The sequence below is a fragment of the Pituophis catenifer genome, unplaced genomic scaffold (assembly GCF_029215685.1).
Source record: "Pituophis catenifer annectens isolate HBS135680 unplaced genomic scaffold, rPitCat1.0.hap2 SCAF_10, whole genome shotgun sequence".
Classification (NCBI taxonomy): domain Eukaryota; kingdom Metazoa; phylum Chordata; class Lepidosauria; order Squamata; family Colubridae; genus Pituophis; species Pituophis catenifer.
Window position 1 is genome coordinate 30,980,663 of NW_027256890.1, and position 131,986 is coordinate 31,112,648.

Consider the following 131,986-nt stretch of genomic DNA (forward strand, 5'->3'; position numbering starts at 1 on the left):
CTGGGGAGCTTCAGGCAAAAGGGAATTAATTCAATGCCTGGATTGGAAATGGGGGTGGTGGGGGAAGGGTTAATGGGAGAAACAACGCCAAGGTCATTGCAGCTCCACAGGGCTTTGCTCCCATCCTGCAGCCAACCCCCAGCAGAATCCAAAGAAGCCTCCGGGGCTCAAATACTCTGGCCACAAATGAAGGCAAATCAAGAGGAACCAAAAGCAATGATGTACAAACCAAGATCTACAAACCAAGATTGGATGCTTCCCTTGTCCTTTGGGGGTGGCGATTCCCCCTCAGGAGCTTCCCAACAGCCCTTCCACGACGAATGCAAGATTCCTGAGCGAACAAACGGAACTCCCCTTTCCTCCTTAAATCCCCGCAGGGGGACACAGGGTTTTGCAAACATAAGGGGGGGGGGCAGAAGTTAATCCCCGTCCCACCTCCTCCCACTTAATTGGGCCAGGCCCTTTGCCCCGAGCGAGCGAAAGTGGGGAAGAGTTGGCAGCACAATCCCAGCCAGGTCTACTCAGAAGTAGCCCAGGAGCCAGCGGGGGAAGTGAGCAGGGAGAGGCTCAGCCATGGGCCCCGGGAGCAGGGAAGGTCCCAGAACCCCTTCACATATTGTATGGTTTCCACTTAAGCCTGGACTTTTAAGCCGAGAAAATCAGATTATGAGCCGAGAATCTTTGTCCCCCTCAGTGTAAGGCAGCATATATTTTTTTTTTAGAAAAGTGTTTTTTCCATAGAAACACTGATGCAAAAGGACTCCCTGCTTCCCCTTCCTCTGGGAGCAGCAGGTCCTTGGTCCCTGCTGGCTGAGTCCAGGCCGGCCGGCCAGGAAGGCTCAGCTGCTCTCCGCCCTCTTTCCTCTCCCCCACGGCTGCTGCTCCTTTTCATGCTGGGTTGATGTGGACGGAGCCGATCAATTAGCTAACTCAAGTGAAACAAGTGACGCTTTCATTGGACCAAGAGGAGACTGAAAAGCACAGGAAAAGCTCTGACAGCTGCAGCATCTCTAGTGTGAGCCATGCAGTGTGTGAAAAGGTGCCCCTTCCCCAAGCAAATCCTGCAGCTTTCATCCCTCCAGTAAATGGGGGGGGGGGACGACCCACCCCACAATGGCATCACCAACCGATTGCCCCTGCCAACTCTCCTCCGCCAAATGGCAGCTGCCCGGCTGTCTCCAGGCACCACAGGCTGGCCCAGCCCTGCCCCTCCCCTCCCACAGGAGGGAGCCTCCCCTGAGCACAGCTGACAAGGGCAGGACAAGCGTGGCCCTGGGAAAGGTCTCCGTGGGTTTTGGATGGTGTGAGCGAGGGGTGTCTCCGTTTTTTATCCAAGGGGAAAAAACCCTGTGCCCCAGATTATCAAAAGTTTGGAAAGAATGGACGAGAGAGCTCCCCCATCCTCAAAAGCTATTGCATTTCTCCAGCCTTCATTGACCTGGATAACCTCCCAAGGGGGCAGGAGAGCAGGCTTAACCCTTTCTCTCCTGGCTTAAAGCGGCTGCTCGGGAGGAAATCGTGCTGGGCTACGGCCCATCTCCTCTCTCAGCCCCCTGGACACCCAAAGGCAATCTCCTCTTTCAAGCAGAACGAGAAATGGCCAAAGGGAGACCTCTACCCCATCCCCACCCTGACCCTCTTGCAGAGCCAGTGATCGCCGGAGTCCCTAGACCAAGATGGGGCTGCTGCTGAGGGAGGTCGGTTCTTGGAAGATCCTCGGGGGCCTTTTCGTACTGCATAAGGTTCTAGAACAGTTGCCTACAAAATCCTAAAGCTATTTTTCAGGCAGTTGATAATAAGCCCCTCCCCCTCCCCATGCCTCCCCTCCCCCCTCCCTTCTCCTTTTCCACTGCCCTCCCTCCGACACAACCGTGCGCGGGGAAGGGAGCCGAGAGCCCCCTGCAGGAAAGAGGGGGCCACGTGGGGGGGCAGTTACGTGGCCCAGGCATCCAAGCGCATGCGTTTGATGGAGGGGTTCTCCCCCTCGGCCTCGGCGCTGGGTCTCAGGAGCCCGAGGGAGGAGCCAAAGTCGGCCCGGGAGGGGTCCTCCCGCTCAGAGGGGCCCTCGTAGGAGCTGGCGTTGCTGCTGAGACTGTCCACGGGCGAGCGTCCGCTGGGCTCGTGGCGGGCCTGGTGGGGGAAGGAGGCCAAGGAGAGCGGGGTGCCGCTGTTGCGCTCCCGGCTGGGCGAGACGGGCTCTGACTTGATGCTGATGCTGGGGCTGGTGTTGACGGTCAAGGTGGCGGCAGAGATGGAGGCGGTGGCGGCAGTATGCGGCAGGTGGCTTCCTTGTCTGGCAGAGAGAGGAGAGGGGTGTGAGGGGCAGAAACCTTGCCAAGCTGGGCCGCTCTCAGAGACGGCTTCTTTCCCATCCACCGAAAACCTGGCTTCTGGCCAAAATGTCGTAAACTCGGGTCATGCAGGAAACAGCAAGAGCCATAAATTCAGGCTGAGTGTCTAAAATGCAGTTATGTGGGGAGGATGAAAGGCGGTCATTGGAAGTTGAGAACGGTTAACCAGTGGCTAACCCTGCAAAACTAGAAGCGCTTGCAGGGAAATGACCCGGAAGGGAAGCCTTCGTGTCCATACAGTTTATACAATGGCTGCCTTCAGGCAAACAAGAATTTTAGAGAGCTTAGAAACCCCTTCAAAGCATTCATTTTAAAACTTCTAGGAGCACAAGAGCCTATTTAAGGTTATTCTCGTAAGGTGTGATTTTAATCTAAGTTTTCTTATGGCAGCCTGCATTTCAGGCCACGCTGGGTGGCAGCCCCAGGCCAAGTCGGAGGCTTTGGGAAAGTAAGCAGGGTGAAATGGGGAGCATCCTGGGGTGAAAGACCACCAGGAGAAGCCAGGCTGGGGGTCTGTCTGGAAAGTCCATCAAAATCACAGTTCTGCTGCCCAGGAAACAGGACAGATGAGCGTATTGTCCAGGGTGGGGGAGGTCCAGGATCAAACCTGCTGGGTGGCTCTGGGACTGGCTGCCCCCCTCCACTTCCTGGATCAATTTGGCCATCTTCCTGTGGCTTGATACAAAGATGGATGTGCAGGACACAAAGGGGGGGGGGCTGCCAGGCGGAGCAAGGCAGCCCCCGGCAGCGGAGAATTTCTGCCTGAAGTGGCGGTGGAGGCTCAATGCCCAGTGTTGGTCACTTGGCCTGTTATGAGCCATCCTACCCTGCCATGGCTGCACGTCTGCCCTTCCCTTCCTAGAGAGGAACCACCTGGAAAATCCCCATCCTGGTGCCAGGAGGCAAATGACTTAAACCAATTTCAGAGAAAAGACAAACTGGGAAGTTCGGTCTGTCTGAGGTGCCTCAAGAAACACCTATTTTCATGGGCTTTTGCAATCACAGGGACTATCTAGCAACATTCTTCTTTTCTCTTTCTTCGTCTTTCCCTTCTTCTCTGCCTCCTACTTTTCTTCTACCTAATTCCTCCTTCCCTCCTTCATCCAACTCCACAGCTCAAAATGTCTACAATATTCCAAAATCCCATTCAAGGCAGTGGTGGGTTTCAAAATTTTTTGCTACCGGTTCTGTGGGCGTGGCTTGGTGGGCGTGGCTTGGTGGGCGTGGCAGGGGAAGGTTACTGCAAAATCCCCATTCCCTCCCAATCAGCTGGGACTCGGGAGGCAGAGAATAGATGGGGGCGGGGCCAGTCAGAACTTTTACTACCAGTTCTCCAAACTACTCAAAATTTCCGCTACCGGTTCTCCAGAACTGCTCAGAACCTGCTGAAACCCACCTCTGATTCAAGGCATTACCTCAGTCAAGGCCAAATTCTCCCGGGAGCCACTTACATTAAATTGCTGAGGGAGACCGGGATCTGCTGCGGCTGTTGCAGCTGTTGTGGCTGCGGCTGCCAGGCAGAGAGACTGCCCAGAGACAGGCTGGTGGGCGAGCTGAACGCCGGGAGGGAGGAGAGCTCCGCACTGCTCAGCTGGTAGTCTGGAAGGAAGCAGAAAGGTCAGGCCAAGCATTCCCACTCCGCCGCCTCATGCTCAGTTTGCACAGCTTGACTACTGCAAGATGCTCCTTTAAGGAGCTACCCTCGAAGCCTACCCAGAAATTCCAACTGGCCCAGGATGGATTGCGCTGCTTGGCAGTTTGATTCAGGTGCAAGTCAAGGTACCCGTGAAGCCTTCCTGACACAGGGCCTGCTTACTTGGGGGACCCCTGCCTCCCATAATATCTGCCCGCTGGTTCAATCTGGCCAGGTTTAGATTAGATTCGTTTAACAGAGTTGGAAGGGACCTTGTAGGTCATCTAGTCCAACCCCCCACCCAAACAGGAGACCCTGACACCATTTCTGATAAACGGCAGTCCAATCTCTTCTTGAAAGCCTCCAGGGATGAAGCTCCCACAAAGTCCCTCCAATGAAATGGTGCCATCCGTGGGGACCCTGGAAGCAAATTTCTGTGCCACAGGCCTTGCCCTCTCCAATGAGGCTTCCCTGAGATGTGGGCAGTGCCCACCCTGCCATTGTTTCAAAGGGGCTTGAAGGGCTGGTTTTTATCCCAGGCCTTTGGTGAGGGAGGATGAAGGCCCTCTGCTTCACTCCTATCCAATCTGTTTCATTTTTAAAATGGGTGCTCCTGAATTGCCCTTGTTTTAAGTAGTGTAAGCTGCCCAGGACCCAACAGATTGGATGAATGAAATAAAGGAAGAAATAAGAGGAAGAGTCCCCATCCAAGGAATGTGTCCAGCCGTGGATGCAGCCCCTTCATCAGCAGGCACCCAACAGCTTGTCCCCAGCTCGGCTGGCTGGAGAATTCTGGGAGTTGAAGTCTAAGCAGAAGCTTAATGTTGCCAAGGTTGCGAAACACGGCTCTAGGTAGTTTTCAAAATGACAGGCCGCTAGATGGCACCCTCGGCACCCTCTTGGCCTCCCTTGAAGCCAGAAGAAGCAGCAGCAGCAGCCGGAGATGCAGGAACTGGTCATGCCAGAACTGCTCGCAACAGCCAATTCCTTCCAGTCGGGCAGCTGTGCTCCTCCACCAAACGCATTTTGGAATTCTCAGCTGCAAATTGGTCAGCCCAGGGGAGTCAGGTGAAGGTCTCCCTGTCCAGTCGTGTCAACTCCAGGGCGCGGTGCCTCTCTCCGTTTCTTAGCCGAGGAAGCCAGCCTGGTCAGAAGATGTTCTCTGTGGACATCGGCCAGCATGGAACGCTGCGACCTTCCCACCCAAGCAGAGCCTATTTATCTATTTACCTTATGGGGCAAGGAACAGGAGCTTGGCCCATTGCGTGGGGCTTGTCAGCATCTTTAACCACTGAGCCATCGCACCCTGCCCTGGATCTCATTCATTTTTTAATTGCTTTTAATTTTTTTAACTGTTGGTTTTTCCACCTATCCAAATCTACCTTAATTTGATCCACTAATTTATTGTAATCCTCCTTTATTTGAATGAATGAATGAATAAATGGATAAATAAATGATAAAAAAATAAATAAAATTGCTTAACGCATTGTAAGCCGCCCTGAGTCTCCGGAGAAGGACGGCATATAAATCAAATTAAAAAAAAAAAAAATTCTTAGAATCCATATACTGTAACTAAGGTCTCCTTAGAGCACCATGGAGGCTGGCAGTCGTTCTGAGAGACCGTCGTCCGTGGACATAAAAGGACAAGCCAGCTGCTTATTAAGGACAAACTAAGTTTGGACCAATAACATTTTTTGAAATCAAGAAATAGAAAAGGCTGGAAGCTTTACTCAGAGGGGAGCCAACTCGAAAGAGGGATTGTCTCTTCTCCCCTGCCTGAGAAAGAGTGGATTAGCTTTCCTCCCAAAGCTGTGCGGGATCCATTCCTGGAGGTTGTCAAGAAAAAACTGGCAGCCTTTTGTCCAGGAGGGCATGAAGATATGTGCATTGGACTTGGGGTTGGACTAGATGACTTCCAAGGTCCCTTCCAAGCCAGCCTGGAAGATTCTACTACGTATCGCAGATGCCACTGTAGCTCATCCCCCAAGCAGAAATGAGGAGCTGTTTTGCTGGGGAGTGTGAGGAAGCGGGACTCCGGATGGAGCCAAATCAACCAAGAGAATCCCAGGGAGACACGGCCGGTTCGTTTGGCTCTCTCTCTTCAAAGCGAAAGGAAAGGAAGCCTGGAGCTTTCTCGAAAGAGAACTAGGAGAGCTACAAAAAGCGAAGAGATTGAGTCAGTGCGCCTCTTTTCTGCATGAAGAATATATTCCCCCAAGCCACCACCAATGGAGGAAGAGAGCCTCTGATGAGGAGAGAAGGGAGTTTGGGCTGTTTTTCTACATAACTAATTTTTCACAATCTATTACACACCCCGCCTGTGTGTATGGGGTGCAGACCTGTCATCGCTTTACATGGATTTCAACACCCAAAGTTTCTCTCCACCACCTTGAAACTCCTGGGTGGCGGCACAGCCTCTTGCCTTTGGTGGAGAGGGGAAGGGTCCCAGCCAAGGGGTGAAGGACCTGAGGAAACTCCCTCTTCTCCAGGGAAGCCACATCGCTGAAGAAGTCTCCGTCGAGGCAAGTTGGTGATGGCTTCTCTGGGTTGAATGCTAATCCAAGGCCATCAGAATACATCTTAGTTGGAATGTCCCACCCATCCCTCCTCTTTGGGGGAGTCCGCAGTTTCGGACACCCCCTCCCCCCCTGTCTAATCCTCCCAAAAGTCAAGACTGAGCCAAGAATTCCCTGCGATGTCTCCTCCCCAACTCACAGCACTGCAGCAAAAGGCAGCAGAGGGCGGGACATAGCTTGGGGGCTTTTCTGTTCCAGCTGCTGCCATCCCTTAAGAGGCAAAGACCCCCCTCTCCCAAACAAGAGAGGGGCCGAGTCACTGGCCTACTTGGCAGGGGCTCCTTCCCAACACCTGGGAGGGGGGGAGCTGGAAGAGTGAGCGGATTGCACTGAGAAACCCGCCAAATGACACATTCACAGGTGACGGCCTCCCCAAGCAGGCAGGCCCGGAGGGAGCAAGACCTTCACACTCAGAACATGAATGATTCACACCTGGGACAGGCGCCTCTCATGCCAGGTGGCGAGGGAAGCCACGGATCCCTTGGGCTGGTGCCAGGGCTTCCTGGCCAGCTGCAAAGCTTTCCTTCACCCGCAACCCCTCAGACAGGCCCTCCTGAGCCAGGCGGGCACCTTCTTTCATCCAGGCCCTTGCGAGCTACCATCCCTGGCCTCTATGGGAAGGCCCGGCCCCTCAAATCCCTCCCAGAATGGAGCCCCCCCTCAAAATGTAGCTTGTTAAAGGGCAAAGGGGCCTTGCTTGAGGCACCGTTTCACCCTCCCTTCTGAAAAACGCCTTCCCCTGCTTGCCTCCTGACGCAGCCCCTGGATGGCCAGAAGCTGCAAGGCCGGCCATCGCGCCAGAGAGTCCCTTAGCAACTGGACTTCCTTTGTTCCTTTCTTGGAGACCTTTCGCTTCTCATCCAAGAAGCTTCTTCAGAATTGACGAGAAGCAAAACATCTTCAAGGAAAAAACCAAGAAAATCCAGTTGCCTTTTGAAAAGGACCTTTGGGGGAGCCCTGACCTGGGTCACAGACGTCCCTTAAGAACTTTATGGCCGATGCAGGCTGAGGTCCTTCCGCTGCAATTTTCCACTCACAGAGCAGTCATGCCTGCTTGCCAAACGGAGGCCCGGCTCCCCCAGCTCCAACCACTGCTTGGAGGGTCCATTCCAAGAGAACAGGGGCTGCTGGAGCCGGGAGAGAGAACAGCAGCCTCCTCCCTTGTCTCTGGCAGGGCTCTCACCTGTGTTGTATGCCGTGGGCATTGCCGAGAAGGGCAGCCCCTGGGTCAGCAGGCTGGGCGTGGCCACCGAAACAACCGGCGTGGTCAAAGAATGTGTGGCTTGAGACACCATGAGCCTTTGGGCGTTCTGCTGCGGGAGAGAAAGAGAGAGAGAAGGAATGGGACAGGGAGTCTGAAAGAGGAGGGCAGTGGGTTTTCAGGGATGGGGCTCTCGGACATTTGGCCCCGTGGGGAAGTGCATCAGAGCCTCACGCCACGGAGAGCAAGGACAGCTAGCGGTCCTCGTGGCTGCTGGATGCCATTCCTCCCAAAGGATGGAGGTCCCTCTCCCCTCTCCCTCAGGCAGCCTGGGGGCCATGACTGAGCAAGCAGGGCCAGGGGCGGCCCAGGGACGGAGCAGTAAATCTGGGCTCTCCGGAAGCTATTCAGCATGGGAGCAGCCCCTTCACTGCAGGCAAAATGGAGCTGGGAACACCGTCAATTGTCCTCTGCAATGCAAAGACCCCAGAGCCCTTGGGGGTCGTCTTGAACGGCTCAACCCTTTCCTGCCAATGGAGGCTCCGTGGTTCACCGTGGCCACACGTGGCTCAGGCGTGGCTCAGGCGTGTGGCAAACTGCACCTTTCACAGCTTAAAACCCTCCTCCCCATGTTGCCTTGCCCGTTCAGCCCCACAAGGCACCAACTCTGCCTGGGTAAGCAGGGAGAGGTCCAAGGCAACCGAGGAGGCAGTCTTGCTTCAGGGTTTATACTGGAGAAAATCCTGATTCTCATTTATCCCAATGGACACGCAATGCATATCGTTTATGCAGCCAGAAAATGTTACTGCTTTTCACCTCAATTTCTCCTCCTAACACTCCCAAGTGCAGACCTTCTTCCCTCCCTTTAGAAACCTCTGCAGGACGTTTCCATAGGAAACAATCCTGTGTGTGTGTGTGTGTGTGTGTGTGTGTGTGTGTGTAGGGGGGGAGCCCCAGGGTTAAGTGTGGACACTTCTCCCACTGTGAGCAATAGCCAATCCCATTCCAGGACCAATAGCACAGGGGGAACAGGGAGACGCCCCCCCGCCCCCAATGCCTTGAGCCTTCCTCCTTCCATCTCAAGAGATGCCAGAGACCCCAAGGCCAGTGCCCCAGTGCTCGGGATGGGAGCCCTTCAGCAGTGTCCTTCATCTGGCACTCCAGCAGTCCCCAAAGCTAGAGGAGTCTGGAGCCCAGAGCCGGGCTCGTGCCTTGGCTTCTTCTGCACTGGGTGCCAGGCACTATTTGGAGGGGGGAACTGGGTGTCGGGGTTCATGCCCAGATCCTGAAGGGACGGAACAGAGGCTCAGTGGGCTAACTGAGCTGTGCTAGTGAGGATACTCAGCCTGATGATCAGTGCTGGGGGAGCAGTGAAGAGAGGCAGCACCCAAAGGAAGGAGCCATGCCACAAGGGGGTGGGTGGGAGGTGAGGATTCAGACAAACACCTCTTTCTCCTCCTCACTAAGGAAGGGCAAGAGAGAGGGTGGCCTGTCAGTCTCAGGCCGAGAGATGCCAATCCTGGGGGTGGGGGTGGGGGGGCAGAGAGAGACAGGCAATTTATGCAGTTGGCAAGCATGCACCCGCAGGAGGAAAACCACCGAGACCCCTCAGAAGGGGCCAGAAGCCAGTGTAGAAGCCCGTGTTTCCTCTGGGAGACCCCCAACATCCAACTCACCATTTTAGGACAGCGGTTGACAAAAGGCCCCTGTGTCTTTTGCATACACACACACGTACACAACACACACAAACACACACAGGCACACCCATGCATAGCTCACCAGATCCAACTGATCGTCCGTCTGGATGCAGAATAAAAATGAAAGCAAAGGAAACTTATTACATTTAATTCCTAATTCTGATATTGCTTCCCACATTCACTGAGAATTCTGTTTCATTTGTGGACCACAAAAGTCACTCCTGGGCTAATTCGTCTAATTTAAGTGGGGAACTCCAGGTGGAAAACACCAATGTAGGAAATAGTCGCCTTAATTTTGGAATTGCCCGGCTGCACCAAAACGGCCCCCTTGTGGATACTGTATTAGCCCTTTGACAAAGCCCGCAGGACAGAGGACCTTGGCAACTTTGAGACCTCCTCCTGTGGACTTAAACTCCCAGAATTCCCTAGCCAGCATTGCAAACGGATGCAATGTTGCAGATCAATGGCATTAACAGATTAAAACTATTTTGCTAGACTGAAGCGGAACAGACCAAAGCCTAAAGATTTCTGCAATCTTTAAAACCAATAAGTAGAAAGCAGAATTTTGCCCGCCAAGAGGCTGTTCCCACAAAACGCGGAGGGAGGCGTCTTCTTTAGCCAGAGCCAGACGGCCTATTTGAGGGCAGCTGATCAAGAAGTGGGGTCAGACTGGACTGGAGCAAGCCCCTCCCCACTTCCCTTTCCCAAAGAGCCTCCTCCATTCACCAACAGCATCCTCCAACGAGGCTCTGGGCTAGAAGACGATGCTTTGGGCCTTCACAAAGACGAGCTGAAGACTGGAAGGAATTTCAGGGTTCGGACCCCTCAAAGGCCGGACTTTCCAAGCTGGACTCACCAGGTGCTGCAGGAGGCCTTTCCCGCCCTGGGAGGTGATGACCCGGAGGTCCGGCTTGCGGATGTTGGTGGCCAGAGGGTTGCTGTGCTGGGGTGGTGGTGGGGGTGACTTCGCCGGGACGGCCTTTCCTAGACTGTTTCCATTGGAGACGGGGAGGAGATTCGGGGAGGCCCTGGCGCTGACGTAGCCGTTGCCTGCAAGAGAGGACAAAGCCATTCCAAGAGTTTGCAATGTTGGGAAACGTGTAGCTGTCCCTTCTCCACTGTGGCCAATGCAAATTATACGTTTCTGAAATAAGCCCAGCTTTTCCTGCTGGTTTCTGGAGGTCCACCCTGGAGCAGAGAGCAGCCACGGCTTTCGCTGAAACACGAGCTGTCCGGAAACAATTTGGACAGACCGACTGGGCAAGGACCACCAGCCCTAAACTGGGAAGTCAGTCTGAGCCGCCCCAGAACCAGAGCTCACCAGCCCCTTCCTCACTACGAGGCCAGGGTGCCAATGTGCCAGAGGCGGGCATTAGCCCACAAACTTCATCGGGCCCTCCTAGCATGGCAGTTGGCAAGGGGCAAAGGGCACCTGCCATCTTCCCAGGGGCATCTGTGGGGCTCATTCTGCACCCTCTTGCCCTGGCATTCTTCCAGCCCCCAGGAAAGCCCCTCACAGCGCTTAGTACAGATGCCGGCTCTGCAGGCCTCCACCTCCCACAGCCGCTGCCTGGCTGCTGATAGCCTCGGCAGCTGTGCAGGTTCATCTGAGCCGCAGACCAGAAGCCCAACTGCACCGTCACCCAGTTGGCTTTCAGGTGGCTGAGGAATCAGGGGAACTGCGGGCTCAGCAGTCCCTGGCACAAGCTGAAAGGAGAGTTTCTCAGCCATGGCAGCTTTAAAATGGGCAGACGTCAACTCCATGCCGGCTGTGGAATCCTGGGAGTTTTAGTCCATCCATCACGGCCAGAGGGGAGAAACCTGCTTTAGAGTAATACAAACAGCAGAACTTTCCCAGGTGAAGTGGGAGAGAGATTGAGCCTTGCCTCGCACTGTGCCGAAGCACCACGACCAGAGAGAAGAGCCCAGAAAAAGAGGTCCCGAGTGGTCCTCCGGGTCTCGCGCAGGCCTGCCCAGGGCTCTCCCTGCTCCCGTTTCCTGGAACGAGGGGAATGTTTTCGTGACGTCAATGCTGACATTCAGGGGCCTTGCCAAGCTGCAAGCTGGAACAGCCGCTCACAACAGCTGACGTGGGGGCTGCTCTGGGAAATGGAGAGGAGCTGGGAGGGGGCCTGGGCTAAGACAGCAGCCTCTGCCCAGCTGACTACCTTCCCCGAAATCAGCAGGGCCTCCTTTCCTGGGACCCTGCAGCTCAGCTCACCCTCTGAGACCCCTCCTCTCCTCGGGAGAGCTTTGTGGCCAGGAAGATGCCGGCCAGAGCTCAGTGCCCCCCAGCTGCCTCTCTTAGAGCTTCCAAAGGCTGCCGCTCTCTGCCGCCTCCAGACCTTCTTTTGCCAGGGCAGCTTCAACTGCTTGGGCCTTTGCTGTGTTTCATTCTAAAGTTGAACTTTTTAGCATGTGAAGCATCTTAGAAAACAGCAAAGGCCGCTTGTGGGCTGCTCTCAAGGAAGGTGTTGAATCTGGTTACAGAATTTTTCTGTGTTCCTCCAGGCATCAGCCGCCAAACAGCTAAGAGAGGGGTTTTTTGGGGGGAGGGGGGGCCAGGGCAGCCCCTCCTGCCGGAAGGATGGGAAATAGCGAAGAAAGGAGCTCATGAAGCCAGATGAGGCCAGCATTCTGCCCGTTGGCTCTAACTGGTCAGGGCATCACCAGGCTGAACAGCTTCTCTCTGCTCCCCCCCCCCCCCCGGCACAGTCCCCCATGCCCCAGAGAGGCTGGCTGAGTGCGTACTCGGAAAAGCAGAGCTGGCCAGGATGCTGCCTCTCCACCCACTGACACGCTGTAATTAAGGGCAGAGTCCTCCAAAAAGGGATCCGGCCTTATTTCGGAAGCCACCCAGAACGGCCGTCCTTTGAAGGAGGATTCCAGGCAATGGCTGGTTTTGAAACTGACAGGGAGAAATAAAGGAAATGCAGCCTCTGACTGAAACCCAGGCAGAAAAACTGGCTGGCCTGGACCCCTCCAGTTTTGGGCTCCACCCGAGGCCGGCTCCCCTCTCGGGCAGCTTCTGGGAAGGAGCCTGCAAGGGAGGCTTTTTTGCCGCTCAGCTACAGGAGAGAAAAGCCAAAGGCGGCTTTTCTCTCCTGTACGGCGTTTGGCCTCAACCATTTTTATCTGCTGGCTGGCAGAAGGGGAAGCACCCTCAGGGGGCACAGAACAGCCCCCTCCCTTAGGATTTATGGGATTAGTTTCTCTAGAAGTGGGGGGGGGAAGGCCCTCAGACACAAGGTGATGCACCTTCAAAGGTGGCCTCTTCTCTCGCTTGTTTTTGGAGGGGGTTATACGACAGCCCCCCCTTCATATCATATGTATGTATAAAATTCTCAATGCACATTCAGACACAATATAAAGAATTGCTGCTCAACATTCCGGCTAGTGGCAGAGGGAACCCAATCTGGGATCGTCTGGGTCTCCCCCATGTGAAATTCCCTCCCCCCCTCGACTTGTTCCATTGGAGTCTCAACCGCCCCCTTCCTTCTTGGTCACCCCAAAAAGGCTTGAGGCCAGCTGCTCCTCCTGCATCTGTTCTGCCCTCAGCCGACTCTCTGGCTCAGCTGTCTAGCAGAAGGTTCCAAAACTGCAAAGGGAGTTTGGGGGGGGGGGCGTGGAGGGGGGCGGGCGACTCGGAGCCTATTCCAAGTGCTTGGGCTTTCCCGGGCTGACCTCCCCAGAAGGCTCCCCTGAGCCCCCTCAGGCCGGCTCCTCTGCTGCAGCTACTCACCCACGGGGCTAGGACAGGCTCCGTTCGTGTTGCCAAGCTCCCCTCCGAGCATCGCCCCTAGGAAGAAGCCAGCAGCCAAGGTCAGTTGCATCTGGAGCCACCTTCGAACAGGACGGTCCCACCAGAGACACTTTGTTCCTCTGAGCACCCCCCTTTCCAATGGGGGGGGGGAATCATGACAGAATGACCACCACCTCCCTTAAGCTAGGCCTGTCCACATTCCCAAAATTGTGTCCGGAGCTGGGCATCCCATGGAGCATATCTACATGCGAAAATCGTATCTGGACACATCTGGATCACCTTTTAGATCAATCACCATGCATGAAAAAAATGGCCAGAATTGTAAAATCAGCCATTTACAGCCGTGGGCCACAGGACTAAATTTATGACACTTTTTGCCAAAAACCAGCATTTACTTCCAGCTTTTGGCCAAAAGCCCCCATAGTGAACAATGAATTCACTTAATGACACCAGCATTTGCTTAGTGAATTCCCTTAATGACCTTAGTGGATTTGCTTAATGACCACCACAAAAAAGACAATAAAACTGCATTGGTCATGGGATGACCTGCTTGATGATCTTCACAGCTGACGATTGTACTGGGCAGGCTTCACTGCAGTCATAAGTCGAGGACTCCCTGTGCTTCTGTTATCTATCCACCAAGACTACCTTGCCCCCGTTTGTCTGCTCTTGTTTCCCCAGCCCCGAGTTTGGGCCTGGCCCACTGACCTTCGCCAAACCTTTGCCTGAATGCATCAAGGCTCCTTCTATGGCTTTTTGCTCTCTCTCTTCTTTTCTTTTGGGTTTGCACAATTCCCTTTACGCTGCCTAAGAAGCCCCTGAGGAGAAGGAGGGAGAAGGCCGTACCTGCACTGGCCGGCCTCTGCGGGAGTGCCGGGGAGACGGTGTTGCGCTGGAGGGCCGGCTGCTGCGGGGACAGCAATCGGGGGTCAGTCAAGGAGGAAGTCACTAACGATGGGGTCACTAGGGATCCACCGGGGTTGCTGAAGGGCAGGGCGTTCTGGTTGGTCACTGGCACCGTCACAGGCATGGCAAAGTTGGGAGCAGGAACGGAGGACTGGAGAGAAAAGGGGCAGGAAAGCAGGCTGAGCCCTGGGAGCCGAGGGGAAAGGCTCCTCTGCCACCAGCACCTGGCAGGATCAGCCACTCAGCAACAAGAGGCTGTCGGAGACTTTGGATTCCAAGGAATCGGGGCAGCCAAAGGCTGGCCTCCCAGGCCCACAGAGATGGCCTGAACCAGGAATGTTGGGATGCAAACAAAATCTCTGACAAATTCAGTTCTCAGACAACCTTCATCCAGCACAATTCTCCCGCTTGGCAGATCCAAAGCTGGTGGAGCAACTCTGGATGTTCATCCCTTAGACCAAGCAGGACGGAGGGCATGAAACTCATCAGTGAGCAAAAATAATCCCGAAAGTCAAAGACAGAAATGGAGGAAGAGAGAGGTTGGCTTCACAGCAGGCACGTAAGGAGGAGTTAGCAACCTGAGCCTGACACAAACTGGGCAAGAACAAAGGGAACAACCACTCAACTCCACACCCCACAGGGTCAGGAGCCTCTGCGTTCTGCAGCTGCTCTCCAGAGAGAGAGATTTTGGGCCCTGGCAAAGGGAGAAGCAAGCAGGACAGTTGGGATGAGGATGGGGGGGGGGTTTCACTCTTCCATTCCAGAGGAGTGAAAGAGTTGGGCATTTTAATCAGAGAGGACACACAAGAGTTGCAGGGCAAGAAATGAAACCACGTTCTTCTTTGCTAGCAGTTGGAGAACATCTAGGAGGGGCTGCCTTAGGGGTGGGGAGGACTTTTTGCAGGAATGCTGTTAAGTGCCGGATTCATCCAGCAGGAAGGTGGCCTAGCCGCCCTCTGAGGTCCCTGCATGGGTGCTTGGTGGGAAAAACTTTGCTGAAGAGATGGTCGTGAAACTCTGGCCAAGACGCCAAGGCCCTGGGGCCCTGGGGCTTCTGGGGTGCCCATCCACTCCAAGGAAGGGTAACTAGCAGGTGCCTTGTCTTTTTGATGCCAACTGAGAATATTCAGTCCTTCGCCATGGTTTAAATCACTACAAGAATCTGGTGGCTTTAATTCCTCTATTTACTGGACGGCCACAGCACTTTCCCTGTGCTGCGTCTGAAGTTTTCAGAGGTTGCTGCTGTTGTGGCAAAGTGGGGAAATCCTTGACGTTGGTGCGCATATGAGTGTGCAAAGCCCTGGAGGATGCTCAGAGCAGCCTGCCACACAGCAGCTGCCTTTCCAGAGGCTGCAGCCTCCTCTGCTCGGTGTGTGTGTCCTTTCCCACAGGTAAGGACGGATCTTGGCTGGAAGCTGCTCAGTCAGAAGGGCCCCCGACTGAGTCCGGCCCTGGCACTGCCTGACCGCTCTGTAATGGCGAAGTCTGCGGGAAGTGACCTCTCTGGAATCGAATCAGAGCGGAGTTGCTTTCTCCCCATACCGGTCTCAGCAGAAAGCCTGGGCCCCATTGCCTTGCCCACCCCGTTGCCTTGGGACCGTGGACATGCCACTTGCTTTGGGGAAGAGTCTGGGGTCTGCTGCCACCTCTGCTTTCCCCCTTCTCTGTTTCTTCTGCCTTCAGCCGCCCCAGCCTCCTCTTGGTCTCATGAACAGACTGGACCTTGTGGGGCAGGAAGAGAAGAAGATCTGCCAGGAGCTGCAGCTCTGGGGGATGACACCAAAGCTCTGGCCGGGCACAGCTCGGGTTACTAGCTAGTTAGGCAGAGGGTTAGGTGGGGGTTAATTCTCTCAGGAAGCTCATGCACTCCCCCTCTCCTCCCAAACCGCCTCCACCCCCTTCAGACCTGTGACTCTGACTCAGTATTATCATCCCTGGAGCCAGTTCAGGGGCCACATTCTCCTGTCAGCCCCTCAGGAGTGGAGCCCAGACAAGGCACCCCACTGCATGTCCCCGTCAAGGGTGACCCCAGCTGCGTCCTCTCAAGTCATTTTCAGGCCACACCACCCTCAGAGGCTCTGGGGGCAAAACAGGCCCCAGCCGCCTTTGGGTCTCCTGCCCACCAGAAGCAAAGTCGGCCTGTTTTACAGCTGATCTCCTGCTGCTGTTTTTGCACCGAGACCCTCAAACCAAAGAGAGTTGAAAGGAGAGAGAAAGGCTGGTGGAGAGCGTTGTTCTTATAGGATGGATTTTTTTTTTTACATTTTGTAAAAAATGTGCCGTCACCTATGTGAGAGTTGGGCAGTTATATACATTTGTTTAATAAATAAATGCTAAATAAATAAAGCCAGTCTGGCCTGATGCCCAGAGGGAGGGGGGCAGACTCTCTCCTCTTTCTCTCTTGGGGGGAACCTGTGTCAGAAAGCATGGAGGGCAGGACGGTCTCCTCTGAACCTGCATCTCCCTGGCAGAGTCCCTTCCTTCTTGATCTCCTCAGGGGACCAAGCCCCTGCCCGCTCCCCTTTGCTCCCCCCAGGCATATGGGAGGGTCTTGACCAGGCAAGCAGATGTCAGGGAAGGGCGTCCACACGCGTGTTAATGTCTGGAGGACGTGCAGGGCTGCACAATGTGCAGGGCACACGGTTCGGCAGCTGCCCTTGCCATGCGGAGGGGAGCGAGTGGGCTGCCCCCCGTTACTCACTGTGAGCCTGTAAGTCTGCATCATTTTATCAAACTCCTCATCAATCTTTTTATACTTTTCTTCAGTCTGGGGTGTCAGGGTAAAGATGTCCTCCCCGTCGGGGCTCTCACCCTCTCTATGCTTCTTGTTCAGCGCCTGTCCGGCCAGTGTGGAAGGGAGGTCGGGGGGGGAGGGGAAGGTTGAATCCAACAAACAGACGAGAACGAGAGAGAAGAGAGAGAGAGAGAGAGAGAGATGGTGAGGGGTTTCTGGCCGGCTGGGGGCAGCTACTTACGCCGTAGCGCTTGAAGAAGTTGTCCAGGTCCTCGCTGGCTTTGCGGTACTTGTCCTCCGTCAGAGGGCTCTGGTCAATGGAGTCTTCCCCGTCGGGTTCGGGACTCTCGCAACCATTAAAGCCTTTCTTTCTTAAGGTCTGAAAGCACAACCGGGAGACGTTCAGGTGGGGCCTCGGCAGAGCGGCTGGCACCTGGGAAGGGACGGGAGTCCAGGTGCTCAAGCGGAGGAGACCCCCTCCTCTGGCCCCCCTGCCATTCCTGGTCCCACTTGTGCACCTGCTGGGTCAGTGTGGACCTCAGGCCAGGCCAGGGCTGATCTGTGGTCACTGGAGCCAGCAGGAGGTGGCTCTGCTTCCTGGAGACAATGGCACGTTGAATTATAACAGAACCCAGAACTCGATTCCAGGGAATAAAACAAACTGGACAGAGATCCCCTGGATCTGAAGGAATCTTGAGAACCTGCTTGGCGGCTCGTCCGCGTCCCCCTCGCTCGAGGCCCATCTCTTCCCAGGCAGAAGAGAAGCGGCTGCACACTTCCCATGCCTGTCACGAGAACATCAAACGCCATGTTTACCAAGTATTTATTCCAGGCATGGCAGCTGATTTGAAGGCTGCCTTCCGCTGCCACACTTAATCATTGTGTTTTCAAAATACCAGAAGCAATTAGACCCCATTACGGAGCCCCCACTTGCCAATGCTTTTTGCAAGTCAAGTTGCAGCAGGCTAGTGGAGAAGTCTTGATCTCTTGTTGGGCTAATGAGAAATTGAAAGGGGTCTCGGTGTGTGCTTGGGCGTGTGTGAGAGAGAGGGAGGGGGAGGGGAAAGGAGGGAGGGAGGGAGAGAGAGAGAGAGAGAGAGAGAGAGGGAGGGGGAGGGGAAAGGAGGGAGGGAGGGAGGGAGGGAGGAGAGAGAGAGAGAGAGAGAGAGAAAGAGAGAGAGAGAGAGAGAGAGAGAGAGAGAGAGAGAGAGAGAGAGAGAGAGATGCCCTGAACAGTAGAGGGAAAAGACCCAGGCACAGAAATAAGGCTAACGGACATGGATTCCCAGAGGAAACGGGGTCATGAACACGCCGGACTTTTTTTCCAATGTACACCTATGTACTGTGAGTGACCATTATTAATTCATGGAATTATAATTTTAGAAAGAAGAGGAAGATGACTTTGGGTGAGAAAGAGCCGGAATCCCATAGCGCCAAACTTTACCCTGAGCCATCGAGGCGAGAGGAGGCGGCCGGCACGTATCCCGGCTATGATTCAGGCAGCAGGCAAGGCTTAGAGCAGCTGTCCTCTTCCCTCCCCCCTCCTGGAAGGGCAGCTCACCCCTTCCCCCACATGCCCTTTCCAGCAGCCCAGGAAGTGGGGTGCCCTCTCCTGGGGCTGCCCCAAAGGCCAGCTGCTGCCCTTGGAAGAGGAAGAGGAAGAGGAAGAGGAAGTGGTTCTGGAGCCCAGAAGGACCAGGGAGAGGCGGGGGGGCACCTTCCCACAGCCACCATAAAGGGGATGGAGTGGAGCACCTCTCCATGGCATTTAAATTTAATGAATACAAGAACAAACAAACAAACAAAATAAAAATAAGACTCCTGCTCATAACCAGCCTGGCAACTGCGCTGAAAAACCAGCACGAAACACAGAAGGCAGCAACTCGACCGCCAGCCACATCTGGCTTCCCAGCCTTCCATCTGGGCTCCGCCACTGTAGCCATCATGGGATGTGGCTCTTCTCAAAGTGGCCCAGATGTGGCCCACGGAGGGTGCAACTGTGCAGCCCCTGCTGACCTCAGCTGCAACTTGCAAGGACGATCCTGCAATCCTGTCCTTTACAAATGTGGGGGGGGGGGCATATGAACAAAGACACTCTCGTGGGGGTGGGTGGGGTTGTAAGCAGCAAAGAAGCATCCCCTCCCCAAATTCAGGAAAGACCCCAAAGGCTTGAATTCAGATGGGGGGGGAGCAAGAGCCAGCCAAAGAGCTCAGGAAGGAGGGGAAGGCAAGCAAAAGGGGAAAAAACACAGCAGCAGCAGCAGCAAAGCCTCACCAGCATTATAAATGGCCACCAACCGCAAGGGTTTTGCTGAGACCTACTTCTCTGAGCCCCCGCCCCCACACTGGGCCACCCATCTCAGTCAGAAAGTTTGTACCAAGGAAGATGGGGGGAGGGGAATGCAGTAGTGCAGTAAACACGATTCCTCCTCCATCCCCCTTCTGCTTCTTGTTGCCATTGGATTCCGCCCCCCCAAAGAAAATTGGGCCAAGCACTGTTTTTCTGTAGCCCTTCGCTGCCCCGCAAACCCCCCCCCCTGGCACACAAGCAGGGCCCTTTGTGCCAGGAGCTGAGGGCGGACGAGAGCCACGGCTGGCGTGCATGCCCAAGACCTGGGCTCAGGTGGTCTTGAGGAGGGGGACCGCAGACCCGTGCCATGTGAAGCTGGGGTGTGTGCGCTAAGACTTGGGAGAGCAGGGGGGAAGCTCAAATAGACTGGGGCTAGAAGTGTGGGTGGAAACACACAGAATGGAATTTAACAGGGAGAAAATGAAAGCTGTGCAGCCGGGCAAGAAAAAGGAAAGAAACATCTACAGGATGGGGAAAGTCTGGCTCAAGGGCAGCACATGGGAGAAGGGCTGGGGGGCACCAGTCTCACATATCCAACTGAATGCACCCATTTCAGGCAGGAAGCCCAGAGTTCACCACTCAGCTCTGGATCCACAGTACCCACCGATTTGGGGACTGTTGTGCCAGCCAAAATGACCCAGCTCTCCTTTACGTCCCCAACTTAACTGTCATGTTAAGCAAGAAAATGTTCAAGGTTGTTCAAAATGTTCAAGGTTGTTAAAGAAATTTGGAAGAAAAAATGCTCCCAAGGATAGGGTGGCATTTCCATTTGGATTCGGAAAGGGATGAAGTTCTCACTAAAGTGACACCTTCTGTATGGAGACGGCCCTTCTGGAAGGCAGGGATGATGAAGTCAGTAAGTAAGGGGACAGGGACAGACAGACAGACACGCACGCACGCATGCAGACGGAGCAGCGAGGACCCCAGGGAAGGCAGCCCTATCTAGGACAGCCCTAATCCTTCATTCAGATTAGTTGATTTCCTGGCCACAGGGCGTCCGCCTTACCTGGATTAACCCATTTTGCTTCTCCTCTGCCCCAAGTGACTTCCCTGGCACCTTTGCGCCAACTGCCAAACAAGATCTGGAGAGAAGCCGGGGGCTGTGGAGGGGAGGGCCAAGGTGGGGGCTTTTCAGTGAGAGGAGCTTATCTTAGCAGTTCCACGACCCTTTTCATGTTTCCTCAATGGCAGACAACCATACCATCTGGAAACACTGCTTCGCCCAATATGGTGCTTGATAGGAAAGGAGGGGAGGCAATCCTCGTTTGCTTGCCACAGCCTTTGGGCTACCTGGGACTGGTGGGTCAGGCAGGTGGCTGGATGCAGCCGAGGATTCTCCTGGGTGGGCTGGAGGAAGCTCATGCCAGAAGGCCCTTTGCTCAGCCACTACGGCCATCCCCGGGCACAGAGTCCCTGCACCTTCCTCACTTCCCCAAAGACTTACAGTGAAGGGCCAATTGGGGAGCCACCAATGGAGCCGGGCGCAAGGGGAGAAGCTCAGGCCCATCCCACATGTAACCTCACTCGCCTAGACCCCAGCAAAAATCACCCCCCCCCCAAAAGCCTCACGCTCCCTGGCTGGCAGGGGCTTCAGCAGCCCTGCAGGAGACCCATTTTGGTGGGGAGGCCTGGAAAGTGATGGGTGGCCTGGGGCAGAAAAGCGAGAAGCCAAGTCAGACTCCCCCCCAACCCCTCCACCCCCGCCCCCCCCACCGGCCCTGCTAGCCTCACAGACTTTGAAACACAGTCAACAAAGGCTGGATGTTCCTAAACAGCTCAAGTGTTGTTCCCCAAATGGAATATGATTCTCAAATTCTAGACCTCTTTATATTTTATTCAACTTACAGTGACTGTGTGTGTGTGCGTGCGTGCATGCACGTACATGTGAGTGAGAGAGTGCAAGTGTGCACCTGGCACAAAATCCCCACCCCCCCCCTGCAGAATGATTCCTCCCCCTCCCCCTTCCTATTCTCTCCCATCTTGAGCAGATAAATTGAATGACTAAAGGTTTTGTGTGCCTTAATTTCTGCTCACTTGTAATGTCAATAATTACCCAGCCAAACCATTCATTTGTCTAGATCCTGCCAAGCACAGAGAGAGCCACCCACGGGCACATTTTCATTGAAAGGTGACAAAGAAATGGCAGCAGCGGCGTCTCCCTCTTTGGGAAACAGAGGGGGTCGGACGGAGGGGTTGGTCTTCAGAACGCCCCAGAGGCCAGCTTGTCACGCTCCGTCCTAGGGCTCTCTCGCTGACCTCCGGTCTCGAGCCAGTTCTCCTGAGCGTGCAGGAGTCACACTCTGCGTAGCCACAGTGGTGGCCCTAAGCTGTCCGTGATCCCAGGCCCCGGAAAGACTCCCACCACATTGGAGCAGCTGCTTAAAGTTGTCCCCTTTGGGGCAGCCACGTCACAGGCTGAATGGAGCCACTTCAAGGTAGTGCAGATTTATTTATTTGTTTGTTTGTTTGTTCAACTTGTATGCCGCCTTTCTCCGAAGACTCAAGGTGGCTTACAATGCATTTAAAAACCATATATAAAAACATTAGAAATTAAAACATTAAAAACAATTAAAACCCATTCACACCATTCATGGCCGGATCTTGCCAGATCGCAAGAGCGAGATCAACGGCCCCAGGCCTGCCGGAAAAGCCAGGTCTTCACCGCTTTTCAGAAGACCAGTAGGGAGGGGATGGTCCGGATCTCAGGAGGTAACTGGTTGCAGAGAGCTGGGGCAACCACAGAGAAGGCCCTCCCCTGCGGGCCTGCCAGCCAGCATTGTTTAGCTGACGGGACCCGGAGGAGACCAACTCTGTGGGATCTTACCGGTCGTTGGGAGCTATGCGGTCTCGAAGATACCCTGGCCCTGAGCCATGTAGGGCTTTAAAGGTAATAACCAACACCTTGAATTGTGACCGGAGACCAATAGGGAGCCAGTGCAGCTCGCGGAGAATTGGTGTAATGTGGGTGTACCTAGGTGCACCCACGACAGCTCGCGCGGCTGCGTTCTGGACCAACTGTAGTCTCCGAACACTTTTCAAGGGTAGCCCCATGTAGAGTGCATTGCAATAATCTAACCGTGAGGTGACAAGGGCATGAGTGACTGTGAGGAGAGCCTCCCGATCCAAGTAGGGTTGCAACTGGTGCACCAGGCAAACCTGTGCAAAGGTCCCCCTAGCCACAGTTGACAGATGTTGCTCTAATCTTAGCTGGGAGTCTAGGAGAACACCCAAATTGCGAGCCCGTTCTGAGGGGGACAATTTCTCCCCCCCCAGAACCAAGGATGGACAGTCAACATAGTCTTTAGGAGGCAATACCCACAGCCACTCGGTCTTGTCTGGGTTAAGTCTGAGCCTGCTGACTCCCATCCAGACCCTCATGGCCTCCAGGCACAGGCACATCACATCCACCGCCTCACTGAATTGACACAGGGTAGAGATATACAGCTGGGTATCATCAGCTTATTGCTGATACCTCACACAGTATCGTTTGATGATCTCACCCAGCAGCTTCATGTAGATGTTAAATAGGAGGGGAGAGAAGACCAAGCCCTGAGGCACCCCGCAAACGAGGGGCCTAGGGGTCGACCTCTGTCCTCCTACCAACACCGACTGTGACCGACCAGAGAGATAGAACCACCGTAACACGGTGCCTCCCACTCCCAACTCCCTTAGATGATGAGGGTTTGCTCATTTTCTGTGGCTTAGGATACGGGGCATCCCCTATACCATTTAGTTAGGATACGGGGCACCCCCGGCCCATTGGCCCCCAGCTCAATGGCCATGAAGCCAGGCTAAAATTCTCCCCAAATTCTCCCCAGAGGCCCACTGAGCTAAGCCAGGCTCTCCAGCCAGCCTCTGGCATGGTAAGCCCAGGAGTGGAGCCCTTCCCAGGCAAGGATGGGGCACCGTACCTCGATGATGTCTGCGTTGGTCCGGCTCTCGTGGGGCTCGTTGTACTCGGTGTATTTCAGCAGCACCTTGTCCATGTCTGTGCTGGCGTATTGGAAGAGCTTGTTGGAGTGGTTGAAGATGATGAGGGCGATCTCGCAGTCGCACAGGACGCTCAGCTCGTAGGCCTTCTTCATCAGCCCAAACTTCCGCTTGGTGAACGTCACCTGCAGCAGAGAGCAGCCGGCCTCAGCGGGAGAGGGGAGCCCAGAGGACGCACCCCACATCGGAAACGGTCCGGATTCCCCTCTCCGGGTTCGGGAGCCAGGATTGGGAGCAAACCTAGGAAGTGGAGCTCAGTTCTCTGTCTTGGCCCCGACCCCCCTTTCTTTCTCCTCTGTCCTCTCAAGATGGAGGCTGCCTCGGAGTGAGTGCGGAGGCCAGTTCCCTAGGGCCTGTGTTATGCATGACTTATACTCCCTCAACTGAGGGACCTTAGTGCAACAGCCACACAAGCTCCCTTCTTGTACAACACTGAGGTTTGTTGGTGAAGGAACAAACCTCATACGAAAGGAACTTGACTGCGTCTTATATCAAAATCAGAGAGATTCTCTCTCCAGAAATGAAGCAAGCAGGAAAAGCTGAAACTCTGATGACGGCAGAAGCTTCATGGCTCCCTCAGCCTTCCCCCCCCACCCCCGCTGCTGGACGATGCCCCCCATACAGATTTCAGCCCCCCCAAAAGGCCTGGATGGCATAGCTCTGGGCTAGCCCTTAGGGAAACCCTCACTGAGGCAGGCCTTAGTTGGCAAGAGGGAAGCTGTTTGATAATAAAGAAATAAAATACGGAGCATCTCTGACCCCGTCAGCCCAACTTCTTATCTGCAAATGGAAGAGCAAGCAAGGAGCAGGTTCTGGAGGACTGCACTAGAAAACTTCAGCTGAGGTTCCCAAACTCTATCTTTCCCTGCTTTTTTAAAAAGTGCTTTTGTTCCTTTGTGCTGTGGATAAACTGACTAATTTCCCTCCTCTGGGCAAGTGGGCAATGGGGAAAGAAGCTCTAACATTTAAAGACTCCTGCTTTAAGGTGGGGTATACAATCCCCCCCTCCTCTCCAGAAGGAAACTGCTGTGGTTCCTGACCCTTGAGGGAAGACATCAAAGTGTCCAGAAAAGGCTTTAGAATCCAAACCAAAGAATTACAAGACTCTTTGGGGGGGGGGGCAGAGCTGCTGGCTCATCACCACTATCTGCCCCATCGAAGCGCCACATATCTGGGTCTCAAACCTGCTCTCCCAGGGAATATCTGGGCTGACCCACATTAGCTCTGCCTCCAGTTTAGAGTCAGTGGTTGCTTCTCTTCCAGGGGACACAAATCTGGGATGCTAACAGTAACCCTAATATGGGACAATGATTCCACAATCTGGGGTGCTTTCTTGGCAAAATGGGGGGGGGGGAACGAAATAAATTCTATAACCATCCCCTTGTACTGTAGAATCAACCCTTCCTTCGGGAGACAGGACACTCTCATAAGAGGTGAATAAAATCTTTTTTTTTTTAGCTTTAAGTGACATCCCAAACATTTAGTGGTACAGGAGATAAAAATGAAAATGTGTTCAAATATAATCACTTAAAAGGATCTGGCAGGAAAAAAGGTATTTAATTATGAGGAAACAAGGCAGATTATAAAATGATGCTGGCCTCTGTCATCAAGAGATCCAAGTTGCATAAAATATACAATTACTGAACTTGTACAAAGAGAATACAGAAGTCCTAAAAAAAGTTCCCTCTGTCTCAACTAATCCTGGGCTTTTCCTCCAGATCTCTGGAGATTTCTGGCAATTAATTCTGAGGCTTCTGGAGACACGGAATAAACCCCATTTCTCTTCCCAGTCTTGTTCCAAGCTTCTGCCCTCGTTTTTAAAAAAGCAAAAGCATTTTCTCCTTAGCATAAATGGGGGGCTTTGGGATCAGCCCAGCCCACATGATCTCAGCCAATTTGATCTCTCCTGCCAGTGATCCAACCCTGATGGCTGCAGTTCCCTTGTGCCTTCCTCCTTCCTCCCAGCAGCCTTCCTTGGTTCTTGATCTGGCTCTATGGAGGCCTCCTAAACCATCCGAGGAGGCACCCACTTTCTGAAAGGCCATGAGGCGAGAGTTGGCTCCCCAGCTGCAAGGGAGGGAAGGGCCAGGCAGCCTTGGAGCAGAGTGGCGGGAGGGAGAACAGGCCTGGTCCCCCTTCTGTGTCTTTGCAGAGGCTGCAAAGTGGTTAATAAGATTGAGTCCTAATCGCCTTTCATCCACCGGAATGCTGAAGGACACACCACCCTGCCTCCCCGCCCCCCCCCCCCGTCCCCCGAGGAAGAGGGATCAGCTTGGGTCTTCCTCTGCTGGGCAGTCACGTGGCCAGGCTCTGTGGTGGCAGCAGCGGTAGGCAAGAGCCCTGGGAGTTCAGCGGCAGGCAGCCGCTTCCCTTCTCCGACCTGCCATCCCAGGGTAAGGCTGCTGAGCAAGGGCAGGATTACGCTGACTTCCCAGAAGCTGGGCAGGGAATTGGGGGACGGGGGAGAGGAAGCCGGAAGGGCCAGATCCTTGGCAAAGCCAAGCAACCCAATGCCCACCCCAGCTGGAGCCCAGCTTTCCTAGCAGTGGTTACAATAGGAGCAGCCTCTGCTGAATCTGACCCTCAAATACCGTCTCCTCAAGCCAGGAAGCCTTGCCCTGCTTTGCGTCCTGGGCAGCCGCTTTGTGTGCCCTGAAGCTACAAGGATTTTGTGGAAAAGGAGGTGCCCCCCCCTCCAGGAAATGCCAGATGCCCAATTGCCAGGAAGCAGCCTTCTCATCTGGATGAAGCCTTCCGACTCCCAATACCTTCGTTCCCAGATCCGGGGGGGGGGCGGGGGGAAGCATAAGTGCCAGGAGGGCCCAGGCCTCTCCAGGATGCCCCACACGGCCCTTCCCTCAGCTGCCCATGGCACACTCCTCTGGCTTCAGTCTCTGGAAGGGGAGAACAGGCCCTTGCTCAGCCCCACCAGCCCAGCTGGGGCTCCTCTAGGTGCTGGGAGTAGCACAGGAGAGAAGCCAGCCCGTCACCCCTTCCCTCCCAAGCATGGCTGGCCCTCAGGGGCCCAGTTGCAGAGGGGTGGGCACAGGACAAGGAGACCCCTACCCAGAAAATCCAGAGGGGGTTGCTCTCCATATGAGAGGACCCCTCTTTCATCGCAAGACCTGGGCTTGCAAAGGAACCAAGCCTTTGGGACAGAATGTTTCTGTTCACTCCCCATGGATTTAAAAATGTCACATTAAAGTTACATTTCAAAATTTGAGAGTGACCCATCTGGTTGTCGTCTCCCCCGGGGGGGGGGGGGGGTGGAGGTGTCTGCAGCTGAGGAGAGGAATTGGCCTTCCCTTCAGGTGAGACTCCCCTCCCCTCGCCCGTCCTGGGTCTCTTTCAGGCCCATTCGCTCTCTCTTGCAGGAGGCCCCATAAACCTGTCACCCCCAAGGGCAGTCCTCTGGCCCCGTCTTCCGAGGGAGGCAGCCATGCCTGCCGCCAGCTTCCCTTGGCTGCTCACTGGGACAAGATTTGTACCTGCCATGGGTCGGTGGGTCTCGTACGACCAGCACAAGGCCATGCCTGGACAGAGGGACGTGGTGATGCCCTTGGGGACTCTTTCAGCCCAGAGCCTCTCTTGGTTGAAGGAGGGAGATGCTGCCATGGCTCCACAGCCTTGAAGCTGCCGCATGACTGGCTCTTTATTTTAAAAGGAGGATCATTCCTCTCTTCGGCTCCTTCTCTGCCCCCAAGTAGACTTTGGCCAAATGGCGGGAGGAGGAAGAGCTTTGGAGAGGGTCGGACTCAGGGAGAACTGGAGGCTTCATCCGGCACAGGGAGTTCTGGCTCCCCCCAAATCAGCTCCTGTACTTTTCAGAGCCTTCCTTTAAGCTCAGGTTGTGAGACCCTTTGAGACTCCTTGAATGGTTCTCACCAAGAGAAGGGCTCCTGCAGGCCCTTCTCAATGGGGGCCTCCTCCATGGCTCTGCCTATCGTGGTTCCATTTTAACATTTTCCTGGCTTGGTTAAAGCTACTCAGAGCCATTTGCAACTGAACTACTAACAAACCACCGTAAACAAATAAATAATAAACAAATGTGTGTACAGATGCCATGAAAGAAAAAACCACAAACATAATGTGGAGGCACAGATGTTTGTAGCAAGATTTTTTTCATCCGGTTCTCTCCCCTCCCCCATTGCCTGGGAACCCAGCAGCGGGAGAGCCAAAAAGGCCGGGCAAAGGAGGCGAAGGGGCAGAGTGGGCCAGGCACCCTGGGAGGCCCAAAGGGGTAGTGCCTGTCCCTGCAGGACTGAACCCACGAGATAAAACCTCCTCTAAAGCAGCTGCTGACGGAAGGCATAAAAACCACACGGCATCCCTCTTTGAATCAGCCTGTGTCTGCCTATGTGCAGAGTTTGCAGCACTCAAAGCACTTCGTGTGCAGGCATGGCCGAAAACCTGAAAGGCTGGCAGGCACCAGGCACCAACCACCCCACGCTGCAGATGTGGTGGCAATGGGGCAGGGAGAGAAGGGATCGGGTTCAAGTGAGGCCTCCCTGGGACGTCTTGCGAGGGGAAATCTGAAGAAGGGGGCAGAGGTGATGCATCAGGAAGAAAATTCCGCTTCCACCCGTTTCTTCCTCCCTCCAGTCCCTGCACCATCTCTTGTACACTTTCCCCATATTTGAACGAATTTTCCCCGCTGTGAAAAGCCCTGGCACCCACTTCAGGGCCTCGCCATGCCAGCAGGAAGGAAGGCAGCGCCTCTAGTCAGCTGCACCAGCCAGAAGCCCATCTTCCCCTATGGACAGCCGCACAAACCAAGACCCCAGGCCTGTGGGGAGGCTCCCAAACTCCTCCAAACATTGGCAACAATAAACTCCTTTAGAGCATGACAGAAGAAAGCAATCGCCCATCCTCGGGGGCTCATCAGACCCCGAATGCTGCTGGGCCCCAGGAAAGTTGCATCTGTGTAGCATCAGCAAACTACCAGCAGCCTGGGTGGTCAAAAATTCACAGCAAAAACTGGGCGGGGGGGGGGGGGGAATGGTTTCTGTAACTGTGAGAAGGACAATCACTTAAATATGAGCCAGCAGTGTGCTGCTGCAGCCAAAAAAGCTAACATAATCCTTGGTTGTATATACAGAGGCATAGAATCAAGATCACGGGAAGTATTAGTACTGCTTTATAAAACCTTAGTAAGACCACACCTGGAACACTGCATCCAGTTTTGGCCACCATACTACACAAAAAATGTTGAGACTTTGGAAAAAGTGTAAAGAAGAGCAACTGGGAAGATTAGAGACCTGGAGACTAAAACACGTTGCAGGAACTAGGTATGGCCAGTCCAGAGAAAAGAAGGACTAGGAATGCCATGATAGCAGGATTCCAGTATTTGAGGGGCTGCCACAAAGAAGAAGGGGGTCAACTTATTTTCCAAAGTACCAGAAAGCAAGACAAGAAACAAGGGATGGAAACTAATCAAGGAGAGAAGCAAGCTGGAATATTCAGGAGAAATTTCCTGACAGTTAGAACAATTAACCAGTGGAACAGCTGGCCTTCAGATGTTGCAGCTGCTCCAGAGGTGGTATTCAGCAGGTTCTGACCAATTCTGGAGAACCCGTAGCAGAAATTTTTAGTAGTTCAGAGAACCGGTAAATACCACCTCTGACTGGCCCCACTCCCATCTATTCTCTGCCTCCCGAGTCCCAGCTGATTGGGAGGAAATGGGGATTTTGCAGTATCCTTCCCCTGCCACGCCCACTAAGCCACGCCCACAGAACCGGTAGTAAAAAAAAAATTGAATCCCACCACTGAGCTGCTCCATCACTAGAAGTTTTTAAGAAGAGACGACAGCCACTTGTCTCAGATTGTGTAGGTTCTCCTGCTTGAGCAGAGGGTCGGACTAGAAAACCTCCAAGGTCTCTTCCACCTCTATTCAAATTGATTCTGGTGGAAGATGGTGGAAAGGGGGAGTTAGATGGCCCAGAGTAAGCCCTTTCCTACACACACACACACACACACAATGGTGGGCAACCATTGTGATTCCTGGCGAGGGGTGCAGTGTAAATGCACCAGCCAGTACAAGGCAAACCTTCAGCACCCACCGGAGATATCTCCAGATATCACAGAAAAGCAACTGAAGCATCACCAAGCCAGGCCTGCCCACGGGTGGGCACCACGGAAGAGATGTGAATTCTGCCCCCCCCCCCTTGCAAAACTGAACAGCCCCAAACAGTTCCTCTCTTCCTCCTTCCTTCCCTTGTCAGAGTCACATAGGCAGCAATTCCACCTGGTTGAATCTCCTGGGTCCAGCGGAAAAGCTCTTGACTTCACCCCAAAAGAATTGGGGGAGCACAACTGAATGAGCATGAGTGCTCTTAATACCTGGGTGCTCCATTGCTGGAAGTTTTCAAGGAAAGCTTGGATATCCATTTGTCTGGGCTGGTATAAGGACTCCTGGCTTGGGCTAGGGGTTGCACTAGATGATCTCTGAGGCCCTTTCCAGCCCTAAGATTCTATGACTCTAAACAACCCCAAATTGTCCCCTGGGAAAAGCATCCATCAGTCTCGCCACACTAAAACAGCAGGGCTGGGGAGGTGGGGAGCATCTTTGGGTTCAGAGGCAGCCCGTGGAAGGTGGGCCGAGAGAAGAGACCCACTAGATTCAGCCAGGGCAGGAATGACAAAACAAACCAGACAGAGAGGAATGGCCGCCTGCAGGCAGCGTGAATGTACTGAACAGCCAAAAATGTTGCATCCAGACATTATTTTGCTATAGAACATTCAAGGCTTCAGAATGCATTACTTTGAAATTGATTTCTGCTTTGCACAATTGTTTGGGAGACAATAGCACAACCAGGCAGAGGAATGTGACATTAAGGCACAAGGGGTTGCAAGTCCACCATCAACCAATCAAAAGGAGGACAAATAAGGCAGCTTAAAAACTATGGAATTCCAGCAACAAGCTTCTGGTGTACTCCTGTCCCTATTTACGTATTTGCAGCCACTCTTTGTTTCCTAATTCCATGACACAATAAAGGAATGGGCGAGTCAGGGAGGCACCCCCCTCCCACTCCCCCTTGCCATCACTGGGGTGTGGGCCCTGAAAGTTTGGGGAGCGGAGCAGGGCCTCCCGGTGGGGCAACATTCATGCGGTCTGGTTCATTCAGTCATAGATTCCAGGAAGAGCCAACCAATCTTGCAGCTCAGCCAGGAGGGAATTTGAACCCAGCTCCTAGGGAGCTTCCTGCTCTTCTGCCTTTCACTTCCTAGGGAATCGTTCCTTCAGGTCAGCTGGGCTAATTTTGGTGGCCAGTGGAGTCTTTGCAAAACGAGACCCCTGGACCCTGCTAGGAACCGAGCGGGCATCGCACCAGGCAGGCGGCGACCTCTCTCCCTCTGCCTGCCCTTTCAGCCAGGACAGGCTTCAGATCCTCATCTGGAGGCATTAACCTTTTAAGTCTAAGAGGGCCGTCAAATCCTCTTCCTCTGGGACATAAGCTCTGTGCTGGGAGGCACGGTCACAACGCCCCGCTGCCTTTCAGAAGTGCCAAGGCCGACCACGGGCGAATCTGCTGCCACAACATCCGCTCTGTGACTCCTGCAAATGTCATTGGGGTGGCAGGCGCCAACGCTGTGGGCCTCTGCCCCAGTGAGATGGAAACTCCTGTCCCTCCCACCCCCAGGGCCCCTGCCCTCCAGGAAAGGCCCATCGCTCATTCCTCTAAGGCCTCCTTTCTGGGGGAATGCCAGCGGTGAGGACCTACTGCAGTTCAGCCCCCTCTGGCTGAGAGAGGATTAGACGCTAATCTTGCCAAGATGCCCACTGAAGCCAGGTGGTCCATGCAATCATCTCCAGGATCTGCCCTCCCAGGACATCCCACTTCCAAGGCGCCACCCTCCAAGCTGGGCCCAGAATTACCCAGACTGGTACGGAGGAGGCCGGTGGGTGCACTCCCCCCTTCTGCTGTGCAGTGAGCAGGGAGGTCAACTAGGGCAGCCACCTGCAGGACGGATGTCTCCCCTGGACCTGGGAGGCAGGTGACCAGCTGCAAGGAGCAGCTGCACCACTGGAACCCAACGCTCGTAGCTGGGGAGCCCTTCCCTTCCCCCCAGCTCTGCCCTGACAGGAAGAGAGAGAAAGGGGCTGGCTGCAGGGGCCTCCCATGGCAGCGGCAGGGCCCTATTTCACAGGGGAACCTCAATTCATTCAGGACTCCTAAGAACGTCCCAGCCTGCCAAGTATTTTCTATGCTTTTCACAGCTCCCAGGAACTCTGCAAAGATTGATTGATTGATTGATTGATTAGTCCAATTTATATGCCGCCCTTCTCCGTAGACTCAGGGCGGCTTACAATGCATTATAGCAATAGCCTGCATACTTTTTTGAATATACCTGCTTATTAGGGCTTTCGCCCCCCCCCCCCCCCCCCAAGTGGTGTTGTTCTATACAAAGTTGGCTTATTGCCCCCACAATCCGGGTCCTCAATTTACCTACCTCGAAAGGATGGAAGGCTGAAACTCAATTGCAAATACATTATTCTGGGAGCTGAATATCAGTAAAAGTAACCAGCAAAAGACAACCCAAACTGAGCAGTTCTCCAACTGTGATCCAACCTACCCATCCTGCATAAACTGAGGGGCTGGGAATATCAAACCCTCCCACTCACCACAAGGTGGGCTCAGTTGTCGGCCCGATCTGGTGCAGGGAAAACACGTGGGGGCTTCCCAGGCCCCATAAGGAGCTAAGAGGGCCAGAGCTGTCCCGGCCTCTGGGTGACTTGCTCCAAAGGGCCAAGGGCAGAGACACGGCCGAGTGCAGTCGCTTGACAGAGCCCAGAAAGGGACCTGAGCAACTCAGGGGGAGAACGGCAGAGAGGGGCAGGCCTGTGGCCTCCAGGGCTTGGGAGGAGCTATCCAGCAGCTTGAACTTCCACCCAGAAGATTCCCAGGAGCAAGTGAGCGAGGCCCATGGGGCGGAAGTGTCCCATGTGTAGAGCCCAGGGGCTCCTCTCACCACCTGCCTGGCTGTCTTTGGGAAGGACGGGCCCTAAACTCAGCAGCTTCATGGGGGCTTAAGCAAAGAGGGAAAAAGAGGGAAGCTCTGGGGCTTCTCCCCCAAAGGCGCCTGAAGAAAGGAGGGACCGTCCGTGGGGCACTGGCCTCCCATTCCCCACCTGAGCCCCTGAACCTCTCCAGGATCCCACGGTGTGTAGCTCTGAAGACCTCCATTCTGCCAGGGGGGCAGGACAGAAATCCCCTGCCTGCCACCGATCACCAGAAAGGGTCCAGATAATCCAGCTCAGAGCGGATCCCAGGGACTTTATCCGCAGCAACCTTGCAGGGGCTTCCCAGCCCCTCCCTACCCAAGAATAACCAGGTCACCTTAGTCAAAGCTGCTGGCCGGCAGCCCAAAGATACCACAAGGCAGAGGAATCTATTTTGCTGCTCTGACTGCCATCAAGTCACCTTCAATGAAGGCTCTCAGAGCCGCTTGGTCAGATTTGCTCTCCAGACGTCTCTTCCCATATTTCAAGCCCGGCACCTCCTCCCAAAATGAGGGGCTCTCTAGGATCAGTAAGCAGCAAGAATCCACCTAAGCACCTTATGATCCACCCACTGATTCCAAGCCACACAGGGGACCAGTCAGGGGACCTTGAGGACAGGCTCCTTCTACAGGGTCCATCAAACATTTGGGGTGGTTCTATCAAGCAGCACCTTCCTCCTTCCTGCAAGAGGGCAGCCAGAGAGAACTGGAAGGCAAGCGGAAACCTCTGCCTAGGGCAAGGGATTGATAGCAACCTCCTCTCATTCCAGAGGTTGCCTCTGCCAGAAGAGAAAAACTAGATTTGATGTGTGACAACACCCCCACCACCCATGTTTCATCAAGTCCACAGTTGCAGTTCTTATTCAGACCCACCTCCAGGAAGGCAGATTGAAGCCCCCAGAGACCATAAGATGAACCATCCCTGCACTGCCGAGCCAGCCACGGATGGAGCCAGCAGCTCAGGGAGGGGAGGAGGCAGGTGCAGTCTCAGCAAAGCCATTCGGTCCCCTCACGCCCATTTCTCCACAGAGCAGTTGGATCTCTGAAGGCCACCAGCATCTCTTGGGTATCAAAGCCCCTGCCCTGCCCTGCTCTAGGACTATGCTGCCCCTGAAACCTGGCTGGGCACATTTCCAAGGACACACACACACACACACACACACTTCTCAGTGCCTAGCCAGCAGGGACACATCTGGGTCGCCCTTCTCATCAGTCATGAAGGGGGCCGGGTCCATCCAATCTCTTCCCCTTGGCTGATGGCCCATCTAGGAAGGATAGCAATAGCACTTAGACTTATATACAGGTAATCCTTGACTTACAACAGTTCATTCAGTTACCGTTCAAAGTTGTAACGGCACTGAAAAAAATGACTTATGACCATTTTTCACACTTATGACCGTTGCAGCATCCCCATGGTCATGTGATTTTCATTTGGATGTTTGACAATTGGTTCACATTTATGACAGTCGCAGTGCCCCGGGGTCATGTAATCACCTTTGGGGACCTTCTGACAAGCAGAGTCAATAGGAAAGCCACATTCACTTAACAACAGGGTTACTAATTTAACAACTCCAGACATTTACTTAACAAATGTGCAGGAAAGGTTGTAAAATGGGGCAAAACCCAGTTAAAAATTTCTCACTTAGCAATATAAATTTTGGGCTCAATTAGGACTACATGTACCGCTTCATAGTACTCATTTTAGCGACCTCAGAAGGACGGAAGGCTGAGTCAACCTTGAGCCGGTTAGGATCAAATTCTTGGCAGTGGGCAGAATCTGTATTCTAATCACTGCCCATAAGGAAGCTTCTGCCTCTTGTTCACACTCCCAACCCTGGGCCTTAGCCTTAAGCCCTCCTTCACCCACAACCACAAATCTACACTGCTCCTTCATCATGGTGAGAAATCACAAATGCTCCTGTGTCCCATTCCCCCAACACCTCCACACCCCAACCACAGAATTCACTGAGCAGCCATGCACAGGAATGCATGCGCACCCCCAGGGAGCCCTGAATCTTGTTTCTCCTACCCAATATTCTTTTCCAACAGAGCAAGTTATCATTTGACCCCAGCAAAAGTTTTCTCTGCTTTAAAAAAAAAGATTTAGTATTTGAATAACTGGGATATTTTCTCTCCCCCCATCCTTCACTGTGGCCCAGGAACCACAGAAACCCCTGGCCCCATTGAAAAGCTCTCACTGTGGGTGAGAGCCCAAGGCCTGAGCTGTGGGTCGGAGGGTCTCCCTCTTAAAAGCATACACCCTGCCAACCCTCCTTTGTTTCCAAGGACACCCTCAACCAATGGCATTCTTTGTCTCGTGTGAAATGGGCCCCACCCTAGACAAGCCAGAGGGGGCGGCCGTGGGATTTAGCCAACATCCTCCTAAGAATGAAGTGGATTGTAGTGATTTGTCTTCTGCTTGAAAAAGGAACATTGTGACTTGCCATTTATTCTGGATTACTTTGAAAATGACTATGGATTTGATCTTGGAGATTCCGATTCTGTCTATAGGAAGCTTTATAGGTGGAAAGAAAGAAAGGAAATATAACAGGACTAGTAAAACTGAAACTAACTGGCGCAGGAACAAAAGAAGAGAAGCTGATGGATTTTATATGGAGTAGATGTTACAAAGAATTAAAATGACATATAGAGTTTTAAATATGGCAATACTGAATCTGAAGTGGAATATTATGGACAGATAGGGAAATGAAGAAATAAAATATATAAAATGAAAACGGAATGCTTAAATGTTTAAATGAATTTTAAATACAAACAGGAGGTGCTTATAGAGTAATAAAGATGGAAAATAAAACAAGGTAATTAAACTAGAAAATTGATGTAAAGGTGGACAAAAACGATATTGTTGTGAAAAAATAAGAGTATATATTAATATTAGATAAACTTAAGAAAATTTATTAGATTATGGGAGAATATGTGGAGAATATGTTTGATGTAATATGTTTCAATTTCAAATTGTAAACAAAATTGAGAATGGTAAATATGATTAAATATGAATGATTAATGTATTAATTGGATGATAAATTAAGATACAAAGATTTAAGTAGCAAAATAAGACTGAGTTTAATTTGTTTTGGAAATTATTAATATTAAGAAACATGTTGGAAATCACCCAGGAAGAGTATGTTGGGAAAAAGTTAAATAATGGATAAATATACTGAAAATTAGCCAAACAAGTGGAGATATGGAGGAGAATATGCTGAAAAGCAGCCAATAACACAAGCTGTGAATCAGCCAAAATAATAGAAATGGTGGAGGAGAATATGCTGGAAAACAGCCAAAACAAGAAATGCTAGGTACCAGCCAAACAAGAGTTGGAGATGTGGAGGAGAATATGCTGGAAATCAGCCAAATTAAAATATGCTGGAAACCAGCCAAACAATAGTTGGAGGTATTGAGGAGAATATGTTGGAAAACAGCCAAAATAAAAGATGCTGCGAATCAGCCAAACAATAGATGTAGGTGTGGAGGAGAATATGCTGGAAAACAGCTAAAATAAGATGCTGGGAATTAGCCAAATAATAGTGAGGTATGGAGGAGGATCTGTCGGAAATAATTTGAATGTAAAAATGTTGGAAATTAATTAAAACAATAGATACAGCGTGAAAAAGAATATATTGGAAGACAATTAAAATGAAGTGGAATGAGTATGAAATGAATCTGTGTAAAATGAAAAGTGTAATAAGTTCAAGAAAATTAAGTGTAAATAAATTTTAAGGGTCTAGAGATTAAAGAATGCAGATAGAAATTTGATTTATAAATCAATCAATAGAAATTATAAATTAATTAGAAATGTATAGTATAAATGACACCAGATAATTTTTCATGTATATATGTATAAACACTGCGAATCCGATGTCAAACAGAATTGTTATTATATTTTATTTGTGTAAAAAAAAATTTAATGAAGTATTATAAAAAAAAAAAGAAATTTGATTTATAAATTGAAATAAAAATAGAATTGTATACATTTGGAAATTAAGATTTGTGGTGACAAAATAGTAAGGCAAATACTTAGATTAAGAGGTTAGAATATTTCTTAAAAATGTGTGTTTTGATTTTAATGTTGAAAGATGTAATTTATTTTATTTTATTTTTTATTTTTCATATTTGTATACCGCCCTACTCCCGAAGGACTCAGGGCGATGAACAGTCATAAATAATACAAAGACATATAAAAGTTAAAGACTATTAAAAAACAGATTAAATAATTTAGGCTCAAAAAAATTAAAACCAAAACATCTAAATTTATCTAAAAGAGATCTAAAACCCGATTTAAAAACCCGATTTAAAAGCCAATTTAAAAGGGAGAGTTAGGCCAGACCAGCCTGTTGGAATAGAAACGTTTTCAGGGCACGGCGGAAGATGCGTAAGTCTTGGATCTTTCGTAACTCCGGGGGGAGCCCGTTCCAGATGGCAGGTGCCCCCACAGAAAAGGCTCTCCCCCTGGGGGCTGCCAGTCGACATTGTTTGGCCGACGGCACCCCGAGGAGCCCCTCTCTATGGGAGCGAACTGGTCGGTGAGAGGCTATTGGTGGCAGGAGGCGGTCTCGTAACTACCCTGGCCCTGAGCCATGGAGCGCTCTAAAGATAGTAACCAAAACCTTGAAGCGCACCCGGAAGACCACCGGGAGCCAGTGTAGCTCGCGCAGGAGGGGGGTCACATGAGAGCGCCACATTGCTCCCATCACCACCCGCGCGGCCGCATTCTGGACCAGTTGGAGCTTCCGGGTGCTTCTCAAGGGGAGCCCCATGTAGAGAGCATTACAATAATCCAGGCGTGAGGTGACAAGGGCGTGAGTGAGATAATGAGTGAGATAATGAGCTAGATAGAATTTTGATTTAAAAAGAATGAGCCTTAGTGGCGCAGCAGACTAAAGTGCTGTTAAATAGCACCAGCTGCCTGCAATTACTGCAAGTTCAAATCTCACCAGGCTCAAGATTGACTCAGCCTTCCATCCTTTCGAGGTAGGTAAAATGAGGACCCGGATTGTAGGAGCAATAAGATGACTTTGTATAAAAAAGAACACCACTTAGGGGGGCCCGAAAGCCCTCCTAAGCAGGTGTCTACAAAAGTATGAAGGCTATTGCTTAACGCATTGTAAGCCGCCTTGAGTCTCTGGAGAAGGGCGGCATATAAATCGAACAAACAAATAAATAAATAAATAAATAAATAAATAAATAAATAAATAAATAAATAAATAAATAAATAAATAAATAAATAATTGGATATAAAAAGTTGTGTCTATTTGGAAATTAAGATTTGTGGTAAAACAATAGAATGGTTTAGATTTAGACATTAGAATTTGTGTTAAAAATTTATGTTTTGACTTTTAATTTTAAAAGATGTATTAGAAAAAAATTGGAATAGAGCTTGGAAAAGAAGTGCCTTGGTAGTACAGGGGTTTAAGGCACCCTGTTATTAAGCTGGTTATTAAGACCAGCTGCCTGCAATTACTGCAGGGTTCGAATCTCGCCAAGGCTCAAGGTTGACTCAGCCTTCCATCCTTTCTAAGGTAGGTGAAATGAGGACCCAGTTGTGGGGGCAATAAGCTGACTTTGTATAAATATACAAAAGGATGAAGGCTATTGCTGAGCACATTATAAGCCACCCTGAGTCTTCGGAGAAGGGCGGCATATAAATCAAATTAAAAAAAAAAAAGTGATTGTACCTATTTATGACTGGATCAAGACTTCGTTCTTAAAAGATGTATTTTATGTGTTTGTTTTTTTAAAAAATAAATAAATATTTTTCAAAAAAAAAATTCTGCACACTCCTACTCCAAATCACTGCAGAATGCTGAGAAACATGATCAAGAATATTCAGTCAGTCAGTCAGTCAGTCAGTCGTGGGACTTTTGATTGATTGATTCAAATCCACATACATTTGCACATGAATGTAGCATTTCTCCTCAAAATAACAATCTTTTTTTTTTTCAATACTTCATACTTATATTACAAGGTTGCTGTTGCCTCCTTCCTCTGCTCCACCCACCCCACCCAATGCAGCTTTTCCTGGGAGTTCAGCTGCCCACTGAAATGGGGCCTCCAGATGTTCAGGAAGCCAGGAGTTGGGGGCCCAATGGGTGAAGGAAGGTTGGAGATTTTGTTCAGATTCAAGACTGACCACCTCAGGAGTCCAAGTGGATTGAAAGAGATTTCAGAGCACTGGGGGAGGGGTGTAAATGGGGGCACATCACACAGAGACATTTGGGACCCTCTAAGAGCACCTGCTGGGCACACAGGGGACCTTCCAGGAAACAGACTGAAGGGGGTGTCCAATTGCATAAGCATTCCTTTCTGATGGTCTTCCATCCCAAGCCCCTCCTGCTCCCAGTGCCAACCAGCCCACCCGGGCCTCTCCCCATGTTTGCCTGCTGGGCGGGCTCGGCTGAAGGAGACTCTTCATGTCTCCTAATAGGATTTGCAGGTCGCCCTGAGCAGAGGGGACCAAAGGAGCAGACCTGCTAGGCAGCTGGAAATCCGAACAGGCCATCGGCCACCAGGGGGTCACTCTCAGACCTTGATCCCCAAAGGGCAGGGAAGGATGTGGCCATAGCACATGATGCAAACACAAGCAGCAGTTTGATTAACTCGAATTTGGGACTGTACAAACCCAGCCACTGCTAAGATGTCACGGAGGCAGAGAAAACTCCTTTGCTAACTTCAGCGCCTGAAGTGGCCTCCCAAGAGGCCATACTTCTCCACTGGCACTCCAGTCATCCTCTGCGTTGCTTCAAGGGAATCGAAGGAAAGCCAGTGCTTGCTTGGAAGTGATGGTTTGAGTTTCCCAGGTCAATTTGGGAATCTGTTTCCCCTTTAATACCAGGATAGGATTGATCCCCACCCCCACCCCATGGAAATCCACAAATCCTTAGAAATCCAACAACTGCAAGCCCAGAGTTTCCTCATTTACTTCAAAGCAGAAATATGGGAAGCTAAGTTTAGAACCATCCTATCGTCTTCCCCACCCAGAGATTCCAAAAGACGTCAGAAATGCTGATTTAACTCTTGGTTTCAGTAGGTCTGAATTGGGGGGTTCCTCGCAAAGAACAGCCTGTATCAGTCATGACATCAAGCAGCCTCAGTGGAAACGGCTTCCTTGATCCTAATCCTAAATTTGGATGGATGGATCCCCAGGAACTTTGAGGAAGAAGCTGAAAACCCTGAAGGTCTCTATTTACAAGCCAGACGAGCGAGAGCAGGAATGGCTCTACCAGGCCATATCCTTGAGCATCACCATACCCAGAGGTCCAACAAAACGGGGACCAGAAGACAGCCAGGGATGTAGTCCCCAGCCAGGAGGAGAAGGGCTGGAAAGCAGCTGCCAGACCCAGCCATAGCAGGAAAGGACGCCAACCCCTGGAAATGAGTCTGGGTGGGGTCTTCAAGGGGTCTGGCCCTAGACATCCCAGAGCCTTGTGATCCTAAAATGCAGAGACACACCTACCCCCCCCCCACCCCCAAAGATGGTCCTCTGGGTGCCTCAGATCACCAGAAGCCCACCAGGCACAGCCAGGCACGCCAAGCCTCTGATCCCCTTCGCTTTACCAGCAAGAAGGCAGAGGCCGCTGGGAATCAATTGGGATCAGTTAAGGACACAGACAAATAAAGCCACTTCATGCGACTGACCTGCCGGTTCCTTTCATCCGTAATCCTCTGGATCTGGATCTTTTTCCTCCCCATCTTCTCACAAGATGAGGTGACTCAATTTTTATTTCAAAAAAGATTAAAAGGGGAAAAAAATTCAAAGTGTTATCATCCAAAAAAAAAAAAAGCTTTCTTAATAAAAAGAAAAAAAAGTAGAAAAAAATTAAGAAAGCAAAAACAGAAAGGTAAATTTCTTCAGTTCATGATATTCCATTCGGTATAAATCCAGACGGGGAGTCATAAAAAAGAGATCAGGAGCCCTGCAAGGAAACAGAAGGGAGAAGAAGAGGTTAAAAATCATGGCTTGGCTGGGTGTGAGGTGATCTCTAGAGCCAAACTCTCTGGGGCTGCATGACCTGCATCTCTCTCCCCCCTTTGAATTCCTCTAAAATTAGCTGGGGATCCTAGTACACACTTACACACAAGGAAAAACACCATGTGCACAGTTCACCCCCTTTCCCGCCCCTGACAATCTTACAGCAGGTTCCTGATAAAATCCTCCCCCCTAAAACACCCCAGGAAGTGGAAAGCTGGGCATTGGGGGGGGCACACACCCCAACAACTTCCAATTGCTACTTTTTAACAGAAGGCTGCTTTTCCTTCTGATTCTCCCTAGAAATACCAGAATTTCGCCCTGAACTCCTCTTCTTGCGTATCTTCTCAGGAGCTCAGCTGCTCTGGGTAATTGGCAGCACAGCGGAAGTGCCTTCTGAGTCCAAGAAAGGCAGCCCCTCCACCATGGCCTGACTTGTGTGCACAGCCGGCTGCAAGACAACCTCCCAACGTCCCACCTGTCTTTTTCAGGAAGCAATTGGGTCTCTCTCCTCCTCCAAGCAATGGAGGGGGAGCAGGAGAGGAGAGGGTCCCCTGCCTGGCCAAGTCTCCATCAAGTCAGGCGTGCCTGGTTTCCTTCCCGAGCTTCGTTCTCAGTCTGAGATTTTCTGTCATGCAGTCCTGAACCCCATTCAATTCTTCTGAGGTCAGCCAAGGTCAGTCCAGTGCAACCAACACATTTAGGAATGCAAAAAGATGCCCGCATGCAAACATTAAAAATAGGATAACTAAAAGTTGATCAGTTTTCAAAGAGAGGCTATTGGACATGGTCTAGTGAAGGGCTTTAGACTTGATGACTTCTTGAGTCCTTCAATCAATCAACCAATCAATAATATTTGCTTGGTCAATGAACAGCAACATGTAATTAATACAACACAATGGTAGCAAAAGATATAACAGAATATGTGAGCAGCAGTTGGGCTTGATTAGGTCTGAAGTCCCTTCGGACTCTATGGTTCCCGAGAGGACAGAGGGGCCTCTGATGCAGGGGAAGGTCAGAGGCGCCACCATCCCTTTTCTCCTCCCCAGGAAGGAAGGGAGGGAAGTGGAAGGAAAGTTTCCACTCACAACACTTCAGCCCTAGAACAGCACAACAGGAAGTGCAAACTGTACACACCTGGCCTGTGCAGGCACAAACGAGCCACAACCAACAATCACTTCGTGGTTTGTGATTCTTTCAAAACATGCACATGGGCGCTTGCCATTCTGAAAGAACCAGAGGCCCCGAGAGGCAGCCACCTTTGAGCCTGGGAGGTCAGAGGTCAAATCCCTCACTGTCCCCAAGCCCACCGGGGTGGGCCTGCCCAGTAGACCTTTGCCTGCTGGGCTGGCCTCCACTTGAACCCCCAAACTCCAGAGGGTTCCAGAAGGACCCCCACCCCAAATGTACCTGGCCACTTGATCATCTTCCCCCCTTCCCTAAAAAGCCAATGCAACCGGCCCTCCATTCTTTCCCTCCAGGCGCTTTTCCTCCAGCTGAGACTGGATCTCTGGCGGCATCCAAGCCGTTGGTTATGAGCCAAAGAGACCCCCCAGAGTCCCCCCCCATCATCTCCTCCATGTCCTGAATCCAGAAGAACCCTCTGCTCACCACAAGCCAGTGTAGACTATCCTGCTGCGTCTTGCCCAGCCCATCTGAAGCCCACTGAAGGCAAAGCATCCTGGGAGGCCAGTGCCACCCACAGAAGTGCCCCGTCTCCCCCAAACAGGGGCTGAAATAAACCCAGCTGGGAAGGCTACTTTGTGGTCCCTGGCTGGGAGCTGCGGTGCATGTGAAGATACAATCAAGTCCCAGATCACATACGCCTGGGCTTTTGTGCTGGCAGTTTAGTTTAGTTTTTTTTAGTTTTTATTATATTTGTATACCACCCTTCTCCCGAAGGACTCAGGGCGGTGAACAGCCATGATAAAACAACAAGAGCCTGTAGTACAGTGGACTAAGCCCTGTTATTAACATCAGCTGCCTGCAATTACTGCAAGTTCAAATCTCACCAGGCTCAAGGTTGACTCAGCCTTCCATCCATTCTAAGGTAGATAAATTGAGGACCCAGATTGTGGGGGCAATAAGCTGACTTTGTATAAAAATATACAAAAGTATGAAGGCTATTGCTTAACACATTGTAAGCTGCCCTGAGTCTCCGGAGAAGGGCGGCATATAAATTAAAGCAAAAAAAAAAAAAAACATACAAGACAAAATTTTAAAAAACATATTAAAACAATTCAATCTTTGACCAAAATTAAAACTTCCAATTAAAACCATTTTAAACCACTTTTAAAACCCAATTTAAAATCATTTATCCCGTCAGACCGGCTTGCTGAAATAATAGGGTCTTCAGAGCTTGACGGAAGGCGCAGAGGTCGGGGATCCTTCGTATGTCCGGGGGCAATTCATTCCATAGGGCAGGAGCCCCCACAGAGAAGGCTCTCCCCCTGGGGTTCGCCAGTCGACATTGTTTGACCGATGGCACCCTGAGGAGGCCCTCTCTGTGGGAGTGTGTCGGTCGGTGGGAGGAAGACGATGGCAGAATGCGGTCCTGGAGGTAACCAGGTCCTAAGCCATGGAGCACTTTACAGGTGATAACCAACACCTTGAAGCGCACCCGGAAGACCACCGGGAGCCAGTACAGCTTGCGCAAGAGGGGTGTTACATGGGAGCGACGAGTCGCCCCCATTATCATTTGCGCGGCTGCATTCTGGACCAGTTGGAGCCTCCGGGTGCTCCTCAAGGGGAGCCCCATGTAGAGAGCATTACAATAGTCCAGACAGGAAATGACGACGGCCTGAGTGACTGTGCGCAAGGCATCCCGATCCAGAAAGGGACGCAACTGGGAAATCAGGCGAACCTGATAAAAAGCCCCCCTGGCCATGGCCATCATATGATCGTCTAAAGACAGCCGTGAATCCAGGAGGACGCCCAAGTTGCGAGCCCTCTCTGAGGGGGGTAAGATCTCATCCCCAATAGCCAACCATGGCGTCAACTGACTATATCGGGACGTCGGAAACCACAGCCACTCAGTCTTGGAGGGGTTGAGTCTGAGTCTGAGCCTGTTCCTCCCCATCCAGATCTGCACAGCCTCCAGGCAACGGGATATCACGTCAAGGGCATCATTGGGGTGGCCTGGGGTTGAAATGTACAACTGCATGTCATCGGCATACAGTTGACACTTCACCCCAAAGCCACAGATGAACTCACCCAGCGGCTTCACATAAATGTTAAACAGGAGGGGCGAGAGGACTGACCCTTGTGGCACCCCACACGTGAGGAACCTCTGCCCCCCGTCAACACAGACTGCGTACGTTCAGAGAGGAAGGAGGAGAACCACCGTAACACGGTGCCCACCAACCAGGAGGGATACGGGCCCAATAAACATGTGGTAGCGTTAAGCCTCCCCAGAATCCTGTCCACATCCTCAGGAGTCACAGGGTCAAACTCCTCCCAGATAACATGCTCAAGACTCACCTCCATCATCCCGTCCGAGTCTACCCAGTTGGTGTCCAAGCCGCCCCAAATCTGAGCAATTTTATCATGCAGATATTGCACAAAATCCTCAGCTCTATCCTGCAAGGGATCCTCCCTCGCTCCTACCTGCAGTAGGGAGCGGGTCACCCTAAACAAGGCGGCTGGGTGGTTCTCTGCAGATGCAATAAGAGTGGAAAAATAATTAAATTTTGCCACTCTTATTGCCACTAGGTAGGTCTTGATATAAGACCTCACCAGTGTTCGGTCAGGTTCGGTGCGGCTGGCCCTCCAATCGCTCTCTAGGCGTCTTTTCCGGCGCTTCATCTCTCTCAGCTCCTTGGAGCCAGTTGAGAACGGCACCGAGTCAGAGGCCGCAAAGGCACGACACGGTCCAAGGCTCTGGCGGCCGCCCTATCCCAGGCGGCCACCAGTTCCTCAACCGAGCCGTGAGTCAGAGCCTCTGGGAATGGCCCAAGCTCCGTCAGGAACCTCTCAGGTCCATCAGGCGCCTGGGACGGAACCACCTGGTCGGTTCCGTCTCCCTGCGGTAAGGGGAAGCGGTCCGAAAGTCTAGCTGAAGGAGCGAATGATCTGTCCATGACAAGGGCTTAATGACTAGGTCCCCTATTGTGAGATCATTCAACCACTGACCAAAGACAAAAATCAAGTCCAGCGTGTGTCCCCCGATGTGGGTGGGGTCATGAACTAACTGGATCAGGTCCATGGCCATCATGGAGGCCATGAACTCCTGGGCTGCTTCCGACATTTCACCGACGGATGGCAGGTTGAAATCCCCCATGACCATAAGCCTGGGGGTGTCCACTGCCACTCTGGCTATTACGTCGAGCAGCTCAGGCAGGGCTGCTGCTGCGTGGCAGGAAGCCAGGTACGCAGTCAGCAAACCCATCTGCACCCCACGACCCCACTTCACAAAGAGGGACTCACAACCAGCTATCTGAGGAACAGTGGCCTCCCTCGGACTAAGACTTTCTTTAATAATCACCGCTACCCCTTCGCCCCTCCCCTGGCCCTCGGCTGATGAAATGCGTGGAAGCCTGGTGGGCACATCTCCACGAGGGGAACCCCCGCCTTGTGGCCCAACCAGGTCTCCATGATCCCTGCCAGGTCCGCAGCCCACTCCTGCACTAAGTCATGAATGAGGGGGGCTTTATTAACCGCAGACCTGGCATTGAACAACAACAGTCAGAGGCCCAGGCCCAGAGACTCTGCACAACCTGGGATACAGGAAGCACCTGGGAGGCCGGAGCACGCCACTGCTCGCAAACAGCGAGTGCGTACTCCCCAAACAAGATACGGCCCCCTGTGCCCACCATATCTGCCCCTCCCACCCACTATTTTGATGGAAGGGCCCTTCACCTCGTCCCCCGGCTCCCTATCTAGCCCCCCTCCCTCCCTCCTCCCGCCATGACCCTCAGACCCACTCTGCCGCTCTGAGGTTCTATGGACCCCCCCCCAGGTCCTACCCACCCATTCCTAAAACCCCTTAAAAACTTTGCACAAGTCCTAATCAAAAAAACCCTCACTCTCCTTTTTGCTACATGCCACCTCTCGGGGTTCCAAAACCCGTCATCGAGGTAGGCCCTCGATAAAGTGGAGGGCCAGGCTTGCGAGAGGGGGGAGCCTCGCAATGCTAACAGGTCGGCTTTCTTGTACATCTTGTACATCCGAGTCCAAGGTGGAAGGGAGGGCCAGTCCAGAGTTCATAGTCCAGAGAGACACTTCGGCAGTCTGTGGGGCAAGCAAAGCAAGGTAGCTGGAAAGACTTCTGCCAAGCTAGGCCCTTCCCCTGCCTTAAAGATGCCCTCCTGGCAGCTGTGGGAGGTGTGAGTTTCCAACAGAGCCCCCATCTTAAAAGCCAGCCTGCCAGAAGAGGAGCAGAGGACCCAGCAGCAGGAAAGTGGACTCTCCATCCCAAATGGAAGAAGGCCTCTTGGCAGCACGGTGTGTGTGTGTGTCACTGCAATTGTGGGCCTTTTCTGCATTGGCTCCATGAGAGAGCAGAGTCTCACCCGGCAACCAAAATCTTTAATGGGGTGTGTGTGTGTTTGCTGCTCTCAAGACACAGATTCCTGTTTGCAGCCCAGGACTCTGAGAACAGCTGCCGGCTGCACCCACAGGAGCTGCCCCGGCTTTCACAGCCCCCAAGCAACACAGAAAGGCACACTTGGGGAGCCAGCAAGAGCCCCCCACCCTTCAACAGCACCCTTTGCCAACTCCAAGAAGCAGCTGAGCCCAGGCAAGATTCACACATTCATCAGGGGCTGCGTCTCCTGTTTTGGGGGAAGATGTTGGACATCTCCCACAACTCACCAGGTAAGAACCCTCCCGAGCTGACCATCTGGGCAAAGGCGAGTCCTGCTTCTGGACCCGGAGCCCATCAATCTGGACCCAACGGAGGATGGCATCAGCATCAGCATCTCTGCCCACATGTTGCTCTGGGGTGTGCTAACATTGCCTTTGGGATCCAGTACAATGTGGCAGCCAGTGCAGACCTCAAGAACCTTAGCAGCCCCCACGCAGCAGCAGGGCAGCGTCACAGTGATCAAAATCTGTCCCCTATCACAAAACCAGAGCTCCCCCACCCACCCAGGGCTGCCCCTGCAGCTTCCCAACAGATGACCCCCCACCCTGCCTCTGCTGGTTTAAGGGATTTTTTCTTGATGTCCAGCCAGAATCTGCTTCATTACACTTCAACCCACCGCCCTTGTCTTCTCTTCTGGAACAACTCTGGACAAATCTGCCCTGTCGCCTACATGGTAGCCCTGGAGATGTCTAAAGACAGCCGAGCTGTCCTGGCAGACTCTTCCCTTCTTCAGCCTAAACCCCCTCAGGGTCACCATCCATTCCTTTTTTTTTTTTTTAAATTTGATTTATATGCCGCCCTTCTCCGGAGACTCAGGGCGGCTTACAATGTGCTAAGCAATAGCCTTCATCCTTTTGTATATTTATACAAAGTCAGCTTATTGCCCCCACAAACTGGGTCCTCATTTCACCTACCTTAGAAAGGATGGAAGGCTGAGTCAACCTTGAGCCTGGCAAGATTCGAACCAGCAGAAATTGCAGGCAGCTGTGTTAATAACAGCTGCCTGCAATTTCTGCTGGTTCAAATCTTTCCTTGTCCTCCAGAGTCTTGGTTGCCCTCCTCCAGACCTGCAGCAGGGCGTCAACATATTTCCTCAAATACGCTGCTCTAAACCGGACACTCTGTTCAAGTGCTGGGCTGACCAATGCAGAACCAAAAGGAACAATGGCTTTTCTTGAGCCTGCCTTTCGTGGCTGAGGCAGCCGAGGATTGCTGTGGCACATTTTTCAACTCACAAGTTCCATACATTAGGGGTGCTCAAAAATTATGGCATGCCTTAGAGATATTTTGGTTACTTTAATATAATTTATATGTGCTTGGTAAGTAAATACATAAATATCATAACTTTTTAACACTTTGCTTCATTTGTGTCTTCCTCTCTTCTGACCTCCTCGTCTGACCCCTGTAACCAGCACTCCTAGGTTCTCTCTGGCTGCGGCCGAGATACTTTCCACCATAAGCAGAATCTGCTGGTTCTGATGCAAAAGGGGGGGGCCTTCCTCCACTTGCTTGCACAGCCATAGTCAGGGAAGGGGTCCTGCACTGATTGCAAGAACCTGAGAAACAAAGACAACCAAGACAAGATGCCCCCCTCCCCCTCCTCCTAAGCATTTGGTGAGTGAGCCTCAAATGTTCAGGTTCTCAAAACCTTTTGCAAAAAAACAGGCTGGTGATCTGCTTTTCGTATTCAAGAGATGGTAGACAAACACAATTGTCCCACATTTGTACAAAATGCCTCGCTACGCTGGAATGTGGTTGGCCTGCCATTTCACACGTGCTAGGAAAACCAGTGATGTCCATTTGCTAAGCACAGGCCAGGCCCCAGACCACCCCACAAGGCCTTGTAAGGTCAGCTCCAGGGCCTGCTGAAGTGGAGGGGGAAGCTCAGGGCGAGGGAAGGGCTGAGGCCGAGGCCTTGCTCAGCTGCAGCAGCAGAGAAGGAGGGAGGATGAAGGGGTGCCCAGCGGAACATTTCCTGGGAAAAGGAAGACAAATGTGCCAGGGCAGGGAAGGCAGGCAGTGGGGTGCAGGGACCTTTTTCGGAAAAGAGGGCGGGCATCCGCAGGCACTTGCACATTGGGTGCTGCTCGGGAAAACGAGCAGAAAGCATGACCTAGTTTGCCAAGAAAGATCTGGCTCACAAGGAGCTGCGGGGGTGGGGGGAGTGGGTGGCAAGTGGGAAGGACCTTTTCCTTGCACTCCCACCGGCCCCTGAGGCTACCCTGAGGGACATCAGGTGCCGTTTTCTGCTGGTGCCCTTGAGAGAGGGCTGAGAGCAAGGCACCTTTCCCACCTATCCTCCCACGATAGGCAGGTGTCCCTCCCATCTTAGCCTCTCTCTCTCAAACCTATGGAGAGACAGGGCCAAAGGAGGAACATCAGGCAGCCAGGATGCAAGGATGCAGAGGGAATGGTCTCCATGGCAACTATTACTATGCAACAGAGTTAGAGGTTTCCCCACTTCCCAGACCCCTTCCCCCTGCTTGCAAGATAACTAGGTAAACAGAGGACAGGGATGGCAGCCATTTGCAGCAAACAGACATGAAAGTGAGCAGCAGGGTCCGGAAAGTGGGGCTTTGCCAGCCCCCAAGCTCACAGCTGTTGGGGCCCCTTTTCTGGGACTGAGAAGATGTGGTTACCTGAGCAGGCACAGCACCAGATCTTTGGGGGCACCAGGCCCAATAGCCTTGACTCACCCTCTCTCTCTCTCTCTCTCTCTTTGAAAAAAAAAAAGTCCTGCTTCTAAGCCTTGAGGATGCAAAGAGAGAGTAGGGGGCCAGAGCAGAAGGCCCAAAGGGGAAGGACATCAGTCCAAAGAATGCAAACGCAGGCAAATCTGAATTTATACAAGCACATGAACCAGGATTTGGTTGCAAAAATCCAGACACCTCCAAGAGGGCAACAAAGATACACATGAACACATCCGGAGCCACAGAAGAGGGCATATGTTTCTTTCATTGCACAATTGTAAGTTGCCTTTTATGCACACATCGTCTGGGAAATAACATCACCGCCATGTGTATTATTTGGCCGTAAGCAAATGAGGGTCCCAGCAGGGCCATTCAATTCTTTTTGTTGGATTAAAATAAGAAAGAAATTTAGAAGATCCATTAAGCTCCCCAAAGCTTCTGAAGTGTATTTTTTAAACCCTACAGTCCAGGTTATATATTATTGTATTATATTGTATTTATATTGTGTTATGTTAAATTATGTTATATTATATTAACAAGTCCTTTAAAGCTTTGTTTGGCTGAAACATGCTGTCTGCTGTTTCTTAGGGTTAAGATAAAGAGTTTAACAATTTTGCTCTTCAAGAGTGCACAAGGGCTGAACCATAAACTCACATTTGTTTTTTTAAGTACTTTAATACAGGCTTTCTTTTTCCCTATGTGCAATAGCTTTTTATAGATATAATGTATCAGGTTTTCTTGAGTTGCTCAACTCCAGTCTGTATGTTTAGTTTATGATTGGGTGAATCCAGAAATACAGTCAGGTCCAGAAATATTGGGACATCGACACAATTCTAACATCTTTGGCTCTATACACCACCACAATGGAGTAGGAATGAAACAAACACAATGTGCATTAACTGCAGACTGTCAGCTTTAATTTGAGGGTATGTACATCCAACTCAGGTGAACGGTGTAGGACTTACAGCAGTTTGTATATGTGCCTCCCACTTGTTAAGGGACCAAAAGTAATGGGACAATTGGCTTCTCAGCTGTTCCATGGCCAGGTGTGTGATATTCCCTCATTACCCCAATTACAATGTGCAGATAAAAGGCCCAGAGTTCATTTCAAGTGTGCTATTTGCATTTGGAATCTGTTGCTGTCAACTCTCAAGATGAGATCCAAAGAGCTGTCACTATCAGTGAAGCAAGCCATCATTAGGCTGAAGAAACAAAACAAACCCATCAGAGAGATAGCAAGAACATTAGGCATGGCCAAAACAACTGTTTGAAACATTCTCAAAAAGAAGGAATGCACCGGTGAGCTCAGCAACACCAAAAGACCTGGGAGACCACGGAAAACAAGTGTGGTGGATGACCAAAGAATTCTTTCCCTGGTGAAGAAAACACCCTTCACAACAGTTGGCCAGATCAAGAACACTCTCCAGGAGGTAGGTGTATGTGTGTCGAAGTCAACAATCAAGAGAAGACTTCACCAGAGTGAATACAGAGGGTTCACCACAAGATGTAAACCATTGGTGAGCCTCAAAAACAGCAAGGCCAGATTAGAGTTTGCCAAACAACATCTAACAAAGCCTTCACAGTTCTGGAACAAGATCCTATGGACAGATGAGACCAAGATCAACTTGTACCAGAGTGATGGGAAGAGAAGAGTATGGAGAAGGAAAGGAATTGCTCATGATCCTAAGCATACCACCTCATCAGTGAAGCATGGTGGTGGTAGTGTCATGGCGTGATCATGTATGGCTGCCAATGGAACTGGTTCTCTTGTATTTATTGATGTGACTGCTGAGAAAAGCAGCAGGATGAATTCTGAAGTGTTTCGGGCAATATTATCTGCTCACATTCAGCCAAATGCTGCAGAACTCATTGGACGGCGCTTCACAGTGCAGATGGACAATGACCCAAAGCATACTGCAAAAGCAACCAAAGAGTTTTTGAAGGGACAGAAGTGGGATGTTATGCAATGGCCAAGTCAATCACCTGACCTGAATCCCATTGAGCATGCATTTCACTTGCTGAAGGGAAAACTGAAGGGAAAATGCCCCAAGAACAAGCAGGAACTGAAGACAGTTGCAGTAGAGGCCTGGCAGAGCATCACCAGGGATGAAACCCAGCGTCTGGTGATGTCTATGTGTTCCAGACTTCAGGCTGTGATTGACTGCAAAGGATTTGCAACCAAGTATTAAGAAGGGAAAGTTTGATTTATGATTATTATTCTGTCCCATTACTTTTGTTCCCTTAACAAGTGGGAGGCACATATACAAACTGCTATAAGTCCTACACCGTTCACCTGAGTTGGATGTACATACCCTCAAATTAAAGCTGACAGTCTGCAGTTAACGCACATTGTGTTTGTTTGTTTCATTCCAACTCCATTGTGGTGGTGTATAGAGCCAAAGATGTTAGAATTGTGTCGATGTCCCAATATTTCTGGACCTGACTGTAGGTTAGAATTTGGCTCGTGGTGCAAAGCCAGTCAAAAGGGTGGGAAGGAAAGGGAATTAAAAGCTAGTATCTTGCAATAAAGAATCCTGCAAGGTCACCCAGTCACTCTAAATTCAGACAGTGGCGACCAATGTTTCTTCCAAGCACCAGTAGAGCTAGTCCTCAACTTAGGACTGTAATGAAGCCTTAAGAATAAGTTGTGATGGCCATAAAATTCAGCCTTATTGTTGAGTGCCCAAAGTTCAGTCATGTGACCATGGGGGGGGGGAACCATTGGAACTTCATATCTGAGTCCTCAGGTAGGCCTGTTGTAACTTCAAATGGTGACTAAGTGACTGAGGCTCTTCAGACCTCAAATTGGAAACATGTTCTGTATCTCTCTAAATGAGAGAAATAGCCCTGATCCCAACTTAAGCATGCTCTAGGAAAAGCTGGTGCCACCTAGAGCTCTCAGTGCCAGCCTCCCTGTCTTTATGTTCCCCCAAACTTCATAACTGAGAATTGATTTCCGACATTGCAAATTTTGGCTCTAAATTAGATGTGAAATGGCTCTGAAGGAATAAACATCCATTTTACTAAAAACACAGGGGAAACCCTCCTGCCCTTGAACCTTGTTATCAAAAACCACACTGACCACAGGGGAAGAGAGAAAAACCCTTCTCACCTGATTCGCTGCACGATCACACCTTAGACACAAGGTGGCTTTTGACATGCTACTAGGAGACCCCCGCATGCCTCCATTTGATAGCTCTCGTGAAGAGACAGTGACCCTCGATCATTTGCCTGAATCTTTCCCAGCTTTTTAAAAAAGCTCTATTTTAAGAGAGTCGTGGAGTCAGAGCTGTTCAATGCCTACTTGGGTCTGCCTCCAAGGAAAAGCAGCAGCAGGACTGAAGCCAGAGAGGACCTAGTCAATGCTACCTTCATCTGAGCTTCCATCTCCAGGGACAGCTGAATCCCCTGCTGGGGCACAGAAGGAACCTGTTGACCCTCTGACCAAATCTTTACATCTTAAATCTTTGCAGAAGATTGGCTGGGATGCAGGAGGATCCAGCAAATAAGAGCAATTGGGACCAGAAGAATTCTAGAGCACCTGGAAAACAATTATGTGTTTGGCAAGACCTGGCTAATCTTATCTCATGTTTTGATTGGCTGACTTCCTTAATAGACATGGGAACCCTGTAGCCGTAAGAGATCATTTGGACGAGCAAGCAGGCTCAAACACTGTTCTATAAACACTCATCAAAGGTCCCTCCCCAAACTGGGGTGAGGCATCAAGTGGCTGCCAGTTGGTCCAAGCATGGTTTTACACCTTTAGTATGAGCTGCATGAAGAGAGAGAAGGGATACTGTTCAGACTGCACCTGATAGGAAACTGGAGGACAACAGAGATGAAGCAGAAAGTAAGACGTGTCAAGAGACACTGGAGAAAGTGTGGCATATGCAGCCTTGCCAAAAGATGGGTGAGAACTCTTCAAGGACACCAGGCAGAGAATGTCTGCCATCATTCCAGGACAAGCAATGATAGATTTATGTTGCCGGAGGAGGACTCTGGCTCCGTACTCCGAGGCCTCCGAAGTCTAAGAGCAGCTTAATGGTGAGGCCACAGAGCCAAGAGCTCTTGCCCTTCAGCTGAGCTTCTATCTTCAGAGAAAGAGGAACAGAGTAGGACTCATAGGCCAACCTGACGGTCTGGGACTCTAGGATCCGAGCATTTCTTTAACTCTGCAAAAAGAGTTCCAGCCCAGCCCAGGCAGGGTTTACAAGGAAGGAGGTGAGGACAGGGCAAAGCTCTCATTTCACCTGCCAGGAACCCTCTGCCCTGGGTCCAAAGGTAGCCTAACAGCAGCAACAGAGGTGATTTATGTCAGCTCAAAACAGCCGGTGCTGCATGCAGCTTCCTCTCTAAATGAAGGGAAGCTGCTAATACCTGCAGCCCCCCCCCCTCTGCTCGCAGCACCCTGCAGGGCATGAAATAACCAGCCACCACTTCCCTGCACTAAGGTGGGGCTGCCAGATACCTAGCTGTCACTCCAGTCCTCGCAAAAGTTGAGATCCTTGATAACGAGGCACTTGAGGGTGGCAGACGAGAGGCCCGCTTGCTCCTTTAAGAAATTACAGCAGGGCAAAACAAAACCAATTTGAATTCGCAAATAAAACAGGACGTTGGTTGGCTTATAAACTAAAGAAAGAAAAGGAAAAAAAAATAATACACCAACTACAAGACGAACAAGGGCAATTACAGCACATGGACGAAGAAAAAAAGCGAATCGTAAGAAATTTTTATCAGGAACTATATGCACAGGAAGAAATTCAATTGGAAAAAGTGAAAGAATATATAAATAAATCCAACATTCAAGAAATAAAGGAAACTCAAAGAGAACTCTTGAACAAACCAATATCGATGTCAGAATTAATGGAAGCAAAGAAGAAGCTGAACAACAATAAAACACCAGGTCCAGACGGCATCCCAACGGAATTTTACAAAATTGAATACCAGCCAATAGATGATATTTTATTACAAGTCCTAAATGAAGCAATCTTAGAAGCCAAAATTCCCAAATCATGGATTGAAACAATCATCACTCTGATACCCAAAGAAGACTCAGATCTCACCCAAACCAAAAACTACAGACCTATATCACTTCTAAACGTAGACTATAAACTATTTACATCAATCATGGCCCAGAGAATGAAGAAAATTATTGTGAATTACATCCATCCTGATCAAAATGGATTCATTCCAAACAGGCAAATTAACAAGAACACAAGAACAATAATAAATATACTGGAATATTATGAGCAAAAATCGAATGAAAAGATGGCTCTACTCTTCCTTGACGCACAAAAGGCGTTCGACAATCTTAACTGGGGATTCTTAATACTACAATTAGAAAAAATGGGAACCGGTGACAAATTTTTAAATATGATTAAAACAATATACTCAGACCAAATTGCAAAAATATGGATAAACGGAGAGACAACAGACCAATTTAAAATATCTAAGGGAGTGAGACAAGGATGTCCCCTCTCTCCTATATTATATATATTAGCATTGGAACCACTGTTGAATGAAATCAGGAACGACAATGAAATAAAAGGATTAAGAACAAAAAACCAGGAGTATAAATTACAGGCATTCGCAGACGATGTAGTATTCATTTTAGAACGACCAAAACAATCAGGACTGAATTTACTAAGGAAGATAGATCAATATGGCGAAGTGGCAGGATTGAGAATTAATAGGCAAAAAACTAAACTACTAACCAAAAATTTGACAAAAACCCAGGAGAAAGAATTGGAAGAGACATTAGGAATACAAACAACAACCAAAATAAAATATCTAGGAATCTGGCTCACCAATAAGATATCATCCCTCAAAGAAGACAATTACATCAAATTGGCCAAACAAATCCAGAAGGACTTAGAGGTATGGAGTAAGTTGAAATTATCACTACTAGGCAAAATTGCTTCAATTAAAATGACAATTCTACCAAAAATACTATATCTATTTAGAACAATACCGATAAACCCAGGAAAATCATACTTCAAAGACCTTGACAAAATGATATTAAAGTATTTATGGCATGGAAAAAGAGCCAGGATTAAACTGAAACACTTGCAGGACACTAAAGAAAGGGGTGGTCTGGGACTACCAGATTGGCAAACCTATTACACTGCAACAGCTTTAACTTGGATTAAGGATTGGATGACACTTAAAGATAAAAGAACACTAGCACTAGAAGGATTTGACCTGTCAAAAGGTTGGCACGCATTTCTATGGGAAGAAAAGCCCAGACAACATGAACACTTCAGGAGACATTATATCAGAGGAGCACTGGCAAAAATTTGGACTGAAATAAGGAGAAAACACTACGACAAAATCCCAAGATGGCTATCAACCATGGAGGCCCAAATCTACCCGAACACAATGGACACAGACAGGATGAAAACCTATGACGAATTGTTGAACACAGAGGGAGATATGAAAACAAGAGAGGAACTGAGACAACAAGGCACGGATATTGATTGGTGGCCGTATTTACAGATAAAATCAAGATATAAAAGTGATATGGAAAAATTTGGAATCCAAAAAGAAAGAAATGAATTAGATAAAATTATAATGCAATCAGATGACAAATTAATAGCTAAAATATATAACTATCTATTAAAATACAAATTGGAAGAAGAAGTGGTGAAGGAAAATATGATTATTTGGGCCAAAAATTTTGGATATAATATTAACCTAGAGAATTGGGAAAAAATATGGAAAGTAAATACTAAGCTGACAATGTCCGTGCCCTACAAAGAAAATACGTACAAGATGTTTTATAGGTGGCATCTCCCCCCTGCACGGTTGGCAAGGATGTTTCCCAATACTAATCAGAACTGTTGGAAGTGTAAAATACAGAAGGGGACCTACTACCACATGTGGTGGTCATGCCCCAAAGTCAAAAAATTTTGGAAAACAATTCAAAGTCAGCTGGAAGAAATTACCGCCCAAAAAGTACCCCTCAGACCAGAAACTTATCTATTAGGTATACTGACAAAGGACTATAAAAAAGAGACACAACATTTGATAATACATATCCTAACTGCAGCTAGAATTGTCTTCGCACAAATGTGGAAATTGGAAAACACGCCACCAGAAGAAAAAATAATACAAAAAATTATGGAATGTGCAGAAATGGACAAATTGACCAAAGAAATACAAGGAAAAGAAGATACAGACTTTTACTTAATTTGGCAAGAATGGTACAAATGGTTAGATAAAAAAGACACGAAATAAGAGATTACCACCCAATACTACAAAAATAAGTAAATAACAGGAAATATCGTTATATAAACATTGATACAAGATGAAAGATAATATATATAGATATATTGATATATAATTACCGAAGTAGCTCTACTTTCAAAGTTCAAGTCATGCGACTTGATTTCATTGTATAGTTAGTTTATGTCTAGTTTGTTTTAATGTTTATGTCTATATGTGTATGTTTGTTTACAATAAAAAATTTAAAAAAAAAAAAAAAAAAAAAAAGAAATTACAGCAGGGAAAGTGAAGAGCCGGGCTGCTCCAGCTTGGGGCCTCCTTGGGACAGGAAGTGCTCTCCAACTCGGAGGATGCTGGGATGGGGCTTGCTGGTTCTCCTGGGAAGCCTCTTGGGAGCATCTCTCCAGAGAGGGAGCTTCCCACGAGGATCCCAATTGCTTTGATCCCCTCACCCATTTTTCCCAAGCAGCGACTGGCACACACACATACAGGTAGTCCTTGACTAATGACCATAATTGAGCGCAAAGTTTCTGCCGTTAAGCAAAGCAATTGTTGTGAGTTGTGCCCCATTTTACAAGCTGTTTGCCATGGTTGTTAAACAAATCATTACAGTTCTTAAGTGAATCATGCAGTCATTAAGCAAACCAGGCTTCCCCACTTACTTTGCTTATTAGAGGCTCCCGAGGAAGGTTGCAAATGATGATCCCAGGATCTCCCCCCCACAACCCAGGATGCTGCAACCATGGTAAATACAGGCCGGTTGCCCAGCAACTGAAGTCTGATCATGTGACTGTGGGAATGCAGCGATGGTCACAAGTGTGAGTCCTGGTCATAAGTCACTTGTACAAGTGCCCTTGTAACTCTGGTCTTTGTAAGCCAAGGCATGCCTCCTCCTTGCCCCGTGCCACCCCTCCCAGTGGGAAGCCCATCAGCTACACCTCAAGGCTCAGAAGGCTTTGAACCCTCGTTGGGCAGTTATAAAGCACCTCTACTCTACCAAAGGAGGTCACAGCCCTCTGTGATGGGGGGGAAAGAACAGAAAAATCGACCTGCCCTGGAGGCGAGCTGGAGAAGCAGCACGTGCAATGGCTGAATTCACATCACACAACAAACCTGGGTCAAGCAAAGGGAACCAAGCCAATGACCCAACAGGTGGCTCACGGGCCATCTGAAGGCAACCACCTCAGCCCATGAACCTCAGCCTGCTTCTTTAGCTGCTGCCGTTTTCCCAGATGGGCAAGAAGAGGGCTCAAACCTTCACCCTCCAAGCTGTGGCTGGGGAGAAAAGGCAGCAGAGGAGGGAAGGGCCTGCTGAACTGCAGCCCTGAAGTGGACCACCTTGGGCACCAGGGCTCTTTGCCACCGGAACTGCTGCAAAGGCCACGGCCAGCGGCTTGCCCACCAAACCCATCATCCCTCTGTGTGTAGAGATCAACAGCAGGGGGCCAAATGCAACCACATCCGCAGCCTGACCCTGAGCGAGGGAGGGCGGGTGGACTGCAAGGACTAGGAACCCCATCCTGCAGCTCCACCAGCCTCCAAGCAAAAAAACAAAACAAAGCCAAGATTCCTGGTTTAGTCAACAGCAGGAGAGGGGAAGAATTAAGGAGGGATGGGAGGAAACAGGCAGCCCTCCCACTGGCAGGACCCCTCCCCCACCCTCCTTGGGCCTACAGGGTGCAGAGAAGGGTGGGTGGGTGTCTTTGCTGGCTCTAAAGAGCAGTCGGACAGGGACAGACAATAAAGCCAGGCAGATCGTGTGCCAACCAAGGGCCTCTCAGAGAAACTCAGGGTAGCCAGCTTCACAACACTTCCGTGGCTGACACTCCAGACACCTTCTGGACCACCCCAACAGGGAAGAGAAAGCTGACTGGCTTGGCCACCTTCTGTCTGACTCACAAGATCAGCCCCAATGAGAGAAACACCTTTCTGGTACAGGAGAAACTGGATGGGGGAAAAGGGATTGCAATCAAGATGCTGGAGCGAAGGAAAGGGTTAAGCTTCCTTCTTGAGGGCCACTCTCCTAATCCAATTATGGCTCTTTGCTCTGAATGCATCAACTTGTTAAGCTTGTTAAGCCCTTGAACAGGCTGAACCAGAGTTCCAGGGTTCAGGGTTCCTCAACCCTGAATTTCAGCTGTTTTCTGGAGAGACCAGCCGAGAAGGCCCTTCCCCTGGCCTCCTGAAAGTCCCAGGGATGGAAGTTGGTGTCCTTGGCACACAAGGCCCAGGGACTGTCTCCCTCAACCTTAGCCAATGTCATTATGGTGGAACCACTGCACGTTCTCAGAGGTTTCTGATCACGGAAGGTCACTTAGTGGCAATGAACACCCCAGTTCTGGACTACATTCTATACACCCCACAGCAAGAGGCTGATGCCCTGGGATGGATTTGGGGGGGGGGAACGCAAGGTGACCAAGAAGCTGAAGAAACTTATCAAGAATGCCAAACTCCCCAATTAAAGTCTAACAGCTGAAAGAAAGGCTTCCAGTAGTTAACTCCATTGATCTCGTGACCAGTTGCTGCCATTTATGTAGGTAGGCCCAGACCACCCCCTGGCCTCACGAGAGAGTCAGGAACCCCTTCCCTCAGCCAGGCCTGGAGAAGCCCCCCCCAGCATCTCCACCGGGGCTTTGGAGCAGAGGTCGTGGCTCCCCTTTCCTTCTGAAGATCCAGCAGCCATTCAGGCGATGCTCGCAGGAAAAGAAGCCCTCTCCCCAAGCACACGCCTCCACCATCTATTTTGGGGATTTCCAGAAAAAGAGGCAAAGGCAACCGGAAAATGGAGCCAAGCCCCTTGCCCGTACTTGGCCCAGACTTCCCATCTGTGACCTCGCTTGAGCCGGTCCCATTTCCCAAAACACAAGGCCAGGAGGAGCTTTAAAAAGCAGCAGAGCCTCTGTGGTGGCTGGGCTCTCTTCAAACAATGCCCGTCCTTTGGGGAAAAGGGGAGGGGGGAGTTGCTAATTTTAACTCTCCAGTGGAAAGAGTGAGGCAGCCCTCGGAGGCGCCAGGGAGACGGCATCCTTACCCACTTCTCCCCAGCCCTGCCTGGATGCTGCGGGGAAGCCAGCCAGGCCCAGTGGGCACCTCAGCGGCCGGGCATGAAGAAAGAGTTTTTTCTCCCCTGCCTTGCCTTGCAGGGCTCTGTGGGGCCTGATGACCAGCACATGGGACCATTCCGCTCACCTGAACTCTGGGGAATCGCCCGGGGCTGGTTCCCTGCTTGGATGGCAGGGAGAAACTGCCTGACCGACAGAGGGAGCCAAGACTGAGGCCTGAGGATGGGGGGCTGCAAGGGGAGAGGCATTGGGTGGGTGGGGGCTGCCCAAAGTCAGGCCAGAAATGAAAGAAACTGGGGGGCTGTGGAGAAAGGCTCCATTGAAAAATGCTGCCTTCTGCCCCTTACTTCTCCTCCCCTCCCTCTTCCCTAACTTCTCCTGGCCATCAAGCGTCAAAGGAACATTGTCTTTTTGTACTGTATTTGCCTCCAAAATACAAAATGCCGATCCGGACACTGCAGGCACCCAAAAAGTAACCAGGCCACAATTCAACAGCTGTTCAGCCAGGACAATTTCCCTGAACTGGGAAGAACCACGAATAAACATGGACCTGGAGGCAAGTCTCGCAATCTGCAAATGAGCCCAGCAATAAACAGTCATTTTCGTCTTCTAAAATTTCATCGCTAAGCTTTCCTTACCCTCACAGGCCCAAATCGCCACGTCCCGTGTCAGCCAAAGAGGAGAGAAAAGCTTGCAAAGGAAAGGGGGAAATCGTACACTTGGCAGGCTATGAGCAAATTAAAAACCTGTGCTAAGGGTGAAACCATTTTCACAAAATCCTGCTTCCTGGGTTCACACATCCAGGCTAGAGGGAGTAGACCCAAGCTTCCTCTGCACCCGGAGTGACCAAGGCCGCCCCATTAAACTCCCTTATGCTTTACGGGAGGGAGCCTTAGGTAAGACACACACAGACCTGCGTACTGTTCAATAGCTCAAATTTAGGGATTACCGAACCAGGCAAACCCAGAGCTCTGTCTCCAGACCTAGTTCAAAACCCGTGTTCTTTTTCCTGAAAAACATGCAGGTATATACAATTTTGTGGCTTCTTTTTTCATCGCACCATCCACTGAATCCTGCTCTAGCAAGCTCTCCAAGCCCAACTCAGCTCAATCTTCATCCTTCAATAAAAAGTGATTAAAGAAAAAGACACCTCAATCTTTATCCCAGCCGCAGCCCAGCATGGTCCTATTCCAGCCTTTGCGCCTCCCGGCAAGGCCCCACCAGCAAAAGGTATCGGACTCCCCAGATCTGGCAGGACTGCTCACCAGATGGAGCTCCTCCAATGTGGCTTCGTTTTCTTGGGATTTGGGGGGGTTCTTTGGCTGCCATTTAGGAGACTGGCACCTGCAAGGAAATCTGCACCTCCTTTCCTTCTAAGCCATCCTACAGGTGCCGGTTTTGCGCTCCCCAAGGTTGTGGCCGAGAGGCCAAGGCTGCTTTGTGCTCCACCCAGCAAATGCTCCCCCCCCCAGTCTCCCTGCCTGGGATATAAACCCCTCTAACCTTGGCAGGAACAGCTCTCACTCTCTCAGGCTGTAGAGAAATTAAAGCACAAATGCTTCTATTTCTGAGAGAAACACTCACAAAAATGATTTGGTGACCCATTTCCGTGGCCAACCTTCATACCTTCAACGCCTTCTCATCCTGTGTCCTATGAAAAGTGTCACAATATCCTTTTATTTCCCAAGAAGACTCACAGTGTCCAGTGCTGCATTTGTTTTCATTTTAAACTCTGATTCAAGTTTTTACCCAATAAAATATACATCACACCAAATGAAAACTCTTTATTAAATTAATAAGAAAAAAAAAGTTTCCCAAACTACTCTGCATGCCACGATTTCCTTACAGCCAGAGAAGAAGCAACAAAAAAAGAACCCTAACTTCTTATATATAAGCACCCACGGAGCCACACTGCTCAAGTGACAGAGATGGGAGACGCTCCCAGCCCTGAGCTCTTGCTGAGCTCAGCTGCCCCTCAAGTGCCAGCGGGCCCCAGCTGGGCCTAAACCCTCCATCCAGAGGTTCTGCTCCAGCATCTCCCAGGCAAGAGGCTCCACCAAGCTGGTCAATTCTTCTTGGCCAGGTGGATGAAGCCGAAAGAGCCTCCTGAGGTCCGAGGGGAGGGGGCTCAGGGCAGAGAGTGGGAGGGGGCCATCAGGGATGGCAAGGCAGGTGGGTCAAGGAGGTGCTCTCGGAGCAGGAGCCGATAGGAGCCAACCAGGTTCCAAGTCAAGCACAAGACTAAACTTCCTCCCTCTTGACTCTGCCCCTGCCAAGACTTCACTCTTGGGAAAGGCACCCCTGTGGGTGAGACTCACTCAATCACCGGATTGCCCAGATTCCCAGACCCTGACGGTGCACCAGCCTGGCTTCACCGCAGCTCTCCCTCCATGTGACCCCAGGAAACAGCCTTGGTTGAGTCACTCCTTCCAGGCATGACATCCCTCAGGAGGTTTTCTCCCAGGGGAAAAGAAAAACCAGCCAGCCGCCTCTGTCCAGGGGAGAAGGGGAGACCCTCCACCAGTAGAACCGAGATGGCCAACTTTTGACTTGCCTCTGCTCTTGTGTGGGTAACACTCCCTCACACACAATATGCTGTTGAATTGTTTTCATGGTGACACGGTGAGAACATCTCCTTAATGCCAGGGTCAAGCTCTTCCTAAAGAACCATCGGATCTATAGAGTGGCTAACCCAGAAGCTGATAGATCAGCTTGCCAGGAAGGAAGAGATGCAACTATTTTCAGCACGAATCCTAAACTGTTTTCTTCCTCCACCGTTTCTCTTGAAAAAGACACAGAAGGGTAGATTCCCCATCAGGGAGAAAGATTTCCCTCTTCTTGGGGCCCTCAGGGAAGAGGAAGCCAGCCCGCCACTAAGCCCCATGACTCTTGGCAGGCACCCCCTCAGCCTCAGCCGTCTTTGGAAGGTGATTGGGAGGCAGAGCTGTCCATCACACAACATGGGGCAGGGAAAGGGAGAGGCGGGATGCCCTGCTGAAGCTCAAGGCCAGTCTGGCAGTTGGGTCACTGCAAGACAGCCAACCCATCCAAGGCTGCCTGGCCCTCCAGGGCTGACCCTCAGCCTCCTCCCACCTATTCCTTTTTCCCACCAAATGAGGAAGAGCTAAGGTCTTCAAAGCTTTTGAGCAATGGCACACAACCCCCCCACCCCCACCCCCAGTCACACAGCTCCCAGCCTTGCTAGACTGTCTTCCTTTCTGGCCTGTTAGCCCCCTGCCCATCAGCTCCCCCTCCAAAAGAATAAGGCAGGCTCTGTCTATGGAGATTCTCAGTCATCCAGGTCAGGGTTGTCCCAAAGGTGCTTTTTTCAAGAGGCAACTGGACCTCCTTGTTTTTCTTGGAAGACGTTTCACTTCTCATCCAAGAAGCTTCTTCGGTGCTGAACAAACTGGTTGGATGAGAAGCGAAACCTTTTCAAAGAAAAACAAAGTCTAGTTGCCTCTTGAAAAAAGCACTTTTGGGCAAAGCCAGGCTCTGTGCATGCTGCCCATAAGGGGAGGTCTCCATCCGGCTGCTGGCCTGAATCCATGGGCATCCAAGGCTGGCGATGGCTCTAGAAGACAGAGGCCCCTGGGCAGAGCCAGCCAGCCATCCTGGATCAGGAGACAAGGTGTGGTTATGACCTGCAACCTCTTCTGAGCAGAGGTTGGCCTCAATTAATTTATTTAAAACATTTATACGGCCACCCATCTTCAACCAACTCTATATGGCTCAATCAAAAATTAAGAGACATATAAGATCCGATTAAAACTATAAAACTCAACTGGCTGAAGATTAAAAACTATAAAAACCTGGCACCAAAATCAGTTCTAATATGGCTTTCCGTCTCTAGGCTTCTCTGAGAGTTTGAAGATCTCTGCTGCCATCACCACCTAGGATCCCAGGCTGCCCCCCCACACCGGCCAGGCTTTGAGTTGCCTCTCTCTCCCACCCAACTCAGCTCTCTATAAAGCCCCCATGGGGGAGCCTGTGTTTGAGGGGCCGGCCGGGACCCCGTCCTCCTACTCATATCCATGCCCCCCCCTTTAAAAGCACTTCATGATGGTGGGGGGGGGAAATCAGCTGAAGGAAACTATTTTGTGATGAACACTGCTGGTAAAATAAGAGTCGGTACACAGAGTCACGAAACTGACTCTTTGCTTTTTGGACCAGGCCCACTGGGCCTCTTCCAACCCTTTGTGCAAGAGCCAATCCCCCCTCATCTACCAGCCCTAAAGAGGAACATCCTCCAGCTGAGCTAAGCTGAAGTCCCTTGTCCAACATGCTCCGGAAATCCCAGGAAGTGACCCTTGGGAGATCTTCTCCAAGAACTCGTTATTCATTTTCATCTTTGCCTTTTTAATCCTTTTTAGTTTCGACTGGCTGGCCTAGCAAGAGGGCCTTCTCTGACGACGCCCCTGCATTGTGGGACATCCTGTCCTCAGAAGTGAGGAAAGCCCCCCGTCTCTTGGCCTTCTGCAAGGGGGTCAAAACTCAGCTGTGTAGCCTTTCGTGGGGAGCCCACATAATCATGAGGCTGGCTGACCCCAGGAGATCTCCTCTACCTGTACTAACAACTGTTAATTCTTCACCTTTTGAAATTTTTATAAAGTTGTTTTGTAATTTTAAAAGGTTTAATCCTAAATTATTCTGATTTTATTGTTTAATTTTATTGATTCTATGGTACACCGCCCAGAGCCCCTCTCCGAGGAAGATGGTTAAGAAGTATGAAGTATAAATAAATAAAATATAAATAAATAAATCCTGCATTTTTAATTCAGCAGATCACAAGCCATCTCCTCTGGGGGGAAGGGGACAGGTTTATTTTCTGTCACTTTCATCCCTGATTAAGAGTGTTTCATTTTTCTAATCACCTCATTGATTTGATTTTTATCCCAACTTTATTTCTTTATAAGTAACTCAATAATACAGCTAACAAACCTAATACTCCTTCCTCCTCCTGGTTTCCCCACAACCACAACTCTGTGAGGTGGTTTGGGCTGGGAGAGAATGACCGGTTCAGTCAGCTAGCCAGCTTTCATGCCTAAGGCAGGACTGGTACTCCGGCTCTCCCGGTTTCCAGCTACGTCTATTCTCACCCAGAGACCTCTAAAGCAGGGACCCTCTCTGGATTACCCCAGCCACCCGCCTTCCCTGTGTCCCCACGGGCCAAGGAACCTGGGCTTCTCGGCCCTTTGGGAAGACCCACCTGGCCTCACACTCAAGGGATCTGCAGAACCAGCTGGCCTCGAGAGTCTCCTGCACACAAATCTTTGGCAATGTACCATTGGACAATTATTCTGTGGTTTCCCCAAATAGATTCTCTCAAAGAATATAAAGCACATCCTTTGGGCTGCACTACAATTTAATAGGACAAGCAGATGCCAGGTGTCAGCAGCGAGAGAGGGCTGGGCTTTCACTGATTTGGGCCGTCTTGAGTGCGTCTTGACCTTCTTCCTTCTGAGAAGCACCACACCGGGGAGAACAGGTCAGTTCAGGAGGGACAGAGGGGGAAACGGGGCAGGCAGAACAACAGGATGCACGGGCAGTCTGTGTGTGTGTGTGTGTGTGTGTGTGTGTGTGTGTGTTTGCTTGCACCCTACAAAAGACTCCTAACCCATGTGGTGAACCAGAGAGCAATGTGGGGCTGTGACTGTTAGAACCACGAGTTTCAGTCTAGCTGATCAACTTCCTTCTTGCCCAGGGAGAGAGAGAAGTGAAACCAACAGATGGAGAGAGGCTGGAGCAAGGAAAAACAAAATTGACCCCTCAATTTTGTGGGTGGGGCTATTCCGTGCCACCGAAGGGTGGGGTCCAGCCTGGGGGGAAGGGGTGCCTCCTGAGAGTTTTAACAGCCACCCTGTGGTGCAAAGAGCCCCTGCCCCCAATCCCTCTGGGGTGTCTTGCCTGAGAGTCCCAGGATCGTGTCCCTTGAGCAAGCGGTCACTCAGCTGGGCTGACTTCAGCAAACGGAAGGTGTGGGAGGGCCGGGCCTTTGCAGGAAATCCTGGCAGCACAAAGAACCAGGACTGAAGACTCTTTGAGTATGTCTTCTGCTCTCTGAAGAAAGGAGGCCCACTTGCGGGGGAGGGGAGTTAAAGAGCCCTTCCTCTTCCTCCTCCTCCTGCACCAGTAACATGCCACAAACCACCTCAGCACGCAACGGTGACCATCCTGGGCAGTGAATTGCAACAGGTTTGCTATAGAATCTGGCAGGGGAAATCTGCCAGATCCACAGATCTCTAAAAAATAATTGCACAGAAGTCAGCAACTTTTTAAAGCCCCAGACCTCCTGGGCAATATGTTATCAGGAGATCACCAAAAGGTCAGCAGGTACTCTGGAGGGATGTTTCAGGGAAGAAAGCCCAGACCTAAACAGGGCTTGAGGCCAATCGCACTTAGAAGCAGATTGTCTGCAAAACTGTCCCAGTTCTCCCCCAGCTGTCCGTACCAAGAGACAGAGAAGGAATGAGTTAACAAAATAAGAGATGGAAGGGACTTTGGAGGTCTTCTAGTACAACTCAAGCAGGAAACCCTGTAGAAATGACTGTCTTCTTAAAAAGCACCAACAACTTCTGGAAGCAAGGTATTCCACGGATTAATTGTTCTCACTGTCAGGAAATTCCTTAATTCTAAATTGCTTCTCTCCTTGATTAGGTTCCATCCAATGCTGCTTCTCCTGCCTTCTGGTGCTTTGAAGGTGGACCCCCTCTTCTCTGTGGCAGCCCCTCAACTCTTGGAAGACTGTGATCATGTCATGTTTGTTTTAGGGCACTCTCCAACCACAAGACTTTAAAAAAACCTTCTGGGTGATGCTTTTTCCTCTGAGAGGAAGGTTCAAGACTTTTGGGAGACAGACATGGAGACCTGAAGATGGCTCTGCAAAAGCGGAGCCGACGAATGACTATGGAAACTGTGAGCAGACCATTCCGTGGAACCTCTCTGGATAAGGACAGGTTAGGAGATCGCCTACATGTGCTCTGGATAGCAGCTCCTCACAGGAGATTACAGGACAGTGGTTTTTCATAAATTTGAGCACTGGAAGATAATGGAATCAGCCATCTTGTTTGTAATCACAGCAGACTCTTAATGGACACTAAGTTCACAAACCTCAGATTCTAATCACTTTCCAAAATTTCCCTATTAACTATTCTAAAAGCTATTAGAGACATTGAGAACAGCAGGCTTGAAAAAAGTTCATAGGATGATTTTATCTTCAAATCTGAACAAAAGAAAAATTAATTACAAACTGAAGAATTTGAAATAAACAAAAAACTAAATAAGATTTTAATATAATAAAATTATAAATAGATGAGTCCAGGTAAATTTGGAACATTAATTTTTACTATGAGATTTTGGAATTACAGACTTGATTTGGTTATCCTGGCAATTACAAGTTATAACAAAAGATAAGTGATGATTTTAGAAAATGGATACGAGAGGGACAAAAGATTTTAAGCAGAAGAAAAAGCCTGATGTCAGTTAATTCTGGGATTTATAGAATGATACAAAATGCCATAACATTGGAAATACTAGACAAGACCTTTGTAGAATGGAGCCAGCAACTACAACTTCAACCCTGCCAGTAATCACACCTGCTTCTATGCCTAAAAAGTGTTGATGACGGAATGACAGAATAAATATCTGTCAGATAAATGACAGATAAAATCTGCAGAACAGATTTTATCTGATAAGGTAAAGTATAGAATGTGGAACTACAAATGACAGGCTAAGAGAATGATTTGGAAAAGGATGCTTTACTAGTTATCAGAAAAAAGGGGGGCTAGCTGGCTGAAGTTTTAAAAATTAAAAGGAAAATACAAACAATAAAGGGAATGTCTTACTAAATGTTTTCTTATTGAATTTACAAGAGGCATGTTAAAGCCTTGAAGAAATCTAAGCAATGGTATAAATGAATGAAGAGAAATAAAATCCTATAACAATATGACATTTGATTAATGATTTTAGACTGTAAAAGGAATATAAAGTTGGTTTATTTGATCAAGGTTAAAATAAGACATATTGTTGTAATCTTCTAGCAACCTTTTACAGACCTTTTGCTGACATCAAAATTGAAAAGTTGATATTTTATGGATTTGCTTATAGATAAGAGACAGGATGTGGCTTGAAGTGATATCTGCTTAACCTTTTAGGGGGTGAAGTATTATTAAATTTGTTTATACTTGCAGTGAAAGTTGGAAGTCACTTCTTTATTTATTATTTTTTTCTTTATTATTTTTTCCTTTTTCCTTTTTCCTTGCACTTTTTATTCTTTCCACATTCTCTTCCCTTTCTCTAAATTAAATCTGTATTAGTTTTTACTACTGTGCTTAAAATTCTTAATAAAAGTATATTTGAGAAGGAATATTCAAGATAGTCAGTGAAGACTAGGCTTTTGCTCTCAGATGCAAATAACATTTATACTGATTTTAGTTTTAGTTAGGAAAATATTTGCAGCTCAGGGTTGAAATGAGGGGTTCTTGGTACTCTCTGAGCTTGGCTGTTCTCTTGCAAAAGTTTTATGACTCGAACTAGGTAACATCATCAGTGCTAGAGCATATTATTATTCATTAAACTCCTCAATCCCACATGTTTTAAAATTTTGCATATTGATTCTACATCGTATCCCCTGCAATTATTTTATTTATGGCATCCATATCACCATTTGATAAAGATCAAGGTTGCATACAGCGAAATTAAAAAGAAAATAAATCCCCAAACCACATAAACATGTACGTAAAACCAAAACAGCAATGAAATATCGCCATCTTTAAAAGCTGTGTGTGTGTGTGTGTGTGTGTGTGTGTGTGTGTGTGTGCGCGCACTCAGGGGCTCCTGTCCTTTTCCTGTGCTTTGCACATCCTGAAGAACAGAACATCTACAACAAGCTAAGAAATATGGAAGCCCAGTTCAAGGAAGCCCCCACGTTCACAGGAAGAGGAATTCAAGGGGTCTGTGAGCTCCATCTATGAGATCCAAGGTTCTTGGCTCGTGGTCCCATCCTCAGAAGCAGTTCTAACACTCCACAACCGCTCACAAGACCCACTTCAAAGACAAACCAGGCGCAGGCATGCAATGGGTGCTGGCAAACTGGAAACTTCGGGAGGGATTTCTGTTCCTGTGCTTTATCTCCACAAATAGAGTTTTTCTCCTTCTTCTGAAAAATAAGGATGCCACTACTCAACTTATGACCACAACTGAGACCAAAATCTCTGTTGTTAAGCAAGGCAGTTATTGAGTTGTACCCGATTTTTATGACCTTTTTTTGCCATAGTTGTTAAGTGAATTGCTGCAACTGTTAAGAGAATTGGACAGTGCTTAAGCAAATCCAGCTTCCCCACCTGACTCTGCTTGTCAGAAGACACCGAGAAGCTCTCAAATGGCTCTCAGGTGACCCTAAGATGGCGCAACCATCCGAAATACATGCCGGCTGCCAAGCAGCCAAATTTTGATTGTGTAACAGTGGGGATGTTGCGACAGTTGTAAGTGCGAGGATCGGTTGTAAGTCACTTTTTTCAGTGACGTTGTAACTTCAAATGATCATTAAATAAATGGTTGTAAGTTGAGGACTACCTGTAATCCAATGAAAGGCCATTGGCTGGTTCACTTAAAACATAGATCTTGAAAAACTGAACTCAGAAGGACACTAAAAACTCAACACACTTTTCCCTGAAAGGCCCGTCCCTCCCGCCTGCAGATCTCAGCCCAACTGTCCCTGGGCAGCTGAGTTTCGGGGGCCCCACTGAGGTTGGGGTTCAGCCATGAGTCCACCTTTCAATTGTGGGTGTCTTCAGGAAAGATAAATGAGTCGAAGCGGCAGACGCTCTCATGTGATGGAAGCCCCGCCCCTTTGCGTGACAATGAAGCTGTGTGAAAAGGGGCAGAGCTTCCGCTGCATGGCTGTGGCCACCATCCTGGCCATTTTGACCCATCCCTGCTTCAAATCACACCTGCCCAACAAGGCAAATTCTGCAAACAGAGGGGGGGAAGGGAGCTAAGAGGTCATCCAGTCTAACCCCCTGTACACAGTCCAGGATTCACCACAACAGAAAATTTTATAGCCTTTGCTTGAAAACTCCAGGGAAGGGGAGGATTCTGCCTGGGACTACACTAACCCTAATCCTAACCCCTTCAGAGTTCGCCTCCATTGCCTTTGTCACAAAAGTCAAAGCCATCTCTGGGGGTCAAATGCTCCTGGACAGCATTGGCAGAGGGGTTGGGAGAGGGAGGATCACGAGGGGGGGGGAGTTGGAAGCCTTTGAGAGAGAGATCCAAGAGTGACACAGAACTGCAATATTCAATTTGCCTTGAGAACTCTCAGCTCCAAAGGATGAAAAAAAGGGAAGTCTGGCAGGGAATTTTCCCACCTGGAACAGGAAGCCAGGCTCTAGGGGGCAGGCTTTCAGCAAAGGCCCCGCTTCTCTCAAGGTGGGAGAGACTGAGCCCCTCCCCACTCCATCTCATTCACGACCTACTTAGTGGCGAGTCAGCCAAAGCATTAATGATTGAAGAGCCTCTGGCTAATTGCTGGCCGGGAGAGGCTGCTGGGTTACATAATCCGGCTCTTTTCTGCCAGCCGCTGGCACCTCCGTGGGGCTGGCAGCCTCTGGCCGCTGCTCCAGGGCTGGCTTTACAGATGGCTGCCGAGTGCGGTGGGGGAGGCGGAGGTGTCATTTCTCACATTGCACTCAGGAAACCTTCCCCTCCCCTCCCCTCCCCACCCCATGCATGTGCATAGCACAGAGCTAAGGGGGAGGGGACTCCCCCCCCCCGTGAAGGTCCAAGGGCCTGGGGAGAGGGGGCAGACCAAAAGCACCCCTTGCTCAGAGCAAGATGGATTGAGGAAGGTCCGAGGTCGACCCCCTATGTACCTTCAGACCTTCTACCCTTTTCTTTTTAATCATCGGGGCAGATTTAGAGATCTTCTCAGAAAGTGCCCGTTTGCCTTGAAAAGTGTTCCCTAAGGCATGAAGCAAGCTGGGAAGAGGAGCCCTGGCAGAACGTGCAGCTTGGATTGCTTGGAAGATGGCCAGGAAATTGGAGTCCCAGAGCGGCAGTGATGGCGGCAGCACCAGCAGCCCGTATTTGGGCAAGATGACCTTAGTTTGCAATGGCTTCATTTCCCCCCCCTCCCCCACAGTCTGGTCGGCTACTGCTGTTCAAAAGGGACCTGCGGTGGGGAGCTGCCTGCTGCAGCAGCAGCCAAGGGGGGACCAGCAGAAGCACCTTCCCGCGCTCGGCCAGATGTGCAGCCGCTTCCCTGTGAATCAGCAACCTGTGAGAAACACACCACCAACGCGCCACATGCAAGGTGGAATGACAGCCTGCCAACCTTCCCATGGCAACCAAGCGCATGTGCACACACAAACACACACACACACTTTCCTGGCCCACAAAGGTTGCAGCAAGAGCGCTGACAAGCAAACCACAACTGGCAGCACGTTGCAAGGTGTGCAAGGCCCCCTCCCAGAGGCAAAGGAGCTCACACAAGTGCAAGCTCTCTCGGCAGTCTGGAAGAATGGGGACTATTGCAGGGAGGGGGCAGGCAAAGACATGGGGGGGCAGAGACACCCACCACCTCTAGGAAGAAGCGGTGGTGGGTGTCTTTCTGCCTATTTGCCCCCACCCCCACCCCCAGAGACTCTGCAAGAGATCTTCGAAGATTCCAGGCAAGATTTCACCCTACCCATGTAGGATCATGGAAACCGTGGGGGTGAGATCACTGCAAATCTCACAAGATGCCATCCCATGGTTATAAATACTGTGAGATTTCTTTTTAACATACGGAGCTTGACAAAACCTTCCTCCTCCTGATATGAAGCCTGTACCTGAGCATTTCAAGTAAGGGCTTCTTTTTCCAGAATGGGTCTGAATCTGTAGTCCCTGCCTCTTTTCCTTCTTCCCAGTTAGGGCTGCCTATTGGGATAAGACAGGACTGAATGCTGCTTAAGTGGCATCCTTTTTCATGCACTTCGAATGATCAAATTTTACCAGATTCAAGGTTGACTCAGCCTTCCCTCCTTCTGAGGTCGGTAAAATGAGAACCCAGATTGTTGGGGGAAAATATGCTGTAGAGAGGGCTGTAAAAGCACTGTGTATATACAGTATTGCTATTGCTACGCACTTAAATGGCTGCATTTTCCAAAAAACAATAAAAACTGGCATTATAGAATAAATAGCCCATCCAATGCAATACAGAATTAGGGTCGAAATCTAAATGTGACTGGGAGTTATTGGCTTGCAGGTCAGCATCCTTCCATTGGCCTCCCAGGGAATCGGTTCGTGATTTCACTGTCTTCAGCTTCTTATTTTGCCTATTAGGAAGCTCTTCTGAAGCCCTTGGCAAAATCAGTGCTGCTCCATCTCAATCTGCCTAGTTCTGCTCTTTAGTTCTAGCCCAGATATATTTAGTTAGGAGTCTTAGACTTTGTACAAATATTGAGCTCAGCAGCTCTAACATGTCATGCAACTTGACCTGGCCATACTTAAAAACCTGACCTACCGTGGAGGAAAAGGCATCCATTGAGTACAAAGGGGCTGGAAATAAAGGCAATTCTAGCTGCATAAAAGCCTGACTCTCTTATGCCTTGGCCAAATCTCACCGGAGACCCTTGCCGTTCCCCACCACCACGCACAGAAGAGAGTATTAATGAACTAGGTTATGTTCACAAGAGGTTGATGAGAAAAAGTGGAAAGAGAAACTTAATCAATTTGGCAGATAGAGACAGGAATTATTTATTTTGCATTTGCTCCAAATCAGCATTTTTCAGCCACTTTAAGATGCATGGACTTCAACTCCCAGAATTCCCCAGCCAGCATAGCTGGGAGTTGAAGTCCATAATTCTTAAAGTTGCCACAATTGAGAAGCGCTACTCTACATGGTAGAAACTGACCCAACAGAGCTGAATGACGGAAAAAGAATCTGAATTAAAAGAACTTCCTTATAGGCAAACTAATCAGCGGTGGAGCAAACTGCCTCTGAATGTGTCAGAAGCTTCCATGAAGATTTCATGGTGATGCACAATCATCGTCACCCATCCAGAAGCTGTGGAGCAGATTTCGTGCCTCAGCAGGCCAGGGGCTGGCTGACCTTTGGATCCCCGCTCGCTTGGCAAGACAGCCAAGGCAGCGTCCTTCTGGATCTCGGTTGAAAGCTTTGATCCTGTCGGTTCAATACTCACCAAATTGAAAGTCTGATCAAAGTGGTTGTTTATGCTACCAGATGATGAAATCGCAAAAGAGGCATAGGACGGGGGGGGGGGAGGGAGAGAAGAGTCTGCTGGGGCGGAGCTGATGAGTCACCCCAAAAGAGGTGAGAAGGTCTGAGAACAAAAGGCAACCCATGGAAGAGGCATCAGCATGGAGGAAGCAAGGATGCCAGGGGGAAAGTGGTCCCTGTGTCACCCAAGTCCAGCTCATGAATATCACGCTAACCTGGGAAGACACATTCCCCAAGTGAGCTCTGGCTAAGCAAAAGAGAGTAATTACAATCTACACTATTTTGCTGTTCTGTAGAGAGGCCTGTAAAGCCCTGTGAAGCGATATACAAGTCTAAATGCTATTGCTACGCTTTGCTATTCTGCCTGTAATTACACATCTTTACTCCCTCAATGTCCAGACGGCCATGGGAGAAAACATTTATTGGTGTTGGTAGCCTCTTTCTTCCATACATGGGAATAATAGCAGCTATGCGCACTGAAGGTGCCACTTCCTGTCCCCTCCCATGAAGAAGCCAGGAGAGGCTGAGGAGGGACCACCAGGGGGGCTCAGACTGGCACATGCTTCTGAGTGGGGGACACCTCTATGTGCTTCCGGGTCAAAGGTCTGATTTCAGAAAACAAAGAAAATGGACTTTTGGAAGCTAGCAGAAACTTATTTCTGCTTTGACAAACAGGGGAGGAGGAAGGGGCTCTCCTCTCAACAACCCTCACACCAGGTCCCCAAAGCCTTTGCAGCAGCAGACATAGAAATGGACAGGAGATTAGCAACCTTCTTTCTTCGGAGGGTAAAGTGTACAAGGAACAGTTGCAGGAACTGGGAATGTCTAGTCTAATGAAGGAAAGAACTGGGCTCCCATGAACAATTAATCAGTGGAATGACCTGCCTCCAGAAGTTGTGTGTGCTCCATCCCTTGTGGTTTTAAAGAAGAGTTTGGACAGCTGTTTGTCCAAAATGGTGTAGGGTTCCCTGCCTTGAGCAGGGGGTTGGACTAGAAGACCTCCAGGGTCCCTTCCAACTCTGATATGCTGTTATTCTACTTGGATGCGGACTACGTAGACATGGGAAGGGAAGGAGTTGCGTTCACTGCTCACTCCGTCCCATGACTCTCCTCTTCCAAGTGTTCAAGTGATGAGGAGCTCCAACCAGGGGAAGCCAAACAGCCAAACAGACGCAAATGTGAGAGGCAGAACCGTATTGCTGGCCATCTTGTCAGCACTTTGGTTTCTTGCAGGGGTGAAATTCAAAATTTTTCCCTACCAGTTCTGTGGGCGTGGCTTGGTGGGCGTGGCAGGGGAAGGATACTGCAAAATCTCCATTCTCACCGACTCTGGGGCCAGCCAGAAGTGGCATTTACCGGTTCTCCGAACTACGCAAAATTTCCGCTATTGGTTCTCCAGAACCTGTTAGAACCAGGCAACCCCAACGATGCCCTTGAAGTGATGTCCCAGTGCCTGGAGGCTGTGCGGATCTGGATGGGGAGGAACAGGCTCAGGCTCAACCCTTCCAAGACTGAGTGGCTGTGGCTCCCGGCATCCCGATATAGTCAGTTGACTCCATCACTGACTATTGGGGGCGAGTCCTTGGCCCCCACAGAAAGGGCTCGCAATCTGGGAGTCCTCCTGGATATGCAGCTGTCCTTCGAGGAACATCTGACGGCTGTAACCAGGGGGACCTTCTGTCAGGTTCGCCTGATTCGCCAGTTGCGGCCCTTTCTTGATCGGGATTCCCTGTGCACAGTCACTCACGCCCTCGTCACCTCTCACCTTGACTACTGTAATGCTCTCTACATGGGGCTCCCCTTGAAGGGCACCTGGAGGCTCTAACTGGTCCAGAACGCAGCAGCGCGGGTAGTGACGGGAGCAGCATGGCGCTCCCATGTAACACCACTCCTGCGCGAGCTGCACTGGCTCCCGGTGGTCTTCCGGGTGCGCTTCAAGGTGTTGGTCATCACCTTTAAAGCGCTCCATGGCATCGGGCCTAGCTGCATCGAGACCGCCTGCTGCTACCGACAACCTCCCAGTGACCCGTGCGCTCCCACAGAGAGGGCCTCCTCAGGGTGCCATCAGCCAAACAATGTAGGCTGGTGACCCCCAGGGGGAGGGCCTTCTCTGTGGGGGCACCTACCCTCTGGAATCAGCTGCCCCCAGAGATAAGGAGAATCCAAGACCTCAGTGCCTTCTGCCGTGCCCTTAAAACCCACTTTTTCCAGCAAGCCGGGATGGCTTAAGAAGAAATTTTTTAAATTTTTTAAATGTTTAATTGGTTTGTGGTTTTTTTAAATTTTTGGGCCAAATTTATATATATTTTAATTGTTTTTAATATTTGTATTTCATGTTTTTAATTCTGGCTGTGCACCGCCCTGAGTCCTCAGGGAGAAGGGCGGTATATAAATTGAAAAATAAATAAAAATAAATAAAATAAAATAAAACCTGCTGGATTTCACCCCTGGTTTCTTGCCTGTCAGGCTGTTGCTCCAGGCAGCCATCTTGAGGAAGAGTTATGGTTGGTCCAAGGAATTGCACCAATTCAAGCAGAACAGCGTGGCTGAGGCACCCTTTATGCTATTCCCAGCACAGGACCAACAAATGGCCCTAAAAATGGTCAAAATGCCATTTCTATGGTTTTCACCCGCTCTTGATGAGGCATTTTGGACACGACTTAGCTGAAGCCCAATCCAACCAACCCCAGGAATTGACAAATGCATGTTCACGTGCGGGACGGAAAGCCAGTAAACCTGGGTCCCCAACAGTTTTCTGAGACGCCCCAACGCCCACCCCCTGGTTCCCCCAAAGGGCAAATTCTGTTGCTGGGGTCCACAGCCACCATCAGGACTAAAGAGTGGCCGCAGCCTTTCGCGATGCTCACTGGGGTCGTGGCTGGCTTGAAAGGCCATATTTTTCCCACAGCCTCCTTCCTAGAATAAGCCTTGGCTTCCGGCCACCCAGGGCTGGCCAAGGCTCCCTGTTTGTAGACAGGGAAAGTAAAACTTTCCCAGCAGGGACCAGCGATCTGCCAGCGAAGGCTCTGCTCACCTGCCTGTCCAGCAAAGGCCAGCCGTTCTGAGAAAAACCACCCAGGAGCTCAGCACAGACCCACCATCTGTCATCGCAATAAATGAGCCCTCTTGACTCTCTCCCTCTTGTGAAAGGTGGAGCAATTCACCTTTTAGCCTCACTCCAGAAGAGAGAAGGGGGCCCTCCATGAAAATGGCCTGTTCAGCAGAGGGCCAGCCGGCCTTAGGGGAGGCTTCCCTGGAGCCTTTAGGGAGAGGTTGGATGGGCCTCAGGGCTTGCTTCTGTATTTCCTGGGGCTGCTGTGAGTGGAGGAGTCCAGCGCTGGGTTGAGGATTGGCTGGATCAGCTCCAAGATGAAGGTCTAGTCCAACGAGATGGACTAGACCAAGAATCCACTCTAACTCCACAGGAAGGCTAAAGCTCTCTTCATTGAGATTGGCTGTCAGAACAGAATCTTGCAAGTCTACTTGTGTTGAACCTTCTAATACTTCAATGAACTAGGGGGGTCTCCCTCTCCCTCTCTCTCTCTCTCTTGTGGACTTCAGATTGTGTCCCACCCCTTGTCAGTTTGGTAATGGAGCTCCCACAGCTCTTATCAAGGTCATCCTCCTCCTTACTCTACAACATCTTCCAACCCTCACCATCTATGATTTCACCATGGTTTTTAAACGACCTTCCAACTTGCCAATAGCAACAAAGGTTGGATTCACACATCACACTAAGTCAACCCAAACAAATCACATTGTGACCGAGTGCTCTTCACAAACCATGCCAATAATGGATTAGAAAGTAAGACCCCTCTCCACTCTCCTATAAAACAGGGCTTCCAAGGAAACTGCAGTTTCTTAAAAACTAGTCCTCAGAAAGGAAAGAAATCTTTGCTCAGGGAAGCCCTGAGGGCAGCTGCAAGGCTGCAAAATTCCAATGGGAGTGGGGGGAGAGGGGGGGAGGACTGCCAGCAGGCCAGGTTCTCAGAGAAGCTGAACGTCCCCCCCACCATCCAGTATGGGAAACTGGAGGGCTCTATCCCTTGAGGAATTCAGTCCAGCTGGCAGATCTCCACCCAAGGCCCCACCACCGACTGCCACCCCCTCCGGTGACGTTCAGACTGGCACTGCCTCAGCCTTGCTGGGTGAAGCGATTAGCTAATTTTATTACTACTCCTCATGAGGGCTGCAACGAGATAAAGAGCCAGGCGGAGCTGAGCAGCCCCTCTTAGGCTGAGGACCAAGTAGGGGCATGTCTGGTAGTCTTGAGGGCTCTGTGGAATCTCCAGGTCCAGACCCTCTGGGCTGGGGGAGGGGGGGCACCTGACCCTCTGGGGGCCTCCCAATGGCTGCTCTCCACAGCCAAAGGCTCCTTCTGTGCTTCCTGAGGTCAAGGAGCAGCAGGCAGGAGCTGAAGGTAAATAACAGATACAGATTTCAGTTTCAGCCTAGGAGGAAACCTGCTCTCCACAGGGTGGTGAGCAGATATGGTTGAGCTTAAAGTTCCTACAGCCCTAATCCACATCATTGTTTTCCCAGGCTTTGTGATGGCCCAGCCATCTTCAGCACTTGTGATGTGAGCCAGCAGCTCTCGTCCTCCACTTAGCCAGATGCTTCATGTGAACTAAAACTTATCAGCTAACCTGAAAGGATCAGCGAGTGACCACCTTATGTAGGACAATCTGTAGGAGAGCTCCTGAGTGCAGCTGCTCTCTTCCCTGGGTGAGCATTCAAGAAATGGAAAAGGAAGGAAGGGAGGGAGGGATTCCTTTGGATCATGTGCTTTTTTTCCTCTCCCCCCCCCAGATTACAGGAAGCCATTTAGTGACCATTCAGTTACTTTGGCACTGAACAAAGGGACTTACAACAGGTCCCCCCCTCCCCCGAGTTATGACCCATTGCAGGGCCTCTGCAATCATGTGATCTTTACAACCACATCACTTAGTGATGTAAATTCCGGTCCATCTTTTAGTCATAAGCCAAGGACCCTCTGTACTGCAGCAGAGAATTTGTCCCATTGCAAAATGTTAGATCAAGGGGCACCACAGTATTACCCTTTTTGTATTTAACTCACAAAGTAATAATTCCTATCTGAAGTGGAAAGCAACATTCCAGATCTTTGAGCAGTGATAGATGATTTTCTGTCCCTTCTAGAATATTAGTCCATTCCCTGAAACAAAAAGCTCGGAGGCTGCTGTTCTGCAGCCAACCTCACTAACTCTGTTCCTTGAACACCCCCCCACCCCGAGTAATGGACACCAGTGAAGGATTAAGGGGTATCATGTAGAAAGAAGAACAGGCACCCATTTCCAGGCAACCTTTCCCCCCACAGCTGGCCAGATGCAGAAACAGCTGTGTCCTATCACAACTCTTGCTCCACCTACTTAGGTGGCCTTTTTGTTATTCCCAAGGAGCACAACAACCTACAAGCTGCCTGCTTAACGACTGCCTCCTGGCTCCTTGCCCCTGGCAGTTGATGCTGGCTGCCTCTGGAGGTCTTTGCCAATATTGACTGCTAAGAGGCAATCGGGAAACACTTTTCAGAAAACTCTCTGAACTCTGATCTTGGGACATTCAACACGCTGTGTGATTTGAATCTAGCTACATCACATGGGCTTTCGCACAACCATTGCGACCCTCAACCCTTTAGTTGCTTTCTCTGCTTCCACAAGATCCTTTGGGTCAGTCAGAAGAAATCACAATGACCTCCAACGTGGGCGCCCTACAGATTTAATGTACTTATGCTACCTGCAATTTTATTTTCCATATCTTTCTTAAAGTATAGTTGAAACAACCAGTCTCGTTTCCATTTACTTAGCCTCTGAAAGCAAATTGATGTCAACAGCTACACATAACCCAAAGTCCATTTCCTATATTTCAGCAGCTACCAGTCCTTTGGTAAGGCAGCCCACTTCAAGGCCCCCCCCCAAAAAACAGGTGCCACCAAGAGCGAACGCAGGAAACATCTGCCTTTACAAGCAAATCCAGCTGGAGACAATCCAGCTGTTAGGTAGTGACGCAGATGGGTGCAGAAATAATACTCTCAAAAGGAGTTTATTTTTTCCTATCATCAAATCAGGACCCAGAGCAGGCAGTTCTTCTCTCAAGAACTGCCGTACCACCAAGTAACAAAACAAAAATCCTACAAAAGTCGGATGCAAAATGCAAAGAATCAAAGATTTGGATCTCAGTAAACAACTGGCATTAGAATGCCAAAGGCAGAACCATCTTACCTGAAAAAGAAGCTGTGGCATCAGATGAGCTGCTCAAGGAGGAAACCAGAAGAAAGCCCCCCCTCACAAGTTAGCCCGATGAGACTTCAGAAATGAAGTGGGATGCAGCCCCTCCCTCACATCCCTATGAAAGCTTCAAAAATGGAGAGGGGAAACGGAAGTATATTGGAAGCAGGAAATGTGGCTTTTGGACAAGCGGATTTCACAGGTAACTTCCAGAGACACTGAGGAAGAAGAGAATTACACCCTGAAGCTTGGGAAAAGGCCTGGAAAAGCTGAGTCCCTCCTTGATAAAGAGACAACCAATAAATGGGTTTGAAGACATTCAGTTCCCATCAGCTGATTAAGCCATCAACCCAGGAGAGAGCGGCTGTACTCACCAAGGGTTCCTCAGTGCTTCCATGTGCTGCAAGACTTACTCTAGGTCAGGGGTGTCCAACCTCAGTAACTTTTAAGACCTGTGAACTTCAACTCCCAGAATTCCTCAGCCAGCTCTGCGAAGCTTTGCTGGCTGGGGAATTCTGGGAATTGAAGTTCACAAGTTTTAAAGCTGCCAAGGTTGGACACCCTGGTCCAAGTCTTCTGCTGTTCTTCACACTGAAAAATAAGGAATTATTTGGTGAAGGGATAAGAGGTTTCTGGCCTCTCTCAAAAGCCCGTGAACAATTTGTCAGGGAAAGAACTGCCCATCTTCACTTTGAATTTTGCTTTATGTGAAACCTGGGGACAACGTAGGAATATACAGGTAATCCTCAATTTACGGCCACAATTGAACCCAAAATTTATGTTGCCAAGTGAGAAATTTGTTAATTTTTGCCCCATTTTACGACCTTTCTTGCCACATTTGTTAAGTCAATCACTGCAGTTATTAAATTAGTAACACGATTATTAAGCGAATCTGGCTTCCCCGTTGATTTTGATTGTCAGAAGGTTGCAAAAGGTGATCACATGACCCTGTGACCATCATAAATATGAGTCAGTTGCCAAGCGGCTGAATTTTGATCATGTGACCATGGGGATGTTGCAATGGTCATAAGTGTGAGAAATGGTCGTAAGAAACCTTTTTCAGTGCTGTTGTAATTTCAAACTCTCACTAAATGAACTGCTGTAAGTTGAGGATTACCTGTAAGGTCTTCATTCTGCAAAATTAAATTAAAGATTTAATTTTTACATTGTCCAGAGATTTGCTTCCTTTCTGTTTCTGGAAATTCTGGAAGGTTCAAGTCTTCCCCTCTTGCTCAAATTTACTTCTCCTCGGAAATCCATTTCTTCTTGGGGAGGGGCTGAGCTCCCTTTGGATCATCCCTGCAGCTGTTGATCCAGCAACAAGTACAGGAGGAGGATCAGCCGTCTGGACACTCCCAGGAGCAGCAGAACCTGCTCCTCAGCGCTACCAGATCAGCTCTCCACACTAATGGCACATCCAGACACCTATCAATTCTGACAGAAGGGGAAACACCAGCTTTCGTTATCCCTTCAAGAACAGAAGCCGGAATGCACAAACCACAACCACGAGCTCAAAGCTAGAGCTGGATTCCAAGGGTGGCCCCAAGGGGCACGTTCTGCCCAGCAAGATCTCACTCAGTGCCTGCCAGGCTCCATATCCCACCTGATTTTCTAGAAGGATACAACCTGTTCCCGAGGAACAAAAACCATCAGAAGGGAGGGGCTGTATTTCAAAAATATTCCCACATATCCAAGAGAACATCTGTATTGGAGGAGAAACAACTAAAAGCAATACAGCTGCACGGCTCCTCTAGACAAGGAGAAGATGTGGATGAAGTCTTCAAAAGCAAATTGCAGATCTTTCAAATAAACCTGAGGTTCTACTCATGGAGACACCACCTGGCCTCCAGAAGTTGTGGCACTCCAACATTGGAGATTTTTAAGAAGAGATTGGACAACCATATGTCTCCTTGAGCAGGGCTTTGGACTAGAAGACCTCTAAGATCCCTTCCCGCTCTGTTATTCTGTTAAAGAAGCAAACTATCCCAAGATGGGCCTTCCAGGAAATTCCTGATTTATCTTGCTGATGACTTCCTCCTTTAGACAGGGAAGGAAGACACAGAAGGAGAATCCAACCTTGACTTGACACTAATCAACTGAGAAGACATTGTTGAGGACAGAGAAGTAGCAAGAACTCTGGATGGAAAGGATCACAGGAGGCTGCTGTTCTTGATTTTAAGGGAAACTACAGCAGTCCTCATTCACTGACCAGAGTTATAGTTAGGGCAGTCACAGTGTCCCCATAGTTGTGTGATTGCAGTTTGGGTGCTTGGCAACCAGATGGCTGTAGTATCCCACGGTCACCATTTGCAACAACCTTCACTGGTGGCTTCCAACAAACCAAGTCAATGGGAAAAGTGGCAGGTGGTGGCCAATGGCAGTTAAAGGACTGTGGGGCGCTGTGGCCGCCTGGGATTTGCTTAACAATGGCAACTGCAACAACTGCGGTTGTAAAATGGCAGTAACATGATGTTGCACTACATCGCTTAGCGACAAGAGTCACCGTTTACCATAAGTAAGTGAGGACTATCTGTTTAGTCCAGCATATTTAAATACGTATTTTGGAATTCAAGACAGGGGATTTAAGCACAGTAATAGAAAATAAGCTAATTTATTTATTTATTTACTTATTTATTTTTCATATTTGTATACCGCCCTACTCCCGAAGGACTCAGGGCGGTGAACAGCCATAATAAATACAAATACATATAGAACTATTAAGATTTAATATTAATGGGGAAAGGAGCTCACACAATTGTGAGCAATTCCAACAACAAGGCAGAAAATGCCAGAAAATGCAACCCATTACCCAACAAGGCTTTCCCTGAGATTGGAGACGGCTGGGATGGTCCCATTCAACAAGCCTTCCCACCCCAAGCGCGAGGGTGGGCTCTCCATCTCAACAACTCCTCTTGATTCCCTGGGAGTCCCATTTCCTCCAGGACATTCCCAGGAACACTTCTGCATTCCACGCAGACCCCAGAGACATTTTCACAAACCAAACGTGGCCATGGGATGCAGTCCAGCAGTTTCTTTGCCAGCTCCAGAGAAAGTGACAGGGAGCATCTTAAATAAGCATCTTGTTTTCTGGAAAATGGATTTTTCATGACAGGCAAGACCTTTGGTGAGGCAACACACAGAATACCTCCAGTTCCAGCTATGTCCCTGCCCCCAACTTTTGGCAATGCTTTGCTACAAATTGGTGCCTATCAGGTTTCTGCTGCCCCATCCTCAAGATGAGGCATACTCGATTCTTCAAGAGTTTGCCCAAAGTATAGAGGCCACTGGCCAAGGAGCCATCTCCATCCCTGCACCTAGCCACCAACTTCTCCCGCCCTGCTGAGGCCGCAGCCCAGGAATCACCCCACAAGTTCAGTCTCGGTTCTATCACGCTGGCTGTGGATTGTGATCCCTTCAAGTGGTTTTGCTGGAGCTTCACTCTGGGCAGACAAAGGACCTGCCCCACACTTACGGCCCTGAGAAGCCAGCAGGTTCTTCATATCCCAAGCCTCCGGTTTTGGAGAGAGGGCAGATCAGGGCAACCAAGTCTCTGCTGCTATTTTTAATCGAAGTACATAAAACAAACCCCCAAAATGCCTGGCTTCTCTTAAAGCCTATGAATATGCATTTAAGCTTCACGCGCTCTGAATTTGGGAAGGAGCAATGACACCTCTTGACTACAAAGAGAAAGTCTTGTCTGCTTCATCAGAAACCTGGCTTTTCACTCAAGCAGGCTATTTTCAAGGACTCTCCTGAACTTGGATTCAGCGTGCTATAAATGTAGTTGGTTCTTTTGAAAACCTACAATTGTATTTGGCACTGGTGTGTAAGACCAATTATAAGGGGAGGAAAAGTCAGGGCAACTCTGACCTCAAAAACAGCTAACAAAAAATATGAGGAAAAAAAAAAAGCCAGATACATCAGAACTACTTGTTTCATGCTCACTGCACACAGCCCTTTGGGCTCTGTAAAAAGGTGACCCCGGAGGATTCTGGGAAAGGCAGCTTTGTGAGAATTGCAAGAACCTTGCCAAGGTCAACTGGCTTGCCAAAGGGAAGGGCTTGGCCAACTCTGCCTGCCGGGCATTTGGATGGCACCTGCTATGCTGTACATGTGAAGGAGCCCTCTTGCTAAGCAAGGGAGACAGATGGAGAGGGGAGCCCAGGTACTTCCTGGAAGAGAGGCTGTAGGAGGAGCGCCACGTTAGTCTACAGTGGCAAAACCTCAGAAATCTGGTAGCACCTTTTCCAGGAAGAATGAAAATGAATATTAATAATGTATTCTGCTTCATAAAAATCTGAAAATCCCATTTGACTTTCTCTGCAGTGCAAAGAAAAGGAGAAAAGGGACGAAAGCAGAAAAACCAGATCAGCTCTTGGGTCAATCTGGAAAAAAGCCTCCTCAAACGCCATGGAGCATCTGTCAGGAAGGTCCCTGCCTCTGGGGCTTGAGCTGCTGCCTTGGGGGACTCCCTCTCCCACCCTCCAGACCCCCAAGTGGATCTGCTTGACTCAGAGCTAGAATCCCCAGGACACCTTGCCTTTCAGATGTAAAGGTGCAACTTGAGACACTGAGAAGCTGGCAATGCTTCATTTCTTATTGGGGGGGGTGAGAGAGAGAGAAAGAGAGAGAGGGAGGGAGAGGGAGAGATTTTAAAAAGTCAAAAGCTTGGGCGAGAGAGCTGGAAAAGAAGACAAATGGAAACACCTGAATCTCCAGGTCCACCTCAAGCATGAAATTGCTCATCTTCTAGCAAAAATTCACACCGTGTCCTTAACGCTTGACCTCTGTCCGGAGGGCTGGAAAGGGGCCAATGTTATATCATTATTATTTTTTTTTGGAAAAGAGATCCACAGAAAATGAAGCTGTTATGGTTAAAGCTTTAAAAATTCAAGCATATGAAAGTCAGTTTGGTACCGTGGTTAAGGCATCAAGCTAGAAACCAGGAGATGATGAGTTCTAGTCTCGCCTTGGGTACTAAGCCACCTGGATGACTTTGGGCCAACCACTCTCTCTCAGCCCTAGGAAATAGGCAATAGCAAACTACTTCTGAAAAACTTTGGCAAGAAAACTGCAGGGACTTGTCCAGGCAGTGGCCAGAAGTCAAGACTGACTCAGAGCCCCCACCACCCCTCACTCCCACTTGGAAGGAAGCATTGCAAATGAGAAAGAATCAACATCTTTGCCGGAAACTTCAGTTATGTCTTGCTAATCTCTTCCAATTACACGGGTACACAGTTGCAGGCAATCTGAAGACTTAGTTAATTTGTATTTTTTGAAAGACTCCTGGCAACCTTTCTTAAGAGCTCCTGAGTAGACTTAAAGACCATATGGGGTAGGAGGCCGTCTTAAAAAACAGCAATGGATTAAAGCACTGAATACAGGTAATAAGTATTTTTGCAAGAGGTATGCAGAAAAGTAATGTTCCCATAGGAGCCACATTTTTTGAAGGTTCATAATGTGAAATATTTAAAGGGCTTTAATCATTTTTTCATCATGTGGAGTTGAGCAGGGAAGCTGATGACACCAAATTATTGAGGAATAAAATCCACCTTTCCTATCTGTCCTGGTGAATTTGTAACCAGTGAGAATTATCCGAAAAGAGGAAGTGAGGCGGAAAGGAAGGTGGAGACCCAGTTTGTACAAGGGCACATTCCAGGATGGGGTGTTAGGAAAGAGACTGGAGCACCGAGCAGAGCTGTGGTCTCTTCAGACAAGTGGCCAAGGCAGGTAAGAACCAGGAGGGACAATCCCCAGGAGCGCTTCTGCATGGAACGAGGCCGTCATGCCGTCTGTTTATGGAACTATTCAAGAGCAAGTGGATGGGGGGGGGGGGGTGTCTCCTGCCTTTTCAGAAACCAGCACAGCAGGCTGGAGACGGGGGAGCCAAGCAGCTACAGGGAAGCCCCAATCCTTGGGAGGCATGAATCCTGTATCGTGGAAAACGCCAACCACCCCAGGGGCTGCTTTACACTTCAGCTGCTGTTTCTAGCAAGAAGATCACGGAAGGAAGGGAGCAGACTTCCTACAACGTATTAAATGAAGCTGCCAATTGGTCCAGCATGTTTACAGACCCTAATGTATTTGGTGGGCAGTCGGCCCTTCAGATACCATAAGCTCCATTTGGGGTCACGCAGGACCTTAGTGAACCACCCGTTAATTCCTCAGGATTTGCAGCACACATGTGCTCTACCGTCACGGACTGAGAAGCCACCAACTGGGGCAGATGGGAGAAGTGTGTCCTTGCATCACCTGCCATGTTTGGCCTGCAAAATGAAAGGGTAAAGCCAGAGAAAGGGTCAGCCTCGGTCAGGAAGATGATGGGCCCCATCTCTTGAGCAAGGCTTGTAAGTGACTTAGATCCATGGAGGGGACCCTGCTCTGACAGCAGCGACTCTGATGCTTAACACCTGAAAGCCACATCCAACCTGCAGCAACTTTTCTTTGGACGTCTGCCAGTTTGCACTCAATTCTAAATGCTGAATGTTCTATTCTCACTCTTTCATATCTTTCCTACCTAAAATCTGACAAATTATTATTATTTTTTACTGAATATGTAACTAAAACAAAAATTGCTATGGGAACTATCTGGGTGCTGTAAAATCATCATCAGACATTTCTGGACAGGAAGAAGAAGATTAGAGCAGGAACGGTAAACCAGGATAGAAAAGTTGAGAAGGAAAACTGGGCTATCTTGGTTTTACCTGATGAACGCTGGCAATCTCTCTTTAGAGATGCAAAAGAGCTGGGCCATCATATCTTATGGGCTGCAATGCCGTCTGTTAATACAAAGGCTGGCGAGAGGCTTACCTTCTCTGACCTCGGTGGGGAAAAGGCCCTTCTGGCCAGCCACGCAGAGACTGAAGGGATGTGGGGAGCCAAGGTCATCCTTGACTTCTGCCTGCCTGCCTCCCTTGACAAGCTCTCGCAAAGCACCAGCCAGGCAGCCTTCTCAGCTCGGTGACTAAGACGCCTTACATAAGAGAGCAAGGAAGGAGCTCTTGCGGCATTTATAATGGATGCCCTGTGCACTTAAAGGTATTTCTGCTAAAGCCCAGCCCAGGGCAAAAGCCTCTTTCGGCTGAAGTCACAATGCCTCTTCAGCTTAGGTTTTGGGGCCTGCTGCGTTTGCCCCCAGGACACGTGCTTTTGACTCACAGGCCGCCTGGGTTTGGCCAAGACTTTTCAGAACTTCACACAAATTACACACGACAGATTCTCTCTCTCCATCCTGGGAGAAAGGAGGGCCATGACTTTGACATAAGGGGCTCTTGTAGGTTCTTTGGTGGAAGCATCGGCCAGCCAGCACACAGTACTCTTTCTCTCTCTCTCTCTCTCTCCCTCCCTCCCTCTCTCTCCATCGGGGTCCTCCAAGAGTCTCATTAAGGAGTAAGCCGGGTTGAAGCTGCTCCTCAAGGAAGTCCCTCTGGGCCTACAGAGACGGGTGTCCTTCATATGCTGAGCTCCTTAATGGAGAGCCCAATTCTGGGACCTGGGAAAGAGCCTGGCTTCTGTCTCCGGGTAAGTGACAGCTCATGCCACCCCAGGGCTGAGGAATGACATTCCTCAGGGCCTGTGCATCCTGCCATCAGGGCCTGTGACATTTGCATCTTGCCATCAGGGCTTGTGACACGACTGACAGCCCAGAAGGACAGGTGTCCCTCTGCAGCGGAGAAGAGCAGGGGAAGAGACGTGACACCGTCTGCTTCGTCCTGGCTGGGAGGCAGTGCACAGCCCCTCAGGAAACGGGGAGAGCAGGCCAAGCACAGAGGGCAGCCAATTCCTCCTCTGCAACGCCCCATTCAACATTCAGAAGCTGGCTTTGAGAATGTACAAATGATCCTCTTACCCAGAGAGTGATCCCAGCCCCCCACTCAGCTAGAGAGACTCCTAGGAGGGAGCTTCCCATGCGAGTAGCTAAAACACGAGCAGCTCTGACAACAGAGGAAAAAGAAAGCAGTGGGGGTACGAGGGAACCCCGACACACCGGTGTTGCTGTCCAGAGCCATTTAGTGCTGGCCCACCTGAAAACCATCACAAATCCGCTGTTAAGACTCCCTGCAATTTGCCTACCGAGCAAATAGAACGGCAGATGATGCTGTTAATACGGCTCTGCACTACATCCTACAACATCTTGAATCTCCAAAGGCCAATGCAAGGGTCCTCTTTGTAGACTTCAGCTCAGCATTCAATACCACCATTCCAGATATTCTTCTAATTAAACTGATTCAGCTAGCCGTGCCTGACCACCCTTGTAAGTGGATCATAAGCTCTCTATCAGACAGGAAGCAGCAGGTGAAGCTAGGCAAAATCATATCAGAGAGAATTAGCATGGAGGCCCCCAGGGCTGTGTGGTCTCTCTACTTCTCTCTCTATACCAATGATTACATCTCAAAGGATCCCTCTGTTAAAATCCTGAAATTTGCAGATGATACAATAGTGATTGGTCTCATTCGAGACAACAACAAATCTGCTTTGAGACGGGAGCTTGAACTAGCTAGCCTTGTGGTACGGCCAGAACACACTCAAAACCGTAGAAATTGTGATAGATTTTAGGAGAAACCCTCCTATACTACCACCTCTTACAATACTAGACAACACAGTATCACAGTAGAGTCCTTCAAGTTTCTAGGTTCTATCATATCTCAAGACTTAAAATGGACACCATCATCAAAAACGTCATCAAAAAAACAGAACAAAGAATGTTCTTCCTGCGCCAACTCAGAAAGCTCAGACTGCCCAAGGAGCTGCGGATCCAGTTCTACAGAGGAATTGTTGAGTCTGTCATCTGCACCTCCATAACTGTCTGGTTTGGCTCTGCAACCCAACAAGACAGACAGAGACTTCAGAGGATCATTAGAACTGCAGAAAAAACAATGGCTACCAGCCTGCCTTCCACTGAGGACCTGTATACTGCACGAGTCAAAAAGGGGGCTGTGAAAGTATCTACAGACCCCTCACATCCTTGACATAAACTGTTTCAACTTCTACTCTCAAGACGCTATAAGGCAGTGCATGCCAGAACAACTAGACACAAGGACAGTTTTTCCCACCATGCCATCCCTCTGCTAAACAACTAATTTCCCCAACTCTGTCAAACTATCTAGTAAGACTGTATTACTATTCTTCTCATCTTTCCTATTACCTATCTCCTTATCTTCTTATGATTATAACTGTGGCTTGTATCTTACAATTTATATTGTTTTATTTATTAGGATACTTCCTAGTATGATTTAGGTTGTTTGCTTATTTAGTATCCTGACCATCACTAAGTGTTGTATCTTATGACTTATGATGTATTTTTATGATGATTATGATGATTTATCACTTGTTGCATGTACCGAGAGCTTATGCACCGGAGATCGTGAACGTATCGAGGAAGGAAGGGAGGGAGGGAGGGAGGGAGGGAAGGAAATTTAGCTCAAATCCTCCCAATTGTGATGGCTAAACCAGATGACTTTGTATGACACCCTGACACACATTACAAGGCAAACTAAATATAAGCCAGTTCTGGAGAAGCCAAGAGCCTTGATGAAACCCCATAGAAAGCATGCCCATAATATTAGGCAGGGAAGTGATGCCAGATGCGATCAATCCATTTGCCCAAGAGCCGGCCTGGGAAAACCTGGCATTTCTCTTGGCAAAAAGCTACCAGAAGGCCCCGAGGCAGCTGGCAATTCCCATCGCTCTGCAAAGGGTGCAGGGTAAACCACTGATGGAAACGCAGGCCAGCCCCTCCCTCTGGCTCAGAGCCTCCCATTCAGCAGAGCACTTCCTATTTCTTCCTTCCTTTCACTTCTGCAAGTTAGACGTCACTCTCCTTAAGGACAAACGAAACAACCGCCAGACTTTTCCAGGAAATCAGAAGATGGAATTACGTTTTCCAGTTGGAGCTCAGATTCAAACAAGCTATGTTAGGAGCTGATACAGAGGAATTTTAAACTTCTACATTTAATGCAGAGGGAAGTCCTCAACTTATGACCAGTTGGTACCAGCATCTCCATTGTTAAGATGGTTATTAAGTGAATTGCACCTGATTTCATAACCTTTTTTGGCTTGGTTAAGCAAATCACTGGATTTTTTAAGCAAATCAGGCTTCCCCCATTGACTTTGCCTGTCAGGGGCTGGTTGGGAGGGGAGCAAATGGGGGGGGGTGTCACATGACCCCAGGACGCTGCAGCCATCAAAAATTCATGCTATTTGTCGAGCACCTGAATTCTGATCATGTGACTGCGGGTTGCTACAACAATCCCAAGTGTTGTAAGTTACTTTTCTTAGTGCCGTTATAACTTCAAGCGATTGTTAAATGAATGGTTGTAAGTCAAGGACTACCTGTACTTAAGAAGCGTGTGCGCGATAAAGAGGAATTTCAGCCAAAAATAAATGGGGAAACTCAAGAAACTGGCTGGCTGGAGGTGACGAGATCCTGAAAAAGTGATGAAAGGCCCTGAAGCAGCCTGTGGATGTTGCTATCAATTAGAGTTAATTACATTTCCTTTTGTTCTTTCCTTATCTCAACCGTTTAATTTGTAAAGTTTTTGGGCTTATTATTTTGTACTCTATTTCTTTCTTCGTAGAATGGTGTTCCCCAGAAAAGATCAAAACAGGACGGGCAGAGCTGTGTGCTTGCAGGTAAGGCTACCTCCCACTCAACAAGAGGCAGTGTCTGGCTGACCTGGTCTGGACTGGGACGCTAAGCAGGGCTGGGCATGGTTAGTTTTGGATGGTGCTGGAGTCAAGGAAAGCAGCTGCCATTGTGCCAAGAGAAGGGCACGGCCATCTCAGGAGATCCTTCCTGAGATACTGGGCTTGAGGCAAGGCGGCCAGTCTCAGGGCATGGGGCCAGCTGGTCTCTGGAGAGCATCCTGGCTCTCCACTTCTGAGACTTCAGCGGGAATTACTTGGATGAATATTTTACACTACCTTTTCTTATTTTTAACAAAACAGACAAAATGATTCCCTGGCTATGTTCTCCTGTGGAAGAACAGAATGTCTCCTCTTAAAGAAGCATCATGCCCACTGGCTCCTTACACTTATTTATTTATTTATTTATTAAATTTTTATACCGCCCTTCTCCTGAAGGACTCAGGACGGTGAACAGCCAAGGTTAAAATACATACAGTATGAAAATTTAAAATAATTTTAAAAATAATTAAATCAATTTGGCTTCCCAATTTTAAAACCCCTTACCTATAAAATTAATCCATTAAAATCTTAAGACAGCCTGGCTCGCTGAAACAAGAAAGTCTTCAGAGCCCGGCGGAAAGTACAGAGGTCCGTGATCAATCGTATCCCTGGGGGTAGCTTGTTCCAGAGGGTGGGTGCCCCCACAGAGAAGGCTCTCCCCCTGGGAGTCGCCAGTCGACATTGCTTGACCGACGGCACCCTGAGGAGACCCTCTCTGTGGGAGCATGTTGGCCGGTGGGAGGTTATCGGTGGCAGAAGGTGGTCTCGTAGATACCCAGGCCCTCAGCCACTTATCTTGTCTGTAGTGTGCTAAGAAGGCAACAACAACAACAGGTAAACAAGCCTAACAAGATGGTGACCACAACCGCATGAACATGATGGAAAGTCAGCCTTGGGCGAGATGGGTGGCTATAGAAATATGACTAATAACAAATACAATGAAGTATTGCCTTCAAACCTACCTATCCCTCACTGCCTACTTTCAAAAGCTAAACCTTAGCATCCAATAGCTGAGCAGTTTGTCCCATTAATGAGCAAGAATCACTTCCTTTGACTGTTTTCCCAACCTCAGGAACTTTAAGAAGTGTCGACTCCACCTCCCAGAATTCCTCAACTAGCATAGCTGGCTGAAGAATTCTGGGAGTTACAGTTCACCCACCTTAAAGTTCCCAAGGTTGGGAAACACAGCTGTGGTTGAGTACTCAACATGTCTTTGGATTTCTGGCTGTTGCTGCTCAGGACACTACTAGAGCAGAAATTCAGGCCAACGACGATGCCTCCCGTACAAAGGGCATATCATCCAGGAGGCCTATAATGAGGAGTCAGGCTTCTTTGCCCCCTTGGCCTCATTCTCTACACCAAAGCCCAGCTGGTGAACTGGGCACCCAACAGGCTCAAGTGGGAAGACATTCTTGAGGCTAAACAGCGCCAAATGCAGACAGAACTTGGCATCAACTTTCTCTGGAGAACAGCAGCCCTTCGAGTCTGAGCCGGCTGCCTCAGTCGCTCATTGTGAAATAATGACTTGACTGACCAGCTCCTTTGCAAAGAATGCAGAAAAGCAGATTGACATCAGCTTCCTGACCAAGAAGCTCTCCACAAAGCCTGATGAGGGCTCTGCTGCCAAGAGGCTGATTCCTCCCCACCCTTACCAAGACTCCTGCTAGGCTGACTCACCTTGAACTGCTTGACAACTGGAATGACTCCATGCTTCCCAGGGACACTTACAGATGTTGCAGATTTGCCATGGGCTGGCATCCATCAATAACCCAATGCTCCCCTGAGACAGCAGGTGTGGACCATGGGGCTTGGGGAATCAACAACATCCATCCGCTCCTTCAGCAGTGGGACATTCAGTGTCTGGTACAAACATTTACAATCTAGGCAGGAGATGCAAATCTTGGTAAGGCAAGATAGTACATAAATAGGGTCACTTGAACAGATTTGATCTGTAGGATGGGGAGACAAAGAGTTTTATGGCAAAGAGAAAAAATATAGTTCACACCTGCAGAATTTGTGGCTGCCAAAAGTGGCCAAGCCCTTTGTTTCTTCTTTTTTATCCCACGGAAGCCCACGGCTAAACCAACCCTCAAAAGAAGAACAGGAGTCCCAGCATGTAGATAAACGGAGCTAAGCCTCTGAAGAACCAGTGGCTTTTCTTTCTCCAGAGCTACAAAGGGAGAAAACTTTGGGGTTTCTCAGCAATCCAGATTTTAAAGGGGAAAACGGATTGCAAAACCAAGGAACGAGGTAGGATTACTGTGGTTTTTATCATACCACATCCAGATTTGCTAATGTTGTGGATTGTTTTGTTGAATCTGTTCAGAGATTCCTCTTTCTGCATTCCTCTTGTGAAGACTTCTGAACCATTTTGCCTGTCAGTAGCTAGATAAAGAAAGCTTGGAAGGCCCCGCTTGAATTTGTCCCCCTCATCTCCTGGCTGGGCAACAATTTCAGGTCTTGGAGAAATTCCTCTCCAGCTTCACAGCACACTTGAAGCCACCGTGTGATTTGCATGCCTTTGGCCTAGCACATTTTGGGGGGTTGCAGCTACTACTGTTTTTAAAGCATAAATGCTAAAGCATTGTGACATTACACAAATCCAGCCAACTGTGGCTTATTAACTAAACTGTGATTAAGCAAACTGATGTGGGAAGCCAGAGACTGCTCTTTTTTGGGCACCGTGATTGGATTTACTTTTAGCCTATGCTTCTGTCTACACAAGTTATTTAAAACTGAACAACTGAGAAGTGAACCAAACCATTAAAAAGTAAAGAGTTACAACCGAACAGAAGCATTAAAAAAGAGAAAATTATAGCTCACCATAAAAACAAAATCATGAACAGCAGCAACAAGCACCAAACGTTAAAGGTCAGGGCACCAAAAGGCAAAATGAAAACCATGGGCACAGCCAAGGATCCCAAGCTATGGTTTCTCGCAGCTGCCTGCACAGTTGGGGCGATGAGCACCTTGTGCTTTTCAAGAACCAGGCAAAGTTTCGGGTTCAGAGAGATCCCTCACCCACAATCTGCCCCCTGGGCAACCCTGTCTGTCTCCGTTGGCCAGATTCAAAAAGCAGTTCAGCCTCTCTCCAAAGGACGCCAGAACAGAAGATGCTTCAGCCAGGCAGGGATAACGCCAAATATTTTCACTAAGACTGAAGAAGAGATAAGCACGAAAGTGGGCTCTCCTGTGGCTACAAATAAGGAAGAGATTAGGTGTTTCTGACCTCGTTTTTCCCTCCATCTTTGCCCTTCAGAGCAGAAGGCGGCTGGCACCATTGAGAGAAAATGCCGCCCTCCATAAAAGCATTTCAAAACCAAACATGACAATAATGCAAATTGTCAAAACGCAACTAATGGAGCAGAGGAGGAGGAAGAACGGAGGGATGCCAGGCAAAGGCTGCCAACCCAAAACGCTGCCCAGAAGAGGGGCAGAGGGGAAAACCGGCAACAGCCAGAGCTCCAGCAACCACCTGCAGCAGAGCGGCCTGGCTTTGCTGAAAATACCCACACGCTCTGCCTGTCCAGGAAGATGGCAGCCGGGCTCTCTCCCAGGCCAGGCGGGGATGGGGGTGGGAAGAGGGGATTGCCACAATACTGAAAGCGACAACTGGCAAGCCTGAAGCAAGGCAGCGGATGCAAATGGTGTGTGTGTGTGCCCACCCAAACAAGGAGCGTTTGGGCCCCTCGGAGGCTGCTGCTCCAGCCCAGTCCAACCGAAAGAAACAAGGGAGGGGAGGCTGCAGAGGGAACGGCCAACTGTACCCCTTGAGACATGGGGCAGGGATGGGGTTAGAAAGGTAGGATTTTTGTAACCCAAAGCTGGGCAAGCATTTCTCTCCCCCTCAAGCCTTTACACCAACCCTTTCTACACCAGCACCTGAAATGGTCCAAACTGCACCAAAATCTCCTTCTCGGGCACCAGCCAAACGTTCCTTCCTTCCCTTCCTACCGAAATTGCTGAGGCTTCTCCTGGGTGGCTAGATCTGAAATTCAGCACCAGCACAAAGCTCCAGCAGCCCCGATCAACAGAGAAGCCTGAAAATGGGGCACCTTTCAAAAGAGGCAATTCAGGCATGTATTTCAAGGAAGAGACCAAAAGGATACAGGAGATGCCACGATGCAGCCAGGTTAGAGAAGGCTGAATTTCACACTCTCACTGCCTCCTCACACAGCCTTGTTTTGCGGGGAGCAGATCCAGAGACAACGGCAAAACCGTTAAGCGCCCCTAGACGAAGGATTCTCCCTTCCTGGAAAGACACTGGCCCAAATTTAGGGGAGAGCAACCCAAAGAATGCCCTTCCCTTCATGCCCATCGCTGGCTTGGCATTCAAGGATTCTCTCAGCAGCTGAGGCTACAGATTGTTCAGGTGCTGCACAAACTCTCAACTTACATAACCAGAATAAATGGTGCATGCCAGCCACATGAAGCCATGGTTAACACGAGGCAATGAGACACTCAGCCTCCTTCTCCTCTGACCATTAGGATCAACCCTCCTCAAAGACATGTTTGTGCCCCGTTTCTCTACAGAGGCGCGCCCCAGAAGAGGAGGGCTGCTGGTTCCAGTCAGGAGACTCACAAAAAGTGCAACATGGGCTGTATTGACACAACATGTTTCAGTGGCTCAATGGGAGGCCCGGTGGCTACACTCCCACGTGCTCAGCGTGGCTAATTTTAGTCCTGTGCAATTTGGTGTGAAGCGCCTCCTTGCCCGGCTGAGGGTTCGGCATATGGCGTTCATTCAGGAACCAAGCTAAACAAGTTATGGGAACCCGGCTATGGGGACACAATCCCTCCTGGGCCCTGTGAGAGCGCGCACACACAGCTGTGCCAACCTTCACCTAGATAGCAGACAGAAAGGGTGAAGACAAACCCTTGTGGCAGTCGGTCATATTTCAGTGATCTCACGCAAGAGCAAGGACTTGTGGACCTCCTTGATCCTTTCAACTGTGGAACCTGCCTGCCTCCCTCTCCCCAGGTTCCCTGCTCCAAAACAAGCTTTCTGCCAGCTCAGGGCTTGGTGTCCACTGCCCCCCCCACACACATCTCCTGCCAATGATACAAGTCTGACTGGCACAGTTGGCTTGTTCACGGGGTGGGCCAAACGGCGACTCTCACCGAGGCACCACAAGAGCCCAGTCTTCGTGGCCGACAGGCCAGAGGCTGCCTGTTGCCTGCTAGAGACCCACTGCCAGGGCAGCAGCAAGCGAGGTCTGAAATGCCGGCAGAAGAGGAGCCCGTTGACCCCTCCAACTCAGGGGACAGAAGTGGCCACCTCCAGAAAGTGGAAAACCAAACCCAGTGGCTGGTTTCACAACAGGCTTACTCATAATAAATTTGGCCACAGTTTAGGGAAATAATCCAACAGGAATACACAGGCCAATTTTGCAGGGCATTCTGTCCTAAAATGGCATTGCCCAGTGGTGGTTCAGACCCTGTCTCTGCATGGCACCCAAAGCCAGCAACCCAACTAGCCTGGCATGTCAAACCTATCTGGGTGTTCTTTACATAGACCCACATCACCCAAACGTGGGGAAATTCAATTTGAGAACAATTATCTTACCCACCGATAAATCCATAACCACCAAGAAAGGCAGTTTCAAAGAATCATCACATTCAACAGGAGAGGAACAAAATGCACACAAACAGGCAGGGAAATTGTTAGAAAGCAACTTCCAATTCTATGAGAACCTGGATGCTTTCCCACAGAGGCTGGGTTCCCACAGCTTGTTTACCCCATTGACCCAATCTGGGAGTTTGCCTGGCATACGGAAGAATGATAAATTAGCCGCAGCGGCTACGGCCGGGTCAAAAAAGCTCATCGAGATTAAAACTGAGGAAGGTTAACTTAGAATGGGGATGCAGTCAAATTGGTTCAAATGCTGAGCCACCACGGACAGGATGAATCCTGAATCCTCTGCCACAATTCTCACATCCAGAGCAACCGCGTGATAAGTTTGGCACGTCGCGTGTGAAGGAAACGCGGCCGTCCCGTCCCTCATTCCCAACTGAGTCCACCGAAGCCGTCGCCCTCCGTCCCGCAGCTCAGCCCAGGGAGGGCCCGGGAGACTCGGGGTCAGGGAGGACAGCTGAGCCCCGCCGACCGTCCGCCCAGCGCCCCCAAAGCGGCTCCTCTGGGAAGGGGGGTGGGGGGTGGGGGGGGTGTCGCGCTGCCAGGCAGAAAGGCCGCCCCGCGGGACGCCAGGTGGGGCTGGGGGCGCCGAGGGCCCTGACGCCGCCCTAGGCCCCCCGGCAGCGCCGCTGACCCCCGCCCGGCCACACGACTTCCGGCCGGGCCGGGCCGACCCTCCGGGGCTGGCGGCGGCGGCGGCGCTGGGGGGACCGGCGGGCGCTGCTCACCTGCGGGCCTCCTGCTCCTCCTGACGGCTCGGCTCTCCTCGGCTCCGCTGCCTTCCGCGCTGGCTGCTCCGAGGCCGCCGCGGCCACTCAGCCCCTCCGGCAGCCAGCAGGGCGAGCCAGGCGGCCGAGGAAGCGGGGCAGCTGCGCCGGGGACCAATCGCCGCGCCGGGGAGGGAGGGAGGGGGGGAGGGGGCGGCCGCCGCCTCCGCCTCGCCCGTATCCCTCCGCCCGCACCGGCCCAGGCGGGGCGGCCGAGCCCGGAGGAGCGCCCGGGGGGGGGGCGGAAGAACCGGCGAGGGTGGCAGGCCTGAGCCCCGACCTCTCCCGGGGATGCCCGCCCGACACCCGCTTCCCTCGCCGGCCCCGGGCTACCGCTCCGGCGGGGCAGCCGCGTGAGAGCCCGGGAGGGAGGGAGGGAGGGAGGGGGGGAGGACCCCCAGGCGGCCCTCGGGGCTCGGGAGGCGAGCTGGAAGCCACGGGGGGCCGGCGGGACCCCCAAACTCCAGCCTGAACCGGCGGCGCTCACATTCTATCGGGCCGGCGCCGCTTTCTGGGGCGAGGCGGGGCGGCCGCGATGGCGCGACACGTGTGCGGGAAGCGGGTCGTGGGGAGGCAGCCGGGCCGGGGACTACATTGCACGCGCGGCGGAGGGAGACGGTGTTTACGAGCGGAGGGCGGCGGTGAAGCCTCCGCGGGAGGAGGGCGAGTCCAGCCGGGCCTTCGGCGGCGGAGGAGGCCCCGCTCTGCCCCCTCGCGGCCGGCCGACGGCCGTGCGTGGCCCCGCCCCGCGGCATTGACGCCACGCGTGCGTCACCGACTCCGGCGCGACCAGACGGCGCGCGCGACTTACGCCCCCTCGCGGGAGACGGCGGCCCCGCCCTCCCGGCTCCTCCCCTTCGGGACGCGGCTGCGCGATGCCCGCCAGACGAGCGGTGGGGGGGGGAGGGCGGTGCATCTAGCGCAGTGTTTCTGAACCTTGGAAGCTTGAAGATGGGTGGACTTCAACTCCCAGAATCCCCCAGCCAGCAACGCTGGCTGGGGGATTCTGGGAGTTGAAGTCCAACCATCTTCAAGCTTCCAAGGTTCAGAAACACTGATCTAGCGGCTTCCAAGCCCGCGTTCCAAAGCGCGCAGAGTAGAGCAACGGTCCCGTCTCTCCCCCCCCTCCCCTCCCCTTCCCTGCGTGTCTGCCAGGGGCCTCGGGCTCCATTGAGAAGGATGCTGCCTTCCGGAAAATGGAGCAAAGTAATCTCCTTATAAAATAACTCTGCTTCCCTTTTTCTTCCATTGCAAATTTCTTGCATAAAGTAGCAGGACTAGTGGATGCAGCAGCTCTACTTTGTAAAAGAAACCCCCTGTATGAGTTACAAAATCTGTCGCCCACCCACCACCATCATTTTAATTGGGTGCCGGGAAAAAAGCCAGAACGGGAGGGAAGGTTTCGGGTTATCCCAGGGTCTGAGCTCCCCCCGAGGGCTCTGCTGCAGCCACCGTCAAGAGGCCGCTTGCCCGGGTCTCTGGTGCTCCAAAGGGCCTGCACCGAGTCAGCTTCTAGCCGGGATGCCTTCTTTGCTTTCTTTTTTCAACGCCTCTCCGGCCAATAAATAAATCCCTCGGCGCGTCCTCTAGACTGCAATCCCTGGGTGATTGGCAGCTTTTAACGCTCCTCTCCTGGGGATGGTTCGCTCTGAACTGGTCTTTCCCAGCTGTTTTCCACTTTCACAACAACTAGACAAAACTGAGCAAAGAGCCAACCTCCTGGATTCCTCCCAGCCCAAGTATGTAGGTCTCTTGTGCTGGCCCACTGCAGAAGGGACTCAGCGGGGCTCAGGCCCTGGTTCATGAGCGGGAGAAGTTTAGACAAAACTGTCCTGGGGATCCTAAGTATCAAGATGACCTCAATGTGACTTCTGGAGCTGTAACACCCCCCCCTTTTTTTTTTTTTCTCTCATCAAGAGCTGTGACCTCACTCTCAGGACGGCCTTGCCCGGCTGTTTAGGCAGCCAGTGATCACTTGCCCCCCCCATTACTCCTGATGTCCTACCCAGAATATAATGGAACCATAATCGCTACAACTCAAATTGCAAGAAAGCGAATGAATGCCATTCCTCTTCTCCCCTCAAACCTCCTGTCCGCGTTCAGGTTCAGTAGACCTCAAGGCTATTTTTGACCTGCTTAATTATAGGGGGAAAATCCATCAGCACCCAGGACAGATGCCTTCCGAGAGAAGCCGGGAGAAAACTGCTCTTCACCAGAGTCCTCTGCGTACAGCGGCAGCCATCAATGGAGAACTCTGAGGTGGCAGCACTTCCAAAGGCTTGAGAAAAAATAAATACAATTAAACATTTGGAGGGGGGAGGTGAGGGCTTAACAAGATCTTCTTTATCTCCTGCCTTTGGGGAATTTCTATCTGCCGATCTGTCTGACCTACCTCTTACTCTGGGGAGAAGCCTTAGCCTCCTCCGCCTCCTCCTCCACCGTCTCCTAATAGAATATCCTGGTTACGTTTACCCAACACCATACTATCTACTTATTTACTTATCCAACATATATGCTGCATTATTATTTAACAAACCATAAATAATTCACATTGGCTTACCACAAAATTAAACAAAATCAGCAGATCAAAATAAATAAACACAATAGTAATGTATATGTAAATTAATTAACCAAGAAATCCAGCTCTATCAGCACTCACTTAGTTCCCAAAATCACTCTGGAAGAGTTTGGGCTTCGCTAGCAATGTGGCCAGCCAGAATGTGGGCGCCAAGAGAGAAAAGCCAGCCATTTCTGGCTCTGCCACCCCACAGAAAGCAGGAAGTGCAAGCCCTCTCTGATGGTAAGCAACACACAGCGCGCACACACACACACACACACACACAAAATAATCAGCAAAATGCAGCTTTGAGACCCAAGTAATTAAAAGGGAAAATGGTCATTCATGCCTTGGTCTCTTCCCTCCTAGATTACTGCAGCGTCCTCTACATGGGGCTGCCTTTGAAGGCCACCCGAGAAACAACCGGCCCAGAATGTGGCAGCACATGCAGTGAAGGGGTTTCCCCATGTACCCATGTGGGTACTTTACACCCCTGTTGTGTGAGCTGGATAGACTCCCAGTACCTTCCAGGTGCAATTCAAGATGCTGGCTATGACAGTAAAGTAGGGGTCTCCAAGCTTGGCAATTTTAAGACTTGTGGACTTCAACTGCCAGAATTCCTGAACTGGCTAAAGAATTCTGGAAATCAAAATCCACAAGTCAATGGCAGCTTTCCCAACCTTCCTCTCAGTGCCTTCCCTCTTCTCTGCATAAGAGAAATGGGGAGAGGTCAGTTGCAGGTGCTTTGCTGGACACCCCCCCCCCAGCTTCCTATATTCAAACTGTCTCATGAAACCCAGTTTTGCACTTGTTCCCTGTCATTCAGCCCCCTCCATTCTTTCCTTTTCTTCTGCAACTTCTGCGTCCCAACTGTTTTTGAGGTTCTCTTGCATACCCCCACCTCTTGCTTCCCTCTAGCAAAGTGGGCCAAAGCCAGCCATTTTCGCCTCTTTGCACATGTATTTGTTGCTAGGAGGAGCAGACCATATTTGTCCACCTGGAAATGTCTTTATGCGCTATCCCATCCTGAATATACACACTCTAGAAATGCAGGCATGTGCTCTAGTTTCCACCATTTATGAGTAACAACCAATTTCTTGCTCTATTTTTGCCAGCAAATGCAGCTGCTTTGATCTTCCATACATTCATTTTCAAAGCTGTGGTTGTCACTCATACAGTATAAAATGGCTTCTCAGCCAAGAGCACAGCTTTGTCTGCCTGCAAAAGTGTGCACACTTTCCCATGTGCAACCAACAAAATTCTACCCTGTCCCCTCTTTTGCTGATCAGAATGCCTTTTAATCTCATTCAGGTCAGGGTCATCTTAGAGACTGACCCATAGAGGGGAGAGAAAGAACCTGAAGCAGAAGGACGAGGGTCCGCAGGGACTGGGGAGGGAGGGTGGGCGAGCAAGGGTTGCACGAGGCTGAAGTTCCAGGCCATCCTAGAGCAGGTCCAGTTAGGCAAGTGATGAGAAATACTTGTGGAGAAGAGGCAACTCTAGGGAGACATCAAAGCTGCCAGAGCTGATGTCTAGAAAATGGGGCGTTCAGATTAGTTCCAGAAGGAAGGACTAGAAACAAGGAAGCACTTGGTTGGACATCAGCTGTCCGGGGTGAAGCACTCAGGACAGGGTGGATCTCCTTCCATGGAGAGAGGTGTGGGGTGCGGATTCCTGGGCAGACTGGATGGCCTCCAAGATTCCCTCCAACCCTTATATATGGGGTCCTGTAGCTGTGACCCTGGCTAAATTGTATTGTGAGCGGCATAAATGCTAAAACAGTATGAGATGAAGGGGACTTCATCTTGGGCTCTTTATGCTGCAATGAGAGGCAAGCTGTAAGGAAAGGCCCTTGTTTTCACAGACAGACAACCGGCCTTTTCCCAGCTCTTCCTCTTTGCTCCTCTTCTGTGCGAAATCACAACAGACGCTGACCTTCGTCATTGCTTTGTTCAGTCAAGGTCTCCACTTCATGCTTCTTAGTAACATGGAGAATAACGTCGTGATTGGCTTATTGGCCAGTCACACCTGTGCTACGCAGGATTCCCGGCCAGCATTAAGAACAACACAATTGTGGCCACAATTTCAAAAAAGCCAGCAAGGTGCATTTTTACCTCAAGCCCCCTCACTGTTCTAAGCAAGCCAGGATCGCTAATGTCCAGAATGCCAGTGCCTGAATTCTCATTAGGCAGGAAGGGGAGTCAAGGGGGCTTTGCATGACTTACATCATAAGTAACCACTGAGCCCAATTTTGGGGAAGTTGAGGACACGCAGAGCCATTAATGAATCATCCAGGTTGAACATGTCTGACTTCCTAGGCTAGTTATCTGAGGCCCCACAGAAGCCCTGGCTGGCAAGGGGTCCCCCAGGGGCTTCCTCAGCCTGAGCCAGAATTAGTGGGGAATGAACGTTGGACCCTTAAGCCCCGAGAGGTGGAAGAGCAAGACCAGCGAGGGATTTGGGGAGCCATTCAGCGCTTGCTGGGGAGGCAACGTCAACAGAATGAAGGAGGGGGGGGGCAGGAAAATGCTCCTTCTCGTGATGCCCATATGTAAAGTAGCTCCCTGGGAGGGGCCAAGAGGGGACGGTGGGCAGCAACTCCCGGCCTTGAACTCTGCACTTGCCTTTGGGTGGTATCCTATCCCCCCCTGCTTAAAAGCCCCCACTTCTCCCTCAGTTTGCAACATGACCCTTGATGAAACTCATCTGGCTTTACCCGGCTGCGGTTGCCAAGGCAATCAGATGTCGCCCTGGCAACCGTAACCACCTTATGTTCGTTAATTTGAAGAAGGTTCCCTGTCTAAGAAAGAAAATTGCTTTGGACGGTTATGCCAGTGTAGAAAGGTTGGCATCCCACCACCGCAATGACCATGGGGCAAAGCCCCGGTAGGGTTCTGCTGGGGCCCGTTTCAGGTTCCCTGTGCAAGAGAGGGACTTTCCGGCAGGAGACCAGAGTGGGGCTGGGTGGGGATGCCAGGGCACCTCCTCTGCCCACACAGCCCCAACCAAGGCCACTCCATCGGGGACCAGCCGGGAGCTTCAGAAGAGCCACGATCAGGCCACGGTTCTACCACGGTTCTGAAGGCTCTCAGAGAGGCAAGGAGCCATCACGGTGGGAGCCGAGTGTGACTTGCAAGGCCACAGGATTTGAATTGAAAGCCAGGCTGCTGCCCAGAAAGGACCTCCAACCGAGTTGACCCACTCCTCAGTTGCAAACAGCTCAGCTCCACCCTCGTCCCATCACCAGAAACCATGATGGGAACAAATTGCAATTTAGCTCCCTCTGGGGTTGTTAATATCCATAACCTTGAAAGTACTAGGAGCAGCCATGGCTGTTTCCAGGGAAGGGATGTCCCAACACCCATTGATTCCCCCAGCTGGGTAGCAGTGGGGGGAGGGGGGCTCCCTTTGCAATGGTAGCTGGCCTGCCTGCAGCCAGATCTGCCAGGAATGAAGCTGAACAGTCCAAGGCAGCCTTTTTATTTCCTCACCTGTCATGGGCGGGGGAGGGGCTTCCCTCCTACAAAGAGCCAGGGCCACTCGGAGACCTTGGGGAGAGCTGATGAAATACCAATCAAACTCCCTGCAATGTTAACGTGCTGCCATAATGCTGAAGTTTGGTTGGGGTTGCCAGGATCAGCGTGGACAGGCTGCCTGATCATGTGGAGCTGCTTCTCTGGATCATCTTGGCTCAGAAGATGCTGTCATCTCTCTGGCCAGCTGCACATCTGGCTGGCTGCTTGACCCTCTCCTTGGCCAGCTTTTCTGGGATCAACATCTTGACCACCACACACAAGCCAGCCCTCGCAGGCCATCCCTGGGGTTACTGAACTGAGAGAATCGGTGGGCCTCGTCACCACCCATGTAGGGCTCCAAGCTTTCTCCCCATTTTCAGGGGAGGCGCTCCCTGCTCTTCCCCTGCCCCTTCTGCTCTGGCTGGCCGAGCCACAAGCCACAGATGCCCTGTTCTCCTGCCAGGGCTCTGCAGCCCTGGGTGGCCAAGTCACGTGGGGGCCCAGCCAGCCAACCAGCCAGCGGTTGAAGGGTACCTCTGCTTCCCAGCCTGCCTCCCCTCCAGGCCCTGCCCATCAGTCGGAAAGAATGCAGAGGAGCCTTCCAAGAAACAGGAGGGTTGGGGCTGCCTGGCTCAGGGCTTCCTCCATTGCTACGTGGGAACAGCCTCCTCTGCTGCTGCCCAGCTCCTGCGGCAGGAGAGAAGCCTCCGAGAGGGTCTGTGCAGCCAAAGGACAGGACAAGAACTGGACATTCAAGCGGGTCTTCGGCTTCTAAGATTTGCAGGCACTGAAGGGTCCAGCGAAGCCCCTCTCACCCTCAGCGTGGCCAGGGGAAGTCCCAGACTGGCAGTCCTAAGCAGGAACAGCCTGTGCCAACCTCTGATCCCTGGGAAAGGCCCGAAGGCACCATGGCTCACCGCCACCAGATGTGGACTTCTGCTCCAAAGGCTTTGAAATGGGATCAGGTGACTGGTGGAGGCCTCCTGTGGCTAATGGGCACTCGGACACGTACTTCTTCCAAGCAGCTCGGATGGCACTTCTTGGGCACCCCAGGGAGCTTTCCTGGACCCCAGCGTTGTCTCCCATTCCTTCTTTCCTCCTCACTTATGGCCACTACCTCTGCCTGCTCCCTTTTTCTGGCTTCCCTTGAAAACAGTGACACCTAATGGGCACATCGCCTCCGGCAGTGTTTCCCCAGGCTGAGGCCCCTTTTTACATTCAAAGCTTGGGAGTATTAGAAGATACAACTTGGTTTGTTTAATGCTGTGGCCTTTTGATATTTTGATAGGAAATTAAGAGAGAAACAGGAAGGGAATAGGCACAATTTGCCCTCCCTACCCGCCTCCTCTGTTTTTACCAAAAGCCCTTTTTTAAAAATTACCGGTGTCTAGGAATATCATTCAGAGAATCTTTTCATATCTCTGTCATTTCTTTAAGTCCCCATGTTTTCCTTATCCGCTAGATTCGGTTTCTTAGATTTTTCTGTTTTCAATTATTAGGTTTAAGTTCTACATTTTAACTGTGAATTGTACAAATTATGAGAAACCTGGTGTACAAAACATAAAACAGAACTCCTTCACAGTTACACTCATAGCAATTTCTAGCAGATAACATTCAGTAATCTTAATTTTAAAAATTGTATAATAGAGTTTATTGTAGGTCTTAATAAAATGTCTGATTATATTAACAATCTGTGTAAACTGTTTATCTTATTCTTTTGATTGAATACTTAAATTATCAGGGAAGATCCAATGAATTCAGTTTTCAATAGCCTTCCAAATGCTGGTATAAAAATAATTGAACTCTTTGACAACTTCGCAGCTTCTGTTTCAAACTAGCACTGGGCAAAAGTGTAATCCACAAATCTGAATTTCTAAAACTCTCCATTTGAGGAAACTTGATTTTGTGTAGATTCTCACTAGGAGTGCCAAGTGTTAAAAAGCACCCCTTTCTCTCAGCCACGCACACCACCGCCTCTCTCCTCTCAAAATAACGGGCAGCTGCCGGGCCTGATTCTTGCCAGCTGCCCCATTGGTAGAAGAAACTGCCCCTGCAGATCAGCGCCAGGAACCTGTGGGGTCCAAAAGGCGAAGGGACACAGGGGGAGATCATTGGCCTCCTCAGAGTCTAGCAACTGAGAGAGGCAGACGTTTGAATCTAGAGACTGGTTCTCCAGACTTGCAACGTTCAGTTTTTCCTGAACCCTGAGGTTTTAGGCTACCTGGGCTGAATGACAGGTGTGAGTGTGAGTGTGTTTGTGTTTGAAGAGGGCTGGACTGCAGGTGAAATGCTTTGCACTTAGAAAAGCAGCCTATCCTTGATATACTGGTCTAGTGTTCTTACATGCAAGAGGGTTATATGCCAAGGAAGCCTTCTGCCATGCAAGGATCTGCCCAGGTGATGGGTCCAGTCAGGTGCCCTGAGGGTCCCTTTGAGGGGTCTTCTGGGTTTCTTTGAAGCAGGACTGGAGTAAAGCAAGCACTGCTATATTTCTTCGGCATCTTTCCAACAAGGAAAGTTGTGGATTCCAATGATCCACAGCTGTTGCCCAAAGCACATTATTTCTTAAAAAATTTCTTGTTCAGAAGGAAGATTAGAAGGTTGACGTTGATTTTGGCTCTGTCAAACATTTTCATGACCGCCACACCTTCATACTGGAGCTGGAGGAGGTCCTGAAAAGAGAGAGAGGTTCTGGCGGGGCACAGGGTCTCCTGCTTGAGCAGGGGGTCAGACTACAAGACCTCCGAGATCCCTTCCAACCCTTCTGCAGCAGAATGTCTCCACGTGAGCTATTGCTAACAGGGCCCAGAATGTTTTAGATGTGATTTATGCAAGTGATATAAATCACTTGATGATATAAAGTGATACAGTAGTCATGCAGTGCGCCTGTGCCTCACTCAGTCTACCTTTACCACCATTGGAAAGCTGGTAAATAATTAAATAATCAAACTGTATGGAGGGAACCCCAGTCAGCTGCCCCCTTACCTGGTAACTAAGCTGAAAGTTTTCCATGTTGACCCCCATAAACTTCGCCTTGACCTGGAACTTGCCAGCTTCTTGGGATGGGATAATATCAAAAATGACATTTCTAAGTCTGGGAAAAAAAAAAAAACCAGGGAGGGAGGAAGGAATTAAAGCCCTGAAGCTGAGAAAATGTCATCAGGAATGAAAGATGCAGCAAGAAGGAGATCTGCTTTCCTCGCAGAACAAGAAAGAAAAGTTTGGCCAGGACAACAAGCTGAGATTTCAGACATTTTGCTCCCTCCGAGGAATCTCTCCCGCCTACAGGCAGGCTCAGAGGACGCCTGGAGGGGGGGGGGGGGCGGGGGGAATCCGCATGGAAGAACGAGGGGCGGCAGGAGCTGGGAGGAGGAAGGGGGGCATCTGGACTTACTGGTTTGGTGGGAGGGCCTCAATCTCCAGCAGGACCCCCTTCTCAAATAGGCGGGCCGCTGTGTAATGAAGCACAGCCTGTTTCTTGCTGGGCCTGAAGGGAAGGAAAAGGGGGCAGCCTGGATATGGAAGCTTGGGGGGAGGCAGGAGGGATGGACGGACGGACGCCAAGCCTCACCTGCCCCCACCTTGGCTTTCCTTCCGCCTGGGCCCCAGTGTGGTCAGCACGGAAGGAGCAGAAGAGGTTTCCGAGCCCCATGGGGCTCCGGCCGGACTCTGCCAGCCTTCCCATGGTGGACTTGGGCACAGCTATCGGACAAGGAATGCCAGGGGAGGGGGGTCTGCTGGGGGAAGGGAAATGGGGCCAGTGTTGCAAGGCCTTTCCGATGGGGGGGGGGGGAGAGCATCTGCAATGTTCTTTTACTGGCTGCCCTGAAAAGTTGCAAAAGGTGAGGTGGGGGGTGGGGGGGTGGCGGCACAGCCAGAACCTTGCTTTGTCAAAAGAGAAGCTGCTCCATAAGAGATTAGGAGCCCCTCCCCACTTTCTTTTCAGGCAAGATTGTGGCGTCTCCAGGCCAGCCCCCACCCCCACCCCCCAAGGCAGAGGGCCCCTTATCTGGACCCAGCCACAGCTGCCAAGCGCCCTTGATCCCGGAGCTGGCCGGGCCCCATACCTGTCTGCAGCAGCCAGGTTGTCTAGGCAGGTGTGGAGATACTTCTGGTAGTAGTCCACTTGCTCCCGGTAGAAGCGGCGCTTGGAGGCCAGGCCTCGCAGGGTCTGCTGCAGCTTTGCCAGCTGCCCTCTGCGGCACTGCCGGTGATGCCTCTGAGAGCAGATGTCCTGCGGGAAGCGGAGACCGGCCCAATGCACCAGGCAGTGCTCTGAATTAGCCCCCGCCCCTCATCTGGACCCCAGTTCTCAATCTTGGCAACTTTAACATGGGTGGACTGCAACTCCCAGAATCCCCAGCTGAAGACAGAAGGCCCTCCCACTTCCCAAGAGAAGGATAAGGCCTTGGCGACTTTGTGGACTTCAACTCCCAGCTATGTTGGCTGAGGAATTCTGGGAGTTGAAGTTCAAGGTTTTAAAGTTGCGCCACGGTGGAGGAGTCCCCTGAGCTAAAGGCGCCTCCCTCTGGCTATTATTATTATTATTATTATTATTATTATTATTATTATTATTATTATTATTATTAATTAAATTTCTATACCGTCCTTCTCCAAATAGGACTCAGGGCGGTGCACAGCCAAAGTAAAAAACAGAGCATACAAAATTTAAAAACAGTATTAAAATAATTAAATATTTTGGCCGTAAATTAAAACAACCCAATTTAAAATCAATTTAAAATTTAACTCAAGCCAGCCTAGCTAGTTGAAATAAATAGGTTTTCAGGGCCCAATGAAAAATCCTTCCCCACAGCTGGCCTAAAAACGGCTTCCCTGCGATTTTACTCCTTCCATTTTACAGCAACCGTTAACCAGGATGCACAACAGCCCCGCCAGGTAGGCCAGAGAGTGAAAGAGGCCAGGTGCTGCCTACCCTCCTCCTGCAGGGCACCTTTTCCACTGCCTGGGTTACCTGGGCAATCTCGCCGAGCAGGGCCCGGGACTGGCCGGCCCAGCCCACCAAAGCCAGGTGTTCCAGGTTCTGGAGGACTTCCTTCTTCTTCTCTGCCAGGGAAAGATGGCCATGCAGTGCTCGCTCTCGGCCCTGCGGGTGGCCAGTCGCCCTTCTCTGCAAGAGCTGTCGGTGGAACCGCTCCTGCGGAAAAGGAGGTTGCAGCTTTGACTAGTCGCTAAGTGACTGGTTATAAGTGGAGGACCACCAATTCAGCAACAATCCAAACATTAATACCCAACCAGGAGATCACATTTGTGTCTCTCTGCAGACAAGCAGCTCTCGTCATTCCAGCCCCAAAGCTGATTTACTGGCCTCCTGAAGGCCAATTGTGATCGGTTCCAGCTGTCCTGAGGGAGAGGGAGAAGACCATTCCCACCACAGGAAATGTGAAGGAAGGCAGACTTTTTACTTTCTCCTGGTTCCAGAAATCCTACAAATGGTTCTGCGTTTCTCCCATGGCTTAGAGCTTTTCTGCAGGAGTCCTCCAAGCCACGCGGGGCGCTCCCACTTCATCTGGAGGAATCCGGAGTGAAGCCCCTGGGCAGACCCACCCAGACTCTCCCCGGAGGCTCCCAGTGAGGGCATCACACCCCTTCTGGGCAATCGGTTCCCCTGCTCATCGCTCCACCCACCTCTGCTTCCGATGCCTTTGAGTGCAGGATCTCAGCCAGGGAGTCTCCGGGCTGGGACTGGATCACGTCCACCAGCATCTGTTTGGTGCTTCATCACAAAAGGAGAAAGACAAGAGGGCACCGGTCACTATGGGCAGAGCGCAGGAGGTCTTCACAGGCCAGTTCAAAGGGTCACTTTGGCAGTGAGGACTGAAAGAGGTCAAACCGCCTGAGCTCTTCTTGCTGTGGTTCTTGAAAATTTACTTGGAATTAATCCTGTTTTGCTACCAAGTAAATGGGGAGAAGAGCGATTGTTTTCCCAGTGGCCCTTATTAACCAAATGTGACCCTCAGGGAACAAAAAGGGGCATGTCCGAATTCCGCTCCTAGCTACCATTTGGTTAAGAATGGCTCTCTTGGCAAGTCATCATTGTAATTCTCCTAATGAGTCTTCATCCCAATGCAGAGCATCGGGCCCAATGAGGGTGAGCGTTGAAGGAATCTCAGCTTGCTTTGCCTCGGCCTTCTCCGCCTTCTCCGCCAGAAAGCTGAGCTGGGTCAGTCCTGCTTACTCCTTGGATGGGAGACCTCCCCCCCCCCGAGATTAGGAAGGCAGAGGCGCAAATCTCCTCAGCACTGCTGACCACGTGAACTGAATAGACTCTGCAAGCTTGGGGGCGATTCTCCTGGCAGCCCACTTTTGCCGCAGGGAGACAGACGGGCGAACATCTGGTTCAGCAAAATGCAAGGCAGTCCTCACTTACCGGCCACTTGTTCAATGACTGTTCAGAGTTATGAGGGTGCTGAACTACAAGCAGTTCTGTTTCTCCCATCACCCCTGCGGTCGTATGTTTGCGATTCGGGCATTTGGCAACTGCAATAGGACAGCTGCAGCCCCCCAGGGACACATGATCGCCACCTGCAACCTTCCCTGCCGGCATACCACACGCCAAGTAGTCCATGAGAAAAGCAGCAGAGAAGGTTGCAGGCTGCTCTGGTATTCCTCCCCCACCCCCAGTGGTGTGACATGCTCACACCAGCTGCCCCTGCAACCTCCCCACGTGGCAGCAGCTGCTTCCTGCCCTTCAACCTGCTTGCACGCAACCTCGGACCTGCCACTCCCCCCTGGCTTCCCCAATGATCTCTACTTGTGGGAAGCCGGCGGGAAGTTGCACAGAGGTCCTTGCTTAACAACCACGATCTTCTTAATGATGGCCATGGGACTGCCGTTGCTAAGAATGCAGTCACCTGACATCATGCTTTAGTCACATCACTCAGTGACAGTAATTCCAGTCCCAACTGAGGCCTACCTAAAATTCTGTACTTTCCCCTTCCCACTGGCTTCCTATATCGCTGAGTGTCTGAGAGACTCTTTGTGCTCCTGATCGTCACCCACTTGCTATTCACGAGGTTTGGGGGGGAAGGGGGGGAGCCGGGCCCGACCACCTTCCCTGGCCAAGGGATGCAGCCACCCACCTCAGCCACAGGCGTTCAGCACCTGCTTCCCCCTCGGCTTCGGCTTCCACCCCGCCGTATTTGCTGCTGAGCGTGAGCGAGAGCTCCGTTCTGGAGAGCTGAGACAAAGCGTCCTCCCGGGTCCCGTTTGCCCCCCGTCCCAGGCTGTGGCCTGCAAAAAGACAGCAATCCAACAGGTTCAGAGGAGCGAGGGAAGAAAGCAAGCCAGAAGCCCAACACTCTTTTGGGGCAGCCTAAAGTATGGGATCCCAGCCATGGAAACTGAAGGACAGGGAGTGAGGAGAGGCCGATAGAAGGGAATGTCTGTAGCTCAGGATGGGATTGTGAAGTCCTTGGGGCTCTCTGAACTTGGTTATGTTCTTGAAGACGTTTCAGTACCTAACTAGATAACATCATCAGTGCTAGAAGGGGGTAGGGTTTGTGGAGAGGAGGAAGAAGAGGAGGAAAGTGGCTGTGCTCTCTGAGATTAGTTTTCTTGAGGACGTTTCATGACATCATCAGTGCTAGAAGGGGTAGGGTTTGCTCTCTTTTTCTAGACAGTGGTTTGTCCTGTCAGGTTTTCTTCTTGGTAGTTCCTTGACTAGGTTGTTGAAGTACTTGAGAACTACAAGTCAGACAAACAATCCAAAAGGAAACAACAGCAGAGCCAACAGGCATTAGCACAGGGCTGGCTGAGCCAATGCGAGTTTCAAGCAGTTTGCTTGGGCACCAAATGAGGAAAATCAGCAAATGGGGCAACCGTGGTGTGACGCAATGCTCTGTGGCTTCAAATGGGGGCCAGTCGGAGCTCATGCTGGCCGGGGTCTCCAGGACGTCTGCCAGACTGAACGTCCCAAGCGGACTCTTACCCAGATTGGCTCAACCTCAGAGTAACCGCAGCCCCCTGAACCGTCCCAGCCCTGCTTTTGCGCCAGCTGGCTCTGGCAGTCTCATGGCCCACGCCCCTCAGAAGCAGCCCCCCAAAACTGGGAGTTGGGCTGAAGACAGCGGTCCCACCACTCTCTTGAGAAGCCTGGTTCAGAATGATAAACGTTAAGGGCCCCGTTTCTTGGCTTTGCTATTAGTTGATTAAACATCACAGCTGCCATTTGTATTGATTTATTTTTTGTGGATGTATTTACTCTTTTACTGTTTTTTAATTGCTTTATAATTTTAGGATTGTAAGCCACCCAGAGTCCCTTGGTTGAATTGGGTGGCTACAGAAAATGAACGAACGAAATGCAGAAACAGACATTGTGGAAGGAGAGCCATGTTAGTCTCTGGCAGGCCAACCTTAGGAAGAGTCCGCCAGCACCTTTTCCAACTGGCAACCTTTATTAGGACTGTAAGTTCTTCTGAGCTGCAGCCTTTTAGAAAACATGCAAATTGGAAGATGCTACCAGAGCCCTCCTCTTTTGGGCAGGAATCGTGCCCCATCCTATGCCAGTAGAGTACCGGGAGGAGACACTGTCCATTCAAAGAGTGCCCTCGGCTTACCTATCAACGATGCAACGGTTGGCACCTCTCCAAGGTCTTGCAAAAGTTTGTGCAGAACATCCTGGGAATCAGGAGCCAGGCAGTGCTGGTGCTCCAGCAGCAACTGTGTCGTTGGCAAAGAGGAACAAGCAGAGAAACATTCCCCATGCCTTATCTATCCCACTTTCCAAATGGTGTAAAACAAAGATCATTTGGATAATCAAAATACAGTCTTAAAATTATGAATTAAGACAACAAAGATGAAGAATCTGAGTAGCAAGAAAGCCATGGACAGTTAGTCTAAACCAGGGGTGTCCAACCTCGACCACTTTAAGACTTCAACTCCCAGAATTCCCCAACCAGCCAGTTGGTCCACAAGTCTTAAAGTGGCCACAGTTGGACCCCCTGCCCTAAACCAAATGGCTTTGTGGAAAAAAGATACAACCAAGGGGGAACTAGGATGGGAACAGGGGCTCAGGTCTATAAAAACTATGGGCTTATTTTAAAAAAGCCACACATTATTGGATTTTCACATGTCAAGCCAGAAAGCCAAAAAATCACAAACAAGCAAGACAAAGATTGGTTTGGCCTATGCACAAAAGCAATTATTTCTCTCCCCTTAAATCGTACTTTTCCCCCTGACATTTGAGGTTTGCACCTTGTGGGTGTTGACCAGCTCCCCAACCGTTATGTAGACCACTGGTTTGGTGATGGCCACCAGCTCAGAATATTTGTCCAGCTTAAATCTCTCTTCCGGTTCAGGGACCAAACAGGCTGTGTCGATGAATGCTCTGGAAGAGACGGAAGGAAAGAAGAACATAGAATCACGAGAGTGGAAGGAGCCTGGGAGGTCTTCTAGTCCAACCCCCTTGGCTCAAGCAGGAGACCCTACACCCGTGATGGTGAACCTATGGCACACGGAGCCATGTCTGTGGCCACGTGAGTGTTGCCCTAGCTCAGTTCCAGTTCCACATGTGCGCGCCGGCCAGATCATTTTTGGGCCTTCTGGGCCCACCAGAAGTTGGGAAATGGGCTGTTTCCGGACTCCGGAGGGCCTCGAGGGCATAGGTGAGGCTGTTTTTGCCCTCCCCAGGCTCCAGAGGCTTTCTTGGTGAAAAACAGGCATACCGGGCCCACCGGTAACCTTTTTGCCGTTGCGTGCCAAAAGCTGGGTGAGCGCGGGCGTGGCAGTATGTGTGTGTCGCATGCACAGGGGGGCAGGGCACGGCAGGGGGCCTTGAATTATGGGTGTGGGCACATGAGTGGGCAACCTCCCCCATGCTCCCCCCGCTTTTGGCACGCGACGGCAAAAAGGTTACCCATCACTGCCCTATACCATTCCAGTCCAGTCCCTTCTTAAAAGCCTCCAGTAATGGAGCACCCACAACTTCCGGAGGCAAGACGTTCCACTGGTTAATTCCAGGAGGCTTCTCCCCTTGATTAGTTTCCATCCGTTGCTTGTTCTTCCTTCTGGTGCTTTGGAGAATAGGTTGACCCCCCTCAAATGTTGGACGACTGCTATCATGTCACCACTCTTCCTTTTTTATTTATTTATTTGTTTGTTCAACTTGTATGCCACCTTTCTCCGAAGACTCAAGGCGGCTTACAATGAATTTAAAAACCATATATAAAAACATTAAAAAAAAAACACTATATATAAAAACATTAAAAATTAAAACATTAAAAACAATTAAAACCCATTCACACCATTCATGGCCGGATCTCGCCAGATCGCAATAGCGAGATCAACGGCCCCAGGCCTGCCGGAAAAGCCAGGTCTTCACCACTTTCCGGAAGGCCAATAGGGTGGGGGCAGTCCGGACCTCAGGAGGTAGATTAGAGGTAGTTTTTTCACTGCATTAGACATGGTGGGCCCCTTCCCTCCCTCCTAAACAGCCAAGGCCTTGATAGGGCCTTGATAAGAACCTTGATAGTACAGGGGTTTAGTGCACCCTGTTATTAACACAGCTGCCTGCAATTTCTGCTGGTTCGAATCTCTCCAAGGCTCAAGGTTGACTCAGCCTTCCATCCTCTCTAAGGTAGGTGAAATGAGGACCCAGATTGTGGGGGCAATAAGCTGACTTTGTATAAAATATACAAAAGTATGAAAGCTATTGCTTAACGCATTGTAAGCCGCCCTGAGTCTCCGGAGAAGGGCGGCATATAAATCAAATTTTAAAAAAAAAAAAAAAAAAAGGCCAAGATCTTTGATGGGAGAGGAATGCTCTCTATCATACCTTCAAATATTTCATTTATTTATTTGAATTTGTTGACTGCCTGCTCCAAGGGACTCTTCAGGATGAGCTGCCATTTTGAGCAGACAGAAGGACTTCACCCTTTCAGCCGCACCTTTTCTTTTGGCCAAAAGCTCAGGCGAGCCACAGGTTAAGCAGCGGAAGTAGATTATATGCTGCCAGCATAACGTGGGCACTGGGGGTGACTCCCAGTTAACAGGTCAGGAATGCCAACCCAGACACCTAAGAGCTGTGAATGGGGCAGCGTTTCCATCGCACTCAGAGGGGTGAGGAACCTCATCTTGCTCCTTCTTCAGGATTAGGGAGGGAAAGACCTGAAGATAACGGCAGACAAGATGGACGTTTCGTCTCCTGACCAACCTGAATTTCTGGTGCATTTCTTCCAGGTACTGATTTACCACGTTCAAGTGGCTGTTTTCTCCCTCGAAAAGCTGGTTGGCAGCTGCGTGCTGCAGGATCTTGGCCACTGAGGCCAAATTGCGCCTCTGGTCGGGGTGCAGGGGTGCCCCAGCAGAGAAGTCCACAACATCAAAGCCATCTGGTGCCACCACCGCCGGGTTCATGAAGCGATAGTAGAGCAGGTTGCCCACCACCTAAGACGGGAGGGAGCAGGTCTAACTCCAAGAAGCAAGGCTGGTACGTGGGCAGCCCATCCTTTCTGGCCTTGGGGCAGATGAGTCTTCTGCTGACCCACCCGTTCCTCGAGTTGATCCACCCATTCCCAGGACTCAGGAACCTGGAGTCAAAATACTGGCCCTCTTGCAAGCTGCTGTGATGGGGCTGGCCAGGGACAGAGGGACCACAGCCGTTTCCCTTAAGTGAGCCTCTAAAGGCAACCAACCCCCTGTAACTCCAGAGAGAGGCTTCTCTTGGCAGCCAGAGCGCAGAATGGGATGCCTGAAGGTTGAATCACGGCTACTGGACTAACATCCTCTGGACTGTCCCTGGGGATTCCCATGTGAGGACTCACCAGGTTAAAGTTAGTTTTGAAGGCCAATCAAATCGAGAGTGGCGTGACCTGCTGTGACCTTCGTGCTATCTTTACATGGAGCTTTCATTTTGTCAAAAATAATCTTTTTGGAGACCAAGGACAGACAGAAACAGCCATGAATCCCTGCCCTGTAGCCCCCAACCATTGGGCCACCAGGGACCGGTTCCGTGGGGGGAGGTTTTTCCGCGGACCGGAAGGGTGTGTGGTTTCGCACGCATCCCACGGGGCTTCGTTTGTCTGCGCTGACCGGTTTCTGGCCCGGTGCCGGTCCCCAGACGGGGGTGTGGAGAGCCCTGCTGTAGCCCATCCTAATGTGATGTCAACGTTCTAATGTTGACTGAGAAACTCAGCTGCCAAAATAACCTTAAATGGAGGGAAAAGAGCAGGCCCTAAGAGCAAGGGCCAGACGCCAGTTCTGCTTTTGTGCCCTGGCCCACCCCTTCGCCCCCTGCCCCAGACCTTGTAGATCTCTTCCTTGGAGGCATCTGGAAACTTCTCAGTCAAGGTTGCCTTCAAGACTTTGGCCATGTAGCGCATCCCATACCTGAAAGGAAAGCGATTTAATTTCTGGGTAGGCAACAAGTAGCACCCCTCCCCCCCAAGACACAGGTCCCATGTACACCAAGAAAAAATGGTGGAGGAAATGGGCACCCTGCATGGTCAAAATGGGGACCATCAGTGACACCACCCCCCCCCCCCCAAGTCTGGAGTAATTCGATGGAAGGTTTTGGTGAACATTAATCTGATGGGTAGAAAATTGTCCTCTCTCCAGAAGGGTGCTGAGGAAGGGGGCTATGGGGCAGGCAGGGGTCTCATCTAGCCATGATTTTGCATTTTCTCTCCTTCCTTGACTCAGTCACCCTACAGGGTTGTTGCAAAGGTAAGTTGCAAATTGAAGTGTCTTCCCTCTCTGGAGGAAGCATACATAAATACACCCTAGAACTGTTATCACTATGTGGGGATGGGACACTCCTGGATATTGATTTTATGTTTTAGCGCAATGCCCTGCAGAGTTGTTGCTTAAACCCAGTAGTTGCTTAAACTAACATTGCAGGGGCTGCATGAAACAGGGGCAACTTTTGCCGTGTTGCCTAAAATCAGTCTTTGCATCTGCTTGGCTGGCAGATGCGGGGGCATCACAAGAGCTAAGACCGTGCTGCAAATTCTAGCAGGATTTCATTGTAAAGGCCTGAAATTGCATGACATTGTGGCCATTTCCTAAGACCAGCAATTTTATTTCTTGCAGGAGGGGGGCAGGTTGGAAGCCAGGTGCCAACCTCAGCGTGAGAAGGAGGGCAGCAGATTGAAAGAGTCATAGCACTAAACCGTACGGGATCTTGTCCACTGACGAGAGGATGGCCGAGAGAAACTTGTCTGCCAGCACAAGGAGATGGCCAAGGGAGACGTCCAGTCGCCTCTGGACCTCTGGGTGACAGAGGGCTTGTTGTGGGGTGACGTTGTACGGCAGATTGCTGGGGAGAGAGAAAACAGTAACAGCAACTGAAGACAACAGAGTTTCATCACGTTTGCCATTTCTACCTCCCACAATTGGGGGTCAGTGTTATTTTGCCTCATGCAGAAGACAAGTTGTGGGCGCCTGCCATGGGCACGTTTATTTATTTATTTCCTTCCTTCCCTCCCTCCCTCCCTCCCTCCCTCCCTCCCTCCCACTCTTTCTCTCCATTCCATTTCAAAAACCGGCCTTGGGGTCTTCTCCAAGACTCATGCAGGAAGACAGAAGCACCCACAGCCCTGCTCACTTCTTTGCTTTTTATTACAAAAAAAACGATCTCATAATGTGTGTGTGTGTCTGTGTTGTTTCCTGTTGCTCCAGCCCCCTGCAGTCTCTATGGGTTCCGTAGGCTCCCAGAGTGTCAAGCTGTGAGATCCTCCTCCATCCCAGTCTGAAGAGAGCCAAGCAGAGTGGAGAAATAAATGCCTGTTCTGGCCACCCACCTCTTCTGTCCGCTCTGGGACTCCGTCTCGTTGATCCACCCCCTGTAGATCTCCACGGGGCTGGTGCGGATGCTCAGGCTGCTGTTCTGCAGAACCTCCTGCACCGGCTCTGCCAGGATCTGGCGCAGGGCGTTCTGTCCACGGGCGTTGCGGTAGAAGCTCACCACCATGCGGATCACAGTGGGGTTCCCCGTGAGGACCTCCCGCAGCCGAGTCACTCTGGACCTGGGAGGAAAGAGGCAGCATCTCGGATCTGGCAGGAGGGCGGCCCTTCTGTGGCCAGCAACATCTCGGCACGTGCAAGGAGACAGAATGGATTCAGCTTCCCCTTTGACTTCGCTGGTTGGAATCCAGCTGGAAAGGTCGTCAACAGGGATCATGTGACCCACCCCAGGATGCTGCAACCATTGTCAATTTGTGCTGGTTGCCCCTGAATTCTAATCATGTGACGGTGGGGATGCCGTGGGGTTGGTTATAAGTGCGAGGACCGGTTGTCACATTTTTCAGTGCCATTGTTACTTTGAATGGTTGCTAAACAAATAATTGTAGGTTGAGGACTACCCGTATGCCAGCCTGGTATATTCAGCACTGGGCCTTGAAATCAGTAAACCTCAGCAGGCATAAACAAAATCATATTTAAATAAAGAACAGACTAAGCTAGAAGCCTCTACAATAGCAGACAAGTTGCATAAATCCATAGCGGATAAGTGCCAGGAAGGAGCACAGAGCCCCCAGCCTCTCCTTGGCCAAGCTGTGTGATAACCACGGCTGCTTCTCCTAATAAGGTCTGCAGGAAAAGGCAAAGCAAGCCCGACTAATGGCTGCCTGGTCTGCTAACCTTTGTCTTGGGCACAAAGATTCAATGAAATGTCTTCCACCGAATGCCATTCAGTGCCCTAAACTGTCAAGAGCCATCCAGGGAGCCTGGCTGTTCTCGTGGGGGAGCAGCAGGGAGGGAGGGAGGGAGGAACGGAGGGCCCAGGACTTACGTGATCTCCTCCTGCAGGGCGCACCGGAAGAGCTGGAGCAGGAGGTAAGCCTCTCTGGGGCTGGAGGCGTAATTGTAGAGGCTGAAGACCACCGACTCCAGGAACTTGGTGGACTTGTTGGGTGGCATTTGCATGAGCAGCCTGGCCAGACACACCGGCTGAGTCTGGAGGGAGGGAGGGAAGCAGCAGGAAAGGGCCATCTATGCGCCAATGGCTTTCCTGGACTGGGCGCCACATCCGCCCGCCCTGGCTAAGGGCAGCTACCAACCGCTGAACCACCCGGAAGATCAGGCGGAGCAGAGAACCAGGTGACAAGCGAGGGGTCCCAACTGTAGCGATGGTCACGCGCCCATCATACAGCAGATGTTGCCTGATGTTACTCAGTAGTGGCCCCAACCGAGAAGCTCCTTGTCGGATGCAAGGCACCGACAAGTGAAGTGAGCCGTAGCTCGCAAAAGCTTTGCCTTTCCACAAGGTGTGTTAGTCCAAGACCAAAAGGTGCCACCTACCTGCAGGTGGTAGAAGAGGTGCTGATAGGCCTCCAGCGCCTTCCGCTTCTCCTTGCTGAGCGCCTTCAATCCATTCTCCTTGCTCCCGTCCATCCTGCTGGAGAGCTCCTCCTTGTTCTTCTTGGTTAACTTCTTGCAATGTGACACCACCTCCTGCCACAGGGAGAAGCCGGACAATGGCACCACCCCCACCTTCAGTCCTCTTCCCCACTCAGGAGGGAGCCTGTCTGAGGCCACCTGTCAGATCCGTAAGGCAGGAAACAGGCTGTCCCAGAATGGGGGCTTGGTGAGGGTGCGGCAGGGAGGACACATGAGGTTCCGACACACACACACACACACACACACACACACACACACACACAGACGGCAAGAGAAGGCAAGCTGAGAAGCAGCTTTGGAAGAGGCAGGCAGAGGTGATGTTGGCAAGAACATCTGTCACTACCCAAGAAACGTGACCACCTGGCCAGGGAGCTCACTTTCTCTGCTGCTCAGTAAGGGCCACTTCTGCCTTTGTCTGGAAAGATCAAGGTCAGGATTATTCAACCTTGGTCACTTTAAGACATGTGGACTTCAACTCCCAGAACTCTGCATGGCGGGCCATGGAATTCTGGGAGTTGAAGTCCACACATCTGAAAGGGACCACACGGTTAGGAAAATCTGTTTAAGAGGAGGGTTAAGTGCTGCTCTCCTCTTCCTTCGGAGGCTAAAGTCTGCATCATCAGGCTAATTCCTGCGAAATATTTACTTATTGCTACTGCAATAAGTAAATTATTTGACAAAGCAGCAACTTTCCTCCAAAACTGGGGAAAGACCAGTTTTCACACAAAGACGGCCAGGCACCTGAATTCCTTCCCCTGCCTTTATGGGTCTGCTGGAACTCCTGTGTAGAAGCTGAGCAGCTTCCATTGGCTCTGAGGATGCCCAGAGGTCCCCCCCTCCCCAGCTGCAAGCAGATCTCTCTTCCGTCCCCTCCTGACCTGCAGGGTGATCCTATTCTTGACCAGCAATCCAATGTTGATGTCCATGAGGTTGAGGTCACTCTCCAGCTGCTGGTTGGAGCGGATCCCCCTGACCAGCTTCTCCTGGAGCCCCAGAAGCTCCGTCTCCTCCTGGTAGTCGCGTTGGCTCTGCTCCAGCAGGTGGGCGAAACGCCGGATGACGCAGAGTGGGGGGTCCCTGCTGTGCACTGGCAGCAGAGAGTGCAGAACCAGCCATCACCCTGACTGCCCATCAGGAACTCCCCAGAACCTTTCCCTCTTCAGGGCAGTGGAGGGCTCTGCACTGACCCACAATTAACTGCCCTTCAGAAGACCCTCCAGGGCTATCCAGGCCCAGCTGGACCCACAGATCAGGCATTTCGTTGGTGCTCCCATACCCATCTTGAAGCGGGCAGAAGTGGGAGCAGCAATTCCCACCAAGTTTCAGAAAGAGATGCACAGCCCCCCACCCCCCAGCAAAGAGCTGGTCACTCACCCAGCATCCTGTAATCCTCTCTTGCCTTGTTGGCTCGAACGAAGGCCTGGATCTTAAGCACAGCTGCAACCTGTCAAAAGAGGCAGAAGAAGAGGCCGCCTGCTGTGAGCCTGGCCGGGGCACCTTTACCAGCTCACAGCAGCACAAAAGGGGGGGAATCAGGCCAATTCACCCACAACTTAAGTTTGGTGTGAACCTGGTTGGGTTAATTTAGTGGTTTTTCAAGGATTTTTCATGATTAGACAGCTGTCCAAATGGGCGGAATTCACCAGCCTGGCTTTACAAGAATTATCAGTCCAGGAACAGGGAATAAAAATAGTCACAGCAATTTTCTGCCATTCTCAAGACCTCCGAGAAGCGGCAGTCATCCACAGAGGGAAGAATCATGGGAAACAGAGAGCAGTAAAAAAAACTGATCACTTGGATCATGTTGATTACAAAAAGCTGGCTATAAAAATCTGCTTGCTAAAACGTTGACTGCTGCAATCAATTTCTTTTCCCCTGACATGAGTGGCATCAGTGGTGAAATGTAAAATTTGTTACTACTGGTTCTGTGGGTGTGGCTCGGGGGGGGGGGGGGGGGTAATGTGACTGGGTGGACGTGGCCAACTTTTTTTTTTTTTTTTTTACTTTTAAAAGCATTTTTTCTACAACCTCTTGGGCCGAAGAAGTTGTAGAAAAAATACTTTTAAAAGCCTCTGACAATCCATCGCTACCGGATTGGGCGATCCGGTCCGAACCGGGAGCATTTCACCCGAGTTGCATCTCTGCACACCTGGAGCGCAGAGGTTGGGGAAGATGAGTGATAACAAAGGGCACTTTATTTAGAGACACAGTAATTGGGGAAGCAGCACTCAGAACGGAGCCTCCACATTCAAGAGCAACCCGAGGACGGAAAGGCCTGCCAAAGGGCTGGCTGGGGCCCCCAAGGGAAGAGCCCCCCAACCAAGCAACTTCATAACAGTCGGGACAGAAACACTCACGTTCTCCCTGAAGTAGCGCAGGCGTTCCAGGTACCGTTTTCGGGCAAGCCACATCCGAACCCAGGACTGAATCTGGCACAGCAGAGATAGCAGAGGGAAAGCAAAATGACTGGCCCCTCATGGGGAAGTCCACAGCCCCCCACCTCAAGCCCACCCCACAGCTCACTTTGATCGCAGCGGCTGTGTTTCTCCGCAAGTAGCGCATCCTCTCCAGGTAGCTTCTGCGTTGCAGGTGCCCACGCCAGGCGGCCTGGGGGCAGAGGGCAGAGGTGACACTCCGATCTCTGGGCCCCTTCCCTTGACCCAGCCCTTTCTTCTTCTGTGGCCTTTCCTACAGGGGGGGGGGTGTTCCTTCCCTTTAAGCAACAGTAGATGCTCCCAGTTTTTCTCAGTCCCCCCCCCACCCCCTTCCAGGCCTGCAGCCAGGCAGAGGAGGCAGCTGATGCCCAGCCTGCCTGGGGCTTCTGACGGAGCTATTTCCAGAATCGGGAGCTCCTCCAGGGCAACAGCCCCGAACCCTTTGGGCACCAGGGACTGGTTCTGTGCAGAGAGGTTTTCCCGTGGACCGGAAGGTTTCGTGTGCTGCCTGCATCCCACAAATGGGGCTTCCTTTCTTTGCGCAGCCTGGTTTCTGGTATGCTGCAGCCTGGTGCCGATTCATGGCCCAGGAGCTGGGGGCCCCACTCTAGGAGTGAGAGCACTTCCCGTATTGCCAGATGTGTCCAAGGAAGGAAACCTGCTTAAATGCACCAGTTTGGGGAAGGCAGCCTCTCTGCAAGGATGCGCCTGCACCGACCTGGATTTTGGCAGCTGCCGGCACCTGCTGGGACAGGAACTGTTGCCGAGCTGCCCAGTGGCGGCGGAACAGGAAGCCCCTCATCCGGGCCTGCAGCCGGACAACAAGCCAGGCATGGGATTGCCAGAGGCACCGCCGGTCGTGGGTGGAAGACACACAGGTGATGGCCCCCTGCGGGAGAGACAGACAAGAGGCCCATCAGCCCCAGGCAAGGAGCAAACCTTTGCTTCAGGAGGACTCCCTGCATGAAGAAGGAAATGTCCAGAGAGGAGGCAGGAAAAGGGGGCAGCCTGTGCCAAGACTGGGACCCTCCATCACATGGTGCAAATGAGGTGGCACCAGGACGGACCTGGTGAGTCCAAAGCCCCCCGTGGTGCCCAGAGGACGCTTTCCTGCCCACCGTGGCTGGTCTCCCCTTCAACTCCCCCCCAGCTCTCCGGGCTCCATTGCATGAACCTGGTGGGGTCCTCTGGCTGCATGTTTGGCACAGGAATCCGCTCTTGCCACACCCACCTGGATCTCCTCTCGGCTGAGATGGGCCATGTTGAGGGTGAGGGGCCGGGGCTGCTCCCAGGAGCCCTCAAAGGACCGCAGGTGGAAGTAGTACTTGGAGCCATCTCTCAGTCTGTGCTGTACCCAGAGCGCCTCTGGGTGGCCCCCTGCACCCCCCCCCCAAAAGCAAAACATGAATGACAAAGTTTGGGATGAACAACTTAGAAAGTGGGGCTCCCCCACCGGGTCTGGGCTGCAGCACGGGCCCTCCCTCTTTTACCTGCCGGCCTCCGTGCTGCCAGGATGGCACTGAACTGCGCCTGATAAGCCACGGCACACTCTGCCACCACACCACAGAGAGCCACGTCTGGACTGCGCAGGACGCGCACTGTCTGCGCTGCGTTCCCCTCCTTGATGGCTTGGTTGATGGCAGCAAGGCCCAGGGCCACTGTGAGGAGACAGGGGGCTGCAGCTGGACGGGAAGCCACAGGTCCCAGGGCAGTGGGGATGGGGTATCGGAACATCTCCCGAGCCCACCTTCCTCCCAGTGGCTGCTCAAGTCCAGCCAGCCCTTCAGCCCCTTTTCTTCCAGAAGGGACCCCCGAGAGCTGCCCCCAGCCTTACTTTGCTGTGCAGCTTTGCTATCTAGGTTGGCCCTGCGGACCCCCTCCTGGATTTCTTCCCACCACAAGAGTGCTCCGGGGTCTCCTGCCACCTGCGCAGGGAAGACAAAAGGGCCCCATCCTGACCGAGTTGCCCAGAAACTGGCGATGCAGCCATTCTTCCCCGGACGGACAAATTGTGGCTCCGGAGAAGCCACGATTGCCAGCTTCACAAAAGTCAAATCTGCTGTACGTTGATCAAGTGAATCGAAGGTCTGTGCGTGGTTCTTACATTTCCCACAACAACCCTGTGAGGTAGGCCACATGGAGGCGGCCAGCGTGGGCAGTCCCCTGTAAACCCCACACCAAGAGTGGGCTGGCAGCGCACAGCAGCCTCTGACCCCTCCAGGCGGTTGGAAACTTACTCTCCTTCTCCGTTCCCTAGCTCAGCGGTCCCCAACTCTTTTGGCACCAAGGAGGGACCGGATTCGTGGAAGACAATTTCTCCAGACTGGGAGGGGGGCCGGGGGGTTTTGTGGGTGACCTGCACATGCACAGATGAAGCTTCCCTCACTGGTTCCTAACAGGCTGTGGACGGCCCCGGAGGTTGGGGGACCCCTGTGCTAGCTAAAGGCAAAAAAGCCTTTCCTGGCTCACAGATTTTATGAAGAATCAGACGCCACAAGCTCCAACTGGGCAAGCCAGAGAAGGGGCTACCAGTCCCCTTCTGATGTTTGGATACCACAGACGGACACAGCTGCCCTCCTGCACTGCCTAACTCAGCGTTTCTCAACCTGGAGAACCTTAGGATGGGGGAGGGGACTTCCACTTCCAGAATCCCCCCCTCCCCCCATCTTCAAGTTCCCAAGGTTGAGAAACCCTGGTCTAACTAGTGGCACAACAGAAGACAAGCTGGCCTAGAATGGTGGGCCAGGGCCAGGGTTTCAAACCTCCCCTCTTTGGAGACCGTGGTGCCCTCGCTGATCCTCCCAAATTTAGTACTCCCAAATTTGATCACCAGTGCAGTCCTCTGCTTCAACCACCCAAAGCCACAGCGACATCCACGCATGTGGACTGCGGTTTCCCCAAGCTCCCAATTCTGGGAATTGTAGCACAGGCAACTGAAAGTCCTCCAGGCTGGAGCAGGCAGTGATGCTTTGCAGATAAAGTGTGATTGATCTGGTTCCTATCAGTTCATAAAGCCACTTCCTGCTCCCGGGTAGCCCTCGGTGCAGCTTCTGAAGAGGCTCGGCCAGAGATCACACACCCAGTTTTGGGAGCCCCTGGAACTTTTGGTCCAGGTGCCTGATGGTGTTTCTGCATTAGCTCAGGAGCCCCCCAGCCCAGACATCCCCCCGTCTTTTCCTACCTGGGCTTTCTGCCTCAACATCTGGGCTAGAACGAAATGGTAGCGCTTGGCTCTGGGGAGCATCACGTCGGAGAGGCCGGCTGAGGGCAGGAGCAGAGCCCTGAGGGTCTTCTCTGGACATTCGCCCTGCAGAGCCTCGTTGATCAGCCGGACAGCAAGGATTTCTGCAACAGGCAAGGGAGGCATTGGCTGAACCCAGGGCCGGAAAGAAACGCTCCTTAAGGATTTTGGTGGAATTATCTCAACGGGGCACCTTAGTGTTATCTTGAAGAATCTCCTGGTTATTCGCCTGTTTGCAACTTGTACATTTTAATGTTCAGGTTTTAAACTCTGGAAAAGGAATCTTTAGCAATTTGTAGTTCTGGAATGGGTCCTGTATTTATCTTTACTTCTTAGGTTTTTAAGCTGCCTTTGTTATTGGGTGGCAAACAAGCATCTCCAAGGGAGATGGGTGATTAAGAGACATGAAAAATAAATAAATCCTTTTTCCTTCTCCTACTTCCAACAACAACAACAATCCTTGGAAGTGGGTTGGGCCGAGAGTCACCCTACTGGCTTCAGTGAAGCCTCTGATTTCAGGAGCAGCTTTCCTCTCTGCTCCAGAGGCCAAGACAGGCCTGCGGCCTCTTTGGGGCCACTCAAGCGGCCCAGAAGGCCTCTTCAGCTGGGAGGCCAGGACTGGCTCTTGGGCTGTCAGTTGCAGCCCCACACACATTGTCCACCGCAATTGACACCGAGTCTCCTTTGCATGGAGAGCCTTACTGTCCTGCTCTTCTTGGACGAAGGCATTCACGTCGTTCACCGAGGCCTGGATGTCGTTCCAACTCAGGAAGTTGCGCTGGGTTTCCCGAAAGAGGCGCTTCTGTTTTGACAGGCCCTCAAAGTAACTGCAGAATTGAAACAAAAGAGAATACCAGGCCAGAGTTGCAAGTAGCATTAGTTAGAATGCAGAAATTAAACATGGTCTACGGGTAGTCCTTGACTTACAGCTGTTTCGTTTAACAACCAAAGTTACAACTTTCTTGGAAAAAGTGACTTGCAACCTGCACGTAACGCCTATCACAGCACCGCCATGTCAATCTCATCACAATCTCAAGTCACCAGATTCAGCGATTCAGGAGACTGGCAACCGTCTCATGTTCAGCATTGAACATGCTGAACATTGCAGCAATGGTGATTTGCAACCTTTTTTTTTTTTTTGCCAATTTTCAGCAAAAAAATGTCCATTGAGGAAGCTCAATTTAGTTAACCATGTGATTTGCTTAACAACCACGGTGATTCACTTAACAATAAAATTACCATAAAATTTGTCATTAAATTGTGCCCAACATGACAACAATTTACAACAGATATCCTGGTCCCGATTGTGGAGGTAATCTGTGGGCTACCTGTCCTCTAAAGGTGACCAATTTCTGGTCTGTCGGCCAGGTGCTGTGGAGGAAGGTCCCATGCCGGGCCTCTTACCGCTGCGCATGGCTCTCTTCGATGCTGGCAAGGCCCAGGGCGGAGCTGAGGAGGCTCCTCCAGAAGCTGCGGCTGTCTCCATCCTCGAGGGCCTGGTTGACCAGTGCCACTGCGGACAGCATCTCCACGGCCACAAAGAGCTCTTCCTGGGCCAACGTCCTCTGCAACAAAGGAGGCCAGGTGCTAGCTTTTTCCCAAGCCAGATGCGCCCCAAAGAAGCCCCAAGCAGACGTTTCTGAACCAGCCGATGGCTTCCCCATCGCAATGTGCCCCGATGCCTACAAGTAGGAGACACCTGCAGCCCAGGACATGCATCTGATTCTGGAAATGGGCTCTGGAACTGTTCTCTGTCGACATATTTTATAAAGAGTGGAAAGGACAAGAAGCACCCACCCTTTCATCTTTAAAAAAAAAAAAGATTTGAAAAGTTTAGGGCCAAAAGGCATGAAGATGAGATGGGAAGGGAAAAGGAGGCAACGAGGGACTGCTCTGCAGACAAGAAAAGCAGCAGCTGTTTGAGCTGGAACATCCCCCACCCTCCCAGGAAGCCTTTGGGGACCAGCTCACCTGGGGGTGCTGCCACTGCAGGGCAGACAGGTCTCGCTGGTAGAGCTCAGCGGCAAAGGGGAAGACCTTGGGGAGCTGAGCCTCGGGGTTTGCCAGGGCGCGCACCGTCTCTTCCGCAATTCCTCTTCGCAGGGAGGCATTGATGTGGCTCACAGCATGTGCGGCTAGATAGGTGCAGGGAGCATTCTTAGGTGTTTGAGAAAGGTGATGTTGGGGCAAGAACAGTAAGAAAAGGCACAAGGCCAATAGGGGAAGGGCAGGACTCTCCGGCAGGAGAACTCTCCCCAGGGGTTCTTTGTCCCCCAAAAGCAAGGAGACATCCTCCCTCAGGTCTTGTCCTGGAGTGTAATCCCTCTCACCGGCACGCTCCTGGTCACTTCTCTGGTTGGCCATGTAAAGTCCAGCTTGAATTTCTTCTTGCTCAAGCAAGTCAACATATCCCAATTCCTGAAGAAAGAAAGAAAGAAAGAAAGAAAGAAAGAAAGAAAGAAAGAAAGAAAGAGAAAGAAAAAAAAGAGAGAGACAGGAAGGAAGGAAAGAGAGAAAAGGAAAGGAGAAAGAGAGAAAAAGAAAGAAAGAATAAAAACTGTTCTGAATAAACCACTAGGAAGAGAGTTGGCAGAGATGATCAACGTTAGCCTTGGTGGAAGAGGTTATTGTAAGCAGGAAAGCTGATGCAGCGTCCAACTGGATCATCAGTGGACCTCTTGTGACATTCTTCAATTATAATAAAAAGGAGCTTTTAGACCGGATCTGGGCATTATTGGAGGGGAAATACCCAGGAAATACTCCACCAGTTTCCTGGATGCTTCCTAGCCCAAAATACGCTATTCAGATCGAACTCAAGAGATTCAACAAAATGGTTGTCCAAGAATCCAGGACAGGGAGAAGATGACTTCAGGGGGTGCACAAAATGCTCCCATGGGGTTTGGCAGCATTGGAGTCCCCCCCACCCCCACCCCTCAGCATCCACCTTCTCTTCCTGAGATGGAGCCTCTTCTCATGGTCTTACAGAAGGCCAATGCAAGAGGAGTGCGATCCAGAAAATCCCCAGCCCTGTGACACCCTTCTTTCCTTCCTGCTGCTCTTTGGCGTACCAGCGCCTTCTCTTCCCGGTCAGCAGAGAGTTGATCCAGGTACCAGCTGGCGTTGTCTCGTCGCAGGCTCTTCAGGGCTAGGATAGGATCTTGCAAAATGTGGTACAAGATCTGGGGGTCCTGGGCCTCCAGAGCATCATCCACCATCTCAAGGGCACTCCTGACTGATGGAATGGAAAGGAAAGATCTTGGACCGAAGGCGGGGAGAGAAGGCCTCTTTCCCAAACAGGACATGGGGCAGATTTGGCCTACAAGCAACCAATCCAACAGGAGCTCAGGGTCAGTACCCTCAGCAAGGACCCCTCAGAACCATCCAGAACGATGGCCAGACCCCACCCTCTCAGGGCAGGGAGGTTGGAAAGGGTGGTTTCTGCCCAAGACCCTGAGCTCTGCTTCACTTCAGCCAAGACTGATGCCCGACTCTACTGAAGGCCACCAGAACGTGAGAAACTTCCCCCCAAACCCACCCGCCTTCCTCCTAGCTCTGCTCTGGCCATTTCCTCCCTGGGATCAGCATTGCCACCTGCGCCCACAACAGGAAGTCAGATGGGACCCCTCAAGGGGGTCCCAGGAGAGAATTCGGTTAGAGCATCTTGAATGCAGTCGGAAAGCCGCCAGTCTCATCGTCTTCACCAGAGATGGTGACAGGGAGATGGGAATGGGCCTCCAGGGTCTTTTCCAGAGAAGGCTAACTCTGATTTGACAAGATCTCTTCATTGACAAACGATGGTTTAGAAAATAGGAATTTTTGCCAGGACTGATTACATGAATTGAATTGAATACTTTATTGGCCAAGTGTGATTAGATACCAAGGAATTTGCCCTCAGTGTACATGCAAAGCAACAGAATTATAACAATAACAAAAATAATAATACCAATAAGAGCAGTGAGTAATGAAAATAAAAATAATAGTACTACAGTCATACTACATGGATAAATACACATAGACAATGCCAGTAATAATCAACGTTCCTCCAAATGGGAAAAGGAAGCCAGCCAAGGTCAGGGCCTTCAAGAACCCAAACCATGTTCTGGACCAGTGTTTCTCAGCCTGGGCAAGTTGAAGATGGATGGACTTCAACTCCCAGAATTCCTTAGTCAGCGTAATTTATGGTTTCAGCCCACATCCTGGACTACTCACTGTTCACCAGATTGATGCTGCCTTGAATTTCAACTTGGGTCAAACAGCGATCATAAATGTCTTCCCCATCCGGTATCTTCTGCAGACGCTGAGAACAAGCAAAGAGAAAGCCAAATGGTCCACAGCGGCATTTTGCCACCTCCAGGATAGTTCCAAATGAATGAAACGGACTTAGAGAATGAGAAACTGCCCGGAGGGAGGCGGGATTCATCCCACCCTCCAGGGAGAAAAAAAAAAATGCACCGGCTAATTTGCATTCTCTATTTACACATTGGCATCCATTTCCCTATTCGCATAATCAGGGATGGGAGCTGAAATCACCTGAGCAGAGTTTTCCACACCAAAGCGCTGAGGGGCTGATCCGGATCACCAGCAAATGTTTGGCTTCCCTTCTGCAATCAGCCAAGCCCCACTGAGCAGGGAGAACAGGTAGGGGTGATGGAAGAAACTTTACTGTGCTTCTGCTTACCCGATTCTTTGCGTTCTCTGCCTTCTCTCCTTTGGCCCGGCAGAGCTCTTCCTGGTAGGGTCCCCCCAAGCTCTCCTGCATGCCCACCAGCATGGCACTGGGGTTGCACAAAGCCGCCACGGTCTCTGCCACAATCCCCACTTCTATCGCGTTGTTGATGGCCAGGATGGCAGCGTGCACTGAAGGGAAGAAGCCAGGTTAACATGGGGGAGAAGAGAGCAGCAGATCCCATGAATCAGACAGTGATCAGCGCGTATGGTACCGGCTGCCTCGTCGATCGAGAGCTCCTTAGCCAGGATGCCACCGATTTTGCTGAAGGAGGGAAGCTGCAAGCCGTATTTCTCTAGTTCCCCTTTCATGTGGTTTATTTCCTCATCTGGAAGAAAGCAGAGGGAAAGGGAGGGGTCCATGCGCCAGGTCAGGCAAGAGGGCCTGGGCTGCCATTCTCCCCCTCCCAATCTCCAGCCCTGTCAATCAATGTTTAATGAGCAGAACCCTGGAGGTGAAAGGGGGTTCTTGGGCCACAAGAAACTGAGTTTCTCCACCCATCCATTCATTCCCCAAGATCCATCAATTCTCCCACAGCAGGGGTGTCCAACCTCAGGCAATTTAAGCCGAATTCTGGGAGCTGAAGTCCACATATCTAAGTTGCCCAGGTTGGACACTCCTGTCCGACAGCAACAGAGTTAGCATAATTCAGAATCAAAATGCCAGATAAATGAAGCGCCATGCAAAGAAGAGAACCAGGGCAGTAAGAGGTTGAATTTTTATAACTGCCTTCAGGCTCTAGGATTCTGTCAAAAAGCACCAAAGAATTCCAAGTCTCCTTCTGTCCGTCTTACCCGTAAAGTCAACTTTTCCATACAGATCCTGAATCTGGGGAGCCAGCCCTCGTCTAAATAGGTATAAACTGGAAAGCGGATCAGAAAAACAAGCAAGAGCATTTGGTTCAACATGGATCAGACATGAGTGGGAAGATTTAGAGAGCAGACTCACAAAGCGAGAGACTCAACACAGCAAGAGGGGAAGTCTCTGAGTATGCATTGATGGCAGATCGCCAACCCAGGAGAGACCCTGGGATTGGTGAGGAAAGGGAGAGATAGTCGCCATGTAAGGCTTCATGGGGCTGTGAGAATTTTATTTTCTTTTAACAACCCTGTAATCCCTTGCATCAGGGTGGTCGGGCGACTGAACGGAGCTAGAGCATTTACTGGCCGGATGCTCTTCCTGATGCCTATGTGGAGTTCACAGCAGACAATTACTCATTGCACCCAGAGAGAAATATCTGCCGCTACCTAGGATTGACCCCACAGCCTCCTGATTGTGAGAGTTAGAGTTATGAGCTCCACCTGCAGGCCACTGCACCAACAGGGTTGACATGAGAATAAAAGATGTTTATTTGTTTAGTGGTTTATGCTGCTTCCTTTCCAAGGCAGGTAGGAATCTTTATTCCTTAATCAATCCCTGATTTTTAACGCAATTTTAACTCTGTCTTGGCCTAACCCCTCCCCCAAACCTGTTGTAATCTTAAAAGTATAACTTACTTACTTACTTAAAGTAAGTATAACTTACTTTATACAGAGTTTGTCTGTATAAATCCTACTACAGAAGCTGATCTCACCTTCTATAGTAGGATTTATACAGACAAACTCTGTGCTAATTTACTGAAAAGAAAGACAAGCCTAAATTAAGAGAAAAAATGGGTAGGGCCCCAACTACATTCTCACCTAACCTGACAAGCATCTTATTTAAAAGGTAAATTACTGGAGAACAACTAGGCTTTTAAAGGGGAAAAATACATTAAATACAATAAAGGGAAAAAATACAATATCCTTGCAGTTGTTCTGAAAAAATGTAAAGATGCTATCTTGAAAAGCATCGGACCAATCCGTTTATATCCTAATCACTTTTAACAAGTCTATGTTGATGTACTATCTTGAGGGCCCTCAACACACTCGGCAGCTGCTAAACTTTGGTTGCCCTTGAAAAAGCTAAGCATGGTTGGCTAATCTTTGGATGGGGCATCACAAAGAAAACCCCAAGCTACAAGTAACGTTAGGAAGCTGGAAAACCCCACAAGACCTCCGAAAGCGGCTTAGTCTAAAGTGGCAAAGTTCAACCCGCTCCTTGTGAACTCAGACCAAAGTGGAATCTACTGGGGGGGAGGGGATCCTTTCTCCCCCCACACCCCTGAAGGCTCACCTTAAGGCATGGATGCAATACACCACACGAGGCATGTTCTTCTTGTCGTAAATGTCAGTGGTCTCGGGGTGAAAAATCTGGGAGAAGGGAGCAGGGTGTCAAAGCATGAAGGAGACCCTCTCCCAGACACCCAGCGAAGGTGGGAGGGGTCGAGGGCCTCACCACAGGCAGCCCAACACGGCTCATGGCGTCCCGCCAGCGGTTGATGTTGTCCGTGTGTCGAAAATGGAGCCCACAGGCCTTCAGAGAGGAAGAGGAGACAGAGAGAACACGGTCACCTCTCCTAGACCCCTCACGAGATGTTGGAGGCAGGGACCGCTCCAGAACTACGCAGCCCCCAGTTCTGGAACCGGAAGGAAGACTTGGCAGCAGTGCCAAGCCTCTCACCAGAGGCCGGCACCCCTTTGCTGGGCACTGGAAAGGCCCAAGCTGCAGTTCCTCCTCCACAAAATATGAAGATGGGGCAGTCTTTCTTCTATGTAGATCTTTAAGACTTTTAAGTCCTAGAATTCCCAGCTGTGGCTGGGGAATTTGGGACTTGGGAGTCTACAGGTCTTAAAGTTGCCAAGACACCCCTCTTCTAGGTGGTGAGGTGGACGTGGGAAAAGCCAAGTGAATGGGCGGTAGAGATTGCGGCAAGGAAAAGGGGGTGGTGATGCCCCTATGAGATCATCTTGTCCTAGGAGCTCAGCAATGGGGTCCTGCCCAAAGGCCCTGGGTAGGGAGGATCATCTGTCCAGCCTTCAAGTTGGGGGAGAAGCCACGGATTGTCCCAATGAGCAGAAAGGGGAGGGATTCCTCCTGGTGGAAAGAAGCAGCTGCCTTGGTGATCAAGACTGCCCAGGAATGGCAGACCCCTGACCAGAAGCTGCCCGTCTCCCTTTGGGGGTCTCACAAGCTTCTTATGAGCAAAACCCAAGCTCTGATGGCTGCAGAGGCCTCAGCTCAAGGCTCTTCACCAGGACCTCCAGCCTCGGGGCTTGCAGGGGGGCCTTTCCAAGCCTCTCCCCTCCATTCCGGGCCTCAAGAGCAGCTCTTGGACCCCCGAGGGGGTGGGGAACAGCAGAAGCCAGGATCCCCAAGGGCAAAGCCAGCAAGGCCAGAGGGGAGCCCCTGCCTGACCCCCAGGTGTGAAGCCGCTGTCCCAGACCAAGAGGGCTCCAGCCCCCTGAGCCCCTCACCTGGAATCGGGCCTGGTCGAGGTCGTAGATCTTCCCCAGGGGACAGGCATCAGGAGCAAAGAAATGCCCGAGCTTGGCCAGGGTGACGCCATTGCGCAAACTCTCCTCCAGCTCGGTCGGAGGGGGCAGCAGCTCCTTCAGGCAAGCCTCCATCCAGCTGAGGGGGAAAGTGGGGCAGGGTTACGCCCCTTGTCCCCAGGCGAGGTATTTTCTCAGCAGCCCCTTCGGAGACACCTAATCTGACCTGGGATTTGGCGCAGGGGCGCCAGCACAGAACCGTCCAAACACCCACCATCCTTTTAAAATGAGTGGCTGACCCTCCAAGACCTGCAGCCAAGGGGGGGAGGAGGAAGCATCTCTGCCCAGTTTCCTTCTGGACATTCACACATACGGCCACATCCCTCCAGTCTCGTCTCTGTCCGGCTGCATCCCTTCCCTGAAATAAGGCTCACCTCTTACGGGAAGAGCCCCCTCCCCCCGTTTTTTCAGAAGGGCATGCTGGGAGGCCCCTCGATGGTCACGAAGTTCAAGCCTCTTTAATTTAAAATTTAATTTAATTTTAATTTCCAAATTAAAGCACACACACACACATGGTTCATACCAGGGGTGAAATGCTCCGTTCGGACCAGATCGGGCAATCCGACAGCAATTGTGGCAGGTGGTTCGGAGAACCGGTAGCGATGGCGGCGCAAGGCTCCGCTCACCCGCCCAGGTGTCATTACTTCCTGGTTTTAACCAGGAAGTCATGTGTTTTTTACCCTTGGCGCTTGCACTTCCGAACCGGTAAGGAAGGTACTGTAAGTAGATTTCAGCCTGGGGGGTGGGGGTGGGGGTAGTCTTTCAAATACAAAGGGCCTCCCTGCGAACGGGGATCAGGGGTTCTCTCCCACCCCCAAAACTGTCTCACCGCTTGGCCTCCTCCAGGTGGCAGAGATACTGGTAGGCCACATTCTGCCTCCGCCTCTCGTCCATCTCATCAGCCGTGAGACGCTCATCTGGGGGAACCAGAAAGAATTTCAGCCCCAGGTGAAGTTGCCCAGGCGCCTCATTGGTGAGAACAACAGAATATAAACTTAATAAATAATTGTCCTGCTGGTTCTCCTTGACCTCTTCAGGGACGGCATCTCAGAGGCACAGCACCCAGGTGGAGAGGCCCAAGATGCCCCCCCACCCCGTCCTGGAATTTGTTTTCAGCCCTGGAGGGGCAGCCCGGCTGGTCTTCTGAACTGAGGGGTGGGTGTCTTAAGGCCAGTAGTTTGTGAATCTCAACCTTTGTCGCTTAATCAGCGAGCCACAGCTGAGGGAACCGCAGATAAAACGTACCGCAGTGAGTGCCTGGATAGTTCCATGCAGCATATTTGCATGGATACCACAGCCACGTCAGCCCACGCAACAATTAGGGCACCTGAGCTCCTTTTTAGGACATGCCCATCGGTTCTCAGTCTGCCAGCTCCTAAAGAAGTCTTTCCCAGCCTGGGCAACTTTTAGGGGCCTGGACCTCAACTCCCAGAATCCCCTAGCCAGCATATAAA

At 50.6% G+C, this 131,986-nt stretch overlaps 2 protein-coding genes across 7 annotated transcripts; both read right to left on the reverse strand.

Annotated features, from left to right (window-relative positions):
• Window positions 1-1,883: 1,883 nt before the first annotated feature.
• On the reverse strand, window positions 1,884-95,381 carry MEF2D (myocyte enhancer factor 2D). 5 transcript variants are annotated; one of them, XM_070950466.1, is made up of 11 exons: window positions 95,253-95,381; window positions 39,852-40,129; window positions 23,123-23,326; window positions 16,829-16,963; window positions 14,068-14,278; window positions 13,201-13,257; window positions 10,315-10,508; window positions 9,541-9,561; window positions 7,744-7,873; window positions 3,803-3,950; window positions 1,884-2,293 (listed from the first exon to the last, which is right to left on the reverse strand). In XM_070950466.1, the coding sequence occupies exons 2-11, from the start codon at window positions 39,903-39,905 to the stop codon at window positions 1,933-1,935; spliced, it is 1,515 nt and encodes a 504-aa protein (XP_070806567.1). In that variant the 5' UTR covers window positions 39,906-40,129; window positions 95,253-95,381; the 3' UTR covers window positions 1,884-1,932. The 5 variants fall into 5 exon arrangements, with proteins under 5 accessions (XP_070806567.1, XP_070806566.1, XP_070806565.1 ...); XM_070950465.1 differs by lacking the exon at window positions 16,829-16,963 and adding an exon at window positions 17,103-17,240 and having other exon boundaries at window positions 7,744-7,870; XM_070950464.1 differs by lacking the exon at window positions 16,829-16,963 and adding an exon at window positions 17,103-17,240.
• A 7,609-nt stretch (window positions 95,382-102,990) lies between these two features.
• IQGAP3 (IQ motif containing GTPase activating protein 3) lies at window positions 102,991-131,441 on the reverse strand. 2 transcript variants are annotated; one of them, XM_070950647.1, is made up of 37 exons: window positions 131,362-131,441; window positions 130,455-130,611; window positions 129,436-129,513; window positions 129,274-129,350; window positions 127,914-127,981; window positions 127,334-127,447; window positions 127,072-127,250; window positions 126,603-126,690; window positions 125,462-125,625; window positions 124,724-124,811; window positions 124,365-124,528; window positions 123,798-123,958; window positions 123,096-123,220; window positions 122,334-122,497; window positions 120,987-121,077; window positions 120,643-120,810; window positions 120,384-120,529; window positions 119,871-120,041; window positions 119,241-119,324; window positions 119,075-119,146; window positions 118,092-118,161; window positions 117,596-117,804; window positions 116,619-116,771; window positions 116,110-116,273; window positions 115,121-115,345; window positions 114,496-114,636; window positions 113,624-113,708; window positions 112,534-112,766; window positions 110,577-110,709; window positions 109,940-110,042; window positions 108,464-108,614; window positions 107,010-107,097; window positions 106,336-106,518; window positions 105,431-105,597; window positions 104,758-104,850; window positions 104,349-104,457; window positions 102,991-104,035 (listed from the first exon to the last, which is right to left on the reverse strand). In XM_070950647.1, exons 1-37 carry the CDS (start codon window positions 131,424-131,426, stop codon window positions 103,922-103,924), a joined length of 4,845 nt encoding a protein of 1,614 aa, XP_070806748.1. In that variant the 5' UTR covers window positions 131,427-131,441; the 3' UTR covers window positions 102,991-103,921. The 2 variants fall into 2 exon arrangements, with proteins under 2 accessions (XP_070806748.1, XP_070806750.1); XM_070950649.1 differs by lacking the exons at window positions 127,914-127,981; window positions 129,436-129,513; window positions 130,455-130,611; window positions 131,362-131,441 and having other exon boundaries at window positions 129,274-129,340.
• Between the last annotated feature and the right edge of the window lie 545 nt (window positions 131,442-131,986).

What these genes read in the sequence shown, in the direction of transcription:
- MEF2D (XM_070950464.1), bottom strand. Translation starts at nt 39,905, where the DNA reads ATGGGGAGGAAAAAGATCCAGATCCAGAGGATTACGGATGAAAGGAAC. An exon ending in CCAACGCAGACATCATCGAG is followed by an intron (nt 17,241 to 23,122) that starts GTACGGTGCCCC and finishes TTGTGCTTTCAG; the next exon opens with ACCTTAAGAAAGAAAGGCTT. An exon ending in GCCCACGGCATACAACACAG is followed by an intron (nt 3,951 to 7,743) that starts GTGAGAGCCCTG and finishes GCTTCCTTCCAG; the next exon opens with ACTACCAGCTGAGCAGTGCG.
- IQGAP3 (XM_070950647.1), bottom strand. Translation starts at nt 131,426, where the DNA reads ATGGACGAGAGGCGGAGGCAGAATGTGGCCTACCAGTATCTCTGCCAC. An exon ending in TGCAGTGGCAGCACCCCCAG is followed by an intron (nt 123,959 to 124,364) that starts GTGAGCTGGTCC and finishes CCTTTGTTGCAG; the next exon opens with AGGACGTTGGCCCAGGAAGA. An exon ending in TGTTGAGGCAGAAAGCCCAG is followed by an intron (nt 121,078 to 122,333) that starts GTAGGAAAAGAC and finishes TTCCCTGCGCAG; the next exon opens with GTGGCAGGAGACCCCGGAGC.